General features: G+C 40.7%; 6 protein-coding genes across 8 annotated transcripts; 3 read left to right on the top strand and 3 right to left on the bottom strand.

The window, feature by feature from the left end:
* Positions 1–2,014: 2,014 nt before the first annotated feature.
* On the top strand, positions 2,015–36,113 carry tmem131 (transmembrane protein 131). Its single transcript, XM_073475900.1, has 41 exons — positions 2,015–2,287; positions 5,901–5,962; positions 6,090–6,130; positions 9,876–9,944; positions 10,980–11,100; positions 15,583–15,699; positions 15,794–15,916; positions 16,555–16,635; positions 16,747–16,897; positions 16,987–17,043; positions 17,141–17,202; positions 17,291–17,399; positions 17,961–18,069; positions 18,169–18,322; positions 18,413–18,583; positions 19,503–19,613; positions 19,975–20,109; positions 21,780–21,884; positions 21,982–22,068; positions 22,209–22,361; positions 22,450–22,525; positions 23,699–23,813; positions 23,926–24,064; positions 24,167–24,276; positions 24,365–24,437; positions 24,585–24,736; positions 24,895–25,037; positions 25,994–26,180; positions 29,724–29,909; positions 29,999–30,154; positions 31,162–31,598; positions 31,687–31,871; positions 33,340–33,470; positions 33,561–33,679; positions 33,767–33,919; positions 34,012–34,162; positions 34,259–34,374; positions 34,483–34,561; positions 34,653–34,756; positions 34,869–35,011; positions 35,103–36,113. The coding sequence occupies exons 1-41, from the start codon at positions 2,173–2,175 to the stop codon at positions 35,367–35,369; spliced, it is 5,355 nt and encodes a 1,784-aa protein (XP_073332001.1). The 5' UTR covers positions 2,015–2,172; the 3' UTR covers positions 35,370–36,113.
* A 1,669-nt stretch (positions 36,114–37,782) lies between these two features.
* On the bottom strand, positions 37,783–39,841 carry LOC141004666 (inosine-uridine preferring nucleoside hydrolase). Its single transcript, XM_073476317.1, has 5 exons — positions 39,627–39,841; positions 39,123–39,305; positions 38,940–39,051; positions 38,727–38,863; positions 37,783–38,643 (listed from the first exon to the last, which is right to left on the bottom strand). Exons 1-5 carry the CDS (start codon positions 39,807–39,809, stop codon positions 38,278–38,280), a joined length of 981 nt encoding a protein of 326 aa, XP_073332418.1. The 5' UTR covers positions 39,810–39,841; the 3' UTR covers positions 37,783–38,277.
* Positions 39,842–42,194: 2,353 nt separating this feature from the next.
* Positions 42,195–46,945, top strand: LOC141004663 (basic immunoglobulin-like variable motif-containing protein). Of its 2 annotated transcripts, none has more exons than XM_073476315.1 (10): positions 42,195–42,317; positions 42,666–43,215; positions 43,753–43,882; positions 43,993–44,088; positions 44,457–44,561; positions 44,665–44,759; positions 44,850–44,982; positions 45,567–45,650; positions 45,734–45,830; positions 45,927–46,945. In XM_073476315.1, exons 2-10 carry the CDS (start codon positions 42,714–42,716, stop codon positions 46,227–46,229), a joined length of 1,545 nt encoding a protein of 514 aa, XP_073332416.1. In that variant the 5' UTR covers positions 42,195–42,317; positions 42,666–42,713; the 3' UTR covers positions 46,230–46,945. The 2 variants fall into 2 exon arrangements, with proteins under 2 accessions (XP_073332416.1, XP_073332415.1); XM_073476314.1 differs by having other exon boundaries at positions 42,195–42,420.
* Positions 46,946–48,187: 1,242 nt separating this feature from the next.
* On the bottom strand, positions 48,188–51,701 carry LOC141004664 (uncharacterized). Its single transcript, XM_073476316.1, has 8 exons — positions 51,455–51,701; positions 50,331–50,398; positions 49,931–50,103; positions 49,743–49,846; positions 49,132–49,293; positions 48,832–49,037; positions 48,582–48,661; positions 48,188–48,386 (listed from the first exon to the last, which is right to left on the bottom strand). Exons 1-8 carry the CDS (start codon positions 51,557–51,559, stop codon positions 48,298–48,300), a joined length of 987 nt encoding a protein of 328 aa, XP_073332417.1. The 5' UTR covers positions 51,560–51,701; the 3' UTR covers positions 48,188–48,297.
* A 527-nt stretch (positions 51,702–52,228) lies between these two features.
* nme7 (NME/NM23 family member 7) lies at positions 52,229–73,354 on the top strand. 2 transcript variants are annotated; one of them, XM_073475967.1, is made up of 12 exons: positions 52,229–52,328; positions 54,748–54,849; positions 56,082–56,248; positions 57,063–57,173; positions 58,311–58,361; positions 58,556–58,763; positions 58,857–58,962; positions 63,298–63,362; positions 63,900–63,968; positions 64,437–64,538; positions 72,599–72,706; positions 73,208–73,354. In XM_073475967.1, exons 1-12 carry the CDS (start codon positions 52,326–52,328, stop codon positions 73,238–73,240), a joined length of 1,125 nt encoding a protein of 374 aa, XP_073332068.1. In that variant the 5' UTR covers positions 52,229–52,325; the 3' UTR covers positions 73,241–73,354. The 2 variants fall into 2 exon arrangements, with proteins under 2 accessions (XP_073332068.1, XP_073332067.1); XM_073475966.1 differs by lacking the exon at positions 52,229–52,328 and adding an exon at positions 52,520–52,604.
* atp1b1a (ATPase Na+/K+ transporting subunit beta 1a) lies at positions 73,283–87,269 on the bottom strand. Its single transcript, XM_073475968.1, has 6 exons — positions 86,947–87,269; positions 82,051–82,179; positions 79,761–79,916; positions 79,329–79,513; positions 74,771–74,854; positions 73,283–74,664 (listed from the first exon to the last, which is right to left on the bottom strand). The coding sequence occupies exons 1-6, from the start codon at positions 87,038–87,040 to the stop codon at positions 74,407–74,409; spliced, it is 906 nt and encodes a 301-aa protein (XP_073332069.1). The 5' UTR covers positions 87,041–87,269; the 3' UTR covers positions 73,283–74,406.
* Between the last annotated feature and the right edge of the window lie 17,181 nt (positions 87,270–104,450).

The following is a 104,450-nucleotide window of genomic DNA, read 5'->3' as shown; positions in this document are numbered from 1 at the left end:
TTTGTTCACTGTAGGTGCACTTAGGTGATATGATCATAGTGGACGTCAAAAAAATGAGTCATTTCAACAGATGCATTATCCTTTTAAAGTCGGTATTGAACAGCAGACGTTAACATGGTTTCACGGCTCCCGGTCAGAAGCCAGTGATACTCCTCAAACTGTGATCTGCACGGCTGAACACGGAGGGATCGTCGGCAGGATCAAGTTACCAAACTTTACCACAGAGTCGACTGTCATCAGCTTTAAGTGACTGCTTTAAAGAACAGCCTGGCTTATCATGTTCGATACACGTTCCCTGGTCTCATGTTATCTTAGCTTATCCTCAGTGTTGTCCATAAATTTCTGCTATCAGCGATCAACTGGCTTTATTGTATGTCAAACATTAACCATTACTCTAGTTTTCCTACCGCAACCAAGAAATCTAAAATCTAATTCTCCCGTCTGGCTATTTTGTTTTCTTGAAATGTCTTGATTTATTCTCTTGGCCGCTGCATCTGTGTTTAAATCCTCTGAATCTTGCTCTTTTGGGCACAAGAGAGATCAGCAAAGAAAGGAAGGAAGCTGATTGGATCAATAAAATAAAGAGCAATTAGAGAGCAAATAAAATAGAGATAACTTCAGCTGTAAAAAGAAGAAAATGCTCGAGTAAAGTACAAATATGGCGACCTGTGCTTAAAGGAACAGTTCACCCAGAAATGAAAATTCAATCAAATGGCTACATTCAGCTCATCCGGCATAATCCAAGTCTGTGGAAGCCCAAAAGTCCCAAATTGTCCCAAACAAACTCTACATTTTCATGACTGAATAAACTGAATAATTATATATATATATACTGATTTACTTTGTTTATATTTGGCGGACCCTGCCACCTTTCTAGCTTTAAACAGTGTACTGGGGACACAATATTTCTGAGTATTTATTATCACCTCATTAATATTGTAAATATAAAAATTCTGAGTTTGAATTAATTCTCCAAAAACTACATAGAGCCCCTTTAAAGCCAAAATCTTCACTGTAGCTTCTAGGCTAAAAGTGTTAGCATGGATGCACGAGCTCAACCGCACGTCGAGGGTGTAAATAACGTGTTTTCCGGAGACTTGGATTACACCAGACGAGCTGTACGGAGCCATTTTATATATTTTCTCAGTTGTTTTTCTCTTCAACGCTGCGACATCATTTTGTTGTGAAGCTCCAGAAATGTTTTGTGGACGACGAAACTTCACCCGACTCGTCATCGGCATGTGGGTGAGAAGATGATGACTGAACCTTTACATTTTGGGTGAGCTGTTCCTTTAAGTAGCCTACAGTACTTCAGCGAATGTATTTATTTATTTAGATAGATAGATAGATAGATAGATAGATAGATAGATAGATAGATAGATAGATAGACAGATAGATAGATAGATAGATAGATAGATAGATAGATAGATAGATAGATAGATAGATGGATAGATAGATATTATATACAATATACAAAAAACAATAAAGTACTATATACAATAAAATGCTTAAGTAGTTATAAAATAAAATAAAATATTGAGGTAAATAAAATAAAATACTTTTCACCATTGATGAAAACTCATTGATAAAGGTCTGAATTAAAAATATAACATGAACTAGCACTAGAGGGATCACCAAAATAATAAACTGACCTATTTGAATTAAAATATGAATTGATTAATGACTGATTAACAGTAATAATGCCAATATAAATGGTGAATTACATTAAATAAGAATTAAAAAAAAATAAAATAAATAAGTATAGCTCACTTGTGATAGATTAAACAGTCTGCACTTGTATAAAAACAAATAAAAACACATTAAAAAGATAAAATGTTTGTGTGAGTTAGACCCCGCAGAGACCCCCCCCCCCCCCCCGGATCACTCCGCAGCAGCAGGCAGCAGTATACACCGCTGTGCGCGTGGAGGCCGTGACGCGGCACCCATGAGGCGGAAGAGGAAGAGAAGAAGAAGAAGAAGAGGAAGAAGAAGAGAAGAAGAAGAAGAAGAAGAGACGAAGAAGAGAGGCCAACGTCCTGTTCAGTAGTTAGCTTCTGCTCAGTTGACTCCGAGTTTTTTTTCGGCGATGATTGACAGAGTCAGCGGAGGTTCACACGGGCATGTCCGCGCACTCGCTCGGTTGTTATCGTAACAGAGACACGGAGCTGCAGCATGGCGAGCGGAGAAAGAGCCCCGGGTTCTCACACAAGAACAAGAGCGCCGTGTGTCGGATTATTGAGGATGTTATTTATTGCTTTTATTCAAACGACGCGGGCCAATAATCAAGGTTTGTAAACTTAGCCGCTGGCTACGTTAGCTAGCAGCTAACTTCCGTAGACATTTCCAAACGAAGTGTGGGGTTGGGGTTACCTCTGCGGGCCAACTTTATCACAGCTAGCCTGCTAACATTACTGCTAAAATTGTAGTTTTGTTTTGTTTGTTTTTTTTGCCATTGACAACATTTCGTGAAGAAGCGTAGCGGGCTAAAAACACAGCGTCAGTGTGAGAATGAAAGTGCTGCCTCTTTAGTTTTAGCTTTGTGTGGCCTTTAACGTTACTAGCTTCGTGTGCAGCTTGTTATGTTGTCATTCCTTCCTTATAAGGCTAAGTTAGGCTAACACACAACCCAACAAACACACACAACAGTGCGAGGCGGAGAGAGCAGCTTGTTAGCATCGCGGCTAGTGACTAATGTTAGCTGAGATCATCTGCTGTATGATCTTAACGCATGGGAATTAAGAGATAAGTCAGATTGCAAATATATAAATGGCACCATTGCCTTCATATCGCTGGCAGGGCACCTAACCCCTACTTCCTCATACTGGGCTCGATGAAGGAAATGTTTGAATCCAGTCAGGTGACTGTAAACGTGGCTGTGAGTTATGGTTTTTTAAGGTCCCAGCTGAGCAGTGGTCGGTCCACTGGCCAAATGACAGCCCCGCATGTTATTTATCCAGCGGACCGAAGTGTCCAGCTGTCAGATCCACTGATCTTGTCAGGTCACAGTGATAAGTCTACCAAGTGGGGAGCGGACAGCTGCAGTCCACGTCCAAGATAAGCTGTGCCAAGTCTGAAACGTGTCTGCCGCCGATAAATTGTTTACATGGCTCCGAGGAACTTGCAACACGATGCAGACATTTGTCTCCCAAGAAATGCACTTGAATGGGTTAACTGGCAAACATTGTGAAGTGACTTTGTCATGCTTCCACCAAAAGTCAACACTGCGAGCTCAGCAAACTGAATCAGTGTTAATAAGATCACTGTGTGCTTCACAATCTGTACAGATTGACACAGGCCCATGCCAGGAGCAGTGACTTGTGATTTGTGATCAAGGAGAGAAATGCTAAATCCTCCTGCTTCCTTTCAGTTTGAGAATCGCAGAGAAACTCAGAGTTGCATTCGTCGATCAGAGGTGACAGATAGGCCCGCTGTTAATGCATGTTCAGACAGGCTGAGTATATTTGTGAAGAGCATATGAATTTTGTCCTGTTTGACGTGTTGATGGTAGTTTTCGAAATCATATGCTGAACAGAGATGGGATGATGAAGGATTTAATAGCTGATTGCGATTAAAAAATGCTCACAATAAGTTGATCGTTGTTTTGTGAATCGAGATGATGAATGGCTGTCTCTGTCGCTGACATACAGTCCTGTTGGTTTCCTGTTTTATTTTGAATCGCCTACACCTGTCATCGTGGCTGAAGGCTCGGCTTGCACATTGTATCCCTCACAAAAACAAGTTAAATCGGATGTGTGTAAACGCTGCGGATTCAAAACTAAAAACCGAAATCCTTTATGATTACTTACTTGAAATCCTTTCGATGATTACTGGGATAAAATCATGAATCGCAGTCATGTTGGACAGGATACTCATAATATGAAAATTTCATATCATCCCATGCTTGATGCTGAATAACCAGAGAAGTAATGCTGCAGACCCTTAAAAATGCACTATGTAAGAACTGACTGTCAAATTAATACTCAAAACAAAACAAAAAGGGGACAGCATATCATCGATTAGTGCTCCTAACTGTACGTGCTGTTAGTGGTTCAGACTTGGAGCCTTCATGTCCAGAGGAGTGGACCGGGACAGGCTGGGTTCAGCTGGTTAGCATGCTAACTTCAGTAGATATCTCTGCATCACAGTACATCAGAATCAGAAAGCGTTTTATTGCCAAGTAGGTTTTCACATACAAGGAATTTGTTTTGGTCTCGAAGGTGTGTGTGCCATACAGTAAACAATAAACAAAAAACAATAAATAGACAACAAATAGAGACAGGCGAGACAGACAGAACCATACATAGACGTCATAGTGTCAAAACTACTATTTATTTACATTCTGTTGATAATTTTTTCTTTAAAAAAAAGTTTTCAACTAAATCTCTTACATATCGCCCATTTAAAGGTCCAATTTGTAAGATATTTGATTGTTGAGTCTCATTCCAGACTCGTCCTATACTGATGCTTTGGGTTGGTGGACGGTCCGGTCAGTATCAAATATCTTACAAATTGGACCTTTTTTTTAAAATGTCACTTTCTATAGACTTCATTCAGTCCAGTGTAACTGTCACCATGGCTGTCCTCTGTTTAGTGTTAAATGTTCCACTGAGGTACGGTAGGAAAAGTTATTCTAAAAGAGGCCACGGAAAAATTCTGACCAGAATCTCCTCCGCAGCAGAGCAGCTTCGATGTTAGCTAGATGTACTCGTTTAATGTCAGTGGTGAAATCTAAAAAAGGAAGTGAAACAGACTTGTTGAAGTCATTAGATCACCTGTGTGTGCTGTGGCATTTTAACCTCAAGCACACTTCACAGCCAGCAGGAGATGGTTGTTAAATAAATGCAGAAGTTTAGTTTGTCAGTTCAACATACTAACAGGGTCCTGTGCTGACAATGTGAGCTGTGAACATGATCTGCAAAGGCTGATCGCGCTGCACAAGCTGTGGGATTTGGTGGTGTCAGGTGAAAAGCCTGTCAGTAGAGTGAAAGCGTAATAGTGCTGAGTTGGAGTTCAGCCTCTCAAAGCTTGTAGATTCATACTTTGAGTGAGTAACTTGACAGTTAAAGCAAGAAACATCCGATCCTCAAAATCCTGTTGATAATAGTGCGATTACTAAAGGATCCCACTGATCTTTTAACACAAAACCAAAGAATATGAGGGTGTCCCACGTAGCTTGTGGTCTGACACCTTCTTACATCCTAAACCTGTCAAGTGTGTCAAGTGTGTCATGTGTTCATGGTGACGGATGAAGTGTTTCCTCTATGGATTACACACCAAACATTCACACAGTGTGGAGCAGAGTGTGAACACTGATCTCAACCCTGATCTGTCTCTTGTCGGCCCTGAAAGTTCAAGAGATTGAGTCAGGAGTTATCTTTACCAGTAATAAAACTCTGTGGTTCAGGAAGATATGATGACTGCTGTGGGATGACTTTGGAGATTTGGGAGGAGGAGTTAAAGGTGCAATATGTCAGAATCGGCCACCTGTCAGATTAATACGCAAAACAAATAAGGAGGCATTAAATCACTAGAGTAACCACTAACTGCTGCTAACTGTAGCTGCCATTAGCTAGTTAACTCAGTTAGCTGTGCAGCTGGCAGTCCAGACTCGGAGTTCAGAGAACTGGGGGAGTGTTGATGTTCACACTGCTAGCACAGGAGCTTCAGACTGGGACGGGACAGAGCTAGCTGGTTAGCACGCTAACTTCTGCAGCACAATACACAGTTGTCATAAGGTCAAAACTGTTATTTCTTTACGTTCTGTTGATAAGCAAAACTTTTTTTTCTTTTCAAACTAAAATTCGTACATATTGGACCTTTTTAAATGTTCAATACTCTGAGATTGCTGCCCTTTCGATGCTTGTGATACTCATAAGTTCTTCCTGTCGTTGTTTTTGCAGCATTCATTCAGTCAGACACAATTCTAGAAGTTTTACATTTTGATGAGGGAAGACTTTTACAGGTAAGCGCTACTCCTTTATTTCCTCTTTGTTAGTACTGTTACTTGTCGATTGACCTCTGAATGTGATAATGCACTGTCTATTTAAATCACATTTGAATGATAACTTATGTCTCTGTTCATTTTGCAGGCAGAGTCTGACATCGATTTTAGTTTATATCATCAACAAAGGTACGTTTTTCTTCTTCACTTCATCAGTATACGTCCCCTAACTTAACCTCAACCCTACCCCTTTGGAGCATGAACTCCAAACAAAGTCATGTTTGCATAGTTAAATGCCATTATATTTGAATGGGTATAGCCAGGATGGCAGATGCTGTTATCCTACATCTTCTGCATTAATCATACACCGCACCTGGATTGCATTCCTTTTGTTAAAGTAGATGGCCACAAAATTTTTAGTGAGGCAAATAAGATGATATACACAGTATCTTGTGGTGTCAATGCTCAAGTTATATTAATGTAAATTAACCAACACAAGCTGATATGAAAGATACAGAGTCGTATTTTGAGATTTGAACAATAACATCCGATTAGAAAACCTCTACAACATTCACTTTCTTACACGCAATTTAAAGGTCTTTTTTTAACGATATTTCAAATAAAATACATGCAATTCACGTGTTAATACATGTTTGATGCTCTCCAAGTTTTCCAGAGAAAATGACAGCTTGAGTTTACCCAAAACTAGCAGTTAGTCCAAGATGTGCTGTTGTGTAGCTGTCAAAGACGGTAGCAAAACAACACAGTACATTAGATAAGCACGAGAAAACATCAGATAAGTTGAACCGCCATGTTTACTACATATCTTTTAGTTACAGTTTCAGCTGATTATGACAACAGAAATAAACAAGTTTGCTGATTCCACATGTCTGCGCAGTGCAAATCAACCACCAGTTGTTTACGTGGAGGTGACTCTTCTTGTTAGCATAACATCACAGTGATTTGGTCTGTAGAGCCTGAAGGAAGTCTTGAACTGAACTGACACGGCAGAACCGCAGCAGCACACTATCATGCTTCCAGCTGTAACATTAACCAACAGTCACAGACAAAGTAGAAGAGAACAAAGATGCTGCTAAAACTGCACTGTAAACCCATATGCACCCCCGCCCGTCCCTCCCTCCCTCAGCTCTCTGAAACATGTGCTGTGGCTGACATGAGTGGCCAGGACAACCTCTCAGTCTGTCACCTGTTGTTAGACCGGACAGCAGTGTGCCTCTCTGCTGCAACAGCTACTTAGACAAGTGAGCCAGGAAGCTAATGTGTTCGTTTGTGGCCACACTGAAGCAGATGATTTTGTTTTTTTGATGACAGCAACCAAAGGAGCCTTTAAAGGGTCTGTGGTTAGGTCACATTGCCTTCTAGTCAGGATAGTTTTAGTGTTTTGAGTCAAACGGAGAAAAACTTAGCTGACTAAGATAGATAGATAAACTAAATAAACAAATTCTCTTTGTTTTCATGACTGAATAACGAAACTGACCTTAAAGGACAACACCGATCCATACTGTTTTACTCTGTTTATATTTGGCAGACCCTGCCACCTTTTCTAGCTTCCTTGGACCTTATTTTCCTCTGAGAACAGCTTGTTTATTCAGTTATGTAACACATAAATATTTCTGAGTTTGTATTATTACCTCATTAATATTGTAAATATTAAGATTCTGAGTTTCCTCTCCAAAACTACAGTTTGCTGTAAACTGCTGAAAAAGTATTTCCATTTTCTGTTACTTAAAACTTCCACTCCTCTACATTTACTTGTCAACTTTAGTAACTTGCCTTGCAGATTCAAATTATTCACTGTTGATAGGCTATTACTTGTAGACATGTAGACAGTCAGATAGTGTTGTGGGCGGATGACAGACTGGTGACTACAGACAGAGAAATAATGCTGCAGCCAAGCCAAAGCAGCACATTTTTAAATTAATTTATTTAATTGGCAATTGGACACAGAACACAGATAGCAATAATTGGAAAATGAATAAATCAGTCTATCCCTTGTTGTTTGAGCTGGCGAGGGAAGCAAGTCTACCAGCAACTTGCATGTTAAACCACCATTTTGGGTGACAGGAGAGTGATTTGAGGAAGTTATAGTCTGCTTTCTAGTGTCAGTCACAGGCACAGACATCAGACTCTTATATCTTGGCGAGAACTGTAGTGTTTGTCTAAGAACAGCATAAAGGATCCATTGAATTGCCTGTACATTGCACAGATTTTGAAGGACTAAGTATGTGATTGTTTGGACGGGGCCATGTGTCCAACAGGTAGAACAGCTCCAACAGGTAACTACTGTTTACAAGGCAGGAAACATGTAAAAGTCAGTGAGTTGACTTTTTTTTGACAATGTGTTTTGGTGTCACAGCGTCAACGTAGCATCAGCACTCTGTTCAGACATTACACATGTGTGTTTTGTCTTGGCGCAGCAGACGGCGAGCCTTTACTATTTGTACACTATGTACTAACCCATAAAAGGGTTATCTTGCACGGGCATAGCGTGGCCACTCCCCTGAGCTAGAGGGGGAGTGTATTTTGCTGTTTGTGTTGATTCAGGTTTTTTGAATGTTGAACTTCCCCCTTTTTTCTGTGTGTGTGTGTGTATGTGTGTAGTGTTTGGAAATCTTCTGCTATTAATTATTATCTCCTCTCTATTAGCCAGCGGGCTTTTGTGAGGTCAACATGCTGTGGTCACTTTGACAGGAATTAAAATGCTTTTTGCAGTCACTGTTTTTAAAAAAAAAATGTTTTTAATGCACTCGCCCTAAGAAGTAGCCTGCAACGGGACATATGTAGCTCTGAGGCCAAGAGGCACGGCCTCTCAGCGTGATCTCCACTCCACTCTACTCCAATTACACACTGACATTCAACACATTAGCTCCGAAGCGACGAGCGAAAGGCCACACAGAATTCACAGCCAGGATCCATTTGAATCCTTAATCCCACAAGAATTTTGTCAGTAGTTGTTATATTAATGAGAGAAGCGAGGACAGGCTGGTAGATGACAGATTATCCAGGAGGAACAGTGCACGGCCGTGGCTCTGTGTGGATTACTGTGTGCGCCTCAGGGGATGGAAATCCATCCCGTCTCCAGCCAGCTCTGCTATTGGAGCTCGCTGCTGCAGCCATTGTCTGCCCCCGTACGCGTAGGCTCGGTAGTAAATAGGTGAAATTGATCTCTGGTAAATTGTGAGACTCCAGGGTGATGTTAGGGTGATTATAGGTGAGAGATGTGGTAGTGGGTGGTGTTTGGCACCATCACGGCAGCTCTAGTGCTAAAGATAGAAGAATAAAACGTGTAATATCTTTTTGGCCAGCTGTGATGGTTCTATACATTCTTAATAAATGAGTTTTATTCAGGCTTTTTTCAACCATCACACATCTTGCAGCATTGCTCATGTACCACACCTGTATCACTGATGAGCTTCTCTTTCCATGAGATTTAAATAATGGCTCTTATTACATACTTCTGTTGTATATCAGCGCCACCAATGAGGAGCTGCTTCTCTTTAGGGACGGCTCTGTCTGTTGTTAAGATATTGTATGTACACCTGTTGTGAAACAGGTTTGGTGAGTTATGCCTGCGTCCTACAACAAGGCGGGTGCAGCTGATGCTCACAAGTTGTCGCCTTTGTGAGAGAGAGACACCGCACTCTGTGCGGTTGACGAGTAGAGATACATTTTAGTTTTTTCCTAATTTAATGGACTTTCATGGAGATTTTCAGTATGGAAACATTTCCCTGCCGCTGGGAGTGGTCCCATGGCCATCTTAATCTAGTGTTAGGAAAGCCTGGCCACAGGCTGTGGTGTCTGTGCTTGTGTGTTTAGCCTCCCATTTGTTTGAAATGCACACAAGCATGGATACTACTTTTCCTATCCTGCTGCTGCTGCTGCTGCCACTGTCACATCTTCCTGTCTCTTGCAGCACGTCCCCGCACCGTGGGAACTGCCGACCTATACGCTTCGAACCTCCAATGTTGGACTTTCACGAACAGTGAGTGCTTGTTATGTTCTCACACTAATTAATTGTTTTGTTTTCATATTATCTGTGTTTTCAAAACCCGGTGGACTAGTGCCTCGTCAGTAAGTCCTGTAGCTCTCTATGATATGTTCTGTAAAACTTTAGCGTCTCTGAAGTGGTCAAAAATGAGCGGATTGGTGCTGAGGAAGCATTTAAAGCACTTAACGAAACCAAATTCGTTATCTCCAGTGCCAGCACCTTCGCCTAGCTTCACCTTGGCCAAACTTCATAGATCACATTCCACTTTGGCAAGAGGTGCACACCCATTTTGTATTACTCAGCTCCAAGCGTAGCCTACCTCACCCCGGCGCAGTGGTAAGCAAACAATTCGGAAGCTCTCAGAGGAGCAGCGTACCCCGCCACCAACTCACAGCGAGAGACCCAGCTGTGTCCTACTTCCTCAATAAAAACAGTCCACTTATCAGCTGTGAATGTTTGAAGGGCATGAAAATGAGAACTTTAGAAATTCTCCCCCCGCCTCTGATACAGCAGAAACAACATAAGGATTGGATTAGCACTGCATAACAAGTTAACATGATGGACACGCTCATATCTGCCTTACTTGTGTTTGGAGGAAACATACATGCCTCTGTGTCCACTTTGTTCAACTGCCCGTACAAGGGACTTTTTGAAGGTCTACTCATTTGACCAAGAAGGAATCCACCATGATAAACATTTGGTGGCCTTTCTTCCTACTGACGAGGCGTTTCAGGAGCAGTGTTTTCTGTGGGAGAGAAGAGCTTCTGTTGGTGCAGACTTTGACCTATTTAACGAACTATATAAAACAATGAAGGAAAGGGGAAAAAAAGAAAAAAGCATTAAAGGTCTCTTTTAAATTTTTCACCACATTTGTTCACTCTGTTTAAATTTCATGTTATTGTCAGAATTTTATTAGAGTATCTGTTTTAAATATTACATGCATATGATCTTCTACAATTACTTTTTAATCTCTTTTAAATATATTGTCATTTACTTGCTCTTACAGAGGTTTCTTTTCTTCACTTCCAGGCCCGTTGGGATGCCAAAAATGGAGAAAGTTTATTTACATAATCCTAGCTCAGAACAAATTAGTTTGATATCAATATCGGCAACAACAGCCCATTTCCATGCATCCTTTTTCCAGAATAGGGTAAGTACACATCACTTTACAATCGCTGTGTGTGAACATGAATTTATTCATTATTATTAAGTACAGTTGTCACAACACATCCAATACTTCTCTAATAAGAACTTTGGACGTATGAGGTTATGCTTTTATTGTGGTCCCTTTATCTTTAGTCACGTGGCTGTGTGTTGATCGCACCACGTAATTTGATCATCATGCTTCACGAGGCATTTTTAAACATTAACCAGCATGATAAGCTTGCGTATGCATTGCAAACAAGAGACAGTGATCAGTGTCTCGCAGGTGCCATTTTTAAACCTGACTAGTCAGAAACCCTCTTCAGGCATCGACGGCAAACAGCAGCACACAGACACTAACAATAAAGTAGGAAGTCCCCATGCAAATGACACGTGTCATTTAAACATGCGACTACAGCAAAGCTCTCTGGGGAATGCAGTCTAGAGACGGTGCATGGTTGAATAGCAGTGTATAAAGGGACACATAAGCACAAAGTAAACAAGACTGGGCAAAGTAAGCAGCAGTATAATCCAGTTATGGTTTACACATTCTTTAAACATGACACATACGCTTTATGGGAATTTATTAGAAACAAACAAACACAGAAAGTGGATGCAGTGTCCCAAGAGGGTGGGTCCAAAATAGCTGAAATACTCTGATACTCCAACAAAGTAGAACCTGCTGGTTCAGATTGTTACATTGATGGTCTGGAAGCACTTCACCCTCCAAAAATGTAATGAATAAATGATTGTTATAATGTTCAGTGTGACGGTGTAACTGAGTCTCTGCTGTCCACTCTGTAGTTTAGATGAAGCGAGATTGTATAAACACATGTTCAGACATCCTCTGTTACGATATCGTATTAGTATCAACACATAATAAAACACAAACGCCAACACAGTGTGACCAGTCACCATGAATAATGATCACAGTGAGTGAGCAGCTGATCCCAGCACAGTGCAAGAGAACTGATCTAATTAGCTCAGCTACGTAAATAGCAGCCAGTGTCGATGGCAGACGGTTGTAGTAGAAGGCCTCTCGGTTGTTTCCAGCTCTGCCAGCTGTTAAAGGAGAAGTTCACCCGTAAATGAAACTTCAGTCATTATATCCTCACCCCGAGGGAAAGTCAGGTGAAGATTTGTAGTCCTCAAAGTTTGGCAGCATTCTCCTCAACAACTGAAGATGGGGACTTGTTTTTAAAATATGAAAATACGACTGAAAAGAAACATAAAATGGCTCCAGTTTTAAAAATAACTTATTTTCACCCTTGACACACTTGAGCTCGAGCTTGTGCACCCGCTTCAGACGGGGTGTGCGCTCACACTTTTAGCTGAGCAGCTTTTTTTATGGTTTCAGCTTAACAAGCACAGTCAATAACGTCTCCACTTGAATTTGGAGTCTCTGGGCTTCTGTGAACTTGGATTGTGCCAGATGAGGTGTTTGGGGCCTTTTTTTATATTTTTAATTTTTTTTACAAGACCCGATCTACTTCAGTTGTTTAAAGGAATGCTGCCAAACTGTTTTGCTGTGAAGCTCCAGAAATGTTTTGTGGACTACAGACATTTTTGGGTGAACTTTTTAACACTGTTTTAACACATTATATCATGTTACTGGTCAGATACTTGCTAAAACGCAGGTGTAACGTGATCACAAGCAGCAGAGGTCCACCACATCCTGCCGAAGGTTAGAAGAGAAAAAAACAGAGTCAGAGCGCTTCCTTGTAACTGAAACTCATAATAAGATACAGTACTTGCCTTTCAGTGATTTGACGTAAGCAGTAATGTGATGCTTTTCCAGCGTATATTTTCTAATGTTGGCATATTTGCAAACAAATCATGTTGCCTGTACTGCGTGTGAAGACTCCCTTTTACAGGAAGGGCCTGTTCTGTCACTGCAGGCACAGTCGCTGGCGCTGCATACTTTGAGTGGTACTAGGGCAGGGCGCTGTAGTTTAAGCCAATGTGTTGCCCTAAGACACTGATTATATAAGCTAGGTCATCTAGAGGAGGGTGATTTTTAGATATTAGTGTTCAGATAGTTGGCTCTTGGCTTGAAAAGCTGCTGTGAGTTTTTGATGTAAAACATGTAGTTTTGCATAATCTAAAAAACAGACAGAAGTTGCATTTTTTTTCAGGATTGTAGACAAATTTTAGTTTAAAAGTCCATGTAGAGATGTCCAAAGTCCTGGGCATTAATGTGCATGAATTAAAAATTTAAATCAGCGTCAAGACTTGAGAGTCTGGTTCACAGAGACATTAAGCGGGAGGGAAGTTGGTGTGGTTTTGAAGATAACAACCTGAGGCCTCTAGTCCTCCGTCATGGGATGTTTTTGCATAAAGGCTTTGTACATCAGGGTAGATAAAACACATCTCCACTGAGACCCTTCATTTCAGAGAGTTTTTTAATTAATAACATCATTAGAGTCCTATTAATTTTTGGTGACTTTAAGAAGAAGGTTACAGGTTGATATCCAGTTTGTTTTTTTCCAGATCTCAAACAGCTCAGATTCTGCTTGCTCCAAGTGCCAATTTACACTCATAATTCATAATCAAACATTTCAAAGGGTGATATTATGAACCCATCCTTTTCATGTTTTGGTTTGACACGGGTGTTTTTCTTTTAAGGTGCAATATGTAAAAAAAGAAAAAAAGAAATTGACTAAAATGATCAACAGAATGTGAAGAAATAAGAGTTTTGACATCATGACAAAGACGTCTATGTATCATGTTGCAATGATATATCTTTCGTAAGTTAGCATGCTAACCAGCTAGCCCCACAACCAGTCTCGTATAGATTCATTTGGGAGATGTTTGCTAGGCTCCACAAGCCCCCTCTGCTTTTTTTACTCTAATCAATAAACAGATCAAACTCACAAAATGTCAAGAAGGTAAATAATCTTATACACATTTTTCCATCGAATTCAAGTTTCTCTCTCTTAAAGAATGAAGACGAGCTTAGTTGCCTTGATAACTCATCGTAAAACACACTTCCTTCAAACCCGACAGACGAGACCATTTCTTACATATTGCACCTTTTAATAAATAGATACTCAACTACATATAACTGATCTATCGCTGCATGATAAGTCTCTTATGGTTTCTATCTGCATTGGATCGTCTATTTATACACCAGGATTCTTCTGTGCATTCAAGCCCATGTATAGTAAGAGACTACATTCCCCAGAGATCTCTGACGCTGTGGTCACATGTTCCAGTGGCAATGACACGTTCAAGTGATTTTGTTTTACTTATTTTTTTTCTTTTTTATCGCTTCTCCATTTCCTCCATGAATTGGTGCATTTGTGAACTGACGTGTCTGAGTGTGTGGGAAATTTGGAGTTACCAGTTGTTCCTGTTTTATACTTTCAAGTTGATTTTCTTGCTAAATTCTCTGTGAACATTGTTGTCCGACTGCCAAAATCAAGAAGCGATGAAAATGTTGGCTTCAAATGAATGGCTTCAGTTATTACCATGCTCCTAGATGAGCTTAATACGCTGAACTAGGTGGTAAGTCGCAGAGCTTTTGTAGTACAGATGCAAAACAGGATTTATCTCTTCTTATCAAGAAAACCAGATATTATTCTAAGTAGGATTAGTGGATTAACAGCACAGCAGAGGTTTGTATATTATCATTTAATGTTATGCTAACATTTTTATGGAAAGCCAATTTCATCATACTTTCTTTTTTCACCTGACAAACATGCCACAAAAGAGGAAGTAGATCGTTTTCAGTGTACAAAAAAGCAACCAGGCTCTATATATCTATATATATATATATACATATATATATATATAGATATATATTTATATATGCACTTCTGAAACCAAACCTACAGCCACAGAGTGTAGTTTGAAAATGTCACGGCTTTGCTTCCTGCTTGAAATGCCTGCCTGAATAATTGAGTAATGTTCAGGTTAGAGTGAATATTTTCCATTATACTTTATCTTTTAGCTCCTGCACTTCCACACACGCCTGTATCCACTCAGCAGTGCCCTGAAGTGGATGTTGAAAAATGTTTTCTAAATTCCTCTGCCCTTTTACTCGCTCCACTATCAGCATGTTTTATACACTCTGAACGTTCTGCAGCAGCAGAGATGATACAAGAGGATCTGTTCTGTTTTGTGTACACAACGTTTTTGGGTTTGTCACTCAACAAGAAGTTCTGTTTTGTAGCCGTTTCTGCAGATTTTTACACGTTGCTTTAAATTGACTCGAGGGAAAAACACACTGAATAGTCACAATGTGCAACCACAGTCACCACCAAAATGTTAAAGTTAGAGTGTAGCTGTAATGTTTTCGTAGCAGCGGACCTTTAGGTCAGGTGTTGTGAGAGTGAGTGCTAAGATCTCTCAGGTTATGAACCCAGCTGTTAGAGGGTCAGTACATGTGAAAGACTGTAAAAAGCTGTATTCAGTTAAAAAGTGTTTGTTACCATGTCGTGTATATTTTGCCAATTTTCTTTTTTTTTTGTATCTGTTCCTGCTACAGATAATTCCACCAGGAGGGAACACGTCATTTGATGTCGTGTTTCTCGCTCGAGTAGTTGGGAATGTAGAAAACACTTTATTTATTAATACATCACATCATGGAGTGTTCACATACCAGGTAAAGAACAACTTAAACATTAAAAATACTTAAGTTGAATTATTAGTGTTGTGAGAAATCTCGCCAATCTTGCTTTTCCATCTCCGCCCTGCAGGTTTTTGGGGTCGGTATCCCAAACCCCTACAGACTGCGACCCTTCATCGGGGCTCGAGTTCCTGTAAACAGCAGCTTCTCACCTCTCATACACATCCACAACCCGTACAGTGAACCACTGCAGGTAACTTACAGCAATTAGAGTCTGTCATGTTAAAATTTTCTTCAAAGATGCAATATGAAAGAATTTTGGTTTAAAGGATTTAAAAATTCACTTAAATTGTTAACGAATTGTAAAGAAACAACATTGTTGACATTAAGTCAAAGACGTCTCTATATTGTGCTGCAGAGATATCTACTGAAGTTAGCATGCTAACCGGCTAGCCCCGGCCCATCCTGTCCTCAGGTGGCGATAGTATGATAGTGTAGCTCAGGCCTCCGAACATGGGCACTGACTGATACGTATCCTTGTTGTCAAACTGGCCTCCATCAGTCTCTGAGACTGTTTGGTTCTGGTCCGTGGTTCCGTGTTCCCTGAGAGGCTGCCGAGCCCGATTCCATGCCTGAAAACCCACTTCTCACGGGCGCCCAAAGCTCCTGTGCTAGCAGTGTAAACATCACCAACAGTCCCCCTGTGCTCCACGCTAACAGTCTGGATCACTAGCTGCACGGCTAACTGAGCTAACTAGCCAAAAGAACTTGCCAGTTCTTACATATTGCACCTTTACATTGTTGACTTGCTTCTGTGTGGACCAGCTGATTAATGTTGGTGGACTGATTTCATATCGATGGGGTGGGTTCCTTTTCTGTGTTCTACTACAGGTTGTTGAGATGTACTCCAGTGGTGGAGATCTACATCTAGAGCTCCCCACGGGTCAACAAGGAGGCACTGGGAAATTATGGGTTAGTACCACACCTCAGTGTTTTCCTTCCAGCGTTTGTGTCAAGTCTAACTTTGATTTGAAGATGAGTTGAGTCACTGTCACCCACGCTGACCTTCTCCTGACCTTCCAGGAGATCCCCCCTTTTGAGACGAAGGGGGTGATGAGAGCCAGCTTCTCGTCCAGAGATGTGGACAACCACACGGCTTTCATCCGGATCAAAACCAACGCCCCCAACGAGGACCAGTTCATCATCCTCCCTGTAGAGGTGGAAGTCACATCAGGTGTGCTAGCGAACCCAGTCAGTAGGTTTATTTTAATACTGTCCTTCTTTCTTGTATGTTAACCATGTTTCTGTGTTTTTGTCTTGCAGCCCCTGGTATATACTCCTCCACAGAGATGCTCGACTTTGGTACACTGCGGTCACAAGGTAAAGACGCTACATGTTGCAGTTTTATCTCGAGCAGTCTTTCTCTGGGCGTCTTCGCTCACCCTCCCTCTGCTCTCTTTTCCACATTGTCTCACAGATCGTCCCAAACTGCTGAATCTACACCTTTTAAACTCGGGAACAAAAGATGTTCCGATCACAGTGGGTATCCTTAGTAGCGGTCCTTCTTAAAATCCTTTTTAAAGCCCGTCTCAACCCCGTAACCCCATCCTTTATTTATGCTTTACAGAGTGTACGCACAACACCATCAAACGAAGCAGTCACGGTAGATTTCAAAGCAGTCACTCTGAAGGCTGGAGAGAGTAGATATACCAAAGTTGCAAGTATTAGTTTTGATGGTGAGTATGTGTTAATGTTTGACTTTGCACTTTGTTGCAAGACACAAGTTGATTAATAATAGCTGAGAGAATAAGAGTGCTTTTTCTTCATTGTCACTTTAAAGAATATTTCCACTGAACTCCTAACAAGGACATTTTCTGAATTTAAAGAAGTTGGCTGTAAATGTGAAGTGAAGAGCTGCATGATGTCAGTTTCCTTCCAGAGGTCTTCACTGGCAGACAAATATGTAAAAAAAGATCTTCTCTAGAAGTAAAGATGCGGTTTTTGGGTTTACAGTGTGTCATGCATCAACTTCCTTATAAGAATTATTTCAATTTAACTGTTTAAGGTCTTTTCATATTATTTGATGAAAATACAGTAAAGCATACAGGAGTACAGGAGTCGGTGGCTTTTATTAGTAATGATCCGATAATTTTTTTAGCTGTAAGAGTTTCACTTCATGTCCGTACTCACAATTTGTGACTCTTTTATGGTTGAGTATTTCACAACTTCCTCTTTTGAGGCCTCGTATCCTTTTGCAGTGAACTTATCCGCTCTTCAATCTTCTTTTTTCATCGCAGCCTCAAAAGCCAGAAGACCATTTCAGTTCGCTGGTAAAATAACAGTTAAAGCAAAAGAAAAGAGTTATTCCAAGCTCGAAATCCCATACCAGGCAGAAGTTTTAGAAGGGTGAGTTATCCTGTGGGTGGATTTATGTTTTATATAGAAGGAAATATTCCTGTAGGGGATTTCCTCTAAGTGACAGTGGTTTGTCATCTCTCCTGGCAGCTACTTGGGCTTTGACCACACAGCTACACTGTTCCACATCAGGGACAGCCCTGTGGACCCAGTGGACAGACCCATCTTCCTCACAAACGCCTTCAGCTTTGCCATCCGGATACACAACGTGTCCCTGCCCGAAGAGGCCAAAACCATGTTTAATGTGAGTTGGTTAACGGAGGCCGGTCTGATTGTGAAGTCTGATGTGTGTGTAGAGGTTGGATTGACATCGCTGTTCCTCTAACTATTTTAGGTGCAGAACTTCAGCGCACCGATCGTTATTCCCCCGCATGAGTCACGCTACATCTTCTCCCTCCTCTTCCGGCCAGTCCGACCCTCCATCCACATCGACAGCAACATCCTGCTCATCACAAATGCATCAAAGTTTCACCTGCCGGTCCGGGCCTACACGGGCTTCTTGGAGGTACACACTGGACACAGTGTTTTGAGAAACAAAGAATTTTTCATATGTAGGTCGTTTAGTCACAAAGAAAGCGGCACTGAACAATGAATCCAATGTATTCTCCATACAGGCTTGTCCTCTATTATGATTGGATGTAACTGCTGCCTCATTTCTGTGGAAGAACAAACTGAGTTGTTATCTTAGTTCATCAGAATGGATATTTGTTATTTATAGGTAGGGAAACAAACAGTTGTAGGTGGTGTTGTCATGATTTCTAACTTTGATACAGTACCTTGAAAAACATCCACATGTAAGTGGGACTATGTGGGCACTACAGTGGTACATGTGTTAACTCGCTGTTGGAGAGGAGGGTGGGAAAAACCCGATTAGAGCTGGTGGATCGGTACTGTGAAAAATTTATATTGAAACCATTTCAAATTTTCAGAATTGATATGTTTCTATATGTGTAAATTTTTGAGAACACTAGTTGTAGGTACAGTTTTTTGTTTTAAGCTTTATATAACCCCGGCTGTGTCTGTTTCACCAGATGACTATTGCTGGATATAGCTCTCTTGCTTTAGCTGTTTCTCTGTGACAGAGTGCAGGAAGTGTGGTGATTGTGGCCTCTTAAGTTTAGCTGGTTACTGCAGCCTGGACAGCTGCAGAAAGTCAGAATGTAGCAACTACAAAACTTGAGCACATTTTCTTGCCCTGTTTTCAGCTCTGTTTTGTAGTTAATGCAAATTTAAATATGCAGTTTTCACAGAAATGATACATTGATATGGCACTTTAAATTTCTATCTTGAATAACAGAGATCAAGATGTGGGATTCAGGTCTTTACTGAATTGTAGCCACATATGTCGTCACTGTGTTTAACCTTTGTAGGACAGAGTATGTGTCTGTTGGTAATGTGGTGTGTTTGTTCTTTGCCGTGAACAGCCACTGGTCCTGCCTCCCAGTCTGAAGGAGAACCTCCTGGACTTTGGTGTTCGCAGTGCAACACACACCAGCAGCATCATATTTGTGGTGGTTAACAGTAATCCCATAGAGGTGAGATCACGCAGTACACTGCACGTATTAATACAACACACATAAAACAGTTGCTAATTATCTAACAAGTGTCAGATAAAGAGAATATTTTGTCTTTCCTGTTTATTGCACAATACACTGTTGGCATTGTGTAAAGCGCGTCTACATATTCTTTAGAATCTGCTGACTTGTGCTTTTGAATATTTGGGCTTATTGCAACATACATTAAGCCTTTTTGCAAACATGTTCATTTCCACAGCAATAGCTGTGAACAATTTAAAGTACACACAGATTGTTGACCAAAAACAAACAAATCCTAGTGCAAAGAGTGTTACACATGTTTGTCCTTTGATTCCCTTTAAAACGCCTTTCTGTCCTGCAGCTGGAGATCAAGTCCTGGCTGGTCACAGGAGACAGTCTGTCCATGGAGCTGCTGAAGACAGAGAGAGGAAATACAACAGTGGCTCTGAGTCGCCTGCGAGAGCTGCAGAACACTTCAGCCTCTCATCACAAAACAGTAAGACCTCCGCAGTGTCATTCAAAGCTGCGTTTGGCTTTATGTTCAGGTCACACTAAATGTGGTAGAAATCCCAAACTCCATCACTGATCCGTCCAATTCAAAGGGGCCCAGGATTTAATCCTACTTTTATGAAGCTTCTCATGTTCTGTTATTTGTTGAGACTGTCACATGAGCCTCACTTCAACATGATGGTCATTTTGAAGGTTGCAGTGTTGTATTTCATTACACTGCAAACAAGGTGCATGGAATTTGTGACATCAAGCCGTGACCTGAAGTCCTTTCTGACGTTTTTCACCTGACATGACTCCAAAGCTGTGAAAGCCAGTCAGTGTTTTTACCTGGTTACATCACTGCTTTTTGACTGAGGTTAAAAAAGCTGAAAATGTCATTAAATATTATAGAAGCAGATGCTTTGAAACCTCAAAGTCATTTTTATTAGGTCATTGCTAAACGTATAGCTCGCCAAAATTCATTCAAACACTTGTTTGAATGAATTAATCTTACTATTATTAGCTTCCATCCTCCACATTTGTTCAGTGTTGTAATAACTACCCAGCAGTCATATTTGTGTACATTTGTACTTGGCTACATTCCATCACTGCTTTTGTTTGTGTCTGTTTCTAACTTGTGTACTGCTGCTGCAGACATGTACAGACAGTGACTGACGAGCTCCAACAAGAAGAACACCAGATAGAGGGAAAGCAGCAAAAAGCAAAACAATGTAGAACGAGGAGGGAACGCGTTAGCAGACATCAGTAAACTCATCTTTAGCTTTTTCATATTGTTGTTGTTTTGAATTGCATGCGATTGCAGAAAATATATAAAATGATGAAATAATGTAAAAATAAATTAAATTGTGCAACAAATTTAGGAAAATTGTGGGGAAGGAGAGAAGAATAGAGTAAATTTGAAATATCTAAATAATCTAATAGTTTTTTTTTTCCCAATTTTTATTAGCAGTCAAATACATTTCAAAGTCAGTATCTTTAGATGTATAAAAGGAGGGTAGATATAATATTTTGCTCCCATCCTAATCAAGTTAATTATATAAGTTTCATCTGCGGAGAAGTTGGCAGCTAAAAATTAGAAATATATGGATTGTAAGTACGAGGTTTGTCTGTAGGTTGTCGCTGCGGTTGCCTGTGGTGACATAGAGAGGAGGGAGCTGGTTGCTAACTGCACAACAGACAGTTGGTTTAAACCACGACAACACTTACAGCAGCTTTAATGAATTCACCTTTTCTGTGGTAAAACATTGCTAACTTTTGTAATACCTTACCAGATAGACCTTGTTATTGCAAGCAGATTCTCAGTATCAGACAGTGTCAAAATGCCCGTTCTAAAAACAGACATTTAAAAGGTAATTTTGATATTACAAATGTAGAAAATACCATCATGGTGCCTGTTATCTGAGAGAACTCTACTGCGTGACAGTTTTGCTATGCAGCATATGAGAACTTTGAATCTCAATATTTTCAAACCACAAAGATCACAGATAGAAGCTATTTTGAAGTCATGACGATGACGACTACAGAAAACGTATAAATAACAAGGTACTTGACAGTTTACCACTTCCTGTGTAGAGACTCTGCAGCCTCGGCACAATAAAGTATTTCTGCTTGAAAAAGAAAGCAAAACTAATGCACATTTATTTTTTGTCTACGCAGGTGATATTAGCATCAGGCTATTACGCAGCGTTCAGAGTGACGCTTGTGGCCAAGGCTCTGGAGGGCACGTACGATGGAGCTGTGCACATAACCACAGATTATGAGGTTGGTGACCGGTCAAGCCTGCTGCTCACACTGTACTTGAGCATCCTGCACCATTCAGTCTACTGGTGGGATTAATTTTTCTTTTCTTTTCCCTCAGATATTAACCATCCCGGTGAAAGCTCTCATAGCAGTGGGTACATTAAACAGCTCCCCCAAACACATCGTTTTACCACCTTCATTTCCTGTAAGTAAACATTTCACACCAGTCCCGTAGTGGCAACCACCAGAAAGATGAGATAATATGCCGAGGCCCTTCTTTCCTGTTTCATGCCAGAGGTGTTACAGCTCTGAACACAACTGTTCATGTGTCTTTTCTTTTTTCAGGGGAAAGTTGTTCATCAAAGCTACAGCATACAGAGCTCTTTCACGCAGAAAGTGAGGCTCCAGCAGATCCGCTCCCTGACAGAAGATATACGCTTCTATTACAAACGGCTCCGCAACAACAAAGACGAGCTGGAGCCCAGACGTAAATCTAAGGTAGCCCCTCCTCCCACCGAGCAGCACCAGTGAGCCACACGCGTCCTTATAAACATGAACTTATTTTTCTTTCCTCCATCTTTTTCAGGTGGCAAATATTTATTTTGACGCCAGCTTGCAGTGTGGTGATCACTGTTATGTGGGGCTGCCATTTGTGCTTAAATGTAAGTTTTTATTTGGAGCGTGTGTAACCAGGGCTGTACCGAATCTCAGTTTTTTACATTTGAAGCAGCTGTTGAGGTTTTTGAGTGAAGATTCGAATGTCCTACTTTAATTCAGTCAGAATACACGACTATTTTTTTTTCCTAGTAATTTACTGAAACAGTGTTAGAGCCTAAATAAATGTATTGTTATTGTGGGAATAAAAATGTAATTTATGGTGCTAATAGTTTGCTGCTACTATTCCCTGTTTAACGGTGGAGTCAGCCATTCTGGAGAAAGACGGTTGATAAGTCTCACTCCAAGGTCGTCAAATGCCGACCCTGTGGGTTTATGGCTCGTGCAGAGCCAGCGTTGGTGTTTGACGATGTAGGAATGAAAGTCAACGATTAACTTCGTCCACAATCACTGACTTGAACTTTAAAGGAGACCTATAATACTATATCTTGAAGGAAAGAGGTCAAAGTCCGCACCAACAGAAGCTCCTCTCTCCCGCAGAAAACACTGCTCCTGAAACGCCTCATCAGTAGTCCCGACATAAATTATACCTAGCGGCTAGTTTGGCACGTAAGAATTGATTTAGCACAGATGTTCCCTTGTTGTTATCGGTGCTGGTTCAGTCATGTGTGAGCTGACCAATCAGAGGAGACTGTTTTAGCTCCCGTCTCTTTAAGGCCCCCCCCTCTTGAATATCCAGAGTGTTTCAGACAGAGGGGGAATACAGAGCTGCATCACTGGACAGTGTGAGAAAGCTGACATGTTTTTTGAGCACTAAAGCGTGTAAACCTAGTAGTTCTAGTAGGAACCCAAAATAAGATTATGAACCTGAAAATGAGCATAATATGTCTCCAAGCAGGAAAGCAAACGATTATTTCACGGCAGTCTTTGAAAGGCTAAACAGCTACAAATATAGACTGAAGCAGATAAAGATCATTAGATAATCATTTCAAAAACTCCCAACATGTTTTTATCTATCTCCTTTTTTTAACCTAATACTGCAAATAGTAATATTCATGTAACCTAATCTCGATCTGCAACTGTGCAGGAATACTGAGTTTAAACAGAATGAAAAGACAATGTCACTGCTTCAAACTATTCGGTACAGCCCTTTGTGTAACATTCAAATCTCACAAAATATGAGTCAGAAATTAAGGAAAATATGTTCTTTTCTTTCACAGCTGAGTCGAAGCCTCATGGGCTGGCGTTACAGGAGGATATCTGGGACGCTGATGTCGATCTCCATCAGAAACTCCTCAGACGATGGAAAGAGCTCAAAGAGCGCTCAGGCCACAAGTAAGCCTGTTAGGATTCTCTGATCTTTGATCAAATTTTGTCGTTAAATTAGTTGTTCCACACAGACGGGCTATTTACAGAATGTCACAAGATGTTTCTTTTCCTCCTGAAGGGTTGAAGCCGTCTTTGAAGTCAACACGGACCTTCAGAAGAACGTACAGGCTAAAATAACGGCGCACTTGACCTGGCCATCGGTGGTCAACTCCTCCCAACGAATTACGTTCCCTCTGACCAACACAAACAGCTCCTCTGTGAGTACAAACGGATCCGCCTGTTGTTACAGGAATTTTTTTAAAGTGCCGTTAAAGTTTTTGTTTGACGTTGAGGAGTGACATGTTTCTGTATCTCTGCAGGATGAGGAGGTGATCCTGCAAAATCCTGCCGACGTCCTCGTCTACGTCCAAGTTCTCCCCTTGGCCCTGTTACCCAGCCCCTCAGTGTTTTCTGGAAAGCTGGCTGACAGGTGAGAAATCTGCACGCTCCTTTTCTCTATGGACTTTATCTCGTTCTAACAGAGATCTAACCCTAACCCCCTTATTTTTACCTCCCAGGTTGCCATTAGGAAATCTGTCCAACATCAACATCGACACAAACACCTTAGAGTTTCAGGTTCACAGAAATCAGGTGAGGGCTGCGCGAGTGACATTCAGGGATTCTCAGAATCAGCTGCTCGACATGTAATCGCATTGATAACCACAGCCCTCCTGTCCGCGGTGGAGGCAGCATGTGGAGACCGTTTCTTCTCTAAGAGGCCCTCTGTTTGTTTGTCAGACGTCGCTAATGAAGAGCAGTACAGGCTTCGTGGAGGGATCAACCAGACCCTTTGTGTACAACCTCCTCCTGCTGCCCGGAGAAGTCAAGTCGTTCAACGTGAGGTTCACTCCCGTCAGCAACCACAGTGTCTCCTCCCTCCTCATAGTCAGGTACTGTCAGAACTAACCAAACGTGTGGTTATAATTCGGATTTCCTGTAGTTTTTGTGTCTTTAAAGGATGCAAAGAAGATTAGCAACTAATCTGTGGGAGTTAATGGGGATCCTCCTTAAATGTGTTTCTGTTCTGAAATGGTGTGATTTGTTTTAGGAATAATCTCACTGTGATCGACACAATCATACTTCACGGCCGAGGTACGACAGAGAGCCTGAAGGTTGCAGGGAAGCCCCCGGGACAAGGGAGCTCGCTGAGATTCAAGATGACGGAGGCCCTGCTCAAAGACTGCACAGAGAGTGAGTTTGTAGTCCAGATCAGTGTGACCACTGGCCCCATTTACACCGACCATGTCAGGTGTCTCATATCAAGATAAAATTAAAATATGATTTCAGGGTACAGTGTGTAGGATTTAGGGGGATGTATATGCACAAATGGAATATAATTGTTGTATTATCCTCTGAAAATAAGAACTGTTGGGTTTTTGTTACTTTAGAATGAGCCTTTTATATCTACAGAGGGAGCAGATCCTCTTTCACAGAGTCTACATCGATCGGAGTCTAGATCGAATAGCTGTCTGATCTGCTCAAGAACCATGAAATGACTAAGTGCTCAGAGTCTGTTTGACTTTAGGTTACATCTACCACCACCAGAAAGTCCAGGCAGTATGATAGTGAGATCATAAATGCATCACGTGGGTTGTACTTTGCCACTTCTTGTTACATATGTCAAGTTTTTAAATTACTTGAACACACACTCTGTATGTCGGATCTGTTACTATTACCAGTGTGTTTAATAAGGTGCACGACTTTTTATAACAAGCTTCTGCACACAATGTCATATAGTATAGTAGCAGAACTTCAGGCCATTTTCCAGGACTGACTGTTCACTGTTTCTACTTGATGTCTTTATATTTCAAAGTGATCAATAGTCTATTATTATTATTATTATTATTATTATTATTATTATTATTATTATTAAGAGTAAAATGTCTCAGACTTATTTCTGTCCTTATCTTTTGGTCGGAGACAAACATGAGGGGAAATAAAGCCTGTGCATATTTTTAATACATTCAGACACCTCTCCCAATACTTAACACATTAGACACTAAGTGATAAAATAAAAACATTCATCCCACACAATTGCATAAACTGTCTGAAATATAAGTTATAAAAACTAATAAAGCAAAAAGAATAATAACACTTTTCTGTTTCTTTTCCAATAAACGTTTAAATATTCTCTGCGTTTATTTCAGAGACAAAAGTCAAAGAGCCAAACTTCACCCTGAAGAGAACCTTCAGAGTGGAGAACACAGGCCTGCTCCCGATCACCATCAGATCAGCAGAGATCAACGGACAAGCTTGTGAAGGATATGGATTCAAAGTTCTCAACTGTCAAGAATTTGCACTTAAGCCAAACACTTCAAAAGACCTCATTATACTGTGAGTGAACACACGTGTCGTTTCGCTTTGTGCAGCAAGCATTTCTCTGTTGAATTTTGGGTACTGCATAGAAACTTCAGTCTGTGTGTGTGTGTGTGTGTGTCTGTGTCTGTGTGTCTGTGTGTGTGTCTGTGTGTGTGTGTGTTTTCCCCATCTCCCACAAGCTCTATTAATACTTGTCCTCAGCTTCTCTGGCTGAGTAAGCCCTCAGTAAGAGGATGAATCGGCTCTCTGTCTCTCTGCAGCCTCTGCTCTCTCTCCCCTCAGCACTCATTTTTCTTCATCACTTAAAGTTCAAGTCCACTCGCACATATTTACACACACATCCACCTCAAATATTCAAGTCAGGGTATTTTTTCTTCAGTCAATGTCTGCTCGAAAGTTAGTGACACCAGCTCTGGGGCTGTGTATTGTCCTCAGTAATAGTTGTGCTAGTCGGTGCCAAAACTGGACCACTGTACAATTAGGGGTCAATTCTACTTTGCTGCACCAATTTTAGATTATTAACTTTCTTAGTTTAAGTTGTATAAAAAAAAGTTGCCTAACTTGTCATTGATTTGATAAAATCCGTATTGATAATGAAAGGTGGAGAAGCTAGTGAGCTGTTAGCAGCCGGTGAGCAGCAGAGTCCTGCGGTGAGTGCGGCTTATCAGCTATCGCATATCAGCTGATAACGACCGGTGCCCGATCAATCAGAGCTCCCTTACCTGATGGCCGTGTTTTTAAAAGCCCTACAAAGATATTCTACTTAATCTGCTTTCTCAGAACTGTGTGTGACCGTTCACTCGCACCTCTCAGGGTTAGACCCTTATCATTCTTGTTGGTGCATGAAGTTTGGTTACATCCCATAGGAGGTCTTTTTTTCATGGAAGACACTTTGTGGGAAAAGCACAGGTGTAAATAATAAAATTGAATAATGGCTGAATTCCAGTCACACAACCCTGATTAGAAAAAAGTTGGGACACTAAAACATAAAACAGAATGTGATCAGTAGCTGATGCTTTTTTTAAAAAAAATATTATTTTTACATATGCTCAATTGAAAATAATACAAAGAGAATATATGTAATGTTTAACTTTATTGATTTTTGTAAATATTAACTTATTCTGAATTCTATGACGGCAACATCTTTCAAACAAGCTGAGACAGGAGCAACAACAGACTAAATGTTAGCTAGTTAGGTACACCTACGTCATTATCTAAATAATCAAAAATGTACAAAAACAAACTGTAAACTGATGATATATACAAAGCTAACTATTTAAGTATTTTAACTAAGTTATGGATAAAAAAGCACTGAGATAACTCCAGATGTGTACTGTAGAGTCAGCACCGGAAGCAAACGATCATACAGTTGGTAAAGCAGATATACGTCACACCTCAGTCATTCTGGACACTTGTATAGATTAAACCCCTCGTTAGTCTCATTAAAAACCGCTGTGCTTTTCCTACTATGACAACTCAAAATGTCTGCTGTGGGAAAAAAAGGCCTATTATAGTAGTCAACCTTTACAGTGCAGCGTGCACATGCAGGGCCGTGGAAGTGTCCCACCAAAATGTACAGCAGCCATTATTAATGTTACAAGCTGCTACACCTGTACAAACTGTGTTCTGTGATAAGCAGAGCTCAACTTTAACCTGAATCTGATCATGCAAATTCAGTGAAAACACCTGCGGAGGCCTTCAACATCGACACGTGCAAACGTCTCAAATGAGAGCCACGCCCAGCTTCACCAATTAGCAATCTGATCTTGATTAGGTCACCTGTTGTTGTAAACTAGCAAATATTGTCAGCGCGCCAGCTTATGTGCTAGTCATCAGTTGTCTGACTCACCGGATGTAAAGTTGGTAGAAAGCCTCAGGTGGTATTCTCCTCTTCCTTCGGCATTTACTTGTTACTGTTATCTGAATACCTGTCGCTAGATCAAACAACAACAACCTCCGAGCTAGCAAGGAATTACAAACAAGCCGAAACATATTTTTTCCTACACCAGAAGGACAATGAGTGCAGCCAGATTTTTGCTGGCACGAACATGGCGGCAGTTAAATGAGTAAGCAGATTTATTGTACAAACACACACAGTGTCTGTTAGCTTTGGTTCACATGCTAACGATTTATGATGTGCTGTACAGTTATGCATCTTGAAAATGAGCAATATTTTGATAAGGAGACTGCTGATTCAGCTAGTTCTCAGAAGGGTTGCAGCAGAAGAGAAGGGATGCTGTAAACGCTGTATCATTTACAACTTGTTGGACTTCTGTTATTAGTCCACAAGCCATTCTGTGTGCCACGTTTAAACCCGTCCCACTCCGACCTTTGGTGCCGCTGCAGCTTAACAAACGGATATTAACAGACATTAAACGATAAATGCTCACACTTGTGCGGAAGTTGCAGAATGAAGTCGAGCTTGTTGTTATGAAAGTCTTTTACATTTGGATCAAGGTTAGTTGAAATTAAACACCTTTCATGTTGCAGTGTAGACTTTTCCCATGGTGGACATTTTGATTTGTCATAGCAGGAAAATGACAACGGTAACAACAAAGGTTTTGTTCTGTTTACAGTAAGTGTCACAGACGGTTAACCAGTTAGTCGACACGTAAAAGATGAAAGCCTGGAACAGACGCACCCAAATGGATTGTAGAAATGTATTAATGTTATTAACCACACCTGTGCCTGTCAAACCTTCCAACTCCAAACACCTGCTCCATGATGGATTAGGAAAATTAAGTTCGAACACGGTACATCCTGCAAACTGTCCCTTATCAGTCCAGACCATTAACAGGTTAAACATCCTATTTATAAGATGTACACTCCCTTCATTTTGTGTTTTTTTTTTTTTAAAAAGCATCAGAGGAGGATGTGACTTCGAGCTGCCTCTCTCAGGCCAGGATCATTTTACAGGAGTTTCGGGTCAATTTAAGCCTAATTTTGGCCCTCCAGACAATCAGGAGAAATCTGGTCCGGGAGCTTGTTCCGTACCAAAGTGTGGCCCAGATTATGTGGTAATGTGAGAGGTGTACTGATCCAATCTTAAAATCTCCCAAACTGTTCAGACTCATTTGGGCCGCCCCAAATAAATATCAAACGTGTTTGATATTGAGGATTTAAAATCTGGATAATTTTGTCAGTGCCTCCAAAGCAGGACCACAATAGCCAATGAGGTAGGCATCCCGGAGCAGCTGACAGTGTTGCTAGGCAAACGTTGGCCAGCTACAGATGACAGATATGACTAAGATTGTCGAAATCTCACTTCCAGTTCTCTCTGAGGTATAGTCATCCCATGTTGACCGTGTCTTGTTTTTTCTCACTGCAAAGCATTAACATTAATACAGCAGGTTGTTGCGCCACGTCAGTCTCAGTTTTGTTTACATCTGCTTCCCCATGAGATCACGTGAGGTAGTGCACCCCTCCCTCTGATGCAGCTGAACAACTAATATATTCCCAAATCACTAAGATACCTCCCAGCTCTTCCAGTTAGCCACCACCTCTGTCCTCTGTCTGCTGTCAGCTTTTTAAACTCAACATTTCCTGCCGTTCTCACAGGTTTACACCGGACTTCACTTCATCTCGAGTGATCCGGGAGCTCAAATTGGTGACATGTGGAGGCTCTGAGTTCGTGTTTGTCCTGAACGCCTCCTTGCCTTACCACATGTTAGCTGCATGTGCCGAGAGCCTGCCCAGACCGAGCTGGGAGCTGGAGCTCTACATCATAGTGTCTCTCATTATGAGGTGAGTATCGCTCCGGCATCTGCGGCGTAGCCTGAAGAGAGCACCACCCCCAGCTAACAGATGCATTTGTTGTGTCTGTGTCTCCTCAGTTTTATGTTTCTGTTGGTGATTGCCACGGCCTACCTGGAGGCTCAGAGCATATGGGAGCCTTTCAAGAGACGTGTGTCCGTGGAATCCAACTCCAGCTTGGAGACTGGGAGACCGTTTAATCTCAGGGAAATTGTGCAAATTCACAGTGATTCAAAGTAAGTTCAACATGGGAAGAGCTGAATGACATCTCATGCAGCGGTTGATCAAGCAAAATTGTTGCTTAAACCACACGACGCCATCAATATGCACAATAGGGCTGCAGCTAACAGTTATTTTCATTGTTGATTAATCTCAATTATTGTCTTGATTATTTGATTAGTTGTTTAGTCTATTAAATGTCAGAAAATGCTAAAAAAATGAATTTAATAGTTGACAACTAATCGATTAATCTTTGCAGCTCCTGTACAGAAAGATGTAATGTACAGTGAAGAGGAACACAGATTATTAAACATTAAAGACAAGTATTCCATTAAATTTATGCTGAAACAGACCAAGTTTGTCTGTGGCTCACAAAAATCTCTAAATAACGTCCATCAGTGTGATTAAGTTGTTGAAAGGGCCCTGATACGAAGAGGAGACCGTGAATGACTGTCGGTCAGCGTCTGTGGCTAACCACCAGTCGGCCCTTATCACTGGTCGTTCGGCCAGCTTTGCATGTTTATCCTGTGTGCAGATAACCTCAGCCCTATAGTTTCTCTCTTTGCACTTTAAAAAGCAAAACTTGGAGGTACAACTTTATTCTTTTTACTTCAATATGCATCAGACATATTAATACACCAGGAAAAATATAAACACAACCTTGGTGAGTTCTGAGAGCCTAAGGTGACGTCTTTAAGTGTCTTTTCTGACCGACCGAACTGAGAGAAGGGGAAGGTCTCATTCATGGATAATAAAAAAGTGATTTAGTAAATGTAAATTACCAGAAAATGCTACATGGGTAACAAGATATAGCCTTTTTAGCTTTACTAATGCCACAAACTCATGAAGCAATCACTTCCTGGAGCTTCACTTCTTTATCAGTTTAACAGGAAATCACCTACAAAAGAAAGAACAACTTTTATCTTTACAGCAATACCACAAAATATAGTAATGAAGGTATTCAAAGGAAGTTGGTTGTAACTGCAGCATGCACACTGACATAAACTGTTCTTTCACCGTTCAGGTTGAACGATTACAGCGACTCAACCCAGAACTCCAGAGTTTATACGTCCAGCAATGGAGCAGCTCGGGTCGGAGGCCGACAAGGCAACAGCCGCACCTTATCCGACTCAGACAGCCAAGATAAGAGGTCCAGGATCGGCTTCACCCGCTCATCTATGCAAGCTACTTCCTCCCAGCTGGCCAAAGGAAGTACAGCCTCAGGCCAAGAAGGCCCTCCGGCCGCCTGTCAGCTCACCAACCGGAAGGCTCGGAGTACAAAACAACTGGATCTCCACGGTCAAAGTTTAGGTGGGTCATCGTTGCCTCACAGAGGCCTCGGGCCTGAGGATGCAGAATATGCCAACCTGATAGGAGCCATGGACAACGACCTCGACCGTCCAGAGTCCATCATTGCTGAGACCCTACAGGAACAGAGCTCTCAGTCTATACAAAACAAAGGTACCCACATTTGTTTTGATGAGAGGAGAGCAGAAGGCCTCTGTAATCATTTACAGCTCTTTGACGTATGTGTTCATATTGTTTGCAGTGTTGGAATCCAAAGGCAAGCTGCGGGGCAAAGCAAAAGCCCAGAGAAGGAAGGAAGAGAAGGAGAAAAAATCCACAGTAAAGACTCAGGGAGACGAGCTTAAAGACAACCTGGCTGACAACGACGACAGCTCCTCCACCACGACAGAGACCTCCAATCCAGATGTGGAGACGAACATCAAAGAGGTACACTGGAGTAACTAGTCCTGCTCTCACGCCCTGAGCTTCATATCATTACTGTCAACCCCCTCTCCGTGCATCACTTCTACCAGAGCTGGAGACTTGGACTAATGATGCAAACACTTGCAAATCAACTTGACGTACACAAAAAGCTGAGGAGACCAAACACATAAAAAACACAATATTGTGTGTAGTTTGCCAAGATGCACAGATAACTAGGATGTGCACAATGTCTCTAACCTAATACACTCAATTGTCAATAGTAGGTGTGTCATGATTGTCCAAATTCACAATTCAGTGTGACTTTTTTACGGTCACGACTCGATTCCATTTTATACTCCTGAGGCTGTTAGACTCTCGCTTCTCAATTTGAAAAGCCCAACAGATGATTGGTTTTATGCCCTGACAACTTTCACTTTCATGTTCTTCTTTAAAAAGATGGGGGGTATTTTAGAGCAGACTTTAGCCAAGTAGCTTTTTGCAAGTTCAAATAATATTCACCAAAAATAAAGAGTCCAAAGTTGAATAAAACAGTTCGGTTTCTCAAATCTGTCTTGAGTAAACCCTCTTCCCAAACAAATCAGTAAAAGATCTGACAAAGAAAATAAACCAAACATCTTCTAGGCTGTCAGTCAGTTGATCGTCTGTAGGTCTGGAAGAGCAGTCATGTTTTATTTCTTCAGATGTGCACAAGTAGACGGCGGTGGAGAGAAGAGAAGATACTGTTCATTTCGATTATCAAAATGGAAAGCTCATTTTTCGAATGAGAATCAAAGTCCCGACGCCCTGAGTCAATAATTTCCTGTCCTGTGCAGCATATTGCCTGTTTTCGTGCAAATTATTCTGACTGAACGTTTCTGTTTGTTCCACTGGGTTTTTAACTAAATGTAAAAACAGGCAGAAGTCTATTACACGAAGAGTCAATAGATACATAATAATATCAACAATAAAATGTAGCTATGCTCCTTTAGCTACATGATATTAGCTACTTAAAGACAGTGTAAGATACTGGTCACCAGTGTGCAACAGTCATGCGTCAGGACGCTGCACTTCATGATCCTCACAGTGCGATCTAACTTTTAATGCTCACGTTGAACCTTGGTACAGTAGATGATTTGAATACAGCACAATATGTCTGTGTGTGTGTGTGTTGGGGTAGTGTTACGGTTAGCCTCCCAGGGCTTTGGATTTAGATAAAGGTTTTTGTCCAGTATGACACGTCACATTCAGGTTTTAAACATTGAACTGTTTCACATACAGATGGTTTGATTCATGAATTGCACCTTCTGAAATGCCCATTGAAAAGGGAAGTGTTGGCCATTATGCACTTGTTATTTTTATACCAGCGTTGACAAACTGCAAAAACTTGCTCATTACTTCCCAGCAACGTCTTCAAGACACAAGGCTTGACTTGGAGTTAAAAACAGCTCAGTGACATAATGATAAGCATCATTTTTCTCATCATTTCTTCCAGGAACCAGTGAAAAAGAAAGGAAGAACAGTAACCACAGGAAAAGTCAAAGAAGAACCTTCAAGTTTCCTCATCAAACCCAAACCCAAGAAACAAGGAACCACGAAGAAAGAAAACCAAGCAGAAAAGTCCAGGTGTGTTGATTTTATCACAGGTGATGACTGTCAACTACTGTTGTTTTTTTTCCTGTGTTTTTTTTTTTAACAAATCTTTATCGCCCTCAGTTCTCTGGAGCTGCCATACGTAACACCGCTGGAGAACAAACAACGCAAGAGCTTCACATCCAAAGCTCTCTTCCCTCTCACCAACATCCCAAAGACGAGACCTGTGCCGAAACAGAGATGTGAGTTCCCTAAATCTCCACTTAAATGTCGTCACCCCGCCCTCTGCTTCAGTACCAGATGTGTTTGTGACACGTGTGCTCTGACAGTAGATGGAAAGCTCGAGGACGGGCGCCCCTCTCTGTTGGCCAAACTGCTGTCCAGCGGCTCAGTGCCAGAGCTGGGCCACAGCAGCAGTTCTGAGGGGGAGAAGGAGTTTGCGTCTCCGGAGTGGGACGTACCCCTCTCCAAAAACAGCGTCCGTAAGTCGAGCTCTGAAAGGAATGCGGCGTCTGTCCAATATTCTCCAATCAGGCTTGTAAAGTTTTGATTTTCTCCTGTTCTCCACACGCAGAAGCTGATAGTCTTCAGCAGATCTCCCTCCAGACGTTAAACGCAGACCCTTTCCTGAAGAGATCCGTCACAGCCGGGACCTGCTCGCCTCCACCCACCTCCCCGAGCCTACTGTCCCGAGGCTCCTACAGCAGTGTACTCAACAGTAACAGGTATTGTTACAATACAACATGCTTTTTTGGTTTAATGTATTTTAATTAACTAAAACGAAGCCAGATTTTTTATTAATTTCTCTCTTGTGTTTGCAGTGAGGTAAACCAAAAGAAGGCCCCAGGAAATAAGTTGTGTGCAGCCGCTCCGCTCCCAGGCAAAAACGGGAACCCCACGTTTGCTGCTGTAGCTGCTGGTTATGATAAAAGTCCAGGTAAAGACGTAACAACGAACTAACACTATGTGAAACAAAGCGTGTACATTGTTCTTGAGGTGGTTTGTTTTTACGAGAGAGCACTAATGTGTTGTATGTGCTCGTCAGGTGGCTCTGGCCCGGGTAAAGCTGACCAGGGAAAGAGTCTGGCCCACATGACATCAGTGGAGAGTGACAGCTCTGACAGGTAATGTGAGAAGATGACTTATTTACATCCACACTTTACATCAAGACACAATCCCGGTGTAATACCCTGTATACATTTTTCTCTCCCGTAGCTCTGGATTATGGAGTCCCATGGACACGGCCAGCAGTCCGAACTACCATCCAGCCAACTCATTCTCTGCTTTCGGACCCAACAATTCCTTCAACCTGACGGGAGGTAACCTGTGCTGCTCACAACCAGAAGAATGTAGAGTAACTGGTGTAACACTTCATGGTTTACTGGCTGCATTCATACTGGAGTGTGTGTGTGTGTGTTTTGTTTTTTTTAGTTTTCACTGGAATGAAGTCATCGGAGCCTCAGCAGAGCTGGCCTGAGTTCACCCCCCCACCCTCGTCCATCTGGGACATACCGAGCAACGACTCTCTGCACCCCTGGCCCAGCAGCTCCAGCTCACCGACTGCCCCAACTGCAGTAAGAGCGCGCAGATATTCCCTCTTAACGAATGTTAACGCTAGATCCGAAAAAGGTCACACTGTAAAGCTTCTCTTCTCCTTTTTTTTAGTCACTCCTGGGAAACGGCCGCAACCCCTGGTCTACCACCACGCCCTTCGGGAGCTCTATTTGGTCAACAAGCGCAGATTCGGCCTTGCACCCTTTTTCTCCAACGACCAACTCGACACCACTGACCGACCTGGTCAGCAGCCCCACCCCGTCGCCACCGGCCTCCACCGAGATGAGTCGCACCTACAACCCGTGGAGCATGTGGCGCCCCACCCTGAGCAGGCGCAGCTCTGAGCCCTGGCCCAGCTCCTCCGACAACGGCAATTAAAAACAGCACGTGACTGCACTTAACGGAGGCACGTCATGGATTTGACGCTCTCTGTACGCTAAATCAAATTTTTTTTATAATCAGAGAATCCCAACAGAAAGCAATGTTACCTGAAGTGTAATGAGTTTGGTAGCCCAGTGCTGTAGGTTACCAACCCCGCAATTTAGTTCTCCGCAGCTTTTTATTCATGGGGGCAGAAATGCTAACTTTTTATTTGGATTTGTTTTAACAGGTGCCCCTCAACTGAAAATGTTGATGGCATGGTATGCTAATGCCAGTGCAGACATTTTGTTGTTATAGGAAGGCTGGTCATGATGCCCCCCCCTCAAAGTTTGGTACATGGCGCAGAATCTTTAATGTTCAGTATTAATGTTGGAACAGACATCTTATCTTAAGCCATGTGTTTTCTCAATCATTTCCGTTTCTTATTGGATCTTATCGGTTTCTTAAAAAAAAAAAAGGTCTGACAAGTCAAATTTGAAGTTAAATCGATGCACTAGGCTTTTATTTGGCAGCAGGGATATTTCATTATCTGACATGCGATTCTTCAGAACACCAACGGCCCAAAACACTTGAACATGAACGTTCACGTTCCCCATGTTAAAGCGGGCTCGGTCCGAAAAATATCAAAGCCTTCTGTGAGAATAAATTTGGTCAAGTGATCATAGAAACACTTAAGTTTGAGGTTTGTATTGTACATCGCCTCTGTTTGTCAGCCAATTTAAATAAAGGACTTCAGCAAGACATTGTGGTTTTCATGGTTTTTTTAAGTTGCTTTAAACCTACAATAACTTTTGTTGCCACTTGGGGGCAGCAGAGACAAGTGAACACAACATTGACATATGTTGATAAGGTGACCTTGTTAGCAAACAGTTGTTTATTTAAACATCCGACACTGAGCAGGTGGTGTTCAGACCATTATCGACATTTATGGCTGAAACTCACTTGGAGCTCAATAAATATTAATATTTCTTCAGTTTGTTAAAGATGTGTGTTTAAATGCCCCGAGCATTTAATCAGAATATAACTTTTCCTACATGAGCAGAGAGGTTCTGCCTCCTGTGAAGCATCAAATCTGCTGGAAATATAAAGCTGGTTTTTTTTTCTAACTGTTGAGAATATTCAGTTATTCATTAATTTGTCTGTCAATACGCTTCTCACATTCATGTTTGCTGAGCTAACGTTGGCTAATAAGTAAAGCTGCTTGACCCTTGAGAAGGAGGAGCCTCAGACGAGTTATCCTCAAACTCAACCCATTAGATCATCCATGAGTCTGTCCTGGTCTGACTTTGAGCCTTGTAATATTTAGCAGGCTGCCTTTAAACTTCTGCAGCGGTTCTTGATTTGGTCAGTGTGTTCGATGGATTCCTGCTTTAAACATCTTTTCAAATGCTCGTTTGAACAACTTGTTGTTTGGAGCCTTTCAACCATTAGCTCGGTTTACATGGACCCTAATATTCCACCAATAATCAGAATACACACCCAATCAAAATAAAAATGCCTCATGTAAACAACTCAATCGCTCAGGAGACTGATCCAATCCGGCCTGAACAGAATGAATTTTCAATCATATTGAAAGAGGATGAGCAAACCTTTGATAATCCGATCGATAGGAAAATATTAAACGTGTAAACTCTTATTCCAATTGTTTCTCTCTGCTTGAAATAAATATATTCTTTCTGCACATACTCACCGCACGTGGAGGGAACATCCCAGGTGATTTGTTGGAGGTCTTAAAGGAGTTAAAGATTGTGCAACGCCTCAATAAACGTGTATACGACAGCTTTAATAGCCAAACATGTGAAGATGTCACTTAGAGACTATGTGTCCTGGACGTAATGACAAACTTCTCCACTGTCCTGTTGCTTTACTCAACTACTGTTACACGGTATAAATCTAAGATTCAAGATGCAGTGTCACTTTGAATGCTTCCACTTCAAGGGTGACTTGTTCCTTATTTAGTTTGTGGGTCACTATACAGACACATCCACTTTTGAAAGACGTCTGAAGTTTGACATCTAACATTTTAAACTTGGAGCACATTATTCCAGAACTCATTGACTCTGAATACACAGAAATGAAAGCTTAATGACTTTGTGTCTTTTTTAGTACTTTTATTTAAAGACCACATGTACCGTCTCACTGTCACCGGTGTCACCCTGATCTTTTGGCAACATTTCAGGTTTTTCTGAAATAATGAATGATGAACCATATTTTTGCTATAATGTTGAAAATAAAGTAAAAAGTAAATATCGCTGCAACACAATACAAATATGTCAAAACTATTTCTTCACATTCTGTTGATACATTCAGTTAATTTTTAAGTGTTTTAAACTAAAATTCTTACATATTGCGTCTTTAACTCGCAAAAAAAGGAATATTAATGTGTTCTGTCATTTGCTGATCAGTAACACACTCTTCACTCTGTTTTTATTTAATTTAATTTGAAAACAATTAAATCAGTAGTTAATTTCATTACGGCACATACAATACAAACTGAAAAAAGGCAAATACAAAAATCAATGTGTGTCGTTTTTCACTTTTTCACTCGACATTTTAAAACTTCCATATTTGACTGGCGATGCTGCTCTTCTTTAAAGATACAATACGTAAGAAGTGGCCACCTGTTGAACTATTGCACTTTTAATTAATCAGTCAAGGCACGAAAAAATGGAAACCCCTCATGTTTGCTGCTGAAACTGCTGGTTAAAAACGTTCAGGTAAATGATGTAACACTGAATCAACATTTGAGAAAATACATCAAAACCTTATGTGAGGATAAATTGGTCAAACAACGCTTACTTCTACTATTTGTCAGCAAATTTCAGTTAAGTATTTCAGCAAAATAATTAGCTTCAGGTTGGCACAGTATCGTTTCTCTTGCAACCCAGATGTACGTCACCAAAAATCACTTCTTTAAAGGTTGTCTAAGAGACTCCATGAGTAACTGACCAAACTTGGCAACATCACATTTAGTCAACACAAACACACTGTGGCTCTTCTTCAGCTGGTTGGTGCGATCCAGTGCCATCATGCCCCGAGCGATCGAGCCCTGCAGCTCCACGCGGACGGGGCACTCGATTCTTTCCGTCACTACGCTGCCGTCGATGCAGGCCGCCATCGCATAGGCGTCGTAAGAGACGAAGGCAGGTCCGAAATACACATCTCTCTTATTCAACATAGCTTCTTTGGAGTAAGCCCAGCATTTAGACGTTATCATCTTCATAAATCTTGCAGCCGGTGCGTCCTGATTGATCAACTCTTCGAAGAACTCCTGCACAAGTGAACTCTGTGTGATGAGTTTGAACGGAGACAGTCATGCAGGGTAACATAGATCTTCACATGCACACATCTTACCCACGTCAGTCCATTTCTGCAGGAATATTCCCATGATGCCAGGTATGTAGTGCAGAGATATTCTTCAAGAACAATATATGCAGACTCTGGATCCATTGCAAAGTTAAACTCTGCACAGAGTGACACATTTCCTTTTCCTACAATGACAAAAATCAAGTTATACAAGCCCACATGTTTCACAAACAAACACTGTAATCATGGGGTTGGTTCTACCTTCCATGTTGCCGCCCATAATGTACAGATCTTTGAGCTTTTGGGTAAAACACGGATCCAGTCTGACAGCCAACGCCAGATTAGTGAGCGGGCCAAGCGCCACCAGCGAGACCTGCGGAGAAGACATTTTAGTAATACGACACCAGAGAGCAGCTGCACATTGCGGACAGGAGGGTTTCTCACCTGGTTCTGGTTCTCAGTCACCAGCCTGATCATTGCATTGACCGCGTGTTCTTTCTGGATTTTCTCCTCCCACTTCGGGTCTTTTTCTTTTATCACATCCCCAAGTCCATCAGTTCCAAAGTGGTCGGTAGGTGAGCTACTGGCTCCAACCAGAGCAGAACCAGAACCTCGAAACACTGGAATCTGCCAAAGAACGTTCAGCTTAGTGCAGTTTTCAGTGGGATTTGTGTACAGAGAAAAATATGCTGACATCTCCTTTTCTTTCTATACTATTGGACCTTTAACTTCCCTATAGCAATCAATCAATCAAATGTTCTGACAAGAAAAACAAAAACTGGTATGTGCAGCTAATGTTTAGTGGTTCTTTCAACAATGTCCAACATCTCTCTGACTTAAACCTACGTAAACCTTCAATATGGCAGATCAGAAAACAGTCAGATGGGTCAGTTGCAACGTATACAACTGTTTTTCGTGGTCATTTGAATAAAGCTTCAGTAAACTCACCCCCTCACGCTCACAGACGGAGAGCACCCTCAGAACGTTCTGACACACATTATCAACCGCCCCGTTCCCAAACACACAGGTGACACCCACGACCTCAACGTTGGGCGCTGCCAAGGCCATCATTATGGCCTGAGCGTCGTCTATGCCGCAGTCTGTGTCGATGATCACCTTCTTCTTCGCCATGGTGCTGCAGAGATACAGAAATTAAGTAAATCATGGCTGTAAAAATGTTTTAAACAGCTATAATGCCATAAATCATCAGAAAAAAACAAAACAACAAATTCACCAATAATAGCAAGACTCCACATGCTGTACATATCAAGGTATCTAAATTTTACATTAAGTACAACATGTTGTCGCCCCCAAAAGGCAAGTATTCCTATTACATCTGACTATTTCACCATCATTAAAGTGCAACTTCTGTCAGACAATAACATAAATCGTGCTCGGGGCTTATCTTAGCAGGTAAAACACACCTGAGACAGAGAGGAAACTCATTTCAGCCGCTTGTATCCGCGATCTCGTTCTTTCGGTCACTACCCACAGCTCGTGACCATAGGTGAGGGTTGGAACATAGATGGACCGGTAAATCGAGAGCTTTGCCTTGCGGCTCAGCTTCCTCTTCACCACGACAGCCCGGTACAACGCCCGCAATACTGCAGACGCCGCACCAAGCCGTCTGTCCACCTCATGCTCCATTCTCCCATCACTCGTGAACAAGACCCCGAGATACTTAAACTCCTTCGCTTGGGTCAGGAGCTCACTCCCCAACCGGAGGGGGCAAGCCAACGTTTTCCGGCAGAGAACCGTGGTCTCAGACTTAGAGGTGCTGACCCTCATCCCTAACGCGTCACACTCGGCTGCAAACCGCCCCAATGCCTGCTGGAGGTCACGGGCTGAGGAAGCCAACAGAACCACGTCATCCGCAAAAAGCAAAGACGCAATTCTGAGGTTCCCATACCGGACACTCTCCTCACCACGGCTGCGCCTTGAGATCCTGTCCATGAATATCACAAACAGGATCGGAGACAAGGGGGCAGCCCTGGCGGAGTCCAACACCCACTGGAAACGTATTCGACTTTGTGCCGAGTATACGGACACAACTCTCACTTTGCTCGTACCAACGGCCCCGGTACCCTATACTCCCTCAGTACCCCCCACAGAACTCCCCGGGGGACCCAGTCGAAGGCCTTCTCCAAGTCTACAAAACACATGAAGACTGGATGGGCAAACTCCCATGACCCCCCCAGTAGGCCTGCAAGGGTAAAGAGCTGATCCACTGTTCCACGTCCAGGACAGAATCCGCATTGTTCCTCCAGAATCAGAGGTTCGACGATCGGACGGACCCTCCTTTCCAGCACCCTGGAATAAACTTTCCCAGGGAGGCTGAGCAGTGTGATACCCCGATAGTTGGCACACACTCTCCGGTCCCCCTTTTTGAAAATGGGAACCACCACCCCGGTCTGCCACTCCAGAGGTACCGTCCCCGACCTCCACGCGACATTGCAAAGACGTGTCAGCCATGACAGCCCAACAATGTCCAGCATCTCGGGGCGAATCTCATCCACCCCTGGCGCCTTGCCACTGGGGAGCTTCTTGACTACCTCAGTGACCTCTGCCAGGGATATGGACGAGTCTTACCTCGAGTCTTCAGACTCAGGGGACGTGTTAGTCAGGTTCAGCAGGTCCTCAAAGTGTTCCTTCCACCGCCCGACGATACCCCCAGTTCGCCGGATGGTTTGCCAGAACTTCCTTGAGGCCGACCGAAAGTCTTTATATTTTCTAAGATATTATTTTTAATTCTCTGTGTCTTTTGTTCAGAGTTTCTTGATGTTTTTTTTAATCTTGTTATGTCTTTATTGTGTTAAAAATCTGAGAATCATAAAAGAAAAAACATTTTTTTTTGACTTTCACAGCTTTTCACAATATTCATAAAGTCTACACAAACTGAGTAACTCACAAAACTTGGTGATTTTTCAGGGGTACTTTTCTACAGAGGACTACACTGAGGTTGCATTACTGTTTTCACTTTCTCTATTTAGTGTTTCAGCCAATAACACAACTCTACACTGTGTTTGTCTTCGTCTCGTTCACATCCACCGTCTTTAAACATCATCAACATAATAGTTGCACTGTTTTGCAACTAAGGAACTATTTCCCTCGACTACTGTCCGCAGGTTTTTGTGATTATTGTGTTATTTTAAAGGATTAAACTTTGGTCTGCAGAGAAAATCAACACTTACCTTCCAGCAGTGAAGTTTCAAGAGTCACCGCAGCCGCTGCTGTGATTGGCTTAAACTGCAGGACGAGTCCATGTTTTACTCACACGGGGGTTGTCCGCACTTAAAAAGCGATGTGTTTACACGAGTCCAATTCATATAATATACTGAAGTGTGTTTATTTTTCAGTTAAATTACGTTTGTATTTGTCTGAATTGTTTACTTAAGTGTTTTAGGTTATTATCTAGCTTGAGTTGTTTTTGTGCACCCCGGTTGTTACTCAGAATGGTACAGTCCGTTAAACCTGCACAGGAAGTGGACGCAGGTCAGCGGGACGACGTTTCGCAATTGTTATCGTTCATTTTTTAACATGTCTCGAGCTAATGTGCACCTAGGGTTGGTTATAAGTGGTTAGCTTGACGTGTTTTTTTGCTAATTGTCGGCCCCGTCTGGTACTCAGACATTGCTGAAGGTACGATAAAAGGAGAATAACGGTGACGCTGGGCGTGTTTACCTCTCAGTACAGCGCTGATAGCTGCAGCTGTGCGCCCACTCCGACTACAGCGTCTGTGCAGGTGACATGTTAGCTAGTTAATGTTCAGTAACTACCAGACTTAGGTGACTTGTTGTAGGTTAGAGGTAATGTTACATGATGCTGTCTAAGCTGAAATTCAGGGACATTCAGGGTTATGACTTTGATAAACAGTGTTGATGTGATCAGATGTCCCCTGAGTCTCCATCAGTGCACCTCCATCTCCATCTCCATCTCCATCTTTTATCCATATAGTGCTTCTGAATCTGCCTCTCCTTTCATCCCCAGCAAAGGCAGCCATCCCAGTCAGCCTCGGCCAGTTCTGTCATCCATCACATGAGTGGCTGTTCGATGCCTAACACATCAGAAGGTCAAGGAGCAAACCTATCTGGGCCAGCAGAACCGTCAGGGCTGCAAAAGCCCCCCAATGGGGAGGAGGAGCGAGGTCTGATCAGCTCCCTCGCCCGGGATGCTGCGAGAGTAAGGAGGGCGTCGAGCGCTGAGCTCCACCTGCCGTGGACCTGTCCGGTCACGCACTCCAGGGAGAAGTTCTACACGGTCTGCTCAGATTATGCCCTTCTCAACCAGGCTCCTTCTGTGTACCGTCCCCCAAACGCAGCCAGGGATGTGGTGCCGAGCAAGCAGGATGATGGGCCATCGCTTGTGAAGGCCAAACCCTCTGCTGACTTGAGCGCTGGCCAGTCTGGAGGAGCCCATGTGGGGTCAGACGGGGACTGTGACATGGTGGAGGTGTCCTCTGGTCACATGAAGCCTATTTTGGCCTGGGAGATCGATACCACAGACTTCAATGCTGTGCTCACTAGAAAAACAAGAACAAGTGAGAAACATGTTATTATAGAAGCGTCATTATACAAACATATCATTTGTCAGACAATTAAAGGTGTAGTATGTCAGAATTTTAGTTGAATGCATCTAAAATGATCGACTGAATGTAACGACATGACAGTTTTGACATTATGAGTCTGTGTATTGTGTTGCAGAGATATCTACTGATGTAAGCATGCTAAACAGCTAACCCCAGCCCACACCGGTCCAAAACTCCTGTGCTAGTGATGTAATCACCAACACATGACCCGATAAACCGAGCTCCCAGTCTGGACTGATAGATGCACTGACACTAACAGAGCTAACTAGCTACAAATAGCAGCAGTTAGTGGCTATCCTGATGATGTGCTGCCCCCAATTCTTACGTAAATTCTTACATATTGCACCTTTAAACTGGCTTCATCATTTTAACGTAAAGCTGTAATTCCTGCAATAATAGGAAAGATTTCGATTATTTATCTGCTAGTCGATTGTTGTTTTGACAGTTTCAATCCTGGCTCAGCCTTCATCGACTCGGGTTTTGTTTCAGGCAATGTGAAGAAATGCGGCACCAAGAAGATGAAGTCATCGGACAGACCCAGCCGTAATCTGCAAGACGCGTCTCCTCACGCCTCACTGGAGGAGATCAAACAGAGAAAAGTGCTCGACCTCAGAAGATGGTAATGTTATATTTAGTGACCCAGTGGAGTCACGCCAGGCTGGAGGAGTGCTGTTAGTTCAGTAACAGTCTTATTAATGTGTCCTATGATTTATTCCTCTCCCGCATCAGGTACTGCATCAGTCGGCCGCAGTACAAGACTTCATGTGGAATCTCGTCATTGGTGTCCTGCTGGAATTTCTTGTACAGCACTCTGGGTGCAGGGAGGTGAGCAGCACATACTGCTGTCTATCAGACTTAAAGGTGCAATATGTAAGAAGTGGCCAGCTGATGAATTCCTACTCATAGCACATCACCAACTGCTTAGTGCTGCTAACTGTAGCTGCCATTAGCTAGTAAGCTCATTTAACAATGCTGCTACAGGGTCGTATTAGCTCGCTCTTTCTGGATTGGGAGCTCGGAGCACAGGGGCACTGTTGGTGCTGTTTAATATCAGAATACCAGCTCTTGATGTACAATTTTGCTAGGGGCTAGCTGGATAGTTTTTATTTTATTTTAATTTTTTTCACTAAATTCTTACATACTGCACCTTTACCAGCTGCAGAGACACTAACTGTATTTATTTTCATTTCTAGTCTTCCACCCATCTCTCAGGAGGAGGCTCTGCATATTCTGGGTTTTCAGCCACCTTTTGAAGAAATCAAGTTCGGTCCCTTCACTGGCAACGCTACGCTAATGCGGTACACAAAACTGCTTGTACTGTCTCTCTGAATACTCCAGTTACAGTTACTATCAGTTTCAGAAAACGTATGCAGCTCAGTCATCTGTTGCTATTTCTTGCAGATGGTTCAGACAAATCAACGACAATTTCCGAGTGCGAGGTTGCTCCTACATTCTGTACAAACCACATGGGAAACACAAGACAGCAGGAGAAACAGGTGAGTCTCTCCCTCAGCTGTCAAACTCAACTACATGTCTGCTCATAAAGACATCAAACAGAAGCGATAACCACTCAAATCTTTTTTAAGCTGAAGGAGCGCTGATGAAACTGACACAAGGGCTGAAGGATGAGTATATGGCCTACATTTACCACTGCCAGAACCATTACTTCTGCCCAGTGGGCTTTGAAGCCACTCCACTCAAAGCAGCAAAAGCGTATAGGTAGGTCGCATCACTCCTGTTTAATTAGATTTTTTTCATTACCAATTAAACTGCAGTAGGTTGCAGTAATATACAGTTTTCAAGGTATATGATGGTCTGAAAATTGACTTGATTATCATACTGTGTACATTTACTTATTGAATTCTAATGTATTAGTGTTGCTAAAAAAATATATCAAGTTTCATGTCTGTCAGGACATTATTTGTGAAATTATAATAAATTGTTTGTTCAACTAAAAAGAAAACGCTGTTAAATCCCTTAAAGGTGCACTATGTAAAAGTTTTTAGTTGAAAAGATTAAAAAATGAATGAAAATTATCAACAGAATGTGAAGAAATGACCATTTTGACATTACAACATCTGTATTTTGCTGCAGAGATATCTACTGGAGTTAGCATGCTAACCAGCTAAAGCTCCATTGCTAGTCGTGTAAACATCAAAACTCCCCCAGTTCACAGTATGGACCACTAGCTGCACTGCTAACTAGCTAATAGCTGCACCTTAAAGACCAAACAAATAATTGTACAATGAAGAAAATCATCGTTAATCACAGCCCTCCTGATAATTGTTCTGTTTCCTGTAAAGGGGCCCTCTCCCCACAAATGAAACGGAGTACTGGATCCTTATTGGAGAGCCCAGCAGGAAACACCCAGCGATTCACTGTAAAAAGTAAGCTCCGTCTCTGTTCAGTCTCTGCCGTGTTCAGTTGCGTGCTGTAGATGAGCCGTTGAACATGGAGCCTCTCTTTTCAGATGGCTCGACATCGTGACCGACCTCAACACACAAAACCCAGAATACCTGGACATCCGTCACACGGAGAGGGGGATTCAGCGCCGCAAAACCAAAAAGGTTCTTCATCTCACAGCTGTTTTTTTTAAAATATCACTGATTATGTGAACATTTCTGGGTCTGAGCCTAACTGAAAGATTACTCCCCGGCTCACAGGTGGGTGGCAACCTGCACTGCATCATGGCCTTCCAGAGGGTGAACTGGCAGAAGCTCGGCCCCTGGGCTCTTAACTTGGAGAACCTGCGCCACGACTTCCACCACTCGGGCTCAGAGAGGGCACACGGAGGCGTCGCGGATGACACGGAGGAGAGGACGTCGTCCAAGCGCCTGGCCAACCTGGGACGCTCACACAGTATGGGAAGTCAGAAAGACACCAACTGGAAACGGCTGTCCAACACTACAGAGTACAGACAGAGGAGCTCCCCTGACAGCGACCTTGAAGAAGACATCACAGACTGACGAGGTTTAATGGGACGTTAAGTAGCAGACCTTACAATACAGTACAGTCACCCTAAGTGGATGAGTCTGGTGTTATTCTATAATTAACTGCCAACAAATCCCATGAAAAGACCAAAATGACAAGTTGATGCTCTCTAAATACTTCCTGACATCCTTACCCTGTCTGTGGCACTCAGGCTTAAGTTCATTATTTACAACTCAAGAAGTAAATCCTTAAATATACAGCTTAATTTTTAAACCTGTGAGAATGATTTGTTTTGGCCACATGGAGGCAGAGGAAACTAGTCAACAAAATACTGCTACGCCATCATCTCCGAAGTTGATGTGGTGAACTTAATGAAGCATTACAGTTGCTTATTTACACATCCAGCAGCTACAGAGTGACATTAAGATTCAGTTTGGATGAATATTCGCTCTCTTTTGAAATGACTGACCATATTCACACAGTGGCCGTTTTCCTCTGACATCACGCTCAGGGTGGGAAACTCCACTGTGGTACTGCTGGGTTCCACGATGTGTACCGTCACGCCTCTTTTGGTTCTGCAACGCCGGCATGCTGTATGAAATGACACACTGGAGTGGCTTTAAGCCGGCGCTGCTTGGTTCAGTGTGAACAAACAAAGGTGGTGTAAAAGCAATAACTTCTCAGTTCCTACTTGATGATGAAATGATAACAATTTGTCACATTCTCTACGTTTTTCAACCTGCAACACAGCAGCACAGCGTTATCGTAGGATTCAAGTTTCCCACACTGAGCTCGACGTCTGAGGAAAATGGCCGCTGTGTGAATATGATCAATGGAGCTCTGTCGCAGAGGAATAAGATAAACCAGGATTTTGACACGCAGACACTTTTTACTCATTCTCACTCACTCATTATTGCCTTTTCATGGGATTGGTCATCAATAAGAAAATTACAGAATATCACCAGACTTGTACTTGTATGACTTGTACGTGTTTTTTAAAGACTGTCAGATGTAGAATCAACTCAGCTGTCATTTTTGGGGCCATATTTGTAGTTTTTAATGCTTTTAATCTACTATTCTAACGTAGTTGTCAGTAAGGATCTGCCTAATGACGCATTTTGTTTTGCCACGTTTCGTGTCTGCAAATGTACACCGACTACTTTAAATCAATAACAACGGCAGCTACACAAATGAGCCACATTACATAACAGCAGTGTGCGTCAGTGAATAAAGGTCTTACTATCACCATTTCTTATGCTTTCAATAGAGCATACGAAGGCAGAACTGCTGCTGTTGGAGTTGCTAACGCATGAGTTGTAATCAAAGACCTCACAGGGCATTTTCTTGACAGCACTACGGCCTCAAAAATGAACTATTGAGTGGTTACAACCTCACAGCTACTGTATTATAAGGTGTCTCTGTTATTTAGTCCATCCCCTGTGTTATATTAAAAGGGGATACTAGGAGTTCTCACTACAGGACTATTTGTATTCCATCCTACTGCTAATCATATTTATCTTTATTTAATCACGGTTATATCGCATCACCTTAACCTCACTGCAGTGATACTGTGCACATTATACTCAACTCTAGGATAAACATGACATTCACACACTTTCAGCTGTAAATTCTGTTCAAAGATGACACACTTCCCATAATTCATTGTACAGGTAGATGGGCTTGTTTTGACGTGCAGTGGTTAGTTCAGTGGAAATACCGTCCAGTTCCAGTGTCGTGAAAGCTGCTGACATTTTGTTGTGCTTGTGTGAAACCTACAGTAAGAACCGTCGCGTAGATGATCCCAGTTTTTAAAAGTCGGGAGCTGTACAGACGTGATAGTGGAATCCCTCGATCCCTCGAAAAATCGTTCAAAATGTGAAAACTACTGAAAGTGAAGACTGCATGGTTCATTTTTCATGTTCATGTACAGACATGGTTTGTTGTCACCAATCTGTTTGCACCTCCGCCACACGTCTCTGACCCAACACAAGTGTCATTTGATGTAGTGGTTTATTTATTTCTTTTCCAATAAATTAAGTTTTTTATAAACTCCTGGAACAGACATCTTTCTTTACAACAGTCATCATCACATTTTCGGTCCAGTCACACTGCAGAGTCCGTAGACGTGCAACTTCCTTTTACCTGGCGTCGCAGCTCGGCTATGTGAGCGGGACTGATCCGGCAGCAGCCTCCTGATGGACAAAGAGAGAGTCATCAGAGAGAATACAGAAAAACAGAAAGCTGCGACACTGCTGTGCTGTGAAGCTCTAGAAATGCTTTGTGGACAACAAAACTTCACCCGACTTTCCATCGGCATGAGGAGAGTAATGACTGAATGTTCATTTTTGGGTGAACTTATCCTTTAATGAAAGAAAACGTGACCTTACCTATCAAAGCAGCGCCTTGCTTCATCCATGTACGACTGAGCTCAGGTACTAATGCTGATGTTTTCTCTGATGTCAGCCACCTTTGTAAGGAAATAAAGAAACAGCAGGGTTTACTTAAAAGCGAGAGCAGCAATAACACGAGTGAAGACCTGTGTTCACATTTTTACTTAAAAGTGCAAAAGCATTAGCAGGAAAATAGGCCTCGTGGGCCAAAGCTGAGTTTGACATGTCGCAGTGACGACAGACTCACCCCTGCTCAGTGTTCCACTCCTCTCCACTGTTGGGGTACACCACCCAGCTCATGTCTGGGCTCAGCAGTGACCCGGCAGACTCCAGCAGCGGCTCCACCAGCGCTGGTGAGCAGCAGTTGACTCCTACAGCAACCAGCTGCTGGGACCGATTAGCAATCTGCACCACGTCGGTGAACAGGCTGCCGTCTGATATGCACTTCCCATCCTGACAGTGTTTTTGTACAAAACGTGAATCATTTTGATGCACAACAGTTAACAATGAATCAACAGTAGTTATGCTGTTCAGCAGCAGTGGTTACCTTACACGAGAGGGCGAGCCAGGCTTTAGAGTCGGGAAACTCCCTGAGCAGCTCGACCAGAGCCTCCGCCTCTTTGATACTCGGGATTGTCTCAAAAGCTATGAGATCAGCTCCTGCTGCAGCTAAGCAGTCCATCTGCGGCCGATGCCAAATTTTAAGCTCCTTGGAAGAGAAAAAAGACAGCAGAGAGCACTTAAAGGGTAACTCCACCAATCTTCCACGTTAAAGTGTGTTTACAGGTCTTGAGGAGAACGACTGCATATGTGAAAAAAGAAGTTTAAAGTCTTTTGTGGCTCCAGATGAAGCTGTATGTAATCTGATAAAGTGCCTCCAGTGATGTCACTCAGTGGCTGAGTTGCATTGTGGGTAATGTAGGCACCAGGTTTTGAATAGAAAGACGCAAGTCGATCTCTCTGGTTCTGCTGATTTTAAACCGTCCATAATGAGTCCAAGGGAAGGAGTTCAAGAGGAGTGCAGTGCTGGACCTTGACCTACATTACCCACAATGCAACTTAGCTACTGAGTGACAACCTTGGACCAAATTCAGTCACCTTCAAACAGCATGCATAATGACTTCAGATGTAACCAGTATGAGCAGCTGAGACACTCACTTCAACACTCATCTCCTGCGCGTAAGCCCCGGTGTACTCTGAGCCGTCGTGCAGAAAGGCCCCGTACGGTCCAACAGAGCCCGCCACCAAGGGACACGTCTGCCCTTCAGGGATAAACAGACACAATGAAATAGCGTCATAGTTTACAGGCGTCTCTTTGACAAATACCCAATTGTATAGTTTGGCACCTTTTGGACGAGTGTCAGAGACAAATCTCTCCACCGTCTCTTTGGCCAGTTGAACTCCAGACATCATCAGCTCATTGGCGCGTTCAGAGCTCGCGTCCAGGTGATTGATGAACCCTGTGATACTCGCCTGGTATGTAGCTGTTGTGATGACATCAGCACCACTGAGGAGAAACCTGTTGATAGATCACCTCTTTAAACTGTGGTCACATTTTTAAAAACTCATTTCTACAGCTATTTATCAATCCTGTGCATCAGGAGCTGGAACCAGAGAACGTTTGGCATTTTTGCTGTAAAAATGACTTAAAACGATTATCCAATTATCCGAGCAGTAGCAGATTAACTTTCTTTGGATTGACCTTTTGATTAATCTGTGCAGCTACAGTATTTTGAGTGGACCTACCTGTAATGAGCATCTTTTATGGCCTGGGGATTAGTGTGCAAAAGCCTGGCGCTCCACAAAGGATCTCCCTACATGTGTGAGACAAACACAGACAGACATTTCAATTATTTTCATTTGTATGTGAACAACTTTTTAATTAATACGTATTTGCATTATGTTGCCTATGTGTCCAAAGGTGTCTCAGCTCCCACACAGAGGTCATCATTGCCTGTGAGCACATGACAAATGGCGCCACCTATCGGATTTATTATGGTAGTTCAACCAAAGTACTGAACTTATTTCTGAGCTACTTGCACTGCACTTGAGTAGTTTGTTTTACTCCTCTTAATGCTCTTACTGCACTACATTTATTTGGCAGTTGTAGTTACTAGTTATTTTTCAGATGGAGGTTTTATAAAACATATAATGAGCATATAAAATACAGTAATTTAAACCAGCCAGTAATAAACAAAATCAGCTTTACTGCAAACAGCTACAACATTAAAATGCAGCTAATGTGTTACTGCATAAATAATAATGATAATAGTAATAATAATGCATTATATATGATGATGTCACAGTGACTGTGCCCATTTTTGCTACATAGTGAGTATTTTTGCTGTATATTTTTCTGATAATACTTTAATGCTTTCACATAATTTAGATTTTGATTGCAGGAATTTAACATGTAACAGAGTATTTTTTTTTAGATTATGGTACTGTCCACCACTGTCATTTTCCAAGTGATCATTTCACGATATCATCATCAAACCACACATTTTCAGTCATATTTTCCTTTTCTTTCATCAGCTGCCATGCTAACCACTGTCTCTACAGGCCTACATGGTTTATTACATTACTCAAGATATGACACTGCAAGAATAATAATGGTCAAAATAAGGCAGTTTCAATGTGTTAATAAAAGCATACTAACATAAATAAGATACAAATAGAATAAAATAGAGTTTAATCATTCTGCACACTAAACTCTTAAAGTCAAGTTAACTTTAGAGAAAGTATTTAAAGTGCATGATGCTACATTTGATCCACGTGGTCAGGATGTAGCTTTATAAGTAACGTGTAGTATGTCACGTGCAGTGTAGCCTGCGTGCTAGGAAATAAGATTTTTAATAAGATTCATTTACCTGTAATTTGACTCCCTGTGCTTCCAGCTCAGTTGCTAGTCCACCATCTAAGATTAATGGTTTGTTATCATTCATGTACTGTCTCAGACGAGCGGAGGAACCCATGGAGAAACACCTAAAGGCACTGAAGTTAGGTCCAATACTCTTGTTCGCTCCTCACATGTACAGTCGAGGTGATGAAACTATGAACAGAACACAGAATTAAAGGCCCAACTGGGTTGAACGCGCTGTTGGTCTTCATGCGACTGTTCACACTGTTGTTGTTGTTGTTCCGGGTAACACAGAGGGTTGCCAGGGTGCGTTTAAATACGCTCGAAATTCATACAATTCGGGGAATTTCGACCTCCACAACGCCACCAGACCGCCACTAGATGGAGCGTTGAACAATGACAATGCAACGAGGGTTTTATATTTCAACGTAGCTCAGCTTATGAATTATTCAGTTTTTGTATTTGTTTTATTCCAAAAAATTGTAAAACCGCCATTTTATAAACGCTAACTGCATGGTGTATTTTTATATATTTATTATTATGTTTATGTTTACTAGATATTAACATTTCCCCCTCTCACCTATCCTTTTCATACCCGGTTGTGTGGTGACTCGGGCCTGTATGACTACGCACTTTATGTTTTATACTCTATTTTGTGTGTTGAAATCATGTTAGCTTCACTAGTGAAGGTTGAAGCGGTGGGACTTCGTTTGCTTTCTGTATGAAGCAGAACTCATATGTACACCACCAGGTAAATGCACCGTGAACGCACCATGGCTTGTGACGACAGTTACTATAGAAACGAAACGCAGCCCGGGATAGCTAACGTTTGCTAGCTGAAGACAGTTTTGGGACATGTAGACTTTGTTCATTTGTCCAGAATGGTAAGTTAAAGTGTGCCTGTACGATAACATTGACGCGAACTAATTTCTTTAGTCAGAGACTCAAAACTATTGAACTAAATCGCTTGAGCGTAGTGACATGGATCATTGTTTGCTAACGTTAGCATAGCACCCACATAATAACAATTAGCATTAACGTTGCCAAGTAGCGTTACCGATAGCCAACAACGTTAGGCTGATTTTATCATCTAATGTTTGCATTCTGGGGTAGCGTTAATGTACAAGCTAAAACCAGCATTACAACAACATTACTTGATGGTAACTATCGGTCAGCAACTAGTTGAGCATTGACTAACTAGCTAAAGTTGAAACGTTAGCGCTGTGGTTGCTAAGTAAAAGTTCATAAACTAGCTTAGCGGTTCGTCAGTATAACGAGTTTAATAGTTGTAAAAAATGGTTTCCATGCTGTGTGAAGTATGTCATGGTAAGTTGGGTGGCCCATAGGCACAGTTGGTGCTGATAAAGTAGCACAAACTGCGGCTAGGTGTTCAGTAACCGGAGCTATAGTATGAAGGAAGCTAAATGTCTCATCAGCCTGCACGTTAGCTTGTTGCCTTGTTTATGTAAACGAGAGTAGTAGGTCGCTGTGGTGAAAGAGGCGATAAAATGGCAGTAAGCACCTGTTTTGCTCTCAAGCAAGAGACTGAATCTGGAGCACTGCTCTCAATATACATGAACATTGACTTTACTGTTTTTGTGGGTGTCTTAAATAAGATTTAACATCAGGAAATGCCCTCAAGGTCAATGTTGGGAGTCTGCATGTGCTTTGCATATCAGTTAATGTCAAGATAATATGTTTTATAAAAATATTTCATCCACCAATATCTGAGTTTATTTTGCACCCGTGTTCCTGTAAAGCAGAAGATAGAGGTGGTTTATTTTCTTTGCCTACTCAGTCAGGGTCAGAGGGGCTGGAGGCTTTTTCAAGTTAACAATGGGCAGAAGATAAGGAAACACCTTGGACATGTTGTACTTTACAGAGACGAACACACACCCACGATAGGGGGCTGATAAAGTCTTCCATCCGCCTGACTTGCATGACTTAAAGACTGTGGGAGGAAACTGGACGTCTGCACAGACAGGTCTGGAAGTCAAACACAGGCCTCTGGTACTTTGAGGTGACAGTGCTAACAACGGACTTCAATAAACTTAGCTGAAGTTTTTTAGCCAATCTGATCAATTAAGTCAAGGCAATCGTTAGTATTTATAGTGTCCACTGCCTTGTGAGCTCCTCATCATTTTTGGTGGACAAGATGAGAAAACTCAGATCTGCCATTACGTAAATGTTGATTTTAGATCATTCTTAGTCAGTCTTAATTGTTAGTCCTCGTCATTTAATGCCACTTCTTTGCTTCTAAGGTAGCTGCCTGCTAACAAGACACCATGTATCTTGAGTTAATACGAACAGAGACTTGCTAAATGAGCCATAAACCTACCTACCACAGTCTGCTACATGACTAAACTCAGATCTTTAAAGAACCATACTGGAGCTTTGGATGTTTGAATTGAACTTAAACTTTCTCAGGCTAGGCGATCCAACATAGAGTTGCGGTGATATACTGTTTTCAAGGCAAAAAAGGGTATGGAAATTGATGATAACTAGTTTGAATATTTTAGCAAAATATTCCCCACAAATTCTGTACTTTTATGTTTTTATTTAGTTTTTACAGTATAATAACATCAAATTTGTCATGAGAAAAGTCTCGATCTTATAATGTGTTTTGAGCTGACTTTACCTTAGATTTTCTCTCAAACTGTACAGTAAAAATAGCCTGAATTTGTCATGGTTGTAGTCGGAGCCATCTTGAACAGGACAGCTGTGAATTTTTCAGCTGACCTCTGAAGGATATAAGAAAATTGTAAATACTGTAATGTTATTATAGCTAAATTTTCCTTTAATTATCTTGAGAACTGTACGGTAAAATGAGTCCAAAGGTGTCATGGTTCAAGCACATTTAAAATCTCTGCAAGCTTGTTATAATAGTCAAAACACAGACTAACAAGAAAGTAGGCAGATTCAGAAATCGGACACACGAAAGCATGTGATGAGAGATAGTCGTTGGTGATATATAGTATGTGTGAGGTGTAGTTAATGGGCTAAAACAAGCAAAACCTCTGTTTAGGACTGCTAAGTCTACTGCAAGAACTATGAAGCTGAGCACTGCCATTTTAAGTCGAGCAATTTAGACTCCTACTTATCAGTGTTTTCCTTTTCTCATTTGGGAGTATTGTAAAAACATTTCACTTGTGGGACTCAGACCTACACACATACTTGACAACAAAATCATAAATTGTAACAATATCATAGCCTCATATGTCCTTATGACCATTGTAATGCTCAGTGTGGGTTATTTTGTGCCTTCCTGTCCCTCTGATTTAATCTGTTTGTTGACATAATCAGGAGGATCGTTACGCCTTTCTTACTGAGTGGTATGACCCTGTGGCAGCTCTCCTGCGGCGATACCAACTGTTCTACTACCCCAAAGATGGCTCAGTGGAAATGGTAAATGTTACTGCTGCAGTTCAAGTTTGTTTAAGCCTCAAACATTTAAGTTTAAAGGAGACTTCTCGGGCAAGATGTTTATTCTGTTTTTGTATTTTTATGTCGAATGATTTTAAGTGACATTAATTAAATGCAGAGGGAATTTTAATGCAAGAAAACATGTTCTAGATGTAATTTAAAGAAGTCTGGTGGCTTTATATTCTCATGACAAATGATACTGCAATAGAAGAGAAATCTGCAGTCTGATGTGTATTGGATAATCATTTATGTGGAGAGGACATGGCTTTGAAGATATTTCCAAATGTCAGACATAGGATATGTTTTCTGGCAGATCTCAGATCAGGGCCTTGAAAACACCGACTGGTGTTCTAATTCAGTGTCACCTTGACTGTGCTTGTTGTCCTTGATCTGATGGTATTTCAAAGGCGAGTAAAAATAAACCTCTGTCGTCACAGAACAAGCTTGTTAGAATTGGATTTCTCTCGTTTTGAGATTTAATTGGCTGAGGGTACAGAACAGGGTGGGTGGACCAGGTTAAATTGTGTGTGTGGTACTGAAGATTGTATCTTTCTAATTATTTTTGCCTGCTTGGGGACTCATACAGTTTTACCACTAGGAGGAGCTCAACTGACTTTGTCCCCAACAGATTTCAAACACTTGCTGGCAAGACAACCTTTTTTATACTCGGCAGCTGTTGGAATAAGCTTCCCAAAGTCATGATGAAATTGAAGGAGTGGGCAGGTTCAAAACTGCTGTAATAAAATGGTGTAGGGACAGGTTAGAATAATTTATTGTCTCATATACTGATGAGATGTGTTGTGGCAGGATCCACCCATTTTGAGTATTTATTGCTTCATCCAATTTTTCCCCTCAAGGCGTCGTATATAGTGTCTCCGTTTAGCAAAACTTAGTGTTTTTGTATTTATGAGATGTCAAGGTAGTCATTTGCTGATAACTATCCCTGTAGCCCCTTTCATGAAGGACAACAATGGAGATAAACGTTAAAGAATTTGTGAAAAATTGTACATAAAGCCCATACGGTGTATTTATTGTTTTTATTAATGTCAAATAAAATAAAATGTAAATGTTTTTTTTACTTCTCAAGTGCTATAGGAAGAGTAACTGCAATAATTGGCCCTGGTTGTGTACTCTGAGGTATTTTTAACAGTAATCAAGAACATCTTACGTCAGCAACTAGTTGATTTAACAAATTACACACTTTTTATTTGCAGTTTGATGTGAAAAACCAGCGAATATTTTTGAGACGGACCAAAAATGACGACCTCCATCCAGAGGACCTGTTCGTCGGGAATCGAGTGAACGTGCTCTCACGACAGCTCAACCTGATCGACTATGGAGATCAGTACACAGCGAACAAACTGGGCAGCAAAAAAGAAAGGTAAGGTTGTGCAACTTGTCTTTGCATGTTTCTCTCCAGTTACACACCTCACAGCTGTGGCTCTAGATATTTATTTTAACACTGTCATCTGCATTTGTTTTCATCACCTAAAGAAGGATCTTTTTAGATTTTTATATATTGTTAATCAATTCGATGCTTACAAAGTGAAATCTGCTTTTAAACAGCAGCAGATTTATATCATAAAAGCAGCAATATGACTTTGACTGCATTTGTTTGACTAAATTGGTGAAGACTACTTGATAATTTTATTATAAGTGATTTATTTGTGATATATTTATTTTTGGAAGTGATGCCAACACAATACATCCACAAAACATTTGTTTTTCACCCAAAACATTTCTTAGTTTAACAATTTGTAGTAATTTACATGTATTAATCATCATGTGGATTTCTTTGTGAAGGACTCAGGTTGGATTCTCCACCACGGCATGACATCTTGTCTGCTAACAGAGAGCAACAGTAGCTAACGTTAGTTTAGAAATTGAGTCCGCTAACATCAACTAACGACCAGCTTCCAGCACAACACAAAACTAAAGAACTAATATAAACAAACGATCCAAATCAGGCAGTATTTGAGAAATAATAAAACTTAGGCTGATCAAGCACACCGACTTTCAGCTTTTCTCTGTGCTGTGGACACAATTTACTTGCTGCAGCACCCAGTACATATTAAGGTACAATACTGAGCCTTGCATGTGATAAAACACATCTGAAAAAATTCATTGTTGTAAGCGTGAAAGTGTGAGTTGCCTCTTATTGGCTTATCTGTCCGTCTTTCTCTCCATTTTCCCAGAACGCTTGCTTTTATAAAGCCAGACGTCGTTACCAAGATCGGAGATGTCCTTGAATCGATCTACGCCTCCAACCTGATTGTGACCAAAGCCAAAATGACAAAGCTTACATGGTAAGGTCGACGCCTCAATGTGTCATACTGACCATACTGTGGTAATGCATCAGACAAACTCCAGTGCAAGAGACACAGGCTGTTTGGCGCCAGTGTCGTCACACCAACAGATGGATGGCTGTGCTTTGTCACACACATTGGGAGCATATGGTGAGCCGAGTGGCAGACAGGTTTGGCATTTAATTAACACTTTTATCAGGTGCTCATTCATGGTGCAATCACATTATCAAACCATCTCAGTTTCAGAAAAGGCAAGTGTGAGCACTTTTTTCACCTGATGCTAATTATACTTTGCTGATAAAATGCTCCTGTGATATTTATTCACTTGAATGCCAGACTTTTACTTGTTGTAGTGTGTATTAAAAGATTATAGGAAAATAAAATACTGAGGTCAGGGTTAGGGTTCTGGTGTCGCGTTTTCTTTTGTGTTTACTTCATTTAGTAGATTTAGAATGGAGGCGCAATATACAATAATTATGCAATAATTGGCCACCTGTCGAATTCATAGTCCAAACAGATAAGGGGGCAGCACACCAGAGTAACCGCAAACTGCTGCTAACTTCAGCTGCCGTTAGTTATTTGGCTCAGTTAGCCGTGCTGCTAGCAGTCCGGACTGTGAGCTCATAGCACCAGGGGAGTAACTCTGCAACACAATACACAGACGTAGACAATATATCAAGTTGTTTTTTCCTTCACACACTGTTGGTAATTAATGCTAATTTAAATTTTTTGAAATCTGGATTTCTCAATCCAGTATCTTGTATTTGATTTTGATATATTTGATAAGCAAGTATTTCTAATTTGTGACAAGATGCTTTTTGATGTATTTGTGGCCATCCCTGATTGTTGGTAAATACATTTTGAACCAGTTAAGTTCTTAACTGCGATTAATTGATAAATGATTCATCATAAACATTGCTAAAAAAAATTTTTGTGTCAACACAATCCCATCAGAACCATTTAACAGTTAATAAGCTTAAATCTTTCACATCAAATGAGACACAATCCACACAAATCTCTTGTACTTGAAATATTATTGACCTCTGTAAATGACTTTGTCGGTAGTACATTGAGTTCACATCGAAGATAATGTAGCCACTCATTAACTCCACGGTTTATGGTTTTCTTACATTACAGGAGCCAAGCAGCAGACTTTTATGTGGAACATCAGTCAAAGCCGTTCTTCAAGTGAGTGCCTGTAAATGATTTGCCAGTTTTGAGCAGGTGTGAGCCAGCAGAGAACATATCATTAACAGAACCTGTGACAATAATCCTAATGACATTGTAGTGACATTTAAAACATAGTTAACACAGCTGACCTACTGCTGGTAGGAAGTCTGCTTAATATGAATGAGTTATTCCGCCTCTGCTCCATTTCGCAGTAACCTGGTGCAGTTTGTGTCCTCGGGCCCTGTGGTTGCCATGGAGCTGATGGGTGATGAGGCCATGTCTATCTGGAGGAGGCTCCTGGGACCTGCAGACTCCGCTGTGGCGCGGAAGGAGGCACCGCAGAGTGTCCGTGCCCAGTTTGGAACAGATGGCATCAAAAATGTCGGACATGGCTCTGACTCACTTGCTGCAGCAGCAAGAGTAAGGATGTGAATCTAGCCTGTTGGCTTTAATCATGTTCATATGTGCCCATGCACTCTGTGAAAACTGCTTTCACTCTGTTTGTTTTATTAGGAGCTTGAATTCTTTTTCCCTTCCACAATTGGCCACGGCCCCTCGAATACAGCCATCTACACAGACTGCACATGTTGCATCATCAAACCTCATGCTGTATCAGAAGGTAGGGAACATGTAGTATATCCATCTGTTTGAAGCCAACGCTTATATAATCAATTAATCTATCATTGTGTCTGTGTCTGTCTGTTAAAGGATAGGTTCACTCTAAAATGAAAATTCAGTCATTATCTACTCTCCCTCATGCCGATGGAAAGTAAGGTGAAGTTTCATAGTCTGCAAAACATTTCTGGAGCGTCACAGAAAAACAGTGCTGAAGCATTCTCCTAAACAACTGAAGTAGATGAGGACTTGTTTTAAAATGTAAAATAACAGTCGAAAAAAAAAAAAAGCCCTGAGATCCTAAATTGATTTGATGAACAAGTCCCCATTTACTTCAGTTTTTTTTAGAAGAATGCTGCAACACTGTTTTGCTGTGAAGCTCCAGAAATGTTTTTGCAGGCAAAGAAAAATAACTCGACTTTCCATCTGCATCAGGGTGAGTAGATAATGACTGAACTTGTCTTTTAATACATCCATAAAGTATGCAGTTTCAAGTCCACTGACTTGTATAATCATTGCTCCCCGTCCACCGTTGGCTGTTTGAACGTGTTTGTGTCACACAGAGGCACTACATGGTTACCGAATTTGCCTTTGGATTTTTTCTAAATCCCTGCCCACCCCTGATCCCTGTTCATAGAGCATGCCACTAGAGCTCTGACCTGTGAAATGTGAAATCCTCCGGACAGGGCTCAAGTATGCACACAGAAAGTTGTTGACTGGGGAGGAAAGACCTGGACTGGTTGTTTTGACCATATTAGTCCAAAGGCAATTCACTGTGGTCCCATATATATATTAATTTGATCTTCATTTCTGATTTGAGGGCTTATCCTCAATGGTAGTTTGTTTGGTATCTGATTTGGAGCAGGTTTTTATTGAGTTTCCATGAATATCTTTATGCTCTCTTTGTCTTTCCTTTGTCCTTTTATTCTTTCTGCATCCTTAGCGTATTTATTTAGCATCAACTAGCACTGCACACACAACATCACAACATCACAACATCATGGAACGGTCCTCAAAATCAGCTGAGAATAACTTGTGCACATAGCGAGCTGACACGACATTTTGATCGGGAGATGAACATCACTGCTTGCAATGTTTATTCAAAAGGAACACCAGAGAGGAAGCAACATAATTCAAAACAGACCCAGCAGAAAAGACACCATAAATAGTATTCATGTGTTGAAGGTTATTTCATTCCCAGTGTACAGACCTTTCCCATGGCGGAACACTTTGACCTTAAAATAACATAATAATGTCTGTTTGATATCTAGCTGTGTCGAGACTTTCTGCCACACCTCACTGGAATGACGGCATCAAAAAATGTTGTTACAGTCGTTACACCAGTGGTTTTCTTGCTATGACAAGTTGAAATGTTTACCGTGAGAAGTTTCTATGAGAAAGAAAACATTAAAAAAAAAAACTATGAAAGTACAGTCATGCTGGGTTTCGCTGCAAGGCAGAATTGAGCAACTGTTGGCTGTAAAATTAATTTCCTCAATTACTTGGATGGGTGTTTGAATAGTGTTTATTCATGATGGTTATCATTCATTATCTTTAGTATACACTGGTGGTGTCTGAGCTGTAACCTGTTTGTTTAATCAGCAGTCACAACAACCGTTCAGCACTTCATTGTTGAGCTATTAATTATGTAAGCTCTCTTCCTGATGGAAAAGTACATCACATTCAAGCCTTTCTACTGTTGGGCTGTGTCTGAGGAGGAGTCAATTTAACCTCACAATTTCAGCCCACAAATATTTCTGGTATTATTGTGTAATGTTGTGGTCTCTGGCAGCTAAATAAGTATTTGCTTGCAACAGACATAACTTCAAGCAGACAGTTACTTTGCTCACTAAGACCATGATCTTTGCAGATTCATGAAAGGATAGGTGCACCCAAAAATGAAAGTTCATTATCAGGTCATTATCAACTTATCCTTTTGTAGTCTACAAAACATCTCTGGAGCTTCACAGCAAAACAGCATTGCAGCATTCTCCTGAACAACTGAAGTAGATGGGGACTACTAAAAAAAACAAAGTCAGCAAACAAAAAAACATGATAAGGCTCCAAACAGCTTGTCAAGCATAATCAAAGTCTCTTTAAGCCCCCCTTTTTTGTAAGTAACGTCTGTTTAGTTTGGGAGTTTGGGCCTCCGTAGACTTGGATTACACGATTACAAGTCTCCATCTACTTCAGTTTTTTGTGAAAATGCTGCAATTATACACACTTACAGGACGACCAAAAGTATTTCAATATTTAAGTTGCAAAGAGATGGTGGCCGATCTGAAAATATTTGCTCACAAGTCGCAGGATATTTGAGAGGCAGCAAGTTTTGTCGCTGTTCCAGTCACTAATTAGTTGACTGGTCTGGCATTCATCTACCAGACTTAGTTCATTTTTAGTCCGTTTTTATCATATTAGTGTTTTAGAAAGTCTCGAGGTGTTGTAGAAAAAGCAAAAACTGAGCTCATGAGATTAATTTCTGGCTTTGTGTTTTCAGTTATTTTGCTTAATTACAAGAGTTTGGTATAAATAATTAAAAAAGGTCCTAAATTATTCAAATGATATGACTGTCAATGTTTTGATGTGAGAACACATTTTCTGTCAGGTGACACCTCTGGTCGGAGCCAAAAATAGACCCCAGTGTGAGGGGATTGGCCAGCTGAGCCCAGACTGGGATAGTCAGTCAGTTCAAAGACGAATGGTATCAAAAAGCTTGATTAGATTACCTCTGAAGACCACTTAACTGGACAAATTACGCTACGGCTACGTGTACAGGCCGCAGCCAATCACAGCGGCGATGTTGTGACTGAAAATGTACTCAGACATGACTGGAATAGAGAAGCTTCTGTTGCCAGGCACCCAGAATAGGATCTCCTAGCAACAGCACCAGCTGTTTTGGGAGCTGCACTGAGAGTGTGCCTACCTATCCTCTGCCGGCTGGGGAGGTGGTTACTTACCTAACACACACACATAACTGGACCGTGACCAAACCATTACACAAATAAAAGAGAAACCGATCATAGCCGGCGGTGGCACCTGGTCCAAACGGGAAGTCGTGATTATGCACAGCAGGATTAATGGAAAATGTAGACTCCTGCTATCCTGCCTGACGAGTACACAGCCTACTTATTTATCAGGATGTCAGACTGAGATTATGAGACTGGCGCCGTCTTTCAATTATGTGTCTGCAGCCGTCTGACCTTCACTGTCACTGGTGCACCTTCGTCACTGTGGTTCTACCATTTTTACTCTAACGTACAGCAGTGACAGGAGGCACAGCTCGGTATCTATCTGTCTAAAGTGTTGACTGTGTGTACAAAAATAATAAGGACGTGTCCTCTACTCTAAAACACAGGTCATTTGTAAGATAATCTTTGTCCAGAGGAGACACTACAGTCTGAGGTTATTGCAACAACAGACAAGATTCATATCTGGATAGGAGCATTATGATGGCTTCGTAGCACAGTCAGTAATGATAAGTCACTTTATATAAATAAGTGTATTGTTATTAGCTTGATCCTGTGATGTGAACTATTTCACTTAATGTCCCCCTCCAGTCATAAATGTGTTTTCCTCTTGTTCCTACTGTTGAACGTTTGAGCTTCACTGTGTAGAATGATGTATGTGCAGAGTTTGACACTACAAGGCTGTTTTCACATTAATCTACTGAAAGGGAAATCTTCTCTGCGCTCATTGAATCAAATTTTAAGGGGCGGGCCTATGAGCATGATTTGTGACATCACAAATAGTTACTAACACTCAGCAAACACAAGTGTGATGTGATGGAAACTTGAAGCCTCCAGTGCACACACACCAAAAGACAGACTTTACAGCGAAGTAGGAGACACCGTATGTCGAGCAGTTAAACTTGTTCATATATTTATGAATTCTTAATCAATTAGGAGGAATAGGTGCCATTTTAAGGGTTTTAAAGGTTTTGCTGATAACAACATCTCCCCCTTCCATTGCATTCACGTTACAACACCGCTGTTCTCTGTCGTTAATGTTGCTAATGCTAGCTAGGTGACTTTTTTTTTTCTTGTATTATATGTACTTTGTAATTTTTTTATTTTCAAAAAATATTTGTCTCCATAAAAATGTTATCAGTATGACCTTAAATGTTGTAATTATACTTTTTTTTGAAGAAACCAGGTCAGACACACATTAGAGGACTTTTGTGTTGAGGTTATCTTTAAATTGACTGCGACTGCTGTTGTAGAAAATCTTTGGTTAGGATCTCATTGAAGAGTTTATTGACGCACTAAACACCTAACTTGTCAGTCTGTGTAAACCGTGTCATAAAAGCTCATAGATATGAACAGCTTTGGTGTGTCTGCAGGTCTGACTGGGAAGATCCTGAACTCCATATCTGATGCCGGATTTGAAATCTCAGCCCTTCAGATGGTAAATGTTAAACAAATAAGTATATGTTTGCTTTAGTTGCAATTCTTTCTCTGTGCTCATGTCAACTAGTCAAATGAAAATATGAGTTTATGGCTCATATGCCCATTTATCTTAGCCATACTCGTGTAATCAATACGAGCATTGTATTGACGTTCTGTGATACAGCCTGACCTCATAATTGACCCCAGCGTCACTGCTGCAGACAGTGACCTCTCACTGTCCGTTCGTTTTGCCTCATCAGATGTGATGCACATTCTGGGCCGTAGGCCAAAAAATAAATCAATCAGGGTTTTGTGACTGTGGCCGCATGCAGAGCGTGCATTAATGGGAATAATAGAAAAGAGCATATTAACAATTCATGCTGTGCCTTTAAGAATATAATCAGTGAAAACCTTGAGTCATTTTTCATGGAAATTACTGAAGGTCTTTTGCAATTATAGAGCTTTTGTCAGGATTCAAAGCACATACAGATACACAGATATATACACAAAGTCATTTTTGCACTTGTTTTTCATGAGTAATGTTTCTTTTTCACAGTTCAACGTGGACCGGGCTAATGCAGAAGAATTCTATGAAGTTTACAAAGGTGTCGTCACAGAATATCCCGTGAGTGTAAACACTACATTGTTGTGCCATCATTCCAAGTACCTGCATCACACTTCTGAGAGTTGTTACTTTTGATGATTCAATAACAAACACTGTCTGACCTTTTGTCTGGAGGAGTGAAAAAATCTCTCAGAGCTTGTTCATTGTAGTTGAGTCATTGCAAATTATTATCATTAGTTTAACTCTTTAATTTGAGTAAAAATGTGTCACAGTCATTATTTCAGTTTTTACTGTATTATTAATAAAAAGGAAGTTATAGTATATAGTATTTATAGTATTTATTAACCATTTATAAAGTATTATAAACAACAGATGCAACTTTACAATAAACAATTGTTTATAAATGGTTTGTAAAGCATTTCACTGTTTATCATCAGTGAAATAACTCAACTAAAGTTTAATAAACTAAAAATTAATCATTTATTAGTGATGGTTATTATTAAGTATTACCCCACTCTCTCCCTGCAGAGTATGGTGACCGAGCTGTGTTCTGGACCCTGCATGGTCCTGGAGATCCACGGCAGCAACACACCGCAGTCATTCAGGGAGTTCTGCGGGCCTGCCGATCCAGTGAGTCAAATGATATTAGATGTTATTTATTTCCTCATTATATTCTATACTAGACGCCTGTCTGACAAGTAAAATGTCAACAGTTGGGTTAAATGTGGTGAAAATCCACATCGTCTGTAAATGATTGTCCGTCCATCATCCTCCTTTAGAACTGAGGTTTTCAAATGCAACAAGCAACAGAAAACATGTTGACAGATCGTGACAGTTTCCAGAGCACGTTGCTAAAACCAGTGCAGTCTAATACAGCAGGCCCGCAATATATCCAACCTTCATTGTGTTAAATTGTCTGTGATATTTAGTCCATGACTTTAAAAATGACTATTTCTGCTCGGTTGAGCCTTAAAAAGCAACAGCGGTGTTCGTTTTTTTTGTTCTCCTTTTATGTTTTCAGTTATGTGTGAATGTCGAGCCAGAGCAGCCAGTTGTGTGACACTTTCTCCATCTTGTATCCTACGTAAGTGTAGCTAAATCTTCTGCGTTCAGTTTTAAATATGTGATCTCAGTCTGGGACACATCTGCCGAGGAGTCATGAAGCCTGGCAGCTGGACGCCAGATGAATGCGGAGCCCAGTATTTTAACACGAACCTGAGTTTCGAGCTCTGATTGGTTCGGAGTTGGATGAAAAGTAACACACACCTGTTGGTTTTGAATCAGACAGAAACAAACTGGTGATGAAATCGGAGAGTGTTGTTTTAGCCTTTGCTGAGTGCACATTGTAAAGATTTTGTGGCTTAGCTGATAAGATAAAGGAGTCGGCCAGTGAAATAAACTTGTCTGTGTGTGTGTGCATGTGTGTGTTGGTTGGTGCTGTGGAAGCAGCGCTGCAGGGCTGTGCCAGTGCGTGCTGTGAAATCTAATGATAAGACGCTCTGCCCCCAATCACTGTTCAGCTACCAGAGAAACGAGGGCGTACACACCTGCACGATTCCACTGCAAGTTTTTTCTCGTTTTCTTTTAACATTGCCAGACAGGGCGTTTTCCAACTTTTTCAATACGTTCTCGTAAATAACGCATGGATCTTGATTAGGCGTATTAAGGTGGCTGGTATCTATGAGTGAGTACAATTTGGTAAAAGAGCTGATTTAAATATGTTTTCATAGAGGTTAGTCTTTTTTCATCCACTATACGGTAACAGATAGGATATTAGATTGGGCTTGATTGCATTACAGTGGACCGTTGGGCCGTGCCATTCTAGTTTAATTCATATATCCGTGTGTTGTGCTTTCTGTTGTTAACCATGAGCCCTCCCAGGCCACTGTCAGAGTGCTAGTGACAGTGCAGCCACAGAGAAGGGAAAGGGTTACTTAATTAGATAATGATTTCCAGGTCACATGACTCTGCACCGCAACTGCTCATTGATGCCAAAATAATTAAGCCTTTGCAACTGCCCTGTGTTAGTTTATTAGTTACCCTCCCCCCGATCTGCCCCTGGTTTGCTTTATTACTTAGAACACTTAAAGAGCCTGTGTGCAGAACGTTCTCAGCAGCATCCGTTTACTTAAACAATTCATTTAAAACTAATTATAACGAGCTTATGAAGAATTGCCCTGAGACGGTTTTTATATTGTAATATGCCGTTGTTATAATGCCAGAGGGCTTGGGCATCATATCAGAAGTGAAAAGTGGCATACAAGTAGAAAGTGTGTTTCCTCTGTCTATGTTTCCTGGGGAGGTTAATGAGGAAACAGTTGTGGGTGACACTTCCGGTGCTCAGCGGAACTAGGGTAAGTAACATAATAACTTGGAGGCGTGAGCTAAGTGGGCTAAGCAATAATAATAGTATTCACTCGATAAAGTTGCTAACCTAGATCTTCATGAATGAATGATAGACTGTACCACTCGCTCTAAGAAAGAGGATTAGCATCCTGTTGCCATGGAAAAACGCCAGCTCTGAAGTTAAAGGAGAAGTTCACCCAAAAATGAAAGTTCAGTCATTATCCACAAAACATTTCTGGAGCTTCACAGCAACGCAGCGTGGTAGAAGTAGATGGAGACTTGTTTTTAAAGGTTAAAAAGAAAGGGAAAAAAATAAAAATTAAATGACTGGATACAGTTTGTCCAGTATAATCCTAGTCCATCATAAAAATCTCAGGAAGCTTGAGACCCCAAATTGATTCGAAAAGATGTTATTTACTCCCTCGACCGCATGCTAACGCTTTTAGCTTAGCAGCTAAAGACTTCATCTAAGAGTTAAATAACATATTTTCAAATCAATATGTGATTTCAGGACATCTGGAGACTTGGATTACACCGGACAAGTTTATGGAGAAATTAGATTTTTTTGACTTTTTTTTTTTCTATTGTTTTTCCCGTCTACTTCAGTTGTTTAGGAATATTCTGCAACATTTGCTGTGAAGCTCCAGAAATATTTTGTAGACTACGTAGCTTAACACAACTTTCCATCTTTAGATAATGGCAGATTTTTTGGGTGAACCCATCCTCTGAGTGACAGGACGTGACAGAAGTTGCGCCTATGAGTTGTGCAAGGCATCATGGCGCTTAATACTAACTACTAACCACTTAAATAAAAAAATATTTTTTATTTATTTTATTATTTTTAAATTAATACCTTTTTTGATACTGCAGCAAAAAGAAAAAAAAAGTCTTTGGCACACAAAATAGGATTTTTTAATTATTTTTTTTTAACTTCAGGAACACGAAGTAATAAAAAGTATCCATACTTTTAACAGCCATCTAGTTAAATTCTCCAGTACATAGTTCAGGCTGCTGTCAGAGGTTAATTTATTCATAGCCTTCTTCCTCCATTAAAGCCGCTGTAACCTCTGTGATTCCTTCAGACTGAGTAACTGCGAGGTCAAGCAGTTTCATCACTCCATGACCTCGGCCTCACCTCAGTATTGTCTGACAAATAACCTCCACATTAGCACTCCTACTCTTCAGCGCAATCCAGTCATTTGATCCTCAAGATAAGTGGAAAGTCACAGCAGCATTGAGGTCTGAGAGAAGAAATGTTGCAAACCAGATCAGCGTGTTCGAGACTAGCTGACAGGGCGCGTATGTCCGTGTAACATTGTTCTGCTAAGTACCAAAGTACAGTACGTCTTTCTTGTCAGAAACAGCGTGTAAAGACATTCCAGACGTCATTATCAGGCCGACACATTGGACCGGACAAACTGTGTGAGGCCGGACTGTATGAAGAGGTCAGAATGTTTATTAATAGTTAAGGGCTATTGATTAATTCCAGTTGACTAAGGACTAATCTATAAACAACACAGGTCTTGTGTGAATAAACGCATGACTGTACAGCAGAATGGCTGGAATTAATACACTTAATCATATTAGAGCTGACGGCAGATCAATTCGTCTGATATATTCCCTCCCAGGAGAGAGCAGAAACATCAAAATATGTGACAGAAGAAACTTGACACCTTTGACTAGGCGCCGTATATCTTTCTATTAAGGATCGTCATGTATTCACACCTCCACACCCTCAGCTGCCCTGCGCTGCTCCCTCTCAGTCACGAGATTGCGCTCAGTCTTGTGATGTGTCCTGATATCAGAGTGGACAGACTCAGCAGTCCTCTGATAGCCAGTCCTGACCCCTGCCTGAGCTCTTTACCCTCTCCCATCGTGTTTCATCTTCTTATAGTCTGTATGTGACACTTACACTTCCCCTTTAAATCAGCAGCGCAGTGCATCACAGGTGACCCCTCTGCTGTGTTACCTCACGTTGTCTTACTGTAGATGATGAGTGTGTGAGATGATCGAATAGGCCTGAGCTTCCTGTTACACGAGGCTAGGATGCTATCCCTGCATCATGCTGGTTAAAAATATAATTTTCCTATTGATTTCCGACCCATCCATGTAATGCTTTTGTGGAGAGAGATATCAGCTGACCCTGGTGACCACAAAGCTAAATTTAGTGCTGTATGGTCTGGTACCTTCAGAAGATACATCTGAGTGGAGCAGAAATGTAGCTGGATTTACTCTGACTACACAAGTTAAAGGTCATATTGAGAACATTTTTTTTTCTTTTTTTTTTAATAATCCATCTACAGAGCCTGTAGAAAGTCGCAGATTCAAATGATCTATTTTCGTTAAAAACATTTTTATGATTGTGAACTAATCATTTAAAAAATTGTCAGGTCCACAAAGATTGTTTTGTTTGTCTCAGTCTATGAATACGACTGTTGCTTCAAGCTTGGAGGCTGAATGTTCTCAACAACACTTTAAATGTTCATTTTTTAGTCAAATTTGGGGAAAATTCCAACTAGAATTTGACATCGCTCCTTTCAAGATCTGTAGATTAAGGAGACATTACTGAGAAACTATGGGACGTTTTCAGGGAAATTTAATGTTTACATTGGGAGACATTTGTCTTCACATTTAGCATTTTGGCTAGTGGTACAACGAACTATTATTTCCATTGTTGATTAATCTGCCTATTATTTTGCACAATTGAATCATTAAATCATCAATAAATAATATAATGATCATACAAAATGGCAAAACGTTTTGAAAAAGTCTCATTACTATTTCTCAGAGCCCTAAGTGACGTCTTCAAATTGCTTCTTTTGTCCAACCAACAGTCCAAAACACAGACTCTTCACTTACCATCATACATGATAAAGAAAAGCAGCAAATCCTTAACATTAAAGATGCAGTGTGCGAGAATTGTTTATTTTTTGAGAACTAAAATTATCACCAGAATGTGAAGAAATAACAGTTTTGATGTTATGATGTCTACGTATTGTGTTGCAGAGATATCTACTGAAGTTAGCATGCTAACCAGCTAGCCTTGTCCCCATCAAAAGCTTCTGTGCTAGCAGTGTAAACACAGACACTCCCCCCGGTTTGATTTTTAATTCAACAGGTGGCCACTTCTTACATATTACACCTTTTAAGAACCAGCAAATATTTGACATTTCTGCTTGAAAAATGACTTGAAAGCTCAACCGGTTATCAAAATAGTTAGCAATCGCCTTATCAACTAATCCTTGCAGCTCTTATTTTGGCAGTCGGCTTTGGTTTTCATTTCTTTATCTGGTGAATCTTTATGTGCAATAAAAATAAGATGCATGGTGCTAACAGGTAGTAGCAGTAGTTGTAGCAGTGGTGGCAATAAAAGAATTAAAGGCTGTATGAAGTTATATAAACACAAGGAAGAAGATACAGACGAAGTGTCCTAGACCTCAACCATAGGCTTGTAACTCTTGTAATAATGCTGTGGGAGCCATTTGTGGACATATTCAAAATGTACATGTGATGAAAAGATGTTTCTTATTTTTTATTTTTGCTTCATTTAAAACCAAATATTACTCCAAATCTTTGAAAAGTTGAAGTCATCTCCACACAATATTACATCAAAGTGTATTTTCATAGGTAAGACATTTGTTACAGGTGTAGACGTCACTATTATTTTACTGCCTAATTGTTTAAATGCTAAACAACAAACCTTGTGACATTTTGTGAGTGCAGATAGAAACACATTTTGGGGTTTTTGGTTAAGTTGGAAAGTCGACCAAAAAGCCTTTCCATCACAAAGCTTGTGGAAAAAGTTATGAGCAGCATTTTAGTGTTTTACTTGGTTTGTTCTTAAGCGGCTCAAACAAAGTTAGCAGGATCGTTGGATATATGAAGTGAGCTTTTGTCTCCCTCACTTCAGCAGGGTTGGACAGTCAGCGGGGCATGAAGGATCAGACGCGAGACTTTTGGATTGCTGGTCGGTCACGTAACCACCAGGTCACTCTGCCCCGGACATTACTGTCCACAGAAGCCGGCCCCTGTTATGAGAACACCAGTCTAGCAAACTAGGGGACTCATTAAAATCAAATTAAACTCTTGACTGCAGGTCACTCATGGGTAACTAATGCAATTACAGAGAGCAGCAAAGAATTCTTTTATCACTGAGTAAATCTCCCCTCTTCCATCTTTGGCTTTAGTCTCATGTAGCATGAGGACACTTAGACAGCAGGCTCCTGGCTGGGCAGGGCCACTTTGCAGATAGTTCTGTGGTTTCCTGAGATACAAACACACACAATACAACACAGATGTACGAACAATGATGATTTCACAACTGGGTGGCCATTTTAGGATCCTGCTATTGTTTCTTCACGTTCACCTTTTCTTTACTGATGCAACCTGATTGATGCTTGTACCAGTAAGCAGATGATGGAGTTTAAAATCTGTTACAGTTCATCCAACTGTAACTAGTTTTGAGTTTTCTTAACAGATTTTGTGAGCTCCTCCTGTAGCGTGAATTCAATTTACCAAGCTGTGTCACCAGACTACCGTGACTCAGTTTGTCACAAGACACTTAGCACCTCACCCTCATCCCTCACTGATACTGGCTTGAAAAGGAGAGGCTACAGTACATTAAAGGAAACAGTTCACCCAACAATGGAAATTCAGTCCTTATCTCATCACCCTCAATCTGATGGAAAGTCGGGTGAAGTTTTGTGGTCCTCAAAACATTTCTGGAGCTTCACGGCAAAACAGTGTTGCCACATTATCCAAAACAACTGAAGAAGATGGGGACTTGTTTTAAAATGTCTAAAAACATAAAATGGCTCCATTAAGCGGATTCACCCAAATAGATTTGAAAAGATTATACTTTACTACTTTATTATTTTTTTTACAATTGAAAAAGAATCGTTATGTCTATAAAGGTGCACTGTTTTAATCATAGGAATAGGTTGTCAGTTTGATTCCCTCATCTTAAACAGCCTGGGTTGAAACTTTTTAATGAATTAAGACTATTTCTGTGCCTGGCAACAAACAGAATTAATGAATGGGCCAATTTACCTGCTAATAAAATGATCCAATGGCCAGAAAAGAGGCTGTTAAAGGGCCACACTTGGCCCGCGGGCCGCCACTTCAATAGGTCTGACAATAATTTAAAGTTAGGCTCATAGGTTTTTAACCGTTATATGTTGTACAAAATGTTTTTTAATATTGACATTTCTTGGCCTTGGTGATTTTTTTTTGTCTTCCATTTTGAAAAACAGATGAAAATGTATCAATAAAGGTAGATTATTAATTCTCCTGAATTTGCCACAGTCAGATGGCATAAGCAAAAGCGCTAATGTAGAACTCGGTTTCCCAGGTGATCCATAGTTCACATGATCCTTGAACCAAATCATTGTTGTGTAGTAGAATCATTGAACCAGGAGAATTGTTTTCCACGAGGGTTTTTGTTCAAAGATATGATGAAGTGCTTGCAGACGAAGGCTAGGCTGATTGATGACCTTGAAACTTGTTCCTGCCTTTTGTGTGCGCTCTCATAAACCACAGGAGGAGAAGGAACCTGTCATGGGAAATGTTGCCCTGACGTAAAACACAAGCAGATTCTTTTCTCCGTCCTGAGCTGGTGTTGTGTGAATGCACTCCTCACTTGTTACAGCTACGGTGGTTAATTCTGACCAGATTTAATTGCATTCACTTTGATGTCAGCCCTTCTGCTTAAATCAGACCGAACACATCACATGATTCACTTCTTTCCCCAGTGTTTCACATATGACAGGAGTGCTATATGATGTATAAAGCTTGCATTCCTTCAGGGTTAATAGTCGTCTTGGTGAGGTAATTATTCACATGTCCCTCCCCTGATGGAGGACCCTGTGGGAGGGTTGCATTTCCTGGAGGCACAGAGTAGCAAAGGGCAAGAGAACCCAGCTGACCTTGGGAGTGTCTCATGTTGAAAGAAAATAGAAAGACACTCGAGATAAAGCAGAAAAGGAGGACTTAGTGTCTCTATAATGTAATTTGTTGTGGTAAAAGATTGAAGGGTATTGAAATTGTATGTCTAGAGCTGCGTTAAATAGAAAAGAAATCATGTAGTCAGCCTGATAGTAAATGGGAAGTAATCGAGCATTCGATGTGTAAAAAATTTGCTGAGTGTTTTGTCACTTCCTCCACACAATCACATGTCCAGTTGCTGAGTAATCACTTAGTAACACCCAACAGTACAGGATGTTCAGTTTCAACACTCCACTGTGGGATCCACAAACAGACTGATATTTGGGACAGAAAGTGTGCCATGTTCGTGCCACTGAGCCGAATGCTAATCAGATGACTAACGAGATGTTTTCATTCAACAGGAAATCGCTCGGCATCTCCGTCCGACCACACTGCGTGCTCTTTATGGCAAAGTCAAAGTGAAAAACGCAGTGCACTGTACGGACCTCCCTGAAGACGGTGTCCTGGAGGTGGGTGCTACGTCACAGACACATACCGTAGAAAACACCCACGATACATCATGTGTAGCTCCTCTGATCCCACACACAGGTTTTCTCATTGTCTCCCAGCGCCATGCATAACTAACCACCTCAGCAAGAACAAAACCCCCGACTCTGTGAAGCCGTGTCTTTAGACGAGTCTCATGACTCCGCTCTGTGGGCCGGGGCAACCTCAGCTCAAACTGGGTTTGAGAACAAGAATGGCAGTGGAATTTGAAACAAAACCATTGTTTTGCAGGGAGTGGGTCTGACCCATCGAGCGTCATTGTTCAGGAAAACTCCTGATCTGTAGCTTGGACAAATGCCTCCTTGTTAAACATTAGCCTGTGACTGACTGAGCTGCCATTTTCCCAAGACTGGGACACAGTGGCCAAGAAAGAGGCTTGTGCAGGAGGAGAATTTACTCTGAACTTTCACAATGAGGAAGGACTGGCTCCAGCTTTGATGTTTATTTTCCATTCCTCTCTACAGGTGCAGTACTTCTTCAAGATTTTGGACGGGTGAATGCAAAAGAAGAACTATGTATTCAAAGACTTGACAATTCAGTCTCATTTTTCTGTTTATTGTTTCATTGTATTGTTTTTATGCAGATTAAATAAAGTGACAAGAGCAGACTCCTGACAAGTGTTTTTGATCTTCAACATTGAATTAAGTATTTGCACACCAACTAAACATCTTATTACACGGGATACTGCATTGCCTCTGATATTCTCTCACTCTCTGACCAGCGACTTTGGTATTGGATTCATACATTAAACTTTGAAAAAAATGTACAACTGCATAAATATAAAATTCTTCCACCATGAAAATGGCTAAAACATTCAATAGTAAGTAGCATCACAGTTATGTGACGTCTCCAGCAAAACAGATTTCAAAGCACTGAGTTGCCACTGTTTCCATGGAGGTGACAGTCTTTCTAGGCTGGACCCACAAAGCTCTACACTATGAATTAAGAATGAACAGATGTAAGAGTATCAAACAGAAATGTCATCAAACCATAAATCCTACAGCTAAAAGGTGAACAACAAAGAAAAATGTGTACAAATGTCTCCTTCCACAGTCAACTCGGGTAAAGAAACACACAAAAAAACAGATTCCATGGAGCGCAGTCATTTACTCATACATGGGCCTTAAAGGTTCAGAGTACCATGCTAGTATTTCAGTTAGTCAGAGCACATTAACACACACACTCCACGCACTCACATAAACTAACACAGTCCTGCACACGGAGAACACGAGCGCACACACACACCTTGGACCACTAAAGCTGACATAAGACAGAGAAGAAGAGATTACAACAGGACTAGACTACAGCACTGGACACTCCAAAAATATATAGAAACCACGTTAGGATGAGATAGTTTGGGGACAGAAACACAGCTCGCTACACGTCAGTAGTGGAATTGCAGTTTTACAGTAATAGATGAACACATCCCATGGCTCAAGGAATATTTTCATGTACAGTAGAATAAATATTTGCTATTGCTACTCTTGTATTTTACATTCTAACCCTCGACAAACACACAGAAAAGCGGGTGTAAAGCACACAGATTAAGTGTAGGTCCTGTATATTATGAATGTTCAAAGACTAGTGGTGTTTTTATCTGAACTCTTTAAATTCTCTCTACATTTTATTCGTTTCAAAATGAGAGTGCTCATCATTGCTGAGGTCACGATTTGACTGTCAGCTTGACATCGAAACGTCCCTGGTAGCGGTCTTTCTCGCTGTAATCGATGTTTGCTCCGTATACTTTGCACTCGATGCGCAGCTCCTGGTCCAAAGTGAGGTTGGTGAACTGGATGGCGACCAGAGGCTGGAGGTACTGGGGCTGCAGCTGCTTGCCGTAGTACGGGTAGTACTGCAGAGGGAACCCTTCGCCCAGGCCAAAGTACTTGATCTCTCCAATCTTGCCTTCATCCTCATCTCGCTGCAAACACACGAATTTGAGCATTAGCACTAATACCGCAGACAGATTTTCTACTAGTAGACACTAGTACACAAAACGTGGCCAGATGCCGTCATATCAAACATACCTTATTTTTGCAGTAAATGGGGATCAGATTGGGCTGGACTTTGCCCTGCAGACCTTCTGGGAGGGACTGATTGTTAGAGGGAGCCTAGAAAGAAGAGAGAGACTGGTTGAACAACATCCTGAGCATGCCGCAGAACCAAGCTGCTGCAGCAACAAGTGGTTTCACGTGGTGCAACTTGTATTGAGCTACTTGAGTTTATTTCATACAACTCTGACACACATTGCCACCTTGAAAAAACAAGGCAAGGTTCCAAATGGAAAAAAAACACAATGTTACTTCTCTTACTTCATTGCATGTTTTAGCATTGCACTCCTACAACATTGTCGGACTCTTAATGGAAAGTTTAAAACAAAAAAAGGATAAAAGTTTCTATCCTTTCTTCCTGTCTCTGGTGCCTGCATTAACCTTTAGTTAATGGTTATTTCACAGTTAACACGCAATGAAATGCTTTAGAAACCATTTATTAAAAAGGTCCGGTCATGAGTCCACCATTACTTCTTCTAAAAGTCTCGTTCCAAGACAACGATTCTTAGTTTAAGGTGATTATACTCATGAAAACATTCAATTCCTGCCAATAGATCCCCCTAAATCCTACACGCTGGATCTTTAGGCATATGTAAAGGTTTTTAAAACACCATTTGCGACTTTAAATGGCCTCCAAAATAATGTTTACAGATGAACTACACAGTATTTATTAACCATTTACAACTTTACAATAAACAGTTGCTTAATGTATAAAGCATTTCATTGCTTGTTAACAGCAAAGTAATATAGCTACTGAGCTACTAGTGACATATGCCACTGAGCTAAATGCACAAATCCCAATGAGAGATCGCAAAGTGGCCACTGAGCCAAAAGTAACTCAGTGGCATATGCCAGTACTAGTTTTGTGGCATATGCCAGTACTAGTTTTGTGGCATATGCCACTAGTGTCTCAGTGGCAATAAAGGAATGTATAAGTTTCTGTCATCTGATCACCTGAATTAAACACGGATTCATTATTTTCATTGATTTCATTGATTCTTGATTACTCCTAACTCCACTTCACATAGAATTTCAACACGAGTCACAGACTCACAAATAAAAACTTATCAAAATATATTTTATTCTGGACTTTTGTTTCAATGATCTGACTGAAATGATAACAGATCGAACTGCAGAAAAAAAAAAAAGGCTTGGAGACCCCATGGGAGAGATGATGCTGGGCTGACATGATGCTCTGTTGTGCCAAACTGTGGCGCAGACCCGAGGATGGCATGAACACATCAATGGAATTTGTCATGACCCAAGGTAATATTACTGAGCTACTAGTGGCATATGCCACTGAGCTAAATGCACAAATCCCAATGAGAGATCGCAAAGTGGCCACTAAGCCAAAAGTAACTCAGTGGCATATGCCAGTACTAGTTTTGTGGCATATGCCACTAGTGTCTCAGTGGCAATAAAGGAATGTATGAGTTTCTGTCTTCCGGTGACCTGAATTAAACACGGATTTATTATTTTTGTTGATTTCATCGATACTTGATTAGCCAGTGATTTGCTAGTAATAGCGTTGTGGCATATGCCTTTAGTGTCTCAGTGGCAATAAAGGAATGTATAAGTTTCTGTCATCTGATCACCTGAATTAAACACGGATTCATTATTTTCATTGATTTCATTGATTCTTGATTACTCCTAACTCCACTTCACATAGAATTTCAACACGAGTCACAGACTCACAAATAAAAACTTATCAAAATATATTTTATTCTGGACTTTTGTTTCAATGATCTGACTGAAATGATAACAGATCGAGGTGATGCGAACTGCAGAAAAAAAAAAAGCTTGGAGACCCCATGGGAGAGATGATGCTCGGCTGACATGATGCTCTGTTGTGCCAAACTGCGTGGCGCAGACCCGAAGACGGCATGAACACATCAATGGAATTTGTCATGACCCAAGGCAATATTACTGAGCTACTAGTGGCATATGCCACTGAGCTAAATGCACAAATCCCAATGAGAGATCGCAAAGTGGCCACTGAGCCAAAAGTAACTCAGTGGCATATGCCATTACTAGTTTTGTGGCATATGCCACTAGTGTCTCAGTGGCAATAAAGGAATGTATGAGTTTCTGTCATCCGGTGACCTGAATTAAACACGGATTCATTATTTTTGTTGATTTCATCGATACTTGATTAGCCAATGATTTGCTAGTAGTAGTGTTGTGGCATATGCCACTAGTGTCTCAGTGGCAATAAAGGAATGTATGAGTTTCTGTCATCTGATCACCTGAATTAAACACGGATTCATTATTTTCCTAACTCCACTTCACACAGAATTTCAACACGAGTCACAGACTCACAAATAAAAACTTATCAAAATATATTTTATTCTGGACTTTCGTTTCAATGATCTGACTGAAATGATAACAGATTGAGGTGATGCAAACTGCAGAAAAAAAAAAAAAAAAAGGCTCGGAGACCCCATGGGAGAGATGCTGCTGGGCTGACATGATGCTCTGTTGTGCCAAACTGCGTGGTGCAGACCCGAGGTCGGCATGAACACATCAATGGAATTTGTCATGACCCAAGGTAATACTACTGGCATATGCCACTGAGCTACTAGTGGCATATGCCACTGAGCTAAATGCACAAATCCCAATGAGAGATTGCAAAGTGGCCACTGAGCCTAAAGTAACTCAGTGTAGCCAGTAATAGTTTTGTGGCATATGCCACTAGTGTCTCAGTGGCAATAAAGGAATGTATAAGTATTTGTCATCTGATCACCTGAATTAAACACGGATTCATTATTTTCATTGATTTCATTGATTCTTGATTACTCCTAACTCCACTTCACATAGAATTTCAACACGAGTCACAGACTCACAAATAAAAACTTATCAAAATATATTTTATTCTGGACTTTTGTTTCAATGATCTGACTGAAATGATAACAGATCGAGGTGATGCGAACTGCAGAAAAAAAAAGGCTTGGAGACCCCATGGGAGAGATGATGCTGGGCTGACATGATGCTCTGTTGTGCCAAACTGTGTGGCGCAGACCCAAAGAAGGCATGAACACATCAATGGAATTTGTCATGACCCAAGGTAATATTACTGAGCTACTAGTGGCATATGCCACTGAGCTAAATGCACAAATCCCAATGAGAGATCGCAAAGTGGCCACTGAGCCAAAAGTAACTCAGTGGCATATGCCATTACTAGTTTTGTGGCATATGCCACTAGTGTCTCAGTGGCATAAAGGAATGTATAAGTTTCTGTCGTCCGGTGACCTGAATTAAACACGGTTCATTATTTTTGTTGATTTCATCGATACTTGATTAGCCAATGATTTGCTAGTAGTAGTGTTGTGGCATATGCCACTAGTGTCTCAGTGGCAATAAAGGAATGTATGAGTTTCTGTCATCTGATCACCTGAATTAAACACGGATTCATTATTTTCCTAACTCCACTTCACACAGAATTTCAACACGAGTCACAGACTCACAAATAAAAACTTATCAAAATATATTTTATTCTGGACTTTCGTTTCAATGATCTGACTGAAATGATAACAGATTGAGGTGATGCAAACTGCAGAAAAAAAAAAAAAAAAAGGCTCGGAGACCCCATGGGAGAGATGCTGCTGGGCTGACATGATGCTCTGTTGTGCCAAACTGCGTGGCGCAGACCCGAGGTCGGCATGAACACATCAATGGAATTTGTCATGACCCAAGGTAATACTACTGGCATATGCCACTGAGCTACTAGTGGCATATGCCACTGAGCTAAATGCACAAATCCCAATGAGAGATTGCAAAGTGGCCACTGAGCCTAAAGTAACTCAGTGTAGCCAGTAATAGTTTTGTGGCATATGCCACTAGTGTCTCAGTGGCATAAAGGAATGTATGAGTTTCTGTCCTCCGGTGACCTGAATTAAACAAGGATTCATTATTTTGTCTTGATTACTCCTTACTCCACTTCACACAGAATTTCAAAACGAGTCACAGACTCGCAAATAAGCATGTTACATAAGCCTCTTCTTGTTTATATTGCATTTTCTTTTTCTTTTTTTTTAAAGGGGCTCTGTGGGACTTCTGTGTTGTGCTGGAAGCCAGTTGTTTATGTTAGCAAACTCCTTTTCTCAACTAACCTTAGCTACCTTTGCTCTCTGTTAGCGGAGCAGAGGAAGGTCTTATTTATCACCTCACGTTACAATCCAAATAAAAAAGTGATTAATAGTTGACAAATTGTTGCTCAGAGCCCCTTAACTTAAACAATAATGCACATCCACATTGCTCTGTGTAAACTGAGTCACCAGGTTGCTGAGTAACATTAGCTAACACTTTACTTGACAGCGTACGTCACATAGTTGGACAGATGTTTGATTCTTGATGGGTAACATTTCATGCTAGTTAACATTAATTTGAAGTTTTTTTAAGAATGCTTGAGTCTTGCACATTTAAGCCTTCCTGGTTTTTACGACTTCGTTTTATTCTTTGTTCATTGGGCCTTTATCAACGTGAAAGCACCTGTAATTGTGAAAAGCTATAACGGTTTAAGTGTGCTGTAACCTACCTTTGGTCTGAAATTGACAATCCTGTTGAGCTTGACGATGAGGCACGGCTTTCCCTCACGGAAGCCAAAAGTGGGATCGCTCGCCCCTGAGCAGCTTTCAAGCAAAGTCCTGCGGAAGCGGCAAGCTTTCCTCTGGCCTACATCGCTTTCCAAATTTCCACGGTCGATGTATGTTGAAGGAGACTCTGCAAATGGTAAAAAGACACATTAGACCCCTAACCAAACACTAAACTAGTCTTTATTTCAAGCATGTTCTTAGTAGTATCTACATTAAATTACCAAATGTACTTTTAATATTTTAGAAGTACTGATGGAGGCCTCGATGTTTCTTTTCATTGATTTAAATACATCAATATAAGTGTCTATTGCTGCATGTACATCAGGTGTCACTCAGACAGTATGACCATCCCCGTATGATCAACTTATACTTGCCTCCACAGTCGTCAAATTTCATTTCATCAGCCTGACGTTCATCGTCATAGAGCTGTAGGAAATTCTTCATGCTGTCGACATACTTCTCGTACGATTTCGGCTCAACCTTGCTGAAAGTAATTTCAGATTTTTCTGAGCGTGGGGTGTGCGATAGACCTGGAAAACACAAAGTTGTCTTGATAAAAAATTACAAAATAAAAATGAAACACTGATGGCCTGCAAACAAAATCGATATTTTTAGGGCTATATCATGATACATATATACATAAATACATATTTTATATCTCCTCAAAAGCCCTTCACAGGGCAACAAAATCAGATACCACAATATTTTTGACTAAATACCATGATATTGCAACAATATTATAAGGATGACAATTGAATTTTGACAAAATATTCATTTAAAGCAAATACATTTCTGATAAATAATCATCAGTAATGAGGATATAACGACTAAGCGGGTAAAGACATGTATTAGAACAAGCAGAACATTCTGGAGAGTTAACAAAATTACATCACTTTACTGTAATGCAGTCTTTAAAACCAGGAAAAGACAACACTGGTGTCATATCACAATATAACGATATCCAAAATATAAGACGATCACATTAAAGGTGCACTCTGTAGTTTTGGCCAAGAAATTTTAATATGAAGAGAAAGATCTTCATTGACTGATTATTTCATGCCTGATTATTTCATGCCTAAATAAACAAATTATCTTTGTTTTCATGATTGAATAAACTGAATAAAAAAAACTGACCTTAAAAGGGCAACACAATTTTAAACTGTCCTAGTTTGTTTATATTTGGCGGACCCTGCCACCTTTCTAGCTTCAAACAGTGTTCTGGGGTCCTTATTTTCCTCTGAGAACAGCTTGTTTACTCAGTTATGGAAAAGATAAATATTTCTTGAGTTTTTATTATGACCTCATTAATATTGTAAATATAAAAATTCTGAGTTTAAATTTCTCCTCCAAAAATACGTAGTGCCCCTTTAAATGCAAAGGCTTGAGAAAAACACAATAAAACTGTTCTGTGGAGTGAAATTCTTGACAGAAGCTACACTGTTTATCACGCGAGCTATTCTTTGTAGTGCCCAGAGAGAGTCTGCTCTATTATCTTAGGACAACACAATGTGGGGTCTTGGGGATTTCCTCAGATGGTCTCTGTCAGCTCTTTATGGCAGTAATTTTCCACAGACCTTGTGCACAAGGCCTCAGTGAGGCGTGGCGTTAGGGGAATTAGATGGGTAAGAAGAGTGAAAGGAAACATGACATTTATGAACCTCCTCTCAGCCTCACCTCTCGCTGATGTGTTCGTTTACTGTGGTAGTTATGAGCAAGATTCACAGCATTTGAGCAACAGAGAGAGAGAACTAACAGTCAGTCATTTGAATTTCAGTGGTGGCTTGTGAAAGTTCACCAATCCCCTGCCCCCACCCATCCACTCTCACGTGTGTCTCTCTCACAATGGAAACTTTTAGCCCCAGAGTGAGAGGCGGGCTTGAGCTCTGAAAAAAAAAAAAAAAACTAACTACTCCCTTCCTTTATCTTGCCACTACTGGAAACTCGCTTCAGCTCAAAGCGCTGCACACTTGTTTCACTGCCAGGCTACTCTTTGACTCTTAACAGCCGTGGACGGCTGACAGACAAAACGGCCGGCAAACTAACTTGTGCATGAAGCCAGTCATTTACAATGACTGCTAAAAATACCGCCAAGGCAAGAGCATGTGCTGTGCAAACAAGTACTGGCACAACAAGATGAGGCCAGGCCCTTAAAATCTGCACCGTCTCCAAGTTTGCAGGAAATTTCGAAAAGGCTTGTAATGTGACTGTGGTGGTGTTTGATGTTCTCACAAGATTACAGATTAAAATTTGTGTCCACAGAAACAAGCTTGGATGCCTCTTGGCTGCAACAAAACTAGAATGTTTTTTAAAGAATGAAATACAAACTCTGGCTGCCTCACGTGTTTATTTGAACATGTCGGCTGTGACACAGTCATAGCACACATGAATCGTTTTAGTCACAATGGGTGTAAGCTACAACAGTTCCCCTGTAGCCTGAGGGGGGAAACATTGACTGGCTGAGAGGAGTGAAGGACAAAATGGCTGAACCTATCTAAGGTCAGAAAGACTTCTGATAGAGTAGCTGCTTAAAGGCACACCCCAACAGTCAATTTGAACTACATGAACCACACGCTGCACAGAGCCCAAACAAAAACAGTTTGCTTATGAGCTAATAAAACATGCATTACTGCTGCAGAGAAGTAAAAAGCTGGTGAGTATATTTACCTGGAGGGGCGACTCTGTCCTGATAGGTGGGCTTGTATCTGCTTAATGTAAGCAGCAGGGCCTGGATGGTCCCGACGAAGATTCCAGCCAAGCATAGGTAGAATATCACGTAGAACAAGATGATTTTAACTGTAGGGGAGAAAGGTATATTTAATCACTTGTGTAAAATTATTAGAGCTGCAACAAGAAATAGATTTGGTTACTTATGGAGCAAAGAACTAACATATTTTGTCTTATGTCACAAACTGAATATCATTTGATTTTTGCATTGTTGGTCTGACATTTAGAGATGTTATTATTCTTTTTTGAAAATTCATAGAGCAGACCATTAATGGATTAATAAAAACAGATAGTTTGATAAACACATATATTCTTAATCTTAAAAGGCCTTTAATACCACCCTTAATCAACTTGTTAACAGTTTATAGGCATTCAAGAACATGAACAAAATCTTAATGAGTTTCTTATAAATGTTTAAATTAGCACTACAAACACACTGAGTTTAACTTACCTACTATGTCACTGTTAACGTTTATTCAGCTGTTGTCATTGCTATCAGATCTAACATGGGAACAGTGCCTCATTAAGTTAAATTAATCCTTTATAATGTAATTGTTATTTTTCATGAGGTTTTTAACTTTACTGAATAGTACAGCTGAAGATAGGGGACATGCAGCAAAAGGGCTTATAAATGTCTTATTATTAAACAATATATGTTTTTATGGTGCTATTAGTACGCACATATATCTTATTAAAACATAATAATGTTAATAGGCATCTTACAAGGACTTATAAGGGCCTTATCAATGCTTATAACAAGGTCACTAATAAAAAGCATCACCCTTGTTCTGTCTTAAATCTTAAGTGTTCGCACTCAAGAACAAAATTACTGATGTATGTCTCATACCAACCATTTTCCTTTTTTTTTTTTTAATAGGAAAAAAGTCAATATAAAGAAAGTTCCAGGAAAAGAAAAAACAAGATTTGGACAGAACCTCTAGGAGAGAAAAACCTTGACGACTGCGTTTAGATAGTCCACAAACTACTCCCACACAGCATGATCCCTTCTCTTCCCGTCTGTGGAAGCCACTTTAGAACAATGCCGACGTTTTTTTTATTCACCTAATTTAAAATTTACTCCAATTATGCAACAGCAGGAGGGTCGCATTTCAATTCAAACTGGATGAGTCACTAGTCGATCCTGTTAGCGCCACAGCCACCTCTCATGCAGACCCCTCCCCCGCAGTGCCGCCACTTCCACAGCAGGTTTGGCAAAAACACACACTGCCGTCACTTAACTGAACAACAAGGCCTCACTTTGTCTGTCTCAGGCTGTTGTTGTAGGCACAAAAGTCTAATTAGCATTTTGTGTTTTGCTTACTTTGAGTCGAGATCAGTCGAAGGAGTCGATACTTAAATGTATCACACTTTTTATCACCTGTAGAGTACCCCAATACTTGTATCCGTCTATACAACAGTGTATCTATACTACAACTTTAAGATGGAGTAGCGTGTATCTCATTTGAGGTGATCTCAGAGAGTAACACCAGAAACAGCGTGTGGCTCAAGTAAAATAAACATCTTCTGTGAGATGTGTATCTAACAACCAGAGCTCAAATGAAACCCAGAATTCAGTTTTTAGTCTGATCCTACTGTATAGCTTAAAAACAGCCAACAAAATATCGTAATCATCCTCTTTTTTTGCAGTAATAGGTTTATTTGGCTATTATTATTTTTGTCATTTGAATATTCAAAAAAATTAACATATATTTTGAACTGAAGGAAAAATTCTGAATATTTGTGTTTCTGTTAAAGGAGTGTGACCAATCAGCACACAGGGCCTTGAAATCTATGACAAAAAATGTCATCTAAAAAACTTCGCATTTGATGCCAGATTTCTGCTCTATCACAACAGCCATCATGTGGCATCATACCGTCTCTGATTCTAAACACCAACAGACAGCAGCATCCTCATCATTGTTCCTGATCTGTCTGCTGTTGTTGTGGCGCCTTCCCAAAATGTCTTCCCGCCCCCTGCCAGATGCGTGTCCCAATCGGCCAGTGTGAAACCAGTTTGGCGGGTTGATAACTGGCTCAACTCCACAACCTTATCTCCCCCAACAGACTATAGATTACCTCTCCACGCCTTATGTTACTCTGATACTGTTTTTTTGCATTTCAAAACACACAAGCAGTGTTTCCAGCGCATGAGATCTGGAGCAACATCCCCTCATTTTATGCTCAGACGCAGAGAGAGAGAGAGAGAGAGAGAGAGAGAGAGAGAGGACAGTTTGTCTTCTAACACAGCTACAGAAAATGAGCAGAAGCAGGGACACCATATGAACCTTTTCTAAATAAAAAGTCAAAATCAGCTTTGATTTTGTGTTACAGTACGGCTACAGGTTGTCACAGCACGAACCACCAATGCAAATGCGTCGTGAGCTATTTTTTTCTAATGAGTGTGTGCAACCATAGCTGGAGTGCAGGCGAGATGCACCTGTTGAGGAGGAAACTATAGACGGTCGCTCATGCTGACGAGATGTGTAGGATTACAATTCTGTGAAGTGATTTTCTTTAGACCGCCTTAGAAGTAAAAGAAATGTTTGAATCAGCACCTGTTGTATGGATGAGGAGTATTTGCATAACAAATACCTTTTTTTTTTTTTTTTGGAGAAAGGCGTGCCAGACAGTATGGAGTTATAGCCGCTGTTGCAGCCATTTGAGTTCCCTGTGACTGTTAACGTGTCTTAGCTGGATCAAAGCAGAACTATGTGGGCTTCATTTTATATTTACATTCAATTACATGGGATTTATAAGAAAGGCCATTTTGAGTGAGTGCACGTGGGTGCCTTAGATACACAACACCATTTTGTAGCAGTAAAATGCCAGGTATCAACACTGCTGCCAAGACATGTAAATAGCACAGAAACTGGCCTGCTGCTGCTGCTGGTGAGAGGCAGAGTTTGAATGGAGAGCACCTCCCCCACCAGCAGCACCACCAGACTACTGCTGCAGCATGTTGTGAAGGGGCCGTCACCACGTTCACACCTCGCTCATGTCCCCACACTTTTACTGACGCTTTTGTTGAAGCCTAGTCGACGCCTTTACCAGCTCCGCAGTAACATTTCCAGACGGGTTCAGCTGTCCTAAATGTCGAAATGTACTCACAAAAAACTATTACAGAAAAGAAATGAGCGACATGTCTGACACTGACGGACGTCATTTCCTATATTTCGCTTTTTTTTTTTGGAGACAAATGACGTTGGGAATAGTTCACTTAAAAACTATGTGGCTTTAGTAACTGAACGCATCTGAAATGAGCCTTAATGTTACCGACGGACCGTGAACGTTTCAAGAAACTCAAGGGCACAGACATACCTGTTGCATTCACAGCCACATCGCCCGCTTTTTAGTTAGTGCGACATCACCCTCCCTCACGACAGACACGCTCACAGTTACGCCTGTAACACACGCACACTAAACAGCAGTGGTGACATTACTACACTAAAACACAAGTACGGTGGATTTAATTTCCACCTGAAAGTGAACCTCCTGTGAGTTTCGCCATAAACTCGCCATTCACAGTTCAGCGCAGACGGACCGTGACGGCGAGACTTACAGCGACATTACAGTGATTTTACTCGACACAAAATGAGCCTTTCTCTCACAAAAAACTGTTTATTTTTTGAGCTGTCGTTGCGTTTTGAAGGGGGGGAAAAAAACTGGCAAGGACGTGCCGACCAACGTCTTTTCTTTCAGAGGGGGGGGAAAGAAAAAAATAAGCAGGAGATGGAGAGGGGCGGCCCTTGAGACATGTGAGTCGTGATCTGCTCCCCAGCACCATGTTGCCGAGCGGTGTCTGGCCGAACCCGGCTGCGTCTCACACAGACGGAGGGGGGAAAAAAAACACCATTTAGACTTTTTTCTAAACGGTTTAGTGAGCTTAATTGGTAGTATATAATAGGAGTGCAGTTATCCCATCAAATCAACAAGCACTGCTGACCGTATTAGGTCGTCTTAAAGTATTGAAAACAGTGGTAAAACGATTAGAGCTGGATCCATTAATCTTGGGTTTGAGTGAAAGCATAAGAGGGGAGGGAGGGGGGGGAGAGCATAACCAGGCCTGTATACAGGAGCCACAGTTTAACCATTAATCTTATTATTAAAATGAATAAAATGTCCCACTTGTTTCTCGTCTGCTTTCATTTGGAAGGGTAAAAATACAAAATGTTGGACCAGTGAGGCACGCAAGCAAACCCAAGCCCCAACTTTCACCATTTGGTTCAGTGAGGAGCCCCGGCCCACCACACCGTCCTTCAGGATGACCTTTTCATAAAGGACGTTTATTAATGAATGGCTCGATGAGGGGCTACGCCTTTGGTAATCACTTCCCACGGCAATGTATTAACCATAAAACCAATTATCTAACATTTACTCAAGTCGCAGTTACGTGTGCTTATGTTACCAGTCAAATGTGTAAGGGCAGAAATCATTTATAGCACGACTTAATTGGGTTTTTTTTCCTTAATAATTAGCCTAATTTTCTCCACATTCGACCTGTAGCACGTCTGCGGAGCCAACTCTGTGAGATGGACCCGTTTCCTTTATTTTTCCCTCCACAAATGAGTTTATTCTGATCTGACAGACCAACTTCTCCACACAGCCTCCATTGAGAGCCGAAGTCACGACGCAGCATGTCAAAGGCAGCGAGATCTAACAGGTGCTGTCTGTACAGTCAGGAAATGGAGAGGAGAGGAAAGAAAAAGAGGGGGAAAAAAACCCTCTGAGCAGCGTCAGTTTCCAAATCTCTCAGCCACAGTTTATTTCACATTGTGCCGTCGTGTTTTAAACAGCAGCGGAGCGTGTTAATTCAGTAAAAAATGGGGGGGTACTCACACCAACTGCACCCTGTTCGTCCTAGAAACTCCCTCTTCTCTGAATTCCACACAAATGTCCTCCATCCGCCGTCACTGTCTTTATTTCCCGACATATTAAACTCCCGGTAATATCCCGCCTTTTCGGTTTTTTATCGGATTTTAAAACAGCTAGTTTGTTTTTTTGTCTGTAGCTTTGCTATGTTGACTGTCCCTCACAGGAAAAGCGAAAGGACAGTTTCGTACCCGACTCCACCAATTGTACCGCACACAATTTTACCTCTCGGGGAAACCGACTCCGCCTGCAAACTCCCGTAATAAGTTACCCCCGAAGAGGGAGGGCTGAGTCTAGCAAATCACAACCGTCCGCTGCTTTTTGCGTAAGAGGGAAGCGGAGGAGGAGGAGGAGGAGAGGAGGAGAAGAGGAGGAGGAGGTGGGAGCTACAGGCTAACGCGCTAATGAACACAGAGAGTGAGGAGCCGACACAACATGGCCAACGGTCCCCTCGGACGTCTTTTACACGACGTTGGTGTCATGGTAACCAGTAACGGCCACGTCCCTCCAGATTCCAAACTCTGTTGTGGAAGAAGTTCACTTAGCTTAGCTGGACTTAGCTTAGCTTCCTGAAATACACGAGGTTTTAATGATGAATGGTGGATAAACTATTTTCTAATTTAAAAAAAAGAGAGGCACAAACTGATGTTACCTATGATTAGCCTTCAGCACAGGTGTACCAACATGAACCAACCTCCATTTTATGGTACGAGCCCCTACAGGAGGTACTACAGCTATAGCAGTGGCGTGGCTATTAGCTCTTCTGCTATTAAAAGAATATAAGCCATATTTAACTTTTTGTTTTGTTATAATTCAATTTAACATGTAGCCTATCTTAATCTAACAGTTGGTTATTGTGTATGTACACTTAAACCCTCCAGTATGGCACCTGAAAGTACTTTAAAAGAACTAATTTTAAAGGTTAGCATTATTTTCCAGCTATAAAAGTGGCGTGGCTATTAGCTCTTCTGTTGTTAAAAGAATATAAGCCATATTTAACTTTTTGTTTTGTTATAATTCAATTCAACATGTAGCCTAGCTTAATCTAACAGTTGGTTATATTGTGTATGTTCATTTAACTCTCCAGTATGGCACCTGAAAGTACTTTAAAAGAACTAATTTTAAAGGTTAGCATTATTTTCCAGCTATAAAAGTGGCGTGGCTATTAGCTCTTCTGTTGTTAAAAGAATATAAGCCATATTTAACTTTTTGTTTTGTTTTGTTTTCACATTCAACATGTAGCCTAACTTAATCTAACAGTTGGTTATATTGTGTATGTACACTTAAACCCTCCAGTATGGCACCTGAAAGTACTTTAAAAGAACTAATTTTAAAGGTTAGCATTATTTTCCAGCTATAAAAGTGGTGTGGCTATTAGCTCTTCTGTTGTTAAAAGAATATAAGCCATATTTAACTTTTTGTTTTGTTTTGTTTTCACATTCAACATGTAGCCTAGCTTAATCTAACAGTTGGTTATTGTGTATGTACACTTAAACCCTCCAGTATGGCACCTGAAAGTACTTTAAAAGAACTAATTTTAAAGGTTAGCATTATTTTCCAGCTATAAAAGTGGCGTGGCTATTAGCTCTTCTGTTGTTAAAAGAACATAAGCCATATTTAACTTTTTGTTTTGTTTTGTTTTCACATTCAACATGTAGCCTATCTTAATCTAACAGTTGGTTATTGCGTATGTACACTTAAACCCTCCAGTATGGCACCTGAAAGTACTTTAAAAGAACTAATTTTAAAGGTTAGCATTATTTTCCAGCTATAAAAGTGGCGTGGCTATTTGCTCTTCTGTTGTTAAAAGAATATAAGCCATATTTAACTTTTTGTTTTGTTTTGTTTTCACATTCAACATGTAGCCTAGCTTAATCTAACAGTTGGTTATATTGTGTATGTACATTTAAACCCTCCAGTATGGCACCTGAAAGTACTTTAAAAGAACTAATTTTAAGGGTTAGCATTATTTTCCAGCTATAAAAGTGGCGTGGCTATTAGCCCTTCTGTTGTTAAAAGAACAGGCGATATGTTGAGCCTACTAGGAAGCCAAATAACAGCTGAAAAAAGAAATGAAAAAGATAAAACATTTTGTAAGATGGGAGACAGACTGGAACATAGCAATAAAATGCAAAACACAAAAAAACTACATGAGGAACAGCATGTTGAAAACTAGCAGAGGTCTGAAAAGCCCTACTTTTAAGCTAGCTTCTATTCCAGTAGCGTCAGCAAGAAAATTATTCTTTCTTTCTTTCAGTCAAGCTTAATTATTATATTTTGGTTAACTGTAGTATAGTGAGAGCTAGTAGAACCGTGTCACTTTAAGCACCCAACATCTACAAGTTTTGATACCCCAGCTACGCTTCATGCTATGGTTGCTAAATGCTAATCAAAAAGTACAGTACATTCAGTATGGCACCTGAAAGTGATGCTACTCTAAAAGAACTCATTTTAACCACTGCTACAAGGGTTAGCATTATTTTCCAGCTATAAAAGCGGCGTGGCTATTAGCTGCAGTTTAAAGGAAGATACATTTATTAACTGAACAATAACCAAACAAAGGGAAAAAACCCTAAAAAAATCAAACAAACAAACAAACTGATGGGCTGACCAAAATAAACAAAAGAAGGACAGCCTCCCAAACCAACCCACCAGGGCCATCAGAGCTGGGTGCCAACTCTACCCTAACACAAATTAACAAATAAACCTAATTGGAACAAAGCCACGAAAACTAGGCTACCACACCCATCAGATAACCACAAAACAAAACATAATACCCCAGCCAGCCTCCACCCTGAATCACTGCCTCTCTGGTCAGGTGGAATGGAGAGAGAAGTAAACCTAGGAAGTAAATTAATTATGATTAATAACTGAGTTATGGAGACGGGTAGGATTACTTCTTCATACTCCTTTTCGGGCACGTCAGTGCTTGTTAATGGAATAAACTTTGTAACATGCTTTTCATTTTATTTGCTCATTTGTCGAACTAATTTAACTTTTTGTTTTGTTATGTTTTCACATGTCCGAAATGTTTTTTGCATTCAATTCAATTCAACATGTAGCCTAGCTTAATCTAACAGTTGGTTATTGTGTATGTACACTTAAACCCTCAAGTATGGCACCTGAAAGTGACGCTACTTTAAAAGAACTCATTTTAACCACTGCTCCAAAGGTTAGCATTATTTCCAGCTATAGAAGTGGGTGGCTATTAGCTCTTCTGTTGTTAAAAAAAAAAAACGAAATGAAAAAGTTCAAAACTAAGCAAACAGAGATCTGAAAGGCCTCACTTTTAAGCTAGCTTCTGTTCCAGTAGCCTCCGCAAAACTAGCCTATATGTTCAGCCTAGCCTCATTCTTTCTATAAAGCTTAATCATTGTGTTTTAGTTAACTGTATAGTGATAGATAGTATCATCTTGTCATTTTAACTCTGATAAAACAATAATTTTGTTAGCTCCCAGCATCAACAAGTTTGGATACTGCACCCGTGGCTAATGCTATGGTTGCTAAATGCGAATTAATCATATCTGGAATAAAATTAGGAGATGTTCAAATGTTACTGTCCAGTAGATTTCCATTTAGTTCAGAATATGTATGTACATGCGTACAATACTCATACTGAGTGGTCTGGTATCACATTCAAGCCTTTCAGGATGGCTGATGAAACAATCTGCCTGATGGCAAAATACAGAGAACTGAAAGTTGGGTGAGGAGAAGCTAAACAGGAAGGGAGGTGAGAATTTACAGAGATTGACAAATACACTGAGGTAGAGATGAATTCAACCTTTCTTTCAATATGTAGGACTTTTTCTTTGTTTTTAACAATCAGGAAAGTCTTGATTTGTTGTTATAAGTAATCCTTATTTACTGTAAGCCTTGTTGAATAGGCCTAAAAAAAGGTATTAGTGCAGTCTGGTACTCTGGTTCAGTGTCACTTGGTCATGAGTCATATAATGATGACACCGTGTGCCGAGAACAATTTCACAGTGGAATGAATTGACCTGCATTGTGCTAATTCCATTCTTGCTGGTTTATTCGTATTAACCAACTCATGAGGCAATACTAATGACACAGATTGTACAAAACAAGTCTGTCTTGTTACTTAATCCATGGAAGACTTCTGAAGAGGTGCTTCAAATGTAGAGCAGGCCAAAGAGATACGCTGCTTCATTTACAGTCTTTCTCAATAAACTGTTATATGATCGGCTGAATCGATGCCCAGAAGGTGTTAACGGGTCTTCTGTCATTTGCCATTGTAAGTTATGAGGTAGAAAAACATATCATATAAACTGAGTTACTGATTACAGGTGAATTAGTTTTACTGAATTTCATTAGGCTGTTACAGTGTGCAGTGTGTATGCTAGTATATTGCTAAAGTACATAGAAGTACCAGCTTTCACGCAGCTGTGAGACAAAAACAACACTTACAAAAATATCCATTCCAGAGGTAGAAAGGTGACAGTATGATTAAATTGCCAAGTTGCAAAACTAGAACAGCTTCAAATAAAATTATGTAAACCAAACTTCTTTGTATTTCATAAAAAGAACACCTCTGGTATAAATTCATCTTTTATTCCTCAATGTGATGTGTTTAAAAGTGGAATAAACTACACCTTGTTTCCTTCATTTGAATAATCGGAAATTCTGTTGAGTCCAGAGCAAACAGCCAGCGTTACGTGCTGGTCTGTTTTCCCCCCATCATAAGTAAATAATGTAATACACTCCTTTGTAAGACTATTGATTCTGCAGTGATAACATAGCAGCTCACTATTTACATAGATCAAGGGTTTGCCAAGCTTACCAGGAGGTGCAGCATTCTGAGACAGGTTGTGGATAGAATCTGGTATGCAGCGTGTGAGCTGGACTTCAGCTCGTCAACAATAGTGTGTCTATGCGGCGGGCCGGAGGCACGATGACCTCCTGGACTGGCCCTTTGACAGCGCAGTGAATACATACTGAGGCCGTAAAAAAAAACACTTCAATTCAAAACAATCCTTTATGGTCAGATGGAGAAAGAGAAGCAGAGAAAGGCCTTTAAATAATTAATAAGTTTCAAGTTTCAGCAATAATTGTTATTTCTCGCCAAAACGTGCTCCTCATTAAACCTACAGAAGTAAGAAACGTCACATCTCTCAACGCTTTCTCTCGATATATAAAACAGTGGTAACTAGACAATCGAACGTGCTGCCATTAGCTTGAGTTTTGGCTATGTCACATGCTATGTTTTACACATTTATTGTGGTTTCTTTTTTTATGTTTTGTACATGGGATCAGCCTACCAGGGACATTTGGTGAGCCAAAACAGTAAAGCTGCTGGTCCTCAAATCAAAACACGGAGCTGAAAGACACTAAAACGCTGCGTAAAGCTAAGAAGAAATAGTCAGGTGATAATTATCTGCGGGTTCGTCGCTGTAACAAACACCCTTCACAATAGGCATTGTTTGGTACATTTACAATATCCACTTAATATAAGAAAAAGTATCACAGCAGCTTTAAAGATTATTTGCTTCTGTGCCAATAAAGGCCATAATTTACAGTATTTCCCTGTGAAACTACAAATACATAGTTGGGTGTGCTTTAACTTAAAGAAAGGAATAAAACTTTATTGGATCTAATCGGTATAAAACACAAGGATCTATTAGTTAATTCACAGTATATCCACCATGTAAAATATGTTGTCACAATGTACATCCACTTCTTTAATGCACATTTTGTGGAATGTAAATCCGTCAGCCACTTGTAGGCAGATTTACATAATCCTGTCCTTGTCTGCTCTCGTCTACGCTTTCTTGAGTTTGCTACATAACTTTTAGAGACGGGAGTTCAGTTCTGTGGGATGTAAGGTGTGAAAGGACAGGTCGTTCTGAGATTGCTATGCTCTTGTTAAAGATTAAATACCAGACATTTGAGCCGTGGCAGTGCAACAGTCTCTCCACAAAGAAAACCTGGCTGATGATGACAGTATTATTGTGCACAAGAAGACCATAAACGCTTTGGGAATGTAGTCGGTGCAGTGTGTAGGAGTCTCAGCACATTTAACTGTAGAAGTTTTACTTCACATTTCTTCTCTGGTGATTGAAACAGTTATCACTTTCCAAGATAACAGAAGACTTATTAAGCACAGGTATGCAGTTTTAAGCCAAAAAAGACATTTTATCTTCTTAATATGACCAATATTGATTTCAATGTCACAGTAATCCACATTAAAGCTTCCCTCAGACACGAACTGTTATGCTAGAAAAGTAAAATGTAGGCTTGAAAGTAGAAACAAGCGTCACACACGTGGCTCCATGTGCATTTCTATTTTAAAATGATGTTTCCTCTCTCAAGTCTTCTCTCGCATCAACATGATCTTGAAGAAAGCGTGAGAGCAAAAACATCAAGATTATGAGCCATCTAATGATTAAATTAACTGCCTTGTGAAGTAAGATTTTACATGAACATCCTCAACCGGCATGTAGTGAATGAGAAGTCACTTTGTCCTCATTAACCTCGGCTGACTGTTTCCGTGCAGTACTCACATACAAGCAGGTCTTTGTTACTAGCTTTTCAAATTACACACCTTGTGGTTTTAGTTCTGCCTGGAAAAGTTGATGTGAACTTCTAATTTTAAGTAGTATTTCAAGGCGGGGTCATCACTCTCCTTTTTAACTTCCTGAACAACAACAGCCGTCTGAGGCCATATGCTTTGTTTGACCTTTACATTTGCAGGGCAGCCCCTCGCTCTGCGTGAAGCCTTCCCCCTGATGCTGTGTCACAGGTGAATAAGCAGGCCTTACCACGCAATCACACTGTGCACAAACATGATCAACAAGACACTGGAGGCTGGAGAACATCCTGTAGATCTGATCACAGATAAACATTTTAGGGTAATTGACTGCCTGTATCAGATATTTACAATGGCATTTTTTTGATGGTACAGCACTACAACACTAGCTGTAGCCAGATTTAAAGGGACCGTTCACCCTCAAACCAAAATTGCATTTTTGTCCTCTTACCTGTAGTGCTATTCATCCATCTAGATTGTTTTGGTGTGAGCTGCTGAGTTTTGGAGATATTGGCCAATATGTCACTCGTGGCTTGTGCCAAAAAAACAAAAAACGAAACTTAACAGCAATTCCAGAAATCATGACCTGGTTACTCAAGATTATCCACAGACCTTGTTGTAAGCAGGTTCATGTAGGAACTACTTTCTTTACTGTGCAGAAGGAAGCGTATAATTCAAGCCCCCAGGATGTGGGTCGGAGTTTGAAGCTAATTTTCGTAGTGGCCGAACTGTGTAACTACAGCGTCAAGTGATGCCCTGCGGCCCAAAAATACTTTTTCCCATAAGCCAACATTGTAAAAGAAGGACCTGTAAAACGGTGTATACATTTTTTTGAGCATCACAGCCCCAGCAAAATGACTCGTTTCACTGTCATAATTTGAGCCATTCAGTCCAATAACATTTGTAAAGTCTAGAAGAGCCGCACAATTTTTATTATTTTATTCCTATTCAAGTTAGCCGGGCGCTAAACAGGAAGTCAGCCGGCTTGCTCGGCGGAAGTCTCTAGTGCGCACGCTCTACAGGCCGCACAACGAGGAAGCTATGTGGAAGAACCCTGGGCGGAAGTCGAGTGCTTTTGGCTTCAAATTTAGCTAAGTTTAATATAATGTTTTGGCCCCTCATGCTGTAATTTTGGCATAATTAAAGTATTTACTAACAAAGACATGAGTTTAAGTTTTAAGGTTGCAACCCAATTTAGCAAATCTGTAGTTTGAAACAGTTACTAAGTATTGAGGAAGGACTTTACATGCTGGTGAACATCATTGTCCAGCAAACACTAGGCAGAGAGATACAGTATGATTAGTCTGATTTGGGATACTCCCTGCCTTTTACAGTATAGTTAGGATTTTATAACGTATGTAAGGTTACGTACAGTATAATGGACAAATCAACTCATATTGCCATTTGATCAGCAGGCTTAGGTGCATTTGCAACAGAGACCCTCACTGTTCAAATCCAGAAAGACTGAGGCAGAGTAGGAGGTAGGGATGTTTGCTATAGAGCGTGCCGATGGAGAGTATGCCCTGCAGGGTCATGGGGGGAGCAGTTGTCTGAGTTACATGACAAAATCAATAAACTGCACGTCACATTATTTTCCATGGTGACCACAGTAAAGGTTCATCCTCTGAAAAGATTCAAAAAATTAGTTTTTTGAGGCGCCTGCTTAATACTCAGTTTTACCAATAGAGTTAAATTGTGCATCGCTACACAGTTCAGCTCAGTGTACTTATTCTCTGTAATGATTATTACCGATTAAGTGCAGTAATTGTGTTATTATTACAATTTAAAAAAAATTAAAACACTTCTGAGTCATAGAATTTGCTGGCGCTTTCTGTTAGGCGTCAACATTGTACATCAAAGTCTGAATGGAAACATACTTATCACTCATATCATTGAAATGGGTCATTGATATGTTGTTTCTACATTGGAAAGCAACCAGAATGGATGTGATGTATTGGTTGGTTAGCACTTCCTTGACGCTTGTCTGTACGCAAACTATGAAGCCAGCGGGCGGCTAGCAAAACTTAGCATAAAGCACCAAGGGAAACAGCTAGCATTGTCCTGTCCAGTTGGTAAAACTAATTAACCAGCAGCTACAAGACAGCTAGCAAATGCTAACATTGCTAAAACTAGCTAACGTTAATGTTTATAAAAAATATTTGTGCACATAAAACTGAAAGAAAAATCAATATGCACTTAAATTAGTGTGTTTTAAAAGAGATTTTTTTTTTTTTACCCTTGGACAGAGCTACAGCCAGCTGTTTCCTGTTTCCATTTTTTAACCTGTCTTTGTTTCTACATGGGTTTGATCATTGAAAGCAATCATGTTTCTGACTGATTATATACACTGTTATCTGACAGCATTTAGTTAATCTGTCATAATATTCACAGTCCAACAATCTGTTTCCTATGTATCTGGAGGGATGCATCTTTACAGAGCTCGGTTGTTTAATCCACACAGGGACAAATTGATGGTATTTTAAAGTATTTGTTTTATTCAGAACTAAAATCTAAAGTCATTTCACGTGTTGTATCCTGTAGAGGTTTTTTCAGAATCACCTTCAGCAGTAGAGTGTAGTAGCTGTGTTGAGATGCAGCTCCACAACCCAGCGTCTGTATCTGTAAGCATTCACTGACCCAGTTTTTTGAACACAGTGAAGAAATTAATATGCTGTGTAGGCAAGCGATGTGGAAATGGAAACAAAAAAAATGCTTTGTAATGGAACTGGAATCAACTCTTTGATAATAGTTGCCTTTCATACAAGAAAACTGTGGATGATTTGGAGCAAAGATTGTTCGTTACAGCGAAGAACGCCAGTTTTTATACCTGCTTATTGACATGATAGGGCTCAAAAGAAGTGTTATCAGTGAAGACATATCAACCATGAAAAGTGACCTTGGACACGGCTCAGCTTTGAAGCTCACATGACAGAGTTTTGACTTGAATCTCAAACACGCTGCAAAACCACTGAGCCTTGGGAAGAGAATAAATAGCCTGTTTAGTGAAATAGCTTGTGACCCCTAATTTCTGTCAGAGTCATTTGAATAACATCAGAGGCTGAAACACAATATCGCATTAGCAGAATCAGTGTCACTTATCTCGTATTTCCACTCCACGGTGTGATTTATGATCACTACCAGCCCACTTCTCTGTGCTGCAGATTAGATTACAGATGCTTTGCCTGTTTGTCGAATTTGTGTTCCATTAACTGACACTGAGATAGCAGTTCATTGTACTATATAGATCAGACACTACTATATTACAGATATATATATATATAAAACAAATGCTAAGTCACCAGTGCACTGTTGCAGGCCACTCACGCCAAAAAAGAGCTGCTGAGTTTTTCGGGTTAAGGTGAAATCTGTTGATGTAAGTTTTGACAGTCTGGTCATTTTTCCGTCACAACATCTGGATCCATGAAAGAGAGACAGCTAACGCTAACTAGAGGCGTTCTTTGTATGATTTGTAACACATATCAACATGAATAACCACGCTAAAAATAACGTGGTATAAGTTACTGCTAATGTTTGTAAGCTAGTTAGCTTAGTTTGCTAACAAGACTAACTAGGCTAACATCCTAAATGTTGAAAACCCATCACCAGAATAAATGTTTCTGCACACTACCTATACATTAATAGTTCATAATTTGTATGTTGCAACTTTATGTTTCATAAGATTCAATTCTTAATTTTATGTGACAGCACTGTCCAAGTTATGGTTAGGTTAAGGTACAAAAAACATTTGGTTAGCTTTAGGCAAAGATCATATTTTGGCTCACATGGTTGTCACCATGAACACGGCTGGAAATTTTCCCAACGTCTCCTCAAAAATATCCAGTGGTTTCACGCTCACCGATGACGAAACGCCTCCACACAAACTACCGTCTCGCCCATTTGTAACGCCGCCGCCATCTTCTCAGCCTCCTGACATGAAAGCAACAGAGTACAAGTACATTTTATGCAAAACCACAGATAGGCTCAAACTTAACGTTTCTTTATGGCAACTTAACATTTGTTTAGGTTGAATTTTCTATTTCACATCACTGTGATTTTGCTCTGCTTAGGTTTAGGCACAAAAACCACTTGGTTAGGGTTAGAAAAACATCATGCTTTGGTCAGGTCTCCATACAAATCACCCAATTTTCTCACCATAAAAACGAAATATCCCCAGGTCTCCTGAAAAAAACATGGATTTGTCATCACTAAAACAGATGGAAATATACCCAGGCGTACTTAAAAATATCCACTGGTGTGACTTTAGCTTAAACTGCGTGTCTTTCATAGTCTACAGACACAAGTTCTCCATGTATCAGTAGCGTATCATGAAAGTTGGCAGCATGTTTCTGAGCAACTTCAAGTCTTAGATATCAACTTCTGCCGAGATAAACCACAAAGCTAGACGCTGTTTCCACAAATAAGTCTAAAAACGATTTTACTCTATTTTTACATAGCTGTATAGCCGCGGTATCGTCATTATAGTCTATGTTTTCTTTCACAAACTCAGAGGGGAGCTCAACTTGTTGTTGGATTTAGATAATAATTACTGAGATCACTGCAGTGCTGCTGAGCAACTTGAAATGAGTTTGTTCTCGGTCTGGTAGTCCGACTTTTCAGGATCTGTCAGAGGAGATGAGACAGAGTTATTGAACTGTTCTGGTTTGCCAAGCAGAACTAATACATTTACTCAATTTGTGAGCGCCAGTGTCAAAATATGAAACACATATATGTGCAGTTGTACATCGTAATGAAATGACAACAACATTTCTCCAATCAGCGATCAGTGAAACATCTTGACCCGTACATATCGTCTCCCAGATAACCTTGAAGCCTGAGGGGGAAGTTGTGGCATCGATATCGGCAAATGAATAAGAACATGGTATCATGCGCCTGAAATACTTCGGGTGTGATTATTTTCCAGGCAATCATTCCTGCTCTCCTATTATCACTACTGTCAGTGAGGCTTATCTCTGCCTGCCTGCCTCGCCAGCCAGCGCTCAAGACACATCCTCAGAGCAACGACGACGCATTGTTCTAATGAGGTTAGAGCCTGAAGCAAAGTGATTTGTTTTGTAGACGTTATTATGGTGGCCTTTTGGCTTGCCCCTTAATTTCATCAGTGAAGCACTATTAAACAGCAAAGGTCTTATGGGAAAACGGACCATGCTGAGGGACCTTTTGACATCCTCGCAGTGCCAGTTGTGTAACTCTACATACCAGAGTTAGTTGTGTTTTTAAGAAGTGAAGTTTAACGCCATTCATTCCTAATTATAACCTAAAATGTCTCGGTTCAGACTGATATTAGTTTTGATGGTTTGTTTTTATTAATATCTTCAAAGATAATTAAGTGATATGATTCACACTAAGAAGGGGGTATAAGTTGTCTGAGAAAAACACAAGCAAAAACACACCGCAATGACAAAAAAGCCAAATGACAAATTTTTAAAAAAAATTATTATTATGATAAACCGAAGTTTCTTTAACATCTTTATCTTAAAATAAAGGAGACGTTCTATAAAAAAAATACTGCTATAATCTTCGTCAGTTCAACATATTATGACATGTTATGACTTTTGCACTGTTATTAACGTTGTCAGCTGTCGTGGTTTAGTTGGTTTAGGCACAACTCTGTCAGAAATAGTTTATTTTAGCTCCTGTCCCTTTAAGGCCCCTCCCCTCCCAAAAAGCTAAGCTGCGCTTAATGAAATATTAGGTGCCAAACTAGCTGCTAGGCATAAATTATGCAAATATTTACGTAGTGTGATGTCACAAAGTCACGTATGAAATGCAAGATTGCTGACGAGGCGTTTCAGGAGCAGTATTTTCTGTGGGAGAGAGGAGCTTCTGTTGGTGCAGACTTTGAGCTTTAACTTTGACAGACTTTGACTTTTAACTTTCAAGATCTTTTACATGCACAAGAACATCTACAATACACTGAAGGAGAGGAAAAATGATTAGTGAGCACAATATGTTTCCTTTAAGAACAGGACATGATAGTGGTCACGGTTAAAAGAAATCATCGACTGTCAGTGGAAAACAGGAAAAAAAAACAGAAGTCTCACATGTTTTAGTCTGACGTTTTGTCTATCCACCCTGACCACCTTCCTCTTTGCGGCTCTATAACGTCATCTCACTTCCTCATTTACTCAAAAAATACTGAGTCATATTTGCGACAGCCGCTAGAGGGCTTCGTCACTTGAACATGAACGCTCTTCCTTAAACAGCTGATGCTGTTGTGTTTCTGGGTGAGGACAGTCTCCCTCTGATGATGTCATTTATAACCACTACACAACCTGCTGACTGAATGACCTTCATAATATATTTATTTATACATAATACAATACATATATACATGTACAGTATATTAAAGACCAGGTCTTGCTGCTGACTCTTTCTTGCATGTTGCTGTTTAGTAACATCAGATGATACATTGCACCAAGAATTTCATTTCGAGGGGACACAGTAGTTTTAAAGGTTTTTCCTGTACTCTTGAAATACACAAAATATCCATCAATTACAAAAATAGTTTAAAAAATTTAAAATAAATAAATAAATATAAATCTGTAACTGTAAATAATAGTATACATAAAATTTCAACTTTTTTTTTTTTTACAAAAAATGTTTCTTCCACATAAAAAATACTTTCACAAAGTTTTTCTTTTTAAAATATTTTTTTAAATTCAAGGTTAATACTGTAAATACATCTATCAACTTAGATACAATTAGTGGCAATCAACACTTAACTCTATCTAATGATGTTAGCGTGCTAACTAGCTAGCTCTGGCCCATCCCGGTCCAAACTTCCTGTCCTAGCGGTGTAAACACAAACACTCCTCTGGTGCCCTGAGCTCCCACTCTGGACCACTGAGCTAGCTGAGCTAACTAACTAACTGCAGCTTCAGTTAGTAGCGTTTAGCTGATACGCTAACCCCATTTTTTTTAAGTATGACTTCAACAGCTGGCCAAATATTACATATTGCACCTTTAATTGACAGACATCTCGTATATCTCGTTTGTTGTTGCGTTTGTTTATAGAAAAAAAAATGTACATGTTCGAAATAAAGATTTCAGTCAATCAATCAATACTCACGTAGGTTTTCACAAGATAAACTTTGAATAAATGTGATTTTTATGGACTTTCTAGCGATGTATTTCACAAACTAGTCAGCAGCTTTACTGTGAAGACACCACTTGAATATATTGATTCAATTATATGATTATTCACCTGGAATTATCTATTAAAAATCTACAATTTTAAGCCTGTTTTTTTGTATTATAACAGTATTTGACCATATTTAAAGGTAATTTCATCGTTTTGTGTAAATATCCCTAATTAAACATTAAAAGGCCAAAAAATATCATGTGAAATTAAAGTTAAAAACTGTATTTTATCATGGAGAATTACAGTGTTTTTATTGTCTGTTGTTTTACAGTTTTTCATTTTGGCGCCCACTTCTGCCAGTATATTATTTTTTACAGCTATTTTTACAGTGCACATGTTGTATAATACGTCTGGTCTATGCGGAGTTCATCTCGCGGGTGTTGTTGACCTGGTTTGACCAGAGAAGTTACACAGAGCTCGAACTCCTCACGACCCTTTGATACCGTTTAAATTGTCACATTTCTCTATTTGTTACTGTGAAACCTCTCACTTTATTTTAAACAAAGCTGTCAATGTGGTGATAATGAAAGGAAATGACAGATTCATGCTGTATAATGAAGCGCACCACCGAGAGATGAGAATGACTGTCAGGGAGGGTTTTATTTAGTTTTTCTCTCAGATATAAAACTGCCTTATCATCGTCCAACATATTTCCTTTATTTTCCTGAACACAGCGTACGCAGCAGGAATAATTACAGGTTGTCCTGCTCCTGTACACACAGTCTCAAGATGTCATATTTGTAGAAACATTTCTGAATGGGACACTATCTACTTGGCAGCTGCTCAGGGCCCCTGATTTGAATACAAGCCTCATTCTGGCCAACCAGGACAATGAAAGTCTGTCCTGGTGCAGAGAGACCAGAGCTGCCCTGACCAGCTCTGTAGGACGGAGATGAGTGATTATCAGTGTGTTTGTGTAAACCGACGTGTGATAAATTTAGATGTTTGGACTGAGCTTTTGTATTTCCTATCATAATAAATACAGTAGAAGTTTCTCTTGTGGGTACAAAGTGCCACAGAAGAGTTTTTTTAATCATCAGACATCCCAAAACAGGCAGCGTTTATCAGATAACCTCTGTTGTCAAACAAGACATCAGGCCATTATTTTGTTCTCAAGGCGTTGGATGGATGTATTACAGCTTCTTCCACATTTGTTTGCCTCTTTTAACTACACGGCTCGTATTGGTCATAAATGAAACCTTTGTTATTCTATCGCAGTGCAAATATAACCACTTTTCAATCTGATTGGCACTGGTGAAAAGGAGAAACCATGCATACCACAGACTCAGAGGACTATCTCTTTCGTTTTCCGTTTCTCCTCTCGTCCACTGATTGGCTCAATAGCCAATCAGAGTTATTTCTCTCAACGACTTGCTCCATCTCTGCTCAATCGGCCAAAAAGTTGCCTACATCAGTGGAGCAGGTGAACAGTTATAGGTTCTGTGGTAATATCATCACTGAGCACCGATCTTGGTCATCACACATCACCACCCTGGTTAAAAAAGCACAGAAAAGGCTCTGCTTACTACAGAAACTTAGGAAAGGCTGAATTCCAACTTTTACAGAAGAGCAGTGGAGGCATCCTGACTGGAAACATCACAAACTGGAGATAAAAGTTGCTACAGCGGGAGATTAAAACCGCCCAGAACGTAACTGGTACCGATCTACAGAGCATCGGTGACATCAGTGAATTAAAATGTCTGCACGAAGCCCAAAGGATACTTAAAGATAACACCCCCACCCCAGCCACTGTCTGCTCACCCTGCTGCCATCTGACAACAGATACAGAAGTATCGGCTGCCGTACCACCAGACTACAGAGCAGCTTCATTCCCAAAGCTGTGAGACTCAATTCATCCTCAACACTCCATTTTATAAAATAGATGTAGCACAAAGGACTCAATATATATATATTTTAAAGCCTTGTGTTTTAATAAATGACAACAAACTTATCATTTATTGTATTCTCCCCCTGAAAGAATAGGAGAACGATTGATTACTAACAGCAACAGTCGCAAGAAGCATATAGCGGCCTTTGAGAAAGGACTGAGGGTTGTCCTTTCAAGTGCTGCCAGGACTGTGTGGAGCTGTTGTTGGATCCAATGAAAAGCAGACGAACACTGTAGCTCCCAAATATTTACCACACAAAGGCTGGCATTTATTTGTGCGCATCTGACCGAAAGATGTTGCAACTACGTCATTTTTTAGAGACGTACATGCAGTTCAGACCTCGGCGTTCTCATTTAAACATAATTATTGAGGGGGGCTGCCTCCGCTGTGTGATCTGTGGCTCAGTGCAGTCTGTATGTCACAGTCTGATCAAAGTATAGTGAACAAGGCCCTACATTCTCTGAGTGCCAACAGCTCTGCTCTAAATAGAGATTTTTAAATAGACAATAGTGACTAAAAATACCTCCCGGTTCTGCTCCATTTTGACTTTTGTGGAACTCCTCACGCACTGACTCACACACTATTCCTGAACATGTGCTGTTATTTATTTTTAGATGCTTTGAGGATGATCTCTCACATGGGATCAGATTCTCAGGCGCACAGTGATTAAATGGATTTTCTCTGCCCGCCGAAGCCAACAACATGTATCTGATAGGGTGACCGGGGAACAACTTGAAAAAGTCAAGGTTTACGACGCATGTAGGGGCGGCTGTGTTAATGTATAAATTATACAGTAGGGCTGCAACTGATTAATTTCCTGTTTTCTTCATTAGTTGTTTGATCTATAAAACATCATAAAATGGTTGATCAGTGTTTCCCAAAGTCCAAGTATGTCCTGTTTTATCCAATACCCAAAAATATATTAAGTTTACTGTCATGGAGGAGTAAAGAAAGCAGAAAATATTCACATTTGAGAAGCTGAAATCAGATAATTTGGACTTCTCAAATATTTCTCATAATTGTTTACCAAAATAGTGGGCTAGTAATTTAAAGACCTAGTATGCTTTTCAGTGTTTTATGTTCTTGTGCATGTAAAAGATCTTAAAAGTTAAAAAGGTCAAAGTCCGAACAACAGAAGCTCCGTTCTCCCACAGAAAACACTGCTCCTGAAACGCCTCGTCAGTAGTCCCGCCTTTAATTCTGTGACTTTGTGACATCACGCTACATCACCATGTCACGCATTTGTGTAATTCATGCCTAGCAGTTAGTTTGGCACGTAACAATTGATTTAGCACAGCAACTCTGTCGTTGTTAGCGGTACTGGCTCAGGCGTGTGTGAGCTCACCAATCAGAGCAGACTGGGTATTCAGGAGGGGGGGGCCTTAAAGAGCCACGTTGTGTTTTTTTTGAGCACTAAAGCATGTACACCTATTCTAGCAGTCACCCAAAATAAAATGATGAACCTGAAAATGAGCATAATGTGTCTTCTGTAATAGTTGAAAGCTCATCGATTAACCGTTGCAGCTCTATTTCACAGTATAATCCATAAATCTGAGTCAGGATCGATTTCCATGAATCCAGGCAAAACCTCTAAACCGATCTCATATTTCCTTGTTCTTTAATACTGTGCTGCTTATTGCACACTCGCCTTTTAGACTCAAGAATATTGAATAAGCATGTGACAAATAAAACCTTTGAATCTTGAGTCATGTTTGGATGATAATCTTACATTACAAAACCCATTGCTAACAGTTGTGTTGGCCGTTGGCCACAGGGGTTTGGTTGCTTTCCACCGAAATATGCATAAAGTCATCGCCACTGATTATGTAGTAATGTGCGTCTCAGTGTGAAGTGGGACACACACTGCATGAACAAA

Source organism: Pagrus major, chromosome 11, assembly GCF_040436345.1.
Source record: "Pagrus major chromosome 11, Pma_NU_1.0".
In the NCBI taxonomy this organism is placed as follows: domain Eukaryota; kingdom Metazoa; phylum Chordata; class Actinopteri; order Spariformes; family Sparidae; genus Pagrus; species Pagrus major.
The sequence above is the reverse complement of the archived record's forward strand: the minus strand, read 5'-3'. Positions and strand labels throughout refer to the sequence as shown.

What these genes read in the sequence shown, in the direction of transcription:
- tmem131 (XM_073475900.1), top strand. Translation starts at nt 2,173, where the DNA reads ATGGCGAGCGGAGAAAGAGCCCCGGGTTCTCACACAAGAACAAGAGCG. An exon ending in GACGCGGGCCAATAATCAAG is followed by an intron (nt 2,288 to 5,900) that starts GTTTGTAAACTT and finishes TTGTTTTTGCAG; the next exon opens with CATTCATTCAGTCAGACACA. An exon ending in GAGAGTGACAGCTCTGACAG is followed by an intron (nt 34,562 to 34,652) that starts GTAATGTGAGAA and finishes TCTCTCCCGTAG; the next exon opens with CTCTGGATTATGGAGTCCCA.
- LOC141004666 (XM_073476317.1), bottom strand. Translation starts at nt 39,809, where the DNA reads ATGGCGAAGAAGAAGGTGATCATCGACACAGACTGCGGCATAGACGAC. An exon ending in TGACTGAGAACCAGAACCAG is followed by an intron (nt 39,052 to 39,122) that starts GTGAGAAACCCT and finishes TCTTCTCCGCAG; the next exon opens with GTCTCGCTGGTGGCGCTTGG. An exon ending in GCAGAAATGGACTGACGTGG is followed by an intron (nt 38,644 to 38,726) that starts GTAAGATGTGTG and finishes TCACTTGTGCAG; the next exon opens with GAGTTCTTCGAAGAGTTGAT.
- LOC141004663 (XM_073476315.1), top strand. Translation starts at nt 42,714, where the DNA reads ATGAGTGGCTGTTCGATGCCTAACACATCAGAAGGTCAAGGAGCAAAC. An exon ending in CACTAGAAAAACAAGAACAA is followed by an intron (nt 43,216 to 43,752) that starts GTGAGAAACATG and finishes GTTTTGTTTCAG; the next exon opens with GCAATGTGAAGAAATGCGGC. An exon ending in CAAGACAGCAGGAGAAACAG is followed by an intron (nt 44,760 to 44,849) that starts GTGAGTCTCTCC and finishes ATCTTTTTTAAG; the next exon opens with CTGAAGGAGCGCTGATGAAA.
- LOC141004664 (XM_073476316.1), bottom strand. Translation starts at nt 51,559, where the DNA reads ATGGGTTCCTCCGCTCGTCTGAGACAGTACATGAATGATAACAAACCA. An exon ending in ATAAAAGATGCTCATTACAG is followed by an intron (nt 50,104 to 50,330) that starts GTAGGTCCACTC and finishes ATCTATCAACAG; the next exon opens with GTTTCTCCTCAGTGGTGCTG. An exon ending in CTCTGACACTCGTCCAAAAG is followed by an intron (nt 49,847 to 49,930) that starts GTGCCAAACTAT and finishes TTATCCCTGAAG; the next exon opens with GGCAGACGTGTCCCTTGGTG.
- nme7 (XM_073475966.1), top strand. Translation starts at nt 52,563, where the DNA reads ATGTACAAGCTAAAACCAGCATTACAACAACATTACTTGATG. An exon ending in AAAATGACAAAGCTTACATG is followed by an intron (nt 57,174 to 58,310) that starts GTAAGGTCGACG and finishes CTTACATTACAG; the next exon opens with GAGCCAAGCAGCAGACTTTT. An exon ending in CACTTGCTGCAGCAGCAAGA is followed by an intron (nt 58,764 to 58,856) that starts GTAAGGATGTGA and finishes TTGTTTTATTAG; the next exon opens with GAGCTTGAATTCTTTTTCCC.
- atp1b1a (XM_073475968.1), bottom strand. Translation starts at nt 87,040, where the DNA reads ATGTCGGGAAATAAAGACAGTGACGGCGGATGGAGGACATTTGTGTGG. An exon ending in ACGAACAGGGTGCAGTTGGT is followed by an intron (nt 82,180 to 86,946) that starts GTGAGTACCCCC and finishes TCTCCCCTACAG; the next exon opens with TTAAAATCATCTTGTTCTAC. An exon ending in GAAATTTGACGACTGTGGAG is followed by an intron (nt 79,514 to 79,760) that starts GCAAGTATAAGT and finishes TACCATTTGCAG; the next exon opens with AGTCTCCTTCAACATACATC.